General features: G+C 32.8%; 2 protein-coding genes and 1 long non-coding RNA gene across 5 annotated transcripts in view; 2 read left to right on the top strand and 1 right to left on the bottom strand.

The window, feature by feature from the left end:
- Positions 1–4190: 4190 nt before the first annotated feature.
- LOC111050926 (endoplasmic reticulum junction formation protein lunapark) lies at positions 4191–81059 on the bottom strand. 3 transcript variants are annotated; one of them, XR_005572991.1, is made up of 10 exons: positions 80747–81059; positions 69460–69501; positions 41346–41533; positions 39205–39406; positions 38323–38500; positions 37291–37458; positions 21664–21783; positions 18288–18359; positions 16291–16426; positions 5708–7399 (listed from the first exon to the last, which is right to left on the bottom strand). XR_005572991.1 is itself a non-coding variant. In XM_022337310.2 (9 exons), exons 1-9 carry the CDS (start codon positions 80771–80773, stop codon positions 7299–7301), a joined length of 1098 nt encoding a protein of 365 aa, XP_022193002.1. In that variant the 5' UTR covers positions 80774–81059; the 3' UTR covers positions 4191–7298. The 3 variants fall into 3 exon arrangements, 2 of the variants coding, with proteins under 2 accessions (XP_022193002.1, XP_039297443.1); XM_022337310.2 differs by lacking the exon at positions 16291–16426 and having other exon boundaries at positions 4191–7399; XM_039441509.1 differs by lacking the exons at positions 5708–7399; positions 16291–16426 and adding an exon at positions 16114–16138.
- On the top strand, positions 59988–68445 carry LOC120354404. Its single transcript, XR_005572992.1, has 3 exons — positions 59988–60141; positions 62127–62128; positions 68400–68445. It is a non-coding gene; the product is annotated as an uncharacterized LOC120354404 (long non-coding RNA).
- Positions 81060–120782: 39723 nt separating the features above from the next.
- Positions 120783–125362, top strand: part of LOC111050927 — a 41674-nt gene continuing 37094 nt past the window's right edge. The window contains exon 1 of the mRNA XM_039441506.1: positions 120783–121666. Coding sequence (XP_039297440.1) covers positions 120971–121666 — 696 coding nt within the window. The 5' untranslated portion in view covers positions 120783–120970. The remainder of the gene's footprint in view (positions 121667–125362) is intronic.

Below are 125362 nucleotides of genomic sequence, written 5' to 3'. Positions count from 1 at the left end.
TATTTTTCCTGGTCTGTAGACGAGATAGAGGATACGTCCGGGCTTGCCCAGCCCACGTACCGCCGGAACGGTAAAGTGGTGGTTCCACTCAATGCAGGCTGAACTCCTCCGTGATTCTCGCCTACATACTTGGCAGTGCCGTTGGGTAGTAGATCGCATGTCACACCTGCCAGGATATGCTAATCGCAGGTGCCGCCCATTTGGACGTGTGACGTTAACGTGTGCTGTCGTGGCCAGAACCAAGTACTACTATTGACAACTTCATGTCATGTCAGCCTCATCTAAATATGAACATTATTGTATTCGTCTAGCAGACTAGTTGCTCATATGTGGCATCTCAATATGTGCCCAGCCTCAATATGGAAAGTCACGTGACACATTTAGATTGATGTGGCTTGCATCTTACCAGAAATTATGTTTATGCCTGCCTAGCCAGAATTTGTTGCGGTAATTTGTGCAATGACTGACGGCATGGTCTGGCACCCACAGGGTCTGCACTGGTTTCTCCACCGCCTCCCAAGACACCTCCGTGCTGCACAGGGAACCCTGTTGCAAATTCAAGAACACATTTGTTAATACGATTGTTGAAACTTTGAGTGTCAAGATCACCTCAACCAGGTTTATACTTTAATGACAGGAGCACTTCAAATTCTGGACTACACAGCTCTGATAGCAAAGAATGGACTGTATGATAATGATATATTCAAGTACTAAGGTTTAATACTGAGTTGATTTTCACTGATTCAAGAGTTGTAAATGAATAAAGAGAATATGTTGAATGAAAAAGACTAAGAAATTGTCAAAAACCACAGATTTATAGATACTTATAAAGACTGGTTTCGGTTATTACACCACTGTCAATCTCTGATAAACTAAAACTAAATACAAGAGCAGCAGAATTGGCATCTCCATATGCGCCTAGCCTCAATTCTGCTGCTCTTGTATTTAGTTTTAGTTTATCAGAGATTGACAATGGTGTAATAACCGAAACCGGTCTTTTTAAGTATCAATAAATCTGTGGTTTTTGACAATTTCTTAGTCTTTTTCATTCAATATGAATAATTAGCACAATATCAACTTCTCAAAAACACAAAAAAGAAAATATGTATAAATAACAGAAAGCAACACTCACCAGTTATTTCCTCTGACTTCAGTACTTAGACTATTTGAAAATTGTTTATAAGGTGAAAGGTGCAGAATCAGGATGGAAAGCAATTGGATCACAAGACGTGTTACTGTAATTTCCAGGCTTTCGCAACTTCCATAGAGAGAATATTTTCCTTCCATCCACAACTCTGACAGTATGATACTATTTCAATACTACAAATTACAGACGCTGATTTTATGAACTTTCCACACACATTCAACGTTAAATACAACAAAGTTATTGGGCTGAAGAACACGAATAGTTTACAACTTGAGAATGTCACGTCTCTCACAGAATGCCGTCTCTCATTCAGCCTACATCATATCTGACATTTTCTCAAATAAAAATATTGTTCCCAATTACAATATTACCAATACTTCCTCAAATACAATAATTGGAGAACGTGTAGATCTGAAAGAGAAATATATACTTAAGGAATGTCATAATTTATCTGTTTTGTTGTGGTGAGAAATACTGTCACCTGCTAGGCACATTTTCTCTCATAATATTGGCACTACTGCTCACCTAAACGTCATCAGCTGTGACATCGAGAAGTCACTGAATATCTCAGTTCTGGAGTAAAAAAAAAACTGGTTTGACCGGTTGAGGCGAATCCGTAAGGGGAACCTACCCTTATATCACGCCTACCAGAATCTTATGCTACATCGGTCAGCTGGGGAAGGCAAAAGGAGAAAAAACAATGATAAAAAATAAATGAGTATGGCAAACATTATTACTGGGCCGAGTGCGGAAACAGTGATTACATTTAAATACAGGAAAACAATATGGAACGAGCAGACAGATTCCAAAATTTCTGCCTTATCAAAGACAATAACAATGAAGGTCCAGCATGACAATTCTGTTGTGGTGGTAGTCAATTAACAATGATACAAAAGCGTCAGATTTAGGCAGAACCATCTGATGACAATTTTAAAATTCCAATCCAGCATGGGATAAGTGAGTCATTAAAAATCGATCTTGCTTCTTGGGCCATACAACATAATATTACCAGTCTGCGGTTTCTGATTGATTAATATTATTGAAACAACATGGTCATATTGATTTGCCTTCTGATAGCCGAACTCTCTTAGGAACACCAAGGAGAACACTCCTTAGAGAAGTTAAGCCAGGATTTTATTGGCATGCTGGCCTGGAGAATAGTTTAGTTAGCTGTTTAAGTCAGTCTAAGTATACTCTACAAACAATGAAAAAAGTTGAATTGGCCATCAATATAGATGGACTACCATTATCTAGGTCTTCTACTAGTTCCCTTTGGCATCAGTGGTAGATTCACAATTCAATGATGTTTTTGTGATAGGTGCGTACCATGGACACTGTAAACCAGCAAACAACAATTTTTTAAAAGATTTTGTTTCTGATATTCTCAAAGTAACGTAATGTGGAATAATTGTTGAAGATAATGATATTGATGTTGGCATAAAATACTTTATATTCGATGATCCAGCTAAATCCTTCATTTTAAATGTCAAAGGCCATGGTAGCTACATGGTAGTTGTGCAAAGTGCTCAGTTGAATGGGAATACCTAAACAATAGGATGTGTTTTAGTGCTCTTGATGCTAACAAACGGACAGACACTGAGTTTCAATTGAAAACTGATGAGGATTACTATCTTGGCTCTACCATATTACAAAAATCCATATTAATAAAATGTTGGTTTTATTACTCATGTTCCATTTGACTATATGCATCGGGTATGTCTAGGAGTAATGAGAAAACTGTTATAGTTATGGATTAGTGGAGATTTAAGAGCTAGGCTACAAAGCAGCAAAGTTAAATCAATATAATGTAATATTGAGTCACTGAAAGGCTGGATAGCATCAGATTTTGTAATGAAACCTAGGAGCCTTACTTTTGTGGAACAGTGGAAAGCCACAGAATTTCGTCAGTTTCTATTGTATACTGGACAAGTAGTTTTTCCCAAGAAGAATTTCCTCAACTTCATGACCCTTTCAGTGGCAATTCGATTGTTGTGCATTGCCAATTCACTGAATTTATTAAGTTACACAAAAGAACTCATTTTGTAGTCTTTTTCTGCTTTGCATGGAGAACATCAGGTGTCTCACAATGTGCATGGACTTATACACTTAGCTGACGATGTGGAAAACTTTGGTGTGTTAGACAACTTTTCAACATTTCGATCTGAAAATCACTTGCAATTTTTTTTTAAATAATCCAAAAATCACATAAGCCACTCGAACAGCTTAGTAGGCGCTATGTAGAGATTGAGAAGAATTCTTCCAGTTGTACAAGTTCAAGAGTAATTGAGCTTACCAGCGTAGCTTCTCCCCGTCATTTTGGACCTTTAATTCAAGGTTGCACAAATCCACAATACAAACAGCTTTGTATGTCCTCCTTCAATCTGAAAATAGGTCAATCATCCCTTGGGGACAGCTGCTGTCAATGCATTGATGTCTTTATTGTATTAATAAGAAATATTGCCACACAAGAAAACACAAATGATACAGTTCTAATAGGACAAAAGTATGTAGGGATCTGCCCCTACATATGATCTAATTTATTTGAGATCTCTTAGTTTTAAAATTTATGAAAATTGGATTATGATTCTCCATATGGGTGATGTTTTGTATATATTTTTTAGAATGTTAAGAATGTAAATAAATTTGGAATTCCTCCTTTAAGTTCAATTTTTGAACTTAAATCATGTTCAATCATGTCCAAATTCTAATATTGACAAATTATGTTCATTGCTTTTGTATTCATGGTTTGAATTAAAAGGTGTTCAGCAAATGCTGATTTTTGTGTTGCATAATTCTTGGATTTCAGTACTTGTATGTGTTCATTGAATCTTGTCTGAAAATTTCTACATGTCTATCCAATATAGAATGTTCACAATCAAAGCAATTGATTTTGTATATTCCTGTTTTTTCAATATAATTATCTTGATCATTGATTTATAGAACCTAATAAATTGAATAAATAGATACTTCTCACAAATTGACTCTTACTCTTGACAAATTACTCTTCTAGTTACTTACTAGTGAGAGACATGAAACAAAAAACTCACATTTAATATTATGGTACTTTTATTGGCATTTGAAATCAATTTTTTATAACAAAGAGTGCCATAACATACTTACAATGAAATCTGCAATTATTTTCTTACAATAATTATGAAAAAATCTGTTAGCATTTGAATTGTTTTTCAGCAGTAGAAAATAGTTTTACTTTTCAACAGAAACATCCCGTCTCACAATTTGAAACAGGTGCGAAAAGAAATATTTATTACATTAAATCCTAGTACTATTCATTACACATGTCTAGAATTGGTAACACAGAATCTACAGTTGGAAAACAGGATGGGCGATGTAAGTGTGACGTAAGCCGTTGCTACGACGCCATCTTAGTCTCTAAACAAACCGTTGCTAAGGAGAGAGAGCATGTTATTCAAATGAGACTAAAACATCACCTTACATTTACGAGTATATCAATGAAATAATATATTTCTAAGATTCGAGAATATTTTTTTCAAGTTCTACACACTCAAATCATCAATTTCCAGTATTTATTCAGATCGAATCAATTTTTTTGGGACAGCCAAAGCAGAAAGTCTCACGAAGTAGTGCATAGTACTATGCATGTAGTCTGCTATGGTAAGCCTTGTTGAAGAGAAAGTTAAAGTGCCACATGAATTCTTAAATGAAATTTTTAATTATTATTTTGTTTTCAATGTTTACTTTCACAGCATATGCTGGAAGTTTTACAGTCTGCTGTTTCACATTAGAAATGTTTATTTGAAAATGTATACAGTCTGATTTCGATGACAAATGAAAATGGTTTGAAGCAAACGAACATTTTCTTTGTTCCTGACTGTAAACATTACAGTGAAAAGGCAGGCTACATACCATTTTTTTTTTTTTGATTTCCTGAAAATCCCAAGGTCTAGCTCGCCTCCATAAGTTCTGTACTACATTTTTAGGTTATGTTATTGTTAATAAAAATCAAATTTATCTAGAATAACTACATTAGTGAGATTATTAATACAATAATTCAAATACAATTATGTTTACAGTGAATGTAGCACATAAAATACATAATTATTTGCTTTACTTTACATGTTCACTTACTCCTTTTAAATTCTTGTAAACATCATCACCGTTTAGTTAGAATGTAGGAAGTATACAACATGATTAGTGGTCACAGCATCTACATCTTTTTACTGTGTTGAGTTCATTCAATATCTTACTGTTTCACTTAAATTGAAAACAATTATATACTTCAGAAAACCTCAACACCAAACTTATAAGTAAGTACCTAGGCTAAACCACAACACCTAACCTATATATTTAAGCATTAGTCTACTCTTAAGTTGCGTACACATATTCGCGCTTCCAGCCCGCACCGAGCACGCTTCTCCCTCGTACCGCTCTCGTACCGCCCTCGTACCACCATCGAACCACAGTCGCTCCGCCCACGCACCCATCATGAACGTTACGGAAGATGTTAGATCTTCTCGCGTTCCCCGGTCGAACCACTGTTGCTCCACGGTCGATCATCAATCGCTCTGCTGGAGTGACGTTTGGTTGCGGAGCAGAGCGAAAGTCTGTATGCACCTTAACAGTTACACCAAACAATAGAAAAACATAATATATTCATATGAATTTTTAAATTACAGCTTTATAACAATCTAATGAAATTCTAGGTAATAATTCAAATTGCACTTCAACTTTCTCTACAGGTAGGTTTTCCATAGCAGACTACAGACATGGTACTATAAGCTCTACTTCGTGAGACTTTCTGCTTTGGCTGTCCCAAAAAAATTTAATCGATCTGAATAAATACTGGAAATTGATGATTTGAGTGTGTAGAACTTGAAAAAAATATTCTCAACTCTTAGAAATCTATTATTTCATTGATATACTCGTAAATGTAAGGTGATGTTTTAGTCCCAGTTGAATAACATGCTCTCTCTCCATAGCAACGGTTTGTTTAGAAACCAAAATGGTGTCGTAGCAATGGCTTACGTCATCACTTACATCGCCTATTGATTACGCTTGCTATGATTTCTATATAAATGCATTGGGAAGAAGCCGTTTACACTCATTATACTTTCAAATAAATATGATGAACATGAAATAACAAATAAGATTATTATTCCTAGGTATTCCATTGTATTATGAAATTTTAGTTTCTAAATAAATATTTCATACGTAAAAATACAAATTGTCATTAATTTGTAAAATGTTCAACTCCAAATACTGATTAAAATTGATTACTGATTAATCAACCACAAAAAATAATGATTTGTTGAATGATGAATACCAAGTTGAATAGAACTTTTATTATTTTCTATAAGAAAATTTCAGTAGAATGATAAGGATTATTAAAACTACAGCTTTACAACATTGAGCATTAGTTGGGGTTGAAAGGTAATTCTCACAAAGAAAGGTGATTCTACATACACAACCAGTCTGCAAGGAAACATTCGGGATCCATCAAAGTTATATTGACATGGATCACTAGAATTCACCCAAAAACTATGAATAAACAATAAATAATTTATATCTAGTTTTATAAAACTAGATCATTAAACAAGACTTTGTACATAATATAAATATGAAAATACTGAGTATTCCCATTAAGAAGGGAGTTTTGCTATTTTGAAGATATCTGAGATACACTTAAAATATATGATCAAAATAAATATTAATAAATTATTTCAGATCTTTTGAAAACCTCCAGTGTTAGATCTTGAAGCAAAAGAGGAACGAACATTCTTGAAACTCATTAATTGTTACAATGTGAAGTGAAATAGTATGAATAGCCTAAATTATTTAGTTAATAACTTTAGTTAGAATAACTTAAAAATATTTCAATGGCTGGTATCGACCATATCATTTTCAAGTTTAAAAATGAACTTGACCTATGACCTATGGTCGAAACTAGTCGTTAAAATACTTTAAAGTTTTTATATTGTTTTCATTAATTTGTACAAAAGTAGCCCATATTATTGAAGTGTTTTTATGAATAGCCTATATTCACTTTTTAAATCTATTTTGAAACTCATTGCGGTTTTAAAGCTTGAAAACCGTTCGAAGTAGAGTCAGCCACCAGTTGTTGATTGACAATATGAATAACAAAGAGCGATGTTTCAAATTCATTAATGATAAACTAGATGTCTTTATCAGTCTTGGAAGTGGGATTCTCCTCCTCTTTGGAAGGTTCCATTTCTGGTTCCGGCGCCGATGGATCAAATTTGTTGTTTTCGACACCTAGCAAAATAAAAAATATTCAGTACCAGAATCAACATGACACGAGAGAAAACATGTCACATAAAAATTATAAGGCTTTAGAACACATTATACTTTAAACATTGTCGTTTTCAATGGATCTTCTTTCATTAGTCTGAAACTCCAAATAATTCGGCTTCTTCAGAGGTCTCTGTTTATGTGGAAAGACATTGATGTGAGATTTTAAGCATTCGCCCAGCTGCTTGCTTCCAGACATCCATTTTCGCTTGCATTTGAATATTTTTACTAGCCAAAAACAACTCTTCTTGTCTTGATATGGGGTCAAGCATTCTCATTTTGGTCTAGTCATTGAGCAGTCTTATATTTCATGTCCTTCATTCGAATGCTGCCAGTTCTTTGAATCCCTATTCAACTGACTAAAATCGAGTCTGTACGTAAAACTTAAAAATGCTAGAACTGATCAAACAACCAGTATTGAAACATTTCCTTTTGAGGACTTAAAATCATATTATAGTTTTTCAATCTATCTTGAACATTCAAATGCTTCTTACATGCACCAGGTTTTTCCTTCAATATTAATTTGATTTCAGCATCAGTTTATTTCAACTTTGTAGATTTATAATTGTTCACACAAGTCTGTATAGCATTGTCAACTGAGAGATCTATACTACGACTGAGATCAAGAGTTTTTACTTTTTCAACCACATCTATTTGGTAAATGGGTGAAACCTGAGCTTTTTCGTTGAACCTTGTCTCTTTTTCTGTATCAATATTTTGAGCGAACGGATTGGATTCAGTTTCATTTATAATTTTACTTAAGTATTTCACTGTACTTGAACTGTTTCCATATTCAGAATTGTGTTTCTCTCTGAGCAACACAATATTCATCTGTTTAATCACATTAAAACCAACTAGCATTTTTACCTAAAGTTTTCAAGAACAAATATTTTGACAGGAATCATATTAACATTATACCATCAATTAGTATTCCAGTAATAAAGTAGCCAACAGGTGAACGTCCTTCATTTCTAAAATGCATCAACGATGGAATAAAGCAAGTTAACCAAGATTCTCATAAAATTCTTTGTTTATAAGAGTCCCAGCTCTTCCAGTATCCAAGACAGTAATATTGTACTTTTCCCGAGGATCATAATATTAGAATGAACATTACCATCACAACTAACTGCACCATTAACCTCAATCTTATCCACATGTTTCTAATTTTCGGTAATAGCCATTTTTTTGAGCAGCATATCGAGAGCTTGTCATACCTACTGTTTTTAATTTACAGTCGACTAGTGTCCAACTTTGTTACAATTTAAACATTTAAAACTTGGTATGGAATACTTTTATTAGTTTTGTGTTCCATAGGATTGATTTTTGTGAAGTTCTTGAGTAAGTTTACAGATGGAGTTTGTCAAGTTCCGTTTAATCTTGTAGAATTCAAAAGTAATGCCCTATCGATTACCCTAAAGCCATACAGATGAAGTTTGTCAGGATTCATTAATTCTTGGAGAATTCATAAGCATTGCCCTATTGCTTACCATAAAGCCATAAAGAAAAGGTTTGTCAGGTTCCATTTGATCTTGTGGAATTCATAAGCATTGCCCTATCATTTACCCTAAAGCCATACAGATGAAGTTTGTCAAGTTCTGTTTAATCTTGTAGAATTCAAAAGCATCGCCCTATCGCTTACCCTAAAGCCATACAGATGAAGTTTGTCAAGATCCATTTAATATTGTAGAATCTGAAAGCATCGCCCAATCACTTACCCTAAAACCATACAGATGAAGTGTGTCAGGTTCCATTTAATCTTGTAGAATTCATAAGCATCGCCCTATCGCTTACCCTAAAGCCATACAGATGAAGTTTGTCAAGTTCTGATAATCTTGTGAAATTGCCCTATCGCTTACCCTAAAGTCATACAGATGAAGTTTCTCAAGTTCATTTAATCTTGTAGAATTCAAAAGCATTGCCCTATTGCTTACCCTAAAACCATACAGATGAAGTTTGTCAGTTTACATTTAATCTTGTAGAATTTGTAAGCATTGCCCTAGCACTTACCCTAAAGCCATACAGATGATGTTTGTCAGGTTCCATTTGATCTTGTAGAATTTGTAAGCATTGCCCTATCGCTTACCCTAACGCCATACAGATGAAGTTGGTCAAGTTCCATTTAATCTTGTAGAATTCAAAAGTATTGCCCTATCGATTACCCTAAAGCCATACAGATGAAGTTTGTCAGGATTCATTAATTCTTGGAGAATTCATAAGCATTGCCCTATTGCTTACCATAAAGCCATAAAGAAAAGGTTTGTCAGGTTCCATTTGATCTTGTGGAATTCATAAGCATTGCCCTATCATTTACCCTAAAGCCATACAGATGAAGTTTGTCAAGTTCTGTTTAATCTTGTAGAATTCAAAAGCATCGCCCTATCGCTTACCCTAAAGCCATACAGATGAAGTTTGTCAAGATCCATTTAATATTGTAGAATCTGAAAGCATCGCCCAATCACTTACCCTAAAACCATACAGATGAAGTGTGTCAGGTTCCATTTAATCTTGTAGAATTCATAAGCCTCACCCTATCGCTTACCCTAAAGCCATACAGATGAAGTTTGTCAAGTTCTGATAATCTTGTGAAATTGCCCTCTCACTTACTCTGAAGCCATACAGATGAAGTTTCTCAAGTTCATTTAATCTTGTAGAATTCATAAGCATTGCCCTATTGCTTACCCTAGAGCCATACAGATGAAGTTTGTCAAGTTCCATTAAATCTTGTAGAAATTGTAAGCATCACCCTATCATTTACCCTAAAGCCATACAGATGAAGTTAGTCAGGTTCCATTTGATCTAGTAAAACTCATGAGCATTGCCCCATCACTCACCCTAAAGATGAAGATACAGATGAAGTTTGTCAAGTTCCATTTAATCTTGTAGAATTCGTAGCATTGCCCTATCACTTACCCTAACACCATACAGATGGAGTTTGTCAGATTCTATTTAATCTTGTAGAATTCAAAAGCATCACCCTATCACTCACCATCTTGTAGAATTTGTAAGCATCGCACAATCACTCACCCTGAAGCCATACAGATAAAGTTTGTCAAGTTCAGTTTAATCTTGTAGAATTCATAAACATCGCCCTATCGCTTATCCTGAAGCCATACAGATGAAGATTGTCAAGTTCTGTTTAATCTTGTAGAATCCATAAGCATCGCCCTATTGCTTACCCTAAAGCCATACAGATGAAGTTTGTCAGGTTCTGTTTTAATCTTGTAGAATTTGTAAGCATTGCCCTAGCACTTACCCTAAAGCCATACAGATGAAGTTTGTCAAGTTCTGTTTAATCTTGTAGAATTCATAGGCATTGCCTTATTGCTCGCCCTAAAGCCATACAGATGATGTTTGTCAGGTTCCAATTAATCTTGTAGAATTCATAAGCATCACCCTATCCCTTACCCTAAAGCCATACAGATGAAGTTTGTCAGGTTCTGTTCAAACTTGTAGAATTCAAAAGCATCACCCTATCACTCACCATAAAGCCATACAGATGAAGTTTGTCAGGTTCTGTTTAATCTTGTAGAATTCATAAGCATTGCCCTATCACTTACCCTAAAGCAATACAGATAAAGTTTGTCAGGATCGTTCAATATTGTAGAATCCAAAAGCATCGCCCTATTGCTTACCCTAAAGCAAAACAGATGAAGTTTGTCAGGTTGCATTTAATATTGTAGAATTCAAAAGCATTGCCCTATCACTTACCCTAAAGCAATATTGATGAAGTTTGTCAGTTTACATTTAATCTTGTAGGATTCATAAGCATTGCCCTATTGCTTAACCTAAAGCCCTACAGATGAAGTTTGTCAGGTTCTGTTCAATCTTGTGGAATTTATAAGCATTGCCCTATTGCATAACCTAAAGACATACAGATGAAGTTTGTCTAGTTCCGTTCAATATTGTGGAAATCATAAGCATCATCCTATTGCTTACCCTAAAACCATACAGATGAAGTTTGTCAGGTTCAATTTATTCTTGTAGAATTCATAAGCAATGCCCAATCGCTTACCCTAAAACCATACATATTGAGTTTTTCAGGTCAAATTAATCTTGTAGAATTCATAAGCATTGTCCTATCGCTTACCCTAAAGCCATACAGATGAAGTTTGTCAAGTTCCATTTAATCTTGTAGAATTCATAAGCAATGCCCAATCGCTTACCCTAAAGCCATACAGATGAAGTTTGTCAGGATTCATTAATTTAATCTTATAGAATTCATAAGCATTGCCCTATCGCTTACCCTAAACCCATATAGATGAAGTTTGTCAAGTTCCATTTAATCTTGTGGAATTCATAAGCATTGCCCTATCGCTTACCCTAAAGCCATACAGATGAAGTTTGTCAAGTTCCATTCAATCTTGTAGAATTCATGAGCATTGCCCTATCACTTACCCTAAAGCCATACAGATGAAGTTTGTCAAGTTCCATTTAATCTTGTAGAATTTGTAAGCATTGCCCTATCGCTTACCCTAACACCATACAGATGGAGTTTGTCAGGTTCCATTTAATCTTGTAGAATTTGTAAGCATCGCACAATCACTCACCCTGAAGCCATACAGATAAAGTTTGTCAAGTTCAGTTTAATCTTGTAGAATTCATAAACATCGCCCTATCGCTTATCCTGAAGCCATACAGATGAAGATTGTCAAGTTCTGTTTAATCTTGTAGAATCCATAAGCATCGCCCTATTGCTTACCCTAAAGCCATACAGATGAAGTTTGTCAGGTTCTGTTTTAATCTTGTAGAATTTGTAAGCATTGCCCTAGCACTTACCCTAAAGCCATACAGATGAAGTTTGTCAAGTTCTGTTTAATCTTGTAGAATTCGTAAGCATTGCCCTATAACTTACCCTAAAGCCATACAGATGAAGTTTGTCAGGTTCTGTTCAAACTTGTAGAATTCAAAAGCATCACCCTATCACTCACCATACAGCCATACAGATGAAGTTTGTCAGGTTCTGTTTAATCTTGTAGAATTCAAAAGTATTGCCCTATCGATTACCCTAAAGCCATACAGATAAAGTTTGTCAGGATCGTTCAATTTTGTAGAATCCAAAAGCATCGCCCTATTGCTTACCCTAAAGCAAAACAGATGAAGTTTGTCAGGTTGCATTTAATATTGTAGAATTCAAAAGCATTGCCCTATCACTTACCCTAAAGCAATATTGATGAAGTTTGTCAGTTTACATCTTGTAGAATTTGTAAGCGTCGCACAATCACTTACCCTAAAGCCATACAGATAAAGTTTGTCAAGTTCAGTTTAATCTTGTAGAATTCATAAACATCACCCTATTGCTTATCCTAAAGCCATACAGATGAAGATTGTCAAGTTCTGTTTAATCTTGTAGAATCCATAAGCATCGCCCTATTGCTTACCCTAAAGCCATACAGATGAAGTTTGTCAGGTTCTGTTTAATCTTGTAGAATTTGTAAGCATTGCCCTATCACTTACCCTAAAGCCATACAGATGAAGTTTGTCAAGTTCTGTTTAATCTTGTAGAATTCATAAGCATTGCCCTATCGCTTACCCTAAAGCCATACAGATGAAGTTTGTCAGGTTCCATTTAATCTTGTAGAATTTGTAAGCATTGCCCTATCACTTACCCTAAAGCCATACAGATGAAGTTTGTCAGGTTCTGTTCAAACTTGTAGAATTCAAAAGCATCACCCTATCACTCACCATAAAGCCATACAGATGAAGTTTGTCAGGTTCTGTTTAATCTTGTAGAATTCATAAGCATTGCCCTATCACTTACCCTAAAGCCATACACAAAGACTTTGATAGGATCCGTTCAATTTTGTAGAATCCAAAAGCATCGCCCTATTGCTTACCCTAAAGCAAAACAGATGAAGTTTGTCAGGTTGCATTTAATATTGTAGAATTCAAAAGCATTGCCCTATCACTTACCCTAAAGCAATATTGATGAAGTTTGTCAGTTTACATTTAATCTTGTAGGATTCATAAGCATTGCCCTATTGCTTAACCTAAAGCCCTACAGATGAAGTTTGTCAGGTTCTGTTCAATCTTGTGGAATTTATAAGCATTGCCCTATTGCATAACCTAAAGACATACAGATGAAGTTTGTCAAGTTCTGTTTAATCTTGTGGAATTCATAAGCATTGTCCTATTGCTTACCCTAAAACCATACAGATAAAGTTTGTCAGGTTCAATTTATTCTTGTAGAATTCATAAGCATTGCCCTATCGCTTACCCTAAAACCATACAGATTGAGTTTGTCAGGTTCAATTTAATCTTGTAGAATTCATAAGCATTGTCCTATCGCTTACCCTAAAGCCATACAGATGAAGTTTGTCAAGTTCCATTTAATCTTGTAGAATTCATAAGCATTGCCCAATCGCTTACCCTAAAGCCATACAGATGAAGTTTGTCAGGTTTCATTAAATCTTGTAGAATTCATAAGCATTGCCCTATCACTTACCCTAAAGCCATACAGATGTAGTTTGTCAAGTTCAGTTCATAAGCATTGCCCTATTGCTTAACCTAAAGCCCTACAGATGAAGTTTGTCAGGTTCTGTTCAATCTTGTGGAATTTATAAGCATTGCCCTATTGCATAACCTAAAGACATACAGATGAAGTTTGTCTAGTTCCATTCAATCTTGTAGAATCCATAAGCATCACCCAATCACTTACCCTGAAACCATACAGATGAAGTTTGTCAGGTTCAATTTATTCTTGTAGAATTCATAAGCAATGCCCAATCGCTTACCCTAAAACCATACATATTGAGTTTTTCAGGTCAAATTAATCTTGTAGAATTCATAAGCATTGTCCTATCGCTTACCCTAAAGCCATACAGATGAAGTTGTCGAGTTCCATTTGATCTTGTAAAATTCATAAGCATTGCCCAATCGATTACCCTAAAGCCATACAGATGAAGTTTGTCAGGATTCATTAATTCTTGTAGAATTCATAAGCATTGCCCTATCACTTACCCTAAAGCCATACAGATGAAGTTTGTCAAGTTCAGTTTAATCTTGTAGAATTCATAAACATCGCCCTATCGCTTACCCTAAAGCCATACAGATGAAGTTTGTCAAGTTCCATTTAATCTTGTAGAATTTGTAAGCATTGCCCTATCACTTACCCTAAAGCCATACAGATGAAGTTTGTCAAGTTCTGTTTAATCTTGTAGAATTCATAAGCATTGCCCTATTGCTTACCCTAAAGCCATACAGATGAAGTTTGTCAGGTTCTATTTAATCTTGTAGAATTTATAAGCATCGCCCTATCGCTTACCCTAAAGCCATACAGATGAAGTTTGTCAGGTTCTGTTCAAACTTGTAGAATTCAAAAGCATCACCCTATCACTCACCATAAAGCCATACAGATGAAGTTTGTCAGGTTCTGTTTAATCTTGTAGAATTCATAAGCATCACCCTATCATTTACCCTAAAGCCATACAGATAAAGTTTGTCAGGATCGTTCAATTTTGTAGAATCCATAAGCATCACCCTAATGCTTATCCTAAAGCCATACAGATAAACTTTGACAGGATCCATTTAATCTTGTAGAATTCAAAAGCATCGCCCTATCGCTTACCCTAGAGCCATACAGATGAAGTTTGTCAAGTTCCATTTAATCTTATAGAATTCATAAGCATTGCCCTATCGCTTACCCTAAACCCATATAGATGAAGTTTGTCAAGTTCCATTCAATCTTGTAGAATTCATGAGCATTGCCCTATCACTTACCCTAAAGCCATACAGATGAAGTTTGTCAAGTTCCATTTAATCTTGTAGAATTTGTAGCATTGCCCTATCACTTACCCTAACACCATACAGATGGAGTTTGTCAGGTTCCATTTAATCTTGTAGAATTTGTAAGCATCGCACAATCACTCACCCTGAAGCCATACAGATGAAGTTTGTCAAGTTCAGTTTAATCTTGTAGAATTCATAAGCATTGCCCTATCACTTACCCTGAAGCCATACAGATGAAGATTGTCAAGTTCTGTTTAATCTTGTAGAATCCATAAGCATCGCCCTATTGCTTACCCTAAAGCCATACAGATGAAGTTTGTCAGGTTCTGTATAAATCCTGTAGAATTCATTAGCATTGCCCTATCTCTCAACCTAAAGCCATACAGATGAAGTTTGTCAGGTTCCGTTTAATCTTGTAGAACTCATAAGCATTGCCCTATCGCATACCCTGAAGCCATACAGATGAAGTTTGTCTGGTTCAGTTAAATTTTTAGAATTCATGAGCATTGCCATATCACTTACCCTAAAGCCATACAGATGAAGTTTGTCAAGTTCGTTTAATCTTTTAGAATTCATAAGCATCACCCTATTGCTTACCCTAAACCCATACAGATGAAGTTTGTCAAGTTGCATTTAGTCTTGTAGAATTCATAATCATTGCCCTATCACTCACCCTAAAGCCATACAGATGAAGTTTGTCAGGTTCCATATAATCTTGTGGAATTCATAAGCATTGCCCTATTGCTTACCCTAAAGCCATACAGATGAAGTTTGTCAGGTTCTGTTTAATCTTGTAGAATTCAGAAGCATTGTCCTATCGGTTACCCTAAAGCCATACAGATGAAGTTAGTCAGGTTCCATTTAATCTTGTAGAATTCATAAGCATCACCCTATCGCTTACCCTAAAGCCATACAGATGAAGTTTGTCAAGTTCCATTTAATCTTGTAGAATCCGTAAGCATTGCCCAATCGTTTACCCTAAAACCATACATATGAAGTTTGTCAGGTTCCGTTTAATCTTGTAGAATTTTTATAAGCATCACACAATCACTTACCCTAAAGCCATACAGACAAAGTTTGTCAGGTTCCGTTTAATCTTTAGAATTCATTAGCATCTCCCTATTGCTTACCCTATAGCCATACAGATGAAGTTTGTCAGGTTCCATTTAATCTTGTAGAATTCGTAAGCTTTGCCCTATAGCTTACCCTAAAGCCATACAGATGAAGTTTGTTAGGTTCCCTTTAATCATGTAGAATTCATAAGCACTGCAAAGAATCGTACATCCAAAAATCAATGTGTGTGGCTTATCATGGTCACATCTGTAAACGCAATATTGAGCATCAAACAGTTCTCTGTCATGAATTATGTCACCCAACCAGTTTTCAGTTGAATTAATAATGTAAAAACTTTCACCCAGCATAGACTTCAATAGTTTGTGGGTCCTTGTGTGACAAACTCTAATATTGTGATAATTAAATTCAACTAAGAGAGAGTTATATTTCAAAATAGATCATTTGGTCCAGTATATATATTATATATATATATATATATATATATATATATATATATATATATATATATATAAGACAAGGGCAAGAATTTTATAAACAAGTGAAGATTTTGCAAACTGAGTAACGGTAAACAGGAGAAAGAACTGAATAGATTGATAATAGCCTTATCAGACAACCGAAAATTAAACTAGTATTAGAGTCAAACACTGAGTCAATCTCTATCAGTTTTAACATGAAGAGTTAAAATGTTGTCTCTTCTAATCTTTATGTCACCTGTTCTGTCAGTCCATAGAAACTTAAATGTACGGTTCCTTCTCAATTGTTTTTGCATTTGTGACAAAATAGCTCTCTTCTGACAGAGAGACTGATTAGTATAAATGGAAGTATAAGACGCCAAGCCCATGTGTCTGATTGACAGAGTCCTCTCCAAATGACAACTCTTTATGATATTCTCCACTACAGTTCGGTGAACAGGTTTCACTATAATTCTAGGCGATGGATGGTTGTTCTTCTGCTTCAGTCGATGACAAGCAACGATCATATCATCCTTGATAGGGACATCTAACGCATATCCAATCTCCATAACCATTGTGGCGCCGTTCTCGTTGTGGGAGCTAGGTGTACCATGGATTTCCAAAGTATTTCCACCAAATCAATCTCACTGAAAGTTCTGCTACCTTTTTAGACAATAACAATTTATACAATTTGAGACATTCTATGATTTGATTCTGCTTTTCAATAAAGAGCTGTTGAGCAGATAAAATTGATAGTGTGGCGTTCTTGCTGAGCTTCTCTTGATAATAATATTGAGTGACATACCCAACTTTGTTTCGATCCGTTTCAATCCAGACTCTAAATTTCCACCCAGGCTCTAATAATTGCAATTTAATTTGAAGTATGTGCCTTGCCGCATCACCGTCACTGTAACTACGACTCAACCAACATTCGTGAGCACAATTCGAGCAAAACCATTTACGTCCATGTCTCATAAACACTCAACTCAGCATTACTACAGTCCACGCACTGTCCATGGTCATTTTCCCTTCACTCACTACACTAAATTTTGCTCTTAGCCTTGTCCTTCAAAGACTGCACGATCAATTTTTTGCATATATGACAATTCATTCTGACTGGACATGCTCACTTTTAGATAGGTTATAGAGCTCAATCGTTCTACTTCCTCTCTCACCAGAGTCTGTTATCTAGCTAATCATGAATCATTCAGCAAGAAAGAAGCTGCATTTATAATATGTAGCAAAACAGGCTATAAATATCAACTAGTAAGTTTTAAATTACATTTTCTAAGGAACAAAGTTTACACGAAACTGGAGAAACTGTAAAAAACATTTAGTTATATCAGGAAGTGTGACATGAGATGAAAAATAATTGTCATTTTGAAAATGCTACGAATAGCTTATCAATATCTTTCAAAAGAGCCTAAATTCCAAGAGCGATCAATAGCTTTGTTCAAAATAAATGTTTCTTTCAAATATATATTAAATATGAAAATGATTTTTTTGTGAATTAATGTACCTGATACAAACAGTTTTTAAGTCAATTCAATACTTTAGGAAGAACATAATTTTTTTTTCAACCTTCTCGGTTATATACTCACTCGATTCATTCTCCAAATCATGAGAATTGGGTTTGATGTTCTCGAAATCTGATCCGGATGTTTCTCCAGAATCTAAAATAAAGACAAATTATTTGCTAGCTAGACTACTCACAGAGTTCAGTTTGAACACTGATCATTACAAAAATGGTTAGATGGGAACCAGATATTCAATCAATAATTCATTTGAAATTATCTATATAATAAGAGAGAGTAGGGTTGTTTTTGTTTGTGTGTTCGTTTGTTCGCATCAAAACATGTCAACTTGTGGATTGCATACCGGAAAAACGGGAATGATTTAGATCTCCAAATTTTGAACATAGATTCTAAAAATATCAATCTCGTACACCTGGAAGCCCAAATTTCAATTTTCCTTCTAGATTTTTCAGAATTAATGTTCAAATTCATCTATGCTACCGTACATGAAGTTCCATAGCCCAAAGTGAGTTTTTTATGAGGAGGTTATAATGCCTTTACAAGACTACCATTTTCGAACGGCCGTGTAGCACAACAGTAAAACGCTAGCTTATGGAGTGATGGTTCCTCGGTTTGTTCAAATCCCAATGCTTCCCATTTTTTTGGTCTTAATTTTTTCCCTCGAAACGTATTTAAACATTTAACTGATATTTTTGAAGGAATTTGTTTTCATTACAATTGAACTTGGATTTTGACAAATAATTATTTTTAATGTAAAAATTTGCCACCAGTACAAATGAATTGGACATAGTCTTCATGCTGTAGGCCTATCATTGAATTTCATAAGAAAAACATGAATAGATCACAATAAAATAAGTAATAATTTATATTCTTCAGTTATAATGTACTATCAGACAGGAATTCCCAGTGAAACGAGTATTTAGGTATTTTGTTTGGAATTGGGAAAACAAGAGGCTGCCTGATTCAAATTGAGGAGGATCCTAATCGAACTAAAATTTATTGATGTATTGGAACAATCAATATGGATTCTGTGAGGTTTTCCAAGTATTATGTATTCTTCAGTTTTCTATACTATAATAAAGAACTGGCTTTTATCTCAAAGATGATGTAAGGAATGGGGAATTATGTTTGACGCATCATCAAGTCTGAAATATACTCAACTGATTAATTTGAAATTTTGCATATAGATTCTTAATTAACTGAGGATGGTTATTTATGCCTATTTTCAGTTCTTCAAGATTCATTACGTCAAGTTTTCAATTTGTCATGCTTCCAGTTGTTGTATAGAAGCAGCTGAACATTTCTTTTAAAAGGGACATTAAATGATAGGTATGATTGGGGATCCTATTCGAATAAAAATAACTGATTTTCTGTCACATCAAAACCAATTTCTCAAACCATTCAAAAGTTATTCTCATTCGATGATACTGATAAATCATCCATCTATCCATCATCTTCACTATAATAATGGAAAGAGCTGGCTCATACACATACATGATGTAGAAAAATTATGTTTGACACATCATCACGTCTGAACTACTGGGCTGATTGATTTGAAATTTTGCATAAAGATTCTTCATTAGCCGAGGATGGTTAAAGGCCTATTTTCAAATTTCAAATTTTTATTACGTCAAGTTTTCATTTTGCAGTTTTAAAATAGACCCTTGCGAAGCACGGGTTACCTACTAATAAGTAATGCAAATGATTGGGGGAGGAACCGAATCCACAGATCAAAACTGTCCCTTTCCTGAGTTTCCATAAATATCGGGTGATCCAATTACTACGCAACCCATTGATAATTCTCAGAAATCATAGGAAATCTAATAAAAACATTTTAAAAAGTTTCTCTATGTTTACGAGCAATACACTTATTTTTCTAACAATAAATGCTGGTAATATCCCCATTCTGCTGCAATACACTTTTCTTTACGTTGGTTGCTATCTTCCTAATGATTATTGCAGTTCCACAATAATTCATCCAATATAATTTCATCTTGGATATTGTAGTCAATTTTGTAAGGGATGTTCTTTCAGGGCTGTCCAAATAATCCATTTAAATGGAATAATGTTTCATCAGAGTGGAAAATATATGATCAAGCACCCAAATACTATTGCGAATCAAACACAAAATCCATTTACAGTTAGAAGAAGGAACTGCTGGAATTTATTACTCGTACATGCTATGTACCTCATATATGCTATGCTATGTGCCTATACTAAAATAAATTTATCGTTGCTAACATATTATGTTTTCAAAATAAGGGTTGCGTGGAAATTGTATCACTCGATGTAATGTCCACAATGTGAGTTATGTTTTTACTTTTTCTTCTCTGTCATGTAACCCATGTGAGACTTATCTATTAAGAATAAAAAGCATTTACAATATTAGAAAAAATCCCTTACATACTTGGATTAATTTCTTTAAACTAACGTGCAGCATCGATAGACTATAGAGTCTATGTGTCGAGATGTATATTTAAAAGTCTAACTTTTTTAATATAATATTGTGAGTATAAATTAATATGTAAGTAAGTATATAAATAAAGTATAGAGTATATGAATAATAATATAAATAAGTATAAATAAATAAATATTATTTATACAACACATGCTATAATCTAGGATATCTTTACCAGTTGAATACCGTAAATAGCACTGAAAATTAATGATAACTGATTGCAGTAGTGAGCAAATTATTATTATTATTATTATTATTATTATTATTATTATATTATTATTATTATTATTATTATATTATTATTAGGTAGTATCAAAATAAAGATGTATAAAGATAACGTTTCCTACAAAATTGCATTAAAAGTGTGTAAAAATGAATTTGAATAACATTCAAATAACGTGCAAATTTACTTAATATACAATAATTGCTAGCAACTTTAATTTCCAATGCTTATAAAAACACGGGCTATCAAGGGTTACTCCTGCTCATAGTAAATGATGGTGAATCATTGAAGTGAAATAGCTACTGTCAACAGAATCAAACTTGAGTTACCTGCTATCTGCTATCTCACATGGTAATTTCTTTCAATGTGAAATGAAAAATGCTGTATTTGATAAAATAATATTAAAGTATAAAAAATATCATGGGAAGGTAGTAAGAGTGTGGCACAACAAATTTTTCATTCATCCATTTGAGTAAAATTTTCATACCATAAATGTACAAAACTGAAAATTTTAATTGAGATGGATTAGAGACCGATCAACTGGAAATATTGCTTTCAATAGTGTAATTATTGGTGATTTAAAAAAAACAACATTGGATTAGGATAATTTGTGTCAAAAGACAAATGATCAATACTTTCATTGCAATTAATAAGCTTCCACTTGAAACAGTAATAGCCATAATTCTAGAAGAAGAACTATTGAAATCTGGTATTGAAGATTCATGAAATTACTTTGATACATACTAAGAATTAAGCAATACCTGAAGCAGTTGATTCATCTTCTTCTTTCTTCTCAGAACTTTCTTTGTCTAGTAATTTGGGTGGCACTGGTCTCTGCTGCTTTGCCCGATTGTAGAACAAACAGTAGCAACATCTGTACGCTGGAAAATAAAATTATAAATTATTATTGACTGATTCAAACATCAGATGTCACTGCAGTACTAATAATATTTGCAGGCAAACTCTTCAATTTCTAATGAACTATAGTGTCATCGATTCTCAATTACAAAGAACAACATCATTTTTAAAAAATATTACAGATTTTGAAACTGAAGAAACAGATTTTTATCGAAAATGAAGGAATTATTTGAAATATTATAAATTTCAAAAATCATTATTATCATTATAGATTAAAGAAGAAAAATCGGAAATATTGCATTCTTATTGACTTCATTTTATAGTCTATCTATTCCAAAATTTAATTCTCTACATTTATTATTTAACATTCTACTTTGTTTTTAGGCAATTTTAAAAGATTGCGGTAATCAAAACGCAATAATTATGTTTTTCATTTTCGATACCGTACCAAACTTCCTTTGAGTAGCCTACAATACAAAAAAACTTTTCTAATATTCCATATTCCACCATCTATTTTTTTCAAATTGTTTTTTTTTTCTTGTACACTATAAAAAGCTTTATCAACTAAATATTTTTCCATTTGTTTTTTGAAAATCTTCAAATCATCATTACTTTTCAAGATTTGAGGTAGCTTGTTATAAAATTTCCTACCAATATAATCTGGTTTTTGTTCAAATAACCTACTATTGTGACCCATTATATGATAATCTGCTCTGTTTCGCGTATTATACTCATGAACATCTGAATTTTGGATCACACCACTCGTTTTCACATGCATTACAACTTCATATACATACAAAGATGGCACAGTTAATAGACCAAGCTTTTTAAATAAAGGCCTACAAGAGTCTAACCTATTCACTTTCTCTATACATCTGAGTGCCTTCTTTTGAATCTTAAACACTCTGTCCATATTTTGTTGAGATGAATTACCCCATACTAAAATAGCATACCTAATATGAGATAGAATAAGTCCATGGTAAGCAGTTAACAGTAGTTTTTTATCATTCAGCCTAGCAAGCTGCCGCAGGACAAATACCCCAGATGATATCTTATTACATATCCTCTCAATGTAAGGATGCCATGTTAATTTCCTGTCCAATAAAATTCCCAAGAATGCTACTTTCTCTTCTTGGTCTAATTCATTTTCCTCTACAAACACATTTATTTCTCTATCCTCTACTGAATTATATTTACTTTTGAATTGTAGGAATTGACATTTCTTACTATTTATTGTTAATTGCCTTTGCTTCAAGAATTGGACAATTGACTGTACTCCAGTAAAAGCATTTATTTCTAGACTATCTAATAAATAATTGTTAAAGATAAGCGATGTGTCATCAGCAAACAACAGAGCTCTGTGATCTTTCAACTCTTTTGGTAATTGGTTCACATACAACAGAAACAGTAAGGGACCCAGAATTGAGCCTTGAGGTACTCCAGCCTGGACCTCCAGTTTTTGAGATTTAATTTTTACTATTTCATTCCCATCCACCTTGGTAAGCTCAACACACTGGTTTCTACCTATGAGATATGATTCAAACCATTTTAGTTCTATACCATTCACACCTACAGTTTTTAGTATTTCCAATAAAATTCTATGGTTCACACAATCAAAAGCTTTCGATAAATCAAGAAATATTGCGGCTGCCTTCTCACCTGAATCTATTATATCTATTAGTCTTTCAACAAGGGATACTATTGCAGTCTTAGTAGATTTCCCTTTCTGGAACCCATGCTGTTCATCACATATGAAATTAATTTCTTCCAGGTGCATCAATAACCTATTTAAAACTACTCTTTCAAAAATTTTACTTATTACATTTAGAATACTAATAGGTCTATAATTTTCAACTCTTTCAGAATCACCGCTCTTGAAAATTGGCAAAATTTTTCCTTGTTTCAGATCATCAGGGAAAATACCCTGCTCTAGTGAAGTAATAAGGAGATGCAATAAAGGGTCCAGTAATTCATTTTCACATTCTTTTAAAATTTTGCTTGAGACCCCATCCAATCCTACTGTTTTTTTGTTATTCAAATTTTTTATTATTCTTGACAACTCATCTCTTGATAATGGATGAAATTTAAATACCTTTTCAATTGGCTCAGCATTTAATGTAGTTGTATTATAAGTATTAGTGTTCAGTGACTTTTGGAGATTATATGCAACCTGTTGATAATATTTATTGAAAAAGTTACAAATGTCTATACTATCATCCATATAATTTCCATGTTCATCGATTATCCTAGGGACATTAGTAACTGTATCCTTTTGAGCTACTCTCCTATTTCTATTAATTACCTCCCAAACAGCAGAGTTAAAATTGGTATTAGTTGTTAATATTTCAGCTACTTCTTTTGCATAGTTTTTCTTTAGACATTTGTATTTGACCTCACTCGGAACATCCCTCACTAATTTAAATTCCTCATAAGCTTCCCTAACAATATTTCTTTGAGTAAGGATATCTTCAGTTATCCATTCATCTACTTTGTTCAATTTACTTTTTACTTTGACTTTTTTTATCGGACAGCATACACTAATGTGAAATCTTAGAGTATCAATGAATTGCTTATATTTGTAATTTAGGTTACAACTGTTATAAACACTACTCCAATTTTCTTGAAGCAGTTCCTGCTTCAAACAATTTATATTTTCTAGCTCATATTGCTGAATTTCTTTCACAAAAGTTTTTTTTCTGCTTGGATTCTGGCCCTGCAACTTAACATCTGAAATTTGATAGTTATGATCTGATAGATCTGAGCTACCTAACCTGACATTACAACTTTCTATATTTGTGAGGATATTATCAATAATTGTCTGTGAAGTTCGAGTTACTCTTGTATATTCGTGGACCTTAATTTCTAAATTATTCATATTAATAATATCTCTAATATCCTCTGTCATTTTATCCTGCCTGGCAAAATCGGTATTGAAATCTCCTACTACTATAACATTTGTGAAACGAGCGGTTGTAATTTCCAAAAGTGTATGGAGCAGCTCACAAAATTTTTGCCAGTCTCCATTTGGTGACCTATAGATACCTAACACTACTACCTCAAATCGATCATCAATTTTTAACCTTAGTCCCGTCACCTCTAAATCCATCTCAACAGAAAATCTCTTAACAAAATCCAGTTCATAAGTTTGGGTATGTTTAGCATTGCTAGTGAATATACATACACCACCACTTCTATGAGCTATTCTACAAAATTCTGATCTCAGTGAATAGCCTGGAATCCTAACTTGATTTATTTCCTTTATTTTTAAGCCATGCTCTGTGAAAATAACAATGTCAGGATCCTCCTGTTTAAGAAATACTTCTAATCTGTCAATTTTGTTGCGAAGATACTGAATATTTTGATGATAAATACTAAAAACCTTACCATCTTGTGCTACTCTATCTCTAGCATTTGTAGCTATTTCCCTTTCCCTGTTTTGAGCCAATTTACTAAAAAATCGTTATTTGTTTTTTTGACTGTTTTTAAACCAGAGGATTGCAAACGGCTTTCAATCAGCTCTGCCAATCTATTACAAAAGATTACTTTGCCAGATCGATTTAGATGCAACCCATGATTAGTGAAGTTATGTCTTTTCAGCCTTTCATTTAGAAAACAAATCCCCAGTTGTTTAGAATTCTTATTTTTTAGGCTGTTGATTGTATTATGGATTGATTTGTTTGTCGAATTGATTGCTTCATTTAATTCTGGCCTATCAAACCTATTAGGAATAGTACTTATCATTAAGTTTGTTTTTTTGCTGAGTGGCACAATTTCCTTGATTTTTTCTGTTACTTGAGGAAGATGATTCAAGTTAGGTTCATTTATATTATTTGAGCCACCCAGTACAATTAGATAGTCATTTTCATCAGTCTTTAGTTTGTTCCCTAGCTGACTCTACAACTGCATTAATTGATGCACTTGGCTTGAAAAAACATTGGACATCAAATTTATTTTTTAATCTTTTATCAAGGAGATCACTGCAATCACGTTCATGACTGGACGTCAGTAGCAGAACTCTCCCTTTCCTATCTTTATTTCCCTCAGCTATATTTTTGGTTGCTGTCTTCAAAACCTCACTGTACGTTTTATTTCGACCATTTTCAGAGCATTTCCCATCATTTAGGTTAGATTCTATTTTTTTGCATTTGGACGGAGGTTCTATCATACATTTAGTATTATCAAATTTAGATTTTAGTTTCTTTATTTCCTCCGACATTAGACTACATTGATTTTTTAGATTTAGTATTTATTTTTTATGGTCTTCATCTTGTAATTTTATAATCAGTTCCAAAGATTTAATTTCTTCTACCATCCCTAACCTTTCTTCCTCAGACGTTTTTAGAGTTACTTCTAATTGGTTTTTTAAATTAGTGTGGCTACTTTGTAGTTGAGCAACTTTTTTGGCTAAAGTAGTTTGAAGAACTGGGGTTTTTGGTTTTGGCGTTTTTGAATTTTGGTTTTGGGAACACGTAAGTACTCCCACTATGTTTACATTTCTATTATTAACCTTCGGTGTTCTACTTGAGCTCATCTTCCTATCTAAGAAATTATATTACTTGCAATAATAATAATTGATTTATAAATGATAGGATTTTAATTTGGTTATAATTTTAGTCAAGTAAACTATCTATGTTTATTTTTAAATCTCGAAAACCTAACCTCAAACTAACCTCTAAACGGTGTTTGGCTTATTAAAATAGAATTAAGAATTAAAATCTAAAACAAAATGATAAAACGTGATCAAGAAACAATTAATAATGAAATAAACACAAAATTTGTACTTATCCGTGACTATTTATAACACAAAATCTTCCAAAACCCAGGAGCGAAATTATGTAGTACTTTCATTCACAACCTCTCAAGGTCAATCTCCTCATGGAAGGATAGGGACGGCAGCCAATGGGCCACTGTGCCCTGGGAGGATGGATGGATAGGGACGGCAGCCAACGTGCCCTGTAAGGATGGAAGGATAGGGATGGCAGCCAACAGGCCGCTGTGCCCTGGGAGGATGAGAGGAAAGGGACGGCAGCCAACGGGCCGCTGTGCCCTGTGAGGATGGAAGGATAGGGATGGCAGCCAACAGGCCATTGTGCCCTGGGAGGATAGGTGGAAAGGGATGGAAGCCGATGGGCCGCTGTGCCCTAGGAGGATGGAAGGATAGGGATGGCAGCCAACAAGCCGTTGTGCCCTGGGAGGATAGGTGGAAAGGGATGGCAGCCAATGGACCGCTGTACCAGGAGAGGAGGACAGGGACATATGGCAGCCAATGGGCCGCTGTACCAGGAGAGGAAGTCAGGGACGTATGGCAGCCAACAGGCTGCTGTACAAGGAGCAGGAAGGTTGGGAGCGGAATGCTGTGGTCTGGGACTTGTCTGGCGTTTATATACTCTCCCAAAGTAGAGGGGATGGAGTTGCCCCACCGCCAGAGGCGGTAAGAATTGTCTCGATGCGCGAAAGATGGTGCACCATTACTACCCTCTTTATCTCCACATTCAGCTATCAAGCCTATCAGTTATCAAGCCTATCGAGAAGAGTTGCAGAAGAAGAATGCAGAGTGTAGAGGTAGGTTCTATCCAGGTCCTCATCAGGATATTGCCTGGTGACAAGGTTAGAATAGGCAAGTATAAAAAGACTTTTGACAAGGGATATCTATCCAATTGGACAAATGGGCTGTACACAGTAACATGTGTATGTCCTACAGTACCTGTAACATATGAATTGGAAGACTATAGAGGTGAGCCTATTCAAGGAGGGTTTTACTCTGAACAAATTGTAAAGACAAAAGTACCAAGTGTCTTTGAGATTGGAAAGGTTTTGAGGAAAATAGGGGACAAGCTGCTAGTGCATTGGAAAGGATACAGTTCCAAGTCATGACTCACGGATTGACAAAGGTGACTTGATCTAGGATGAGAGAGGATGTACAATGGCAAAACTTGTTCAAAGTTATCGATTTTGATCGTGTGGTAAAAGGTTGTGGTCTGGAAATGGACAATAAGAAGAAGCGGCATGGTCTTTTGTTCCCCAACCATATAAGATGCATTATATTTGGACCTTCAGGGTGTGGTTGAACAAATCTGTTGTTCAACATGCTTTTTGATCTGAATGGAATACATTTTTCAAATATACATCTTTTTTTAAAGACTACATTTCAGTCCAAGTAAAAGTTACTTAAAACCATTATGCAAGGACTAGGCGATGAGATGGAATATGTAGAGTGTGATACAAGTTAGGAAATACCTGAACCACGTGAACTGCCTGCCAATTCAATACTTATCTTTGATGACGTAATTTGTGAGCAACAGGATGCCATCAGGAAATACTTTAGTGCAGGCAGACACAGTGATGTTGATGTTTTTTATCTGGCACAGACCTACAGCTGCATTCCAAAACAGCTGATTCATGGCAATGCAAATTTTCTAATCATGTTTTATCACATACACCCTAAGTACCTTCAGAGGTACTCAGATTGATACCCAGGTGTTTCTCCTGGATGACTTAGCTCAGTCGTAATGTGGGTGGGGAAAGGAGGCAAGTCAAAGTTCCTCTTCGTCCTTCTTTGTACCTTAGCTGGTGTGGACAGCACCTCCTGGTGCTTCTGACGGTGTGAAGGTTGCTCTATACTCTGATGACACCACTTTAAGGTAATTTTGTATTGGCCTTACGGCCTCAGTTCCACTCCAGTATAGAAGGAAGGAAGGATAGAAGGGAGGGACAGCAGCCAATGAGCCGCTGTGCCCAGAGAGGATAGACGGTAAGGGATGGCAGCCAATGGGCAGCTGTCCCTCTGAGGATGGAAGGATAGGGACAACAGCCAACAGGCCGTTGTGCCCTGGGAGGATTGGTGGAAAGGGACGGCAGCCAACGGGCCGCTGTACCAGGAGAGGAGGACAGGGACATATGGCAGCCAATGGGCCGCTGTACCAGGAGAGGAGGTCAGGGACGTATGGCAGCCAACGGGCTGCTGTACAAGGAGCAGGAAGGTTGGGAGTGGAATGCTGTGGTCTGAGACTTGTCTGGCGTTTATATACTCTCCCAAAGTAGAGGGGATGGAGTTGCGCCACCGCCAGAGGTGGTAAGAATTGTCTCGATGTGCCAAAGATGGTGCACCATTACTACTCTCTTTGTCTCCGCATTCAGCTAGCTTTGCTGATAGCCGAGCATCTTTCAATAATATTAATTATTATTTAGCAATATTTTACCATCACAATTCCACTTTGTGACAGTTTGAATAGGATGAGCTGAACTTGAAGCATCTGTATAGAGACCATGTCAGAGCCGATATGACCTTTGATCAGTTCAAGGACATGTGTAACAAGGTTTGGTCATCAGCTGCACATGCATTCCTTGTCACTGATCACTCATCAGGAAAGAATGCTGGGCGCTACAGAAATGGTCTTGACACCTATTTAGTTGAGGTGTAAGCCTAGTAGAGGATCAGCCTGTTATTGTGAGGCAAGCAGGATGGTTTGACCTCATCAGAAGACATTGGAGGAGGTAGCTCCTACCATCAAGGAGATTGCAAAGCTAAGACGTAACATCAAGAGAAAGCATAAGGAGCTTACACTTGGAAGAAAATTGACAGAGGAGCAACCTGCAAAACATTTCAAACCATTAACTGAGCCACTGGAAAAAATTATTGAGACTCTTCAGATTCCTGCAGCCCAGCCACCTCCAGCTCAGCAACAAGCACCTCCAGCTCAGCAACAGCCACTGGTTCAACCATTAGCAGAACAATATCGGCTTATACTGCTTACACCGCCAACAACTCCAATCCGACCCAGGCATGTTTGATGTCCATTACAACCACAACTAGATGTTGTTGAGGAGCAGGAGGAGGAGGGGTCACCAACCTATGAATCATTTGGAGAAGCAGCAGGCTCCACTCAGGCTCCAAGTACTTCAGCAGTTGCAAGAAAATTATTGTCTGAGGCTAGGACTTGGAGTGATGAGGAGGAGGATATTGAGGAAGTGTTGAATAACAGCAGTCCTAAGGAAGTGTACAACATTTATACTAAAAGTGGATTGAGTGGAGCCAAAGTGGGTCAAATATTTGCTTACTTTTGCTTTGATAGGATTTTTTACTTTCCTTGTCCTATTACGATAGGTAAGGAAAGTATTGCTTTCCAAAAAAATTAAGGTACCCTAATTTCAAGTTTTCTATACGTTTCAAGGTCCCCTGAGTCCAAAAACATGATTTTTGGGTGTTGGTCGGTGTGTGTGTGTGTGTGTGTGTGTGTGTGTGTGTGTGTGTGTGTGTGTGTGTGTGTATGTGAGTGTATATGTGTGTGAACACGATAACTCCATTCCTAATCAACCGATTGACTTGAAATTTTAAACTTAAGGTCCTTATACCATGAGGATCTGACAATATCAATGAAATTGAATTCAAAATGGCGGATAATTACTAAAAAACATGTTTTTCACGGTTTCTCGAAAACGGCTCTAAAGATTTTCTTAAAATTCATACCATGAATAGCTCTATCAACTGACATGAGTCTCATTTCTGGGAAAATTGCAGGAGCTCCTTAATATTCTTGTGAAAAATGGCGGATAATCACTAAAAAACCATGTTATTCACGGTTTTCTGGAAAACAGCTCCCAACCTAGCTCCGCAGTGCAGGCTGGTTGCTTGGCTGAATCGGACTAGGCGCTGAGACAAAAAATAATAGCAGCGTTGGTGGGAATACGAGCGGCCGCAGTAACATCTTCCACCCAGCAATGGTCGGCGTAGTTCCGCCTAGCGGACAGACGAAAGATCAAACCAATCGGTTATTTGATCCCTCCAGCCAGCCTCAGCCAAGCAGCCGAGGCAATAGAACAATGAAGTGGCGGTCTTATTCGCGTTCATCAGCAGTTTTATTTCTCACGATTATTTTGATTTTTGTGTGTCAATAATAACTCCAGTCACCAGTAAAAAGTTCCCAGAAACGTGGTGTACTACCATATTAATGACTTTTCATGATGATTTTTAATTATTTAAAAACATTGTTGACATTCTGAGCCTTTAGGCTAAACTTGGGGTCGCTGAGAACGAATCTGCAATCAGAATTTCTCTATCACGAAAAAAAACCAAAAAAATCCAGCTGTTGATCTTCCGGCAACCGTTAACAGTCATCCTGCAATGCGGCCGAAACACTTCCAAGCCAGACACCCATCTCGAATGACAACAACGCCAAGCTGTAAGAGACCATCCTGCACTGCGGCGCTAGGTTAACGATTGTCTTCAAATTCATACCATGGATCGCTATTTATAAGCCCTATCAACTGACATGAGTCTCATTTCTGGGAAAATTGCAGGAGCTCCGTAATATTCTTGAGAAAAATGGCGGATAATTACTAAAAAACCATGTTTTTCACGATTTTCTCAAAATAACTTGACCGATTTTTTTCAAATTCATACCCTGTATAGTTATTTATCAGCTCTATCAACTGGCATGAGTCTCCTTTCTGGGAAACTAATGGGGGGTCCACCCCATCCTTGAGAAATTGACTTAGTAACCTCCTTCTCGTGCATGAGGTAGGTAGGTAGCGCAGTTCATGAAAAGAACACATATAGTCGAGATATTTCATCTGTAGAACAGCTGTTTTGACGACTTTAAAAAAATGACGACTAAAAAAATTATAGAATTTCACAATTTACACAAAGGAAAAAGTACTCTGAAAACAATTATAATACACATATACAGAAGTCTGATCGTAGTTTCAAATATAAGCAAGGAAAGTTGTGTGAGTGTACCACACCAGATTTTTAAATTTTATATCTATTGTTGCTTTTATAATGCTATTGATTTGTTGCTTTGTAATTTACTTGACTATATATTTGCTTATAATGAAAATCTATCTGACTAGCCTGTATTGTTATCGCTCTAACATTCTAGTTGATCAAAACGTATACTATTCTTACATGAATTATCTAGTATTAATAGTCATCTCAAGTTTTAGATCATGTACTTTTAATGTTGTTACTCTGGGCTACATTATTTACAATTATATTTATTTATAATACATTACTTGAATTGATATACGGAGTGGGTGAAAAGTACGAGAACGGCTTAATATCTCATACACAAAGGTAATTCGGTGGGTGTGATTGGGGATCCGACTCAAATTGAAAGTACTACTCTACTATAACTTTAAAAATCTAATCCGCCATTTTGAATGCAACTTTATTTTTTTAAATGGGAAGGTGGTCATGTGATACATGATTTCGATACGGAATTTCAAGAAAAATTGAATGATGAAAACCGCACATTGATATCTCAAACCGTTCCGAAGGTATTCACATTAGTAATCAATACTATTCAAAGCAGAAAGGAAAGAAAAAAGTATGAGAACGGCTTAGTATCTCATGAAAAAATGTGATTTCAAGGTGGTTGAAATTGAGGATCCCATTTTAATTGAAAATACTACTTTAATGTGACTTTAAAAATATGATCCGCCATTTTGAATGTAACTTCATTTTTTTAGATAAGAATGTTGTCATGTGATACATGATTTCGATACGGAATTACAAGACCAAATGAATGGCGAAAACCACACATCGATATCTCAAACCGTTTGTAAGATATTCACATTATTAGTCAATACCACTTATGTATTCTGATTTGCATGGTATTGATTGATAATGTGAATATCTTCCAAACGGTTTGAGATATCGATGTGCGGTTTTCGCCATTCATTTTGCCTTGAGATGCCGTATCGAAATCATGTATCGCATGACTACATTCCTTTTTTTTTTTAAATAAAGTTGCTTTCAAAATGGCGGATCCAAGATGGCGGACCAGTCATAGTAAGTGGTATTTTAAATTTGAGTAGGATCCCCAATCACACCCACCGACAAATTACCTTTGTGTATGAGGTATTAAGCCGTTCTTGGACATTTCACCCACCCTGTAGAAGTTGTCGACTACACAATCACCTGACAATTATAATATCACAGATTACAGCTGTCAAAAGCTGTCGTGAGATCAACATCAATGAAGAAAATATTATTCATAGCCTGAAAACAATAAATGATACTGACTTGAAGGAAAATTATTAATTTGTTTCGGGTTTGTAATCATGGGTAATGAAAGGGAAATTGGTGCAAGAACAGTTCTGTATGTAAAATACGTATCTTAGGTGCTTATGTAAGGTTGGAGCTAGTAGAATAAGTCCAAGTCTAAGAGATAACCACAGTTATCAACAAGTAATAAACCTGTACAATTTTAAAGCAAACTTCGAAAAACTTGATTGGAATTTTAAATTGAAATTGAGATTAGTGATTGAATTGAAAATAGAAATTGGAATTGAAATTAGAAAGTGGATTAGGATGTAAGATAGCAGGCGTTGTAGCAGTCAGTCAGAGATGAGTGCACCAACCGATAATGCATGCCATTTACTGCTTCAACTTTAATTGCGATTTCACATTTTTTAAAACAAGATGACATTATTCTTAGCCACTATTGGTCATAAAGATTTCAAATTTTCATGTATCATAAATCATATCTATATGTTCGTACACAAGATTTTCGTGATATGCTCATTACAAACATTTTTATGTACTTTTGAAAATTCAAAAATGAATGAATAATTAATTTATTGCCAAACACAAGAAATATTTTTACAAATAAAAATAATCATTAAAATACTATAGTTTTTGGCGTGACTGGAGAATGTACATTTCTTATCCAATTATCTTTTATTTCAACTGCCAAAATTCAAAATCATCCCGCACGAAACTATAGTGTAGGTCCAAGTTATAATGGCAGTATACGATTGATAATAGTGTTGCTATCCTTGTCTCTCATGCAACAGAGCAGATAGCGCTATCTCTCTCAAGCTTTGCAATGTTGTCCGTTTTCCAGAATATTTTATTTTTACTTTTGACAGTGACTGTACATAAGTAAACAAACAATTCTCAGGGGCCATTTCTTTCTCTTCATTCTACCAAAATACTTCAGTATACAAGTCGTATATTTGATTTAAAATAAACTTTTGAATAAATTAAATAACTTTTAGATATTACTGTATGAGAAACACGAATTAAAATACCGGAAATGACATTTTAAAAGTTGATAGCCAACCATCCTAGACTTCATCCATGTTCCAGTTAGCCTACACGTATAGGTTAGATCTACTCGTACCGGTATAAATAATATTATTGAAAGGTTATTTCAGAATTATTTCCATTGAAATTACTTATTATAAATAGGATTTCTATTTTCTATTATTTTCAAAATGAATTGGAATAGAATACATACCAAATAACTTAATTTCTGTTGTTTTGAGGTTCAGATTGGTGTATCAAAGATTTTTAAATTAGCCGCCATTTCAGGTTTGGGAAAAAATTAATGAAAATCTGATCTCAGTTATAAAAGCAAATTTTTTTATCAAATTATGAAAAAATATATTTTATTGGTGAATTTAATTAATTTGACATGAAAATGATTATTTTATCAAGGAAATGAGAATTATTAATAGATCAAAAATTTAATAGGATGAATTGAGTAGCAGCTGTGTACATTCAGTGGCAAAACGGAGAGAATTGGCAACGTTTTTCTCCTATCTTTCTCCACTGCCATTATAACGTGGACCTCACTATAGTAAAGAATCATGTTTTTGGACTCAGGGGACCTTGAAACGTATAGAAAACTTTAAATTAGGGTAACTTAATTTTTTTGGAAAGCAATACTTTCCTTACCTATGGTAAAAGGGCAAAGAAAGTAAAAAGATGCTGATTCCAACAAAAAATTCAAGACTATATGACCTATAGAATCTGAGAAATCTGGCATCTAGTTATCATTAGGTTGTATAGACTGCCCTTTAAAATAATGATTGCTTCAATGAATGATTCAACAAAGAATTATACCCAGCAGACTAAACTACTGTTCATACAGCTCTTATCTCATTTGACTTTTTGAGAGAATTGTTTCCGAGGCGCCTAGTCTCTTTGATAGGTTATTTTGGCCTGCGCGGTCACCAGATCTCATCATTTGCCACTTCTACCTCTGAGAAATCTGAAAGAAAATGGTTTTCAAAGGCCGCCCTCACACTTAAGCAATATTGGAACAGAAGATTATTGACAAAGTGAATGTGTCCCAGCGATATGTGATGAGTGCAAGAACCGCTCAAAACTTTGATCAGATTCTCATTTCCTTAATAAAATAATCAATTTCATTTCATGTCAAATTAATTAAATTCATCAATAAAATTTATTTTTTCATAATTTGATTCAAAAATCGACGCTCAGAAATCGTCTTCAACAATTAATTGATGCTAACGGCCGCCATTTTCACGGTATTATTTTCAATTCTCTAGTGTAGCAATTAGATGTGTTGCCTTAGTAACAGTTCCATGGTTGTGTAAACATCCATAATTGGTATTGGTTGTAAAACAACCTGTCTTCATTACATAGTATCAGAAATAAAGTGATAGAAATATGAAATATGGTGAAAATAAAAAAGAAAAAGGTACTGGAAAAGAAGAGTAAGATGACATGGAATTCCGACTAGGTGCGTCACAAGATCTATATCAAATTTCAGCTCAAGAAACATTCAATTTTAGGAGTCCTGCAAACTGGCTCAAGTGGATTAAACGATTCGAAAGATTCACATTTGCTTCCTGTCTGAAATCAAAGTCTGAAGAGAGTCAGCTGAATATGTTACGATGATTTACTGTCTCGGAGATGAAGGTGAGGATATTTTAATCTTGATGAGAAAGAATCATCAAATTATGCATTTGTCAAGGGGAAGTTCGAAACATATTTAGGGTTCAAGATAAATAATGTAATTGAAAGAGCAAGATTTTTCAAACTGCGCCAACAAGACAATGAGCCCAAACGTAAGTTGGCACAAAAATGCAGTTTTGGCAACCTGCTTGATGATTTAATAAGGGATATGATAGTTATTGGAATTTCGAACAGCAGTTTGCCAGAGAGGCTACAAATGACCAGCTTATTTTAGACAGAGCTATAAAAAATCTAGACAGTCTGAGAGTATTGAGAGTCAACAAAAAGTTGTTCGAGATGGAGAAAATTTGCCATCAGTAGATGTTATAATTCGAAATAATAAATTTAATAATAGTTAAGGACCAAAATGTTAGTATTGTGATTTGAACCATTTTCCAAACAGCTGTATTGCTGCCAATGTGAAATGTTATAATTGGAACAAAACTGGCCACTTCAGTAGATGTTGTAGCTTAGAACTGGAACAACTAGACAGCAATCCCAATTTGTTAATCAAGTTGAACAGGAGCAGTCAACTCACAAGTCTGGCGATAATGAACTGAGTGAAAACCCCTTCTGCCTAAGAGAGCTTGAGGTGAAGGAATTAAATTTCCAAACTTGGATAGTAATGATAAAAAATATCATGAAATTTCCATCAAGATAGACTCAGGTGCTGACGCATCTGTGATTGGGTCCGATTTGTCAGGCAGTTTGGGATTGTCTGTTAGACCTACAGAAAAACAACTGTTGGTGCAAAAAGCCTCTACTCATGCAGTCGATGCCCCTCGCAGAGTGGCATTGCCTCTTTTAGACAAGGCAAAGGAAGCCTCTCTTTTAGACAAGGTCTAGGATGTGTTTAGAGGGTGCTGCTATAGAACCAATCACTGAGTGGAGTTCTCCTATAAAGGAAGTTTGGAGTATAAGGTCTCAAGCCCTAAAATCCCCAGTCTAATGGCGAAGCACAGAAGACATTGCTAAAGTAATTTTGGAGAAGTGTGATGATCCAAATTTAGGTTTATTGGCATACCGAACTACTCCAATTAAAAATAGCTCATCTCCAGCAGAACTACTGAGAACCACACTTCCATCAACTAATGCATATGAAAGAGTTATAGTGGATCGTGAAGATGAATTAAAATTGAAAGACCGATAAGAGAGGATGAAACAAAATTTTGACAAACGTCACAAAGCAAGAGCTGAGAATTTTTTTAGAGGGGGAGATACAGATACTTCTCCCATAAGGATTACGTGTAAACTTTGAAGGACCGTAGGAAAGAGTCCTGAAGTCGGATTATGAATTTGATAGGCCATAAACCTGGTCCTGAACATAACGAACACAAATAAAAAATCATCAAATTCGGTGCACACATAATAACGTTATTGAATTTCAAAATTTGAGGCTCGATTTTTATTTATATAGATATACAATATACAATATTTGTTTGCATTAATTACATTCCAGAGTTTTCTAACTTCATAACTGAACATACCATTCCATGACCTCTCTCACACTTGAGTTCAATGTTCAACAACCCCTACTTTTTTTTAAGTTTAACTACTCTTTATTTGTAACTTCCAGATCGACATTGAAAATAATAAATGATAACCAAATTTATTTGAAGAGACTTGAAATGTTGCACTCTACAAACTTAATCAAAATTTATTCATCACAGTTATCAGCTGAATTCAGAATATCAAATATTGATGTATCGAACTGTATATATATCGATATTATATTATATATAATACTAATAATATATCGATTTTCTTTGAAAGCGGAAAGAGCCGACATCTGATATTGATGTAGTATGACGAAAATACTTACATAAGAATGGAAACTCTTCTCGCAGAGCCATGCCGTTATGACTGTGACAACTAGAACAGATGAGAGCATAGCGATGACTGGGACCGTCTCCCACCAGGCTGTCCACTAGCCTCTCGATGAGGCCCGGGTCGCGCGGCAAAACTGGTCGTGGTCGTGAACGCATCATCGCTGCCAAACCAAATAAAATGCCCTGTCACTAATCAAACTGAAATTGCATATAGCCTATCGTATCATAGGGACCCATTACACAATCATAAGTATGTTGTATTATATACAATCGCAAAGCATAAGAATGGAAAATCAAAGTCCCCTTTTCAACATATATTTAATATTAGACTACCTAATTTACAAGAATGAAAATAATTATCCTTAAAAGTGTTTGAAAAAAGTGCTGATGTATCATAACCTCTTTTGGACTATTTTCAATCAAAATTCGGGAATGGAATAGTACGGGCTAGAAGCCTTTTTTCCATTTCCAATCATTTATGATTATGTGTTTTTGTCTCTGTTGGATAGGCCTAAATAGATAATATTTTTAATTATAATCGAGCCTAACGGAAAATGCTATACCTACATTGTCATACCACTACTAAAGTTTGATCATTTTCTTGTGTCCTCAGCCTTCAAGAAGATCCAGAGACCTAGCAGTTTATCAAACTGACTTGTCAAAGGACATTCAGTCATGCTCTAGTACAACTTAATAGTTTAAGGCAGTTTCAACATCTGTAAGAGATTTGGAGGCTGAATACATGAAGGAGGGGAGATTAGGTATGCTGTCAATCCACCACAGAAGGCATCAGAAGAGAAAGAATGGAATTTGGCTGGAGATAAAAAAAATTTGTTCACAAAATAGCTGAATCCTTCAAACTGTGTCTGATGTTATCTTTTTATCACCATCATCATCATCATCATCATCATCATCACCACCACCATCATCATCATCATCATGCTCCATAATTGGAGTCCTCAGGACGTAATTTTGAAAAAATCATCATTGTTAATTAGATTTAAGTATCTTGTAAGAGTACAAACCTGGACCGAGATTCTCAAATCCGATTGGTTGAGCATTTCTCATGCTAACAGTTGGTGTCCTATACCTAAGTTCTGAACCACTTTCAGTGATGGTTGGATTAATCGGTAAGTTGACTACTTTGTTTGAATTTGGAACCGGGACGATGTCTTTCTTCACAGGAATAATTGATTTTTCAATCTGAAAAATATAGATAATAAAATTAAATACATAAGAGTATGAAATATCCTCAAACTGTGGAAACTTCATATTCGAACACAAATTTTATCACACAAACAATACGATTTACAAGAGAAGACAAAATTCTAATACAAATGTAGTGAAGTCACAGGCATCAGATAACTTGTTCGCCAGTAGGAATATCTATTTATAAACAATAAGAAAATACATTATCTTATCATTGGATAAAATCAAACTGGTTTATATGTAGAACATACAAAAAGTATTTTCAAACTATTACTGGAGTATTTTAGACGTACAGTACACGATTCATTTTTCTAAGTTGGGTTATTAACTGTAGCATGTTTCTTGTACGGCCACAAATTCATTGGAATTGGGCATTTTTATTTTGAATTCACTTACTTTATTGGGAAACAATGCAAATAGGATTAACTATTTTTTAATGAAGAAATTGTGAGTAATACTTATTGATTTTGCAATACTGTGTGAATGAGGAGTTAGGCTCAACTCACACTTACGCGACTCAGGTCGAGATGAAAATCGATTCTAGTCAAGAGCATGTGCTTTCAAATGGGTGACGTCGCGGAGACTAGAATCGACTGGTCTGAGTGTCACCATTTGGAAACACATGCTCTCGGCTAGAGTCGAGTCTCTTCTCGACCTGAGTCGCGTAAGTGTGAGTTGAGCCTTAGAATTATAATTACCACAGGAGTTGACAGCTTGGAGCTCCTCAGCTGGTCGGGAGCGAACTTTTCGAGAATGACCCGAGCTACTTTGTAGGTCTCCTTCTCCATCACTGTATCAAGCAGCTGACGTTTGTCACTTTTCAGTTGCATCAATAAGTCTCTTTGCCTCACCATACGACGGATGTAAAACCATGAGATCAGCTTCTTCAATAAAAAAACACTGAAAAATTGAAAACCATCACAGTGTTTTGAAACTATTCATGCGGAACTTTGCTTTGCAGCAAAGGCCTACCTAGGAAATTTTCATGTATCAAATCAAAAACAAATTTAACAAAAAATGTTATTTATTCTACATTAAAAAGTACTTAAACAGTAATAAATATGACAATAAAAGAACACTTTGGAATGTCACTGTAGAGATTGAAAACATGAAGGAAACTTAACTTTATAAGAAGTACTTTAGTGCACTTCTATCATTATTTATTGGCTATTATTTGAAAGTTACGTTTTTATTTGTGATACGTAATGAAAAAATGATAGCCTAATATAAAAACTCGTAATAACCCGATTAATGTACTCAACAATTTCGTATACATTATGGATTACTCGCGTTGGAAAGAGAAGTAGTGAATCTTTGTAATATTAAATTATTTGTGATTTTGTGGAGAAAGATCATTATAAATAAATGCATTTTTGAAAGAATTATTGGAAATTGCAGTTAGCCAGCCACATGCTGGAATATCATAATAATAATCAATTCGGATATCCAATGAAAGCTATATAAATAGAAATGACGATTTCTGCTACTGCAAATATTGACCGAAGAACTGAATATCAGAAGGAAATTCGTTGAGTAAAATTGGCCGTGAAATTGGAGTGAAAAAACTGTGCACAGACCAGGAGCCGAACCCGGCACCTATCAAATGCCAGCCGAACGGCTTTACATCTTGAAGAAAAATAGAATCATTTGAAGAATGACAATCATGGGAAAGCTGCCCGGCCGCCAAGCGAGCAGTACCGGGTTCGATTCCCAGTCTGGGCACAGTTTGTTAGGTTCTACTTACACTACCGCGACTCGAGTCGCGAGTACAAGTTTTTCGAACCTTTCAACTTGACTTATTTAAAATCCCGTAATTCAAGGCTTATTTTAATAATTTTTTTTAATGACATGAAATGAAAAATTTTACTACTTTTTCATCAAATTTGAACGTGTTTTTGTTTATATTCACGCCATTTCACTTCAAATCCTAACCTCACATTTTGAACGCCAAGGGACGTGCGACTTGAGTATCCTATGCGTTCAAAAAGTGAGGCTAGGATTTGAAGTGGAATAGCGTGAATATAAACGAGAACACGTTCAAATTTGTTTTAAAAGTAGTAAAAATTTGTCATTAGAAAAAATGATTAAAATAAGCCTTTAATTACACAATAATTCCAAATAATTCAAAGTTGAAATGTCTAAAAAACTGGAAGTCGCGACTGGAGTGGTAAGATTTGAGTAGCGGTAGTGTGCCTTAGACAGTTTCCTCCTCCTCCTCCGAATAGTTAATTCGGTCAATAATTGTAGTAACAGGAGTTCTTAGTTCTATTTATATAGCTTTCATTGGTTATTTAAATTTACTATTATTAAAACACATTTTTATTCATCTTTCCTCACACATGCCAAACCGTTCTTTGTTTTGTTGGAAAAAATTTATTGGAAGTAAATTGAGATACTTTCGTTGTTGAGATAAATGAAATAGCCAGAATAAAAAGTTGAATAGAGCCTAAAAAAGTTCCATCACATTATTATCTCAATCATTATTCTATCACAAATATTCTACAACTTATAAGTCTTATGAATAAAAATGTGTTCACAACACACTTTTTCACTCAGATGAAGCAAATCAAAAGTTACAACTATTAGAAACATTTTCAAGAGGTTGGCAAGAAATAACACTTGAACAATTTGAAGGGCCATATGCATAGTCCAAGTGTGACGCCAAAATGAACAGCTGGTAAATCAAATCATTCGATGTTATAATAATCCGAGTTTAAACCAACAAACACATTCAATTCAGTTTTAGCATAGAATGTGCATAAGACCCAAATAATATTGAAATCAATATAAAAGTATCATGATATCCCATATCAACATAAAGTATTGGAGGTGGACTCACATTACTGGAAATATGATGAGAGGAACAGTATAGAAGAGCCTGGCCCTAACTGTAGCTGGGAAGAAGAAGAAGTAGAATAGTGCCAATGCCAGGATATAGGCACCCACAGAATAAATGAATAGTTTTCCAATTACTCTTCTCTGTTCTTCTTCAGTCACTTGTCTAGTTTTTTCTATTTTGATAATTTGCTGAAACAAAATCAAATCTTTCAACTCTAGGTTTGTCAGAGTAAAAATTAGCAACAAAATAAATTGATATCATTGTACCAATTGGAATCCATACTATGGAAGAATTGGCAGAATAGACTATGGAATAATATCCTATGAGAGTGCGTACAATGTTCATATTTATGTTAAACCTGTGATTACTGGTCAGAAACATATATTAAAAATATTGTAATAAATCTGAACAATATAGTTCAATGATGCTATTCGAAAACGTTCAATATTACCTGTGAGACATTCCTTTCTATTCAAAGCAATGCTGGATTTAGCTGAACATAAATTAGATATCCAATGGAAGGGAGAATGAACCTCAGGAATGAACAAGAAATTAGCCTTCCAAAACTAAGATCAGGCGTCATTTCAAATACATAGCTATAAATATATTCAATTCACTTCCAGTAACAAGACAAATAACGTCATGTCAGTCATTTAGGAAATAAATCAAGAAATTCATATTACAACTAGAAAAGGCGAATGATTTCTTTACTAAATTAATATATGACTAAATTTACTATGAATTCTACATCGACATTAACGTTGTATTAATTAAAGATCATTGAGCTCACAATCCTCGTTCTTTATGCGTTAACAGTATGACAGTATTGAATTTCAATCGCTGCCTCTATCTTAAAAATGCGTAATCATATGGACTGATTCTAACAGCACTTTAAAAAGAAACGAAACGTTAAAAACTATAAATTAAATTGAACTAACTTAATAAGAAAAAAGCAGCAACCTCTCCGTAGATAATTTTAACGGTTTGAGATATATCGATATGCCGTTTTCGCCATTCATTTTTTCTTGAAATTCCATATCGAAATAATGTATCCCATAACCACCTTCCTATTTGAAAAAATAAAGTTGCATTGAAAATGGCGGATTCAAGATGGCGGACCAGATTTGTCAAGTCTTAATAAAGTAGTAATTTCAATTTGAGTAGGATCTCCAATCACACACACTGTCAAATCACCTTGTGTATGAGATATTAAGCCGTTCTCAGACTATTCACCCAACCGTGTATATTAATTTTTGGCAGCGAATAGGATGAATCAATTTTATTATTTAGTAAATTATAAAAGAAAATAAGTGATTTGACATCGCGTTTTACTTTCAAAGAAGTAATATCGAACTTATTTCTAAGTGAATTGGTAGGATGATCAAAGGGACAAAAGATATTATGTTTTCTGTAATAAATGCATCTTAAAAATTTGTTCTGTAAACGTTCCAGTAGGTAAATCTGTTCATTACAATATGGATCCCAAATTTCGCAATATATTCTAACAGGCTTCTCACAATTTACTTATATAGAAGTATCAAAGTCTCTACATCACTGAAGGGCGAGCAAGTCCTCAAGATGAATCACCCTTAATGTGCGATTATCCCCCTTAAATAACCAAACCACGTTTTTGGGGTATGTTTTACTCATTTATGGTTTAAACTCTATAATTATGGGAAATTACTATTCTATTCAAAATTTAATCCATAAAATTGTCATCATTATCAATATTTCAATAATAACCACTCCAGATAAAATTTTCCACTTTTTGTATGACACCCTAAATATAATGAATAGCTTTTCACTTTCTTATGAGAATAAAATATAAACTGATATTTTCTACATGAGATGTGATGAATGAGAGAGGTCTAATAGGCCTAACAGTACTTAGTGATTTGATTACAGTCGTAATCGGACCTCCGTAGAGTGCAGATCGTAGCGAATAATTAGTGTAGAGTAGTATTAGTAATGAAAGTGGAGCAAGTGGTGTCAACACCAACAACCAGCAGTCTACTCAGCAGTTTTTCACAGTGAAAACTACTCAACGTTTTTTTTGCGAGTGAAAAGTGTGTCACCAAATTTTTCGTTTGAACATTGCTCTCTTTAAAAATTAGGTTATTTTTCTTTAAAAAACAATTATCAAACTATCAATAAATTATGGTGTTTTGGATCTATCAGCCTTAAGATGATCCATTCGCCAATAAATACGCTAACAAAACTACCACCATCCGAGCAGCTCGAATACGAGGGAGAGGAGGAAGAGGATGAAATGAATATGCCTCCCGAATTGCCACCGAAAAGTAAAAACGATAGCGAAATACGTTTCGAGGTACGTTCTCTTAAAAATATACAAGAGAAATTTCTAAAATGGGGGAGTGAAATTATCGTGAATAAAAAAGTATCCAGAGAGGACTATGATTCGTTTTTAAATGTGTGCAATGAACTTAACATCAGTATCGAAAGAATAGACGTTAAGCAAAATATACAAGTAAACAACGCGGAAATGTTTGGAAAAATTCACACTCTGGAGCAGAGTGTGAAATAACTAGCAAGTGAAGTTGCAAAAAGCCACAACAAGCCGATCTCATTTGCTGAGGCCGTGCAACTGCCAAAGAAGAGGACCGCACCTTCTACATTATCGAGTGCCGCCGCCACTGCTGCAGCCAGAGAGTCTCCGCCCTGGACCAAGAAGCTGTCGCCCAAGGAGAATGTGATCATCTTGAAGTCAGCAAAAATAAATGGAACGGAAAAGGAACAAAGCGGGAAAATTCGAGAAACAATAAAGAAGAACATCACCCGTGAACAAAATTTGAACATTAAAAAAGCCGTTGATGTCCGAGGTGGAGGTGTGCTGTTAGTGCTTCACCCAAGGGCCAATAAAGAAAATGTTTTGGGTGATAAGGTCCTGCAACATCCAAACATAAAGGTAAGCGAGCCACAATCCAAATTGCCAAGATTAATTCTGTATCACGTCGCTGCAGATATAACTGCTGCTGAATTGGCAAACGATGTGTTTGAGAGAAATAATAATAATAATAATAATAATAATTTCAATTTATTAAAAACACACAAAACAAGAAAAAACAAAATTACATAGATTTACGAAACAAATAAAACACAATAAAATGTTACAAATATGAAAAGCCATGGGCTTTGTGGTTTGGTGTGTTGGAGAAGAGAGAAAAAGAGAGGAAGATACCTAGCCAACTATGGTTTCCCATGTAATAGGCAGGCAAAGAAGAGAAGTGAAGTAATGAGGAAAAAAGGAAGGAAGACATGGGTGGAAGGAAGAAAACAGAGGAATAGGTACTCAAAATAAAGGTAAGCGAGTCCACTGAAAAATGAAAAAAACTAAAAAAAAACAATGCTGGAGAAGAAATCTCGAGTCATATATCTAAATGGAAGAAGAAATTACTGTATGTCCAGTTTTTTATATCCAGTTTGATTTTTCTGCTGATCTTATTGTCCATGAGAAAGTGATTTGCAATTAGGTTTATTATTTAAGAAGCTATGTAAATTAACTGCCTCCTTATACATTCAATATTAGTGTTATAGGTTACAAGTAGATAGTATGATGAGAGAGCTAGAGCACTTTTGGAGTGGCTGATATGCTATTTTTCAAATCATTAAAATTAACTCATTTTTACTAATTTTCGATAAAATTCATTACATTCTAAGAGAAAATATCATTTTTTCAATGAATTATTCATAAATAACTCAAAATTTCATAATCAAAAATAAGTCAAAAAAATCACTGTTAAGTATCAGAAAAATTTTTTGGAGTGACTTATTTTTCAACAAAAATTGGAAAATATCATTCAATTTAATTTAGGCTATTAAATAAATCAAGAAAATTGAATTTTACTTGGAGACCAAAAGTCTCCATTTTATTGAATTATTTTGTTTTTTTTAATAATGCTCTAATAAAATAATGCTCTGATATGCTCTAATAAAATAGCATATCAGAGTGGCTGATATGCTATTTTTCAAATCATTAAAATTAACTCATTTTTACTAATTTTCGATAAAATTCATTACATTCTAAGAGAAAATATCATTTTTTCAATGAATTATTCATAAATAACTCAAAATTTCATAATCAAAAATAAGTCAAAAAAATCACTGTTAAGTATCAGAAAATTTTTTTGGAGTGACTTATTTTTCAACAAAAATTGGAAAATATCATTGAAATTTAATAATTGAGAATCATGATAAATTTTAAAAAATTATGAAAATTCTCTCATTTCTAATATAGGATATTTATCATCATCTTCTAAACCTAATAAAACTAATTTTATTTTAAGTTCATTAAATTCTTTAATAGATTTTTCATCAAACATTTCTAAATACTTTTTTGGTAAATATGTTATAAATTCTTCTAATTCAACTGACATGAAACATCCATTTTTTGTTTTGATTTTTTTAATATTTAAAATTTCATATTCTTTATTAATTTCTAACTCTTTTATTTTTTTAGTTATCTTAATTTTTCCATAATTATTGAATTGTTTTATTAATGAAGACATTTTTATATTTCTATTTATATGGAAAAAATTTTAAGATATTTTATATTTTTATAAATCATTATATTGATACTTGAATCTATTATAATATTCATTATTTATTGAAGATATATGTTTGAAAAGTTCAGTCCATCTATCTGTATCAAGAATAATTTTATCATTTCCATTTTGTAAAACTATTTCAGTTTTTTCTCTAAATCCTTTTATAAATACTTGAAATGATTCTGTTAAATTGAATGTTTTAATTTGTTCCATTTATTAAAAAAATTATTTAATAAAAAACATACATCCATCATCTTAAAAATTATGAAGTAATTTTTCAAGATGATGGATGTATTTTTCTTATTAAATAAATGGGTGAGCTTATTCATTGTCATAAATGTAAAAAGAAAACTAAAAATAAGAATTCAGAAAAAGTTCAAACTAGTAATGGATTATATAGAATAGCAGCTAAATGTTTGGTATGTAAAACTAATAAAAGTAAATTCATAAAATCACCAGTAACTAAAGAAATTATTGAAAATAATTTAACTAAGGAAGAAGAAAAAATTGAAGCTATTGAAATACATAAACCAGTTATAAAAAAATTTAAAAGAAGAAAAATTTTAACATTAGGAATTGATAATTTATGGGCTATAGATCTTATGATATTTGATAAGTATCATGAACAAAATGATGGATATAAATATATTTTGAATGTTATAGATACATTTTCGAAGTATGTATGGGTTGAACCATTGAAAAAGAAGAATGGATTAGAAGTTTCTAAAGCATTTGAAAAAATTTTAAATAATACTAAAAAAGTTAATCATAAATCTCCAAATCTTATACATTCTGATAAAGGTCTTGAATTTAGAAATAAAGAATTTAATCAATTATTGAAAAAATATAAAATAAAATTATATCATACTGAAAATGGAGAAAAAAGTGCAATAATTGAAAGATTTAATAGAACATTAAATAATAAATTGAAAATTATTTTTGAAATAAATAAAAATTTTAGATGGATTGATGACTTACAAAATATTATTATAAATTATAATAATACAAAACATAGTACTATAAAAATGAATCCTATAGATGTTGATGAGAATAAAGAAAATATATTATTGAATACTCTTTATAATTTCAAAACTTCAAATAATATTATTAAACCAAAATTTGAAATAGATGATAGAGTTAGAATTCCATCATTTAAAAAATCATTTAAGAATAAATATAAAAATAATTGGACTAGAGAAATTTTTATTATTACTAAAATTATCTATACAGATCCTATAACATATAAATTGAAAGATTTGAATAATGAAGATATAATTGGTAGTTTTTATGAAAATGAATTGAAGAAAACATTATTATAATTTTTTTATATATAAATGGAAAATAAAAATCATATATGTTCAAGATGTAAAATAAATAATGAATACATGAAAACATGTTCAAAATGTGCAATAGATAAAACTCATGATAATTTTTATAAAAGTAAAACTTGTAAAAATAATATATCAAGTTGGTGTAAAGAATGTGATATTAAAAAAGTTAGAAATTACTATTATAAAAATAAAGATAAAATTTTAGAAAAAGTTAGATGTGATGTATGTGATAAATTCATTACTAAAACATATATGAAAAAACATCAAGAAATGGAAAGTCATATTTCAAATCTAAAAAAATAATTTAAGTTTTATTTAAAAGTGAATTTATATGTTCAATTTTAGATTCAAAATCTTTTAATTTATCATTTATTTCATTTTTAAGATTATTATATGTATCCTGATTTCTATCTATACTACTTTTATCAAGTTTTTCAAATAAGATATGAATAGCTTTATTAAGTTTTTCATCTAAATTTTTCATAAAATTTTTAAAATAATCCATTGTTATAAACTCTTCATTAAGTTTTTCATCTATATTTTTTATAGAATTTTTAAAATAATCCAATGTTATAGACTCTTTCATTATATTATCAATTTTATGTTTACATTCTTTTATAATATTTTGTAATTCATCAATTTCAAATTTTTGTTCTGATTTTATATCATCACCAAATTGATTAAATATATCAATGAATGATAAGAAACCATATTTATTATTAAAAATTTTTTGTCAAATTATTTTTAAATTACATCCTTCTGAAAATAATTTCAAAGCATATAAACAAAGATGTCCACATATTGGTGGATCATAATCGTTTTGTATTTCATCTGTTGAAATAAAAATTTTATTATTCAATAAATATTTTTGTAATTCTAATGGCGGATTAGCATTTCCATAACTATCAAAATAAAGTACATTATTATTTTTTTCATATAACAAGTCCAATGTGTTCCTGTAGAAAACATACTATCTAAATTAATAATTCCACATTCAATATCATATGGTTTATCAATTGGGAGATTATCTCTCATAAAAATTCCTTTAAAATATTTTAATTTTCTTGAATAATTTTCTAAATCACTAATAGATAATGGAGTTATTTTTTGTTTTTTTAAGTAAATTAGAATAAATTGAATCAATTTTTTTATTTATAAAAGATTTAAGTCCTTTACCTGTTTGATCATTTTTAATAATATCATCAAGTTCTCTATCTATGAGATTATGTAACCAAGGAACAAGTTTTTCTTTAATTAGAGGAGCTAAATCATTTCTTAAATAAGGTGTTACAGTTTTAACTAAAGGAATATTATTTTCAGCTTTTGTTATTAAATCATTTAATAGACCATTACCGATTTGATTATATAATAAGGATAATCTTATACCTTTTTTATTTTTTAAAGCTTTATTTAAATTTTTATATTGTACATTAGTTAATAAAATTTCATTTTCACCTGATGATAATTGATCATATTTTAATCCTATTGTTATAGTTTTATGTTTCTTTTGTGCTATTCTAAAATTATTTTTTTGTCTTTCTGATAAATTGACTTTATGTTTTATTAAATCCATTTATTATAAAAAAATTTAAATCATATTAACAGTATTTCTATTAATATCATATATAAAATGCATTTCTGAAAATACAATTACATAAGCTATTGTTCCATTATTATTATTTGGAGCAGTTACAGGAGATGCAAAATCAAGTTCAATCAATATATCATTTTTAGTATTTCCTACATTTGTTGGATGTAAATGTGTATCAATTACAACTATTGGATATGTATTTATAAATTCTTCATATCCAAGATATACATAATCATCTCTAAACATGACTCTTCTAAAGTTTTGGTACATGTCATAGAGAATAGATGTATTTTTATTTTGAAAATCTATATTTTCTAATTCATTTGGATATCTTTCACCATTTATTTTAACTATAGCATTTTTCAATTTAACTTGATCAAATGTTGAAGGATTCTTTTTTTGATCATTCAATTTATCAGTTTGTAGACATATGATTATAAATTTAGGATTGTAAACATTTCTAAAAGAATTAGTTATTTCAAAACTAAAAGAACATCCAAAAACTCCTTTTTTATCAATGGTTTGCCATTGAAAATAATCATATTTTAATTTTTTGTCGTCACTTAATGATTTTAAATTATTAATTATTTGAATTTTGGCTGTGTTTGAAAATTCTATAATCGGGACTCTCAATGTAAAAGTTTCAATAACTATCTTTCCTTCTTGTGGTTCAATTGCTCCTTGTGTTGTATCTTTCCATCTAAAGATAGCATCATTATCTTCAGATCTGGTAAATATTATTTCAAATCTTCCTTTGAACATTGGATATCTAAGATGATCAAAAAATCCTAAACCTAATTGACTTAATGTACATAATATTTCAAATTTTCCACTAGTAAATTTAGAAACAAATCCTGTATTACTAATTGTTTGTTTTTGAGAATTATGATAACTTACTAATCCTTTAACAGTACTTGTAATTCCTGGAAAATCAACAAAATCAATTAATGTATTATGTTTTTTCAATTCAATTCTTGAAAATAGATATGGTAAAAAATTATCAATCAATTTAATTGTTGAATTATCTTCATAATCACCTCCTCCAGCTTTTTTAATTAATTTACCAGTTACATGAATTTGAAATTTAGAATTATAAAATGAGTCTCCATGATCTATTTTAAAAATTGTATAATTATTTGGTGAATTAAAATTTAATTCACTAACAGGATTTATAGTCCTGTATTCACTTTTAATTATATCACCAAAAAACTCATCAAATATCTTATTCATTTATTATAAAAAAATTTATATATTTTATTTTTTAAGACCTAAATAAATAATATTATTTACATCAGGATTTACTATTAAATTATTATTTTGATCAGTAATTGAAATTACTATTTCTTGAATTTTATGTAAATTTTTTTTCAATGGAACAAATATTTTATGATTTGGTTGAATTGAAATTTTAGATCCACAAATTGTATTATGAAAAAATTGATATAGTAACTCTTTCTCATAATGTTTATGTGAATGATTTTCATGATTACTAAGACTCTTTTCTACTAAATTACAATGTATTTCAATTACATCAACTGATCTTAAATTTTGAATTTTTTCATTATAGAATGTATCACGATAAATTATATCATTTTTTGTTAATCCTAATAAATTTTTCATTGATTCTGAAAATCCAAATAGATAATGAGATATAATAAATTGAATTTTATTATCATCTCTACTAATAATAACATTATAATCTTCATTTTCCATATGAATATTTATGAGTGTTTGTATTCTTTCTAAAGTATAGTAATTTTTTGGAAAATTAATAGTTTTATAATTTTTTTCTTTCTTTTCTTTATAATATATTTGACCATCTTCTCTTAAATTATAAATATTGTTATCAGAATAAAATCCTAATAATGTTAATTTATAATTATCTTCTTCATTGATATATATTGGATGCTCCAGATGCAATCTCAATTTAGAATTTGAACCACTTATTTTTAATAATTTCATTTATAATAAAATAATTTTAAATAAATAATGGATATAACAAATTTTTATGAAGAAAAAATTAATAATTCATTATTACCACATCCATTGAGAGCTATTATTATTGGTAGTTCTGGTAGTGGAAAAACTAATTTATTATTAAATTTAATTTATAAAAAAGAAAGTGGCTTAAAATTTTTATATCTTTATGTTTTTAGTAAATCACTAGAACAAAGATCATATACAGATTTACAAAAACATTATCAAAAAATTGAAAATAAAATAAAAACTCAAATAGCTTTTTTTTGTAATTCTTGTAATTTCAATAGATGAATGTAATGAGAATTCATTAATTATATTTGATGATTGTCTAATGGAAGAACAAACAAAAATCAAAGAATATTTTATAAGAGGAAGACATAAAAATATTTCATGTATCTATCTAAGTCAAAGTTATTGTCATCTAGATTTAAGAGTAATTAGAAATAATGTAAATTTATTATTTATTTTTAGACAAAATAAATATTATACTAAACGAATTTATGATGAACATGTAGGATCAGAAATGAGTTTTAATGAATTTCAAATTTTATTTGAAATTATCAAAAAAAATGTTGGGATGAACCTTATGGTTTTATCACAATAGATATGACTAGAAAATCAAATGATGGAAAATATAAACTAATGTTGAAAAATGATATATTAAATAAAAAACGTACATTTAACATTATAAAAAATTAACGTTCAAAAACATACATTTAACGTTATAAAAAATTAATGTTCAAAAACATACATTTAACGTTATAAAAAATTAATGTTCAAAAACATACATTTAACGTTATAAAAAATTAACGTTCAAAAACATACATTTAATGTTATAAAAAATTAACATTCAAAAACATACATTTAACGTTATAAAAAATTAACGTTTAAAAAAGTTTAAAAACGTTTATTTAACTTTTTTTTAAATAATAATAATAAATTTTTTTATTTATAAATGAAGGATCTAAAAAATGAAGATTTGAAAAAGTTAAATCAAATTGAAAAAGATTTATTACAAAGATTCAAAGAAGGTGAAAAAGAACAAATAAAAGAAAGAGATAAAATTGAACAAAAGAGTAAACTTATTAAAAAAGATCCATATAATGGACCAGAATTTGATGAATTATTATTAAATCCAAAAAATGATGAAATATCATTATCTAAAGCTAAATATGTTTATGATTTAGAAAAAAAACTTAAAGATGAGTTTAAATCTAATCATATTCGTGAAGGACTAGAATTAAAAGAAAGAGAAAAGAAATATGAACCTATTATTAATGCTTTAAAAGAAAATAGAATTAATGATGATGATAGAAAAGTTGAAAATTCAAAAGATATTCAAATTTTTAATCCAAACATAGTTAGTACTCCATTTCGAAAAATTCAATTTGAAGATGAAGATGATTTTCATTATAATGAATCTACATCTACAATTGAAGATCCAATAACACCTGAAAAAGAAACTTTTAAAACTAATAAATCTTTGAAAAAAATTATGGAATCATCTATTATTAATATTGGATCAATTGCTTCAAAATTTTTACCAAGAGCACATGATAAACAATTTGGTATTTGGTATGATGAAGATATTGAAGAATGGAAAATTGGTAATTATCCTATGACTGTTGATATAGATGATATTATAATAAAATATAATGAAAATGAAGAAAAATATAAAGGTACAGAAGGTTTATGGAGACTTTTAACTAGAAATGATTATTTAGAATGTGAAATGTTTACAAATGATGATTGGAATAATTATAAGAACATCATGATAAAAACTTATTCTCTATTTCAAAATAATGATCCAAAAAGTAGAAAACCAAAATCAAGTAAAGGTAGAAAATGGAAATTAGTTAAAACTATTTGGGAAGAACTTATTAATCAGAAAGGATCTGGAGTATTAGAATTTAATCATCAACCAATTGAATATAGATATGTAAATAATTTAAATGAATTAGTTAAAAGACTTAATTATATTTCAGCTCAAGAAAATGCTGGAAATAATAGTTTTCATAATGAAAAAATGTCTCTTGTTAAATTTATGAATGATAGATTTACAGAAATAATAGATACACCAAATAGTACTAAATATTTAATTAGATGTATGTCTTTATTACCTGAAAATGTTATAGGATCTGGTTTAGTTAATGATATTATAAATAATTTACCTTTAGAGTTACATTATCCAGGTGCAAATTTCTGTGGTCCAGGAACAAAACTTAAAGAAAGATTAGAAAGAGGTGATAAAGGAATTAATCCAACTGATGAATTTTGTAAGGAACATGATATATTTTATTAAAAAAATAGAACTCCAGAACAAAGATGGATAGCTGATAAAAAATTAGAAGATCAAGCTTTAAATAGTTTATTTTCAAAAGATGCTACTTTAAATGAAAGAGCTATGGATTTAGTTATTGCTCCTACAATGTGGGCTAAAAGAAAATTAGGATTTGGTTAAAAAAGCTCTTCATTAATATATTCCGATGAATGAAATATTAAATTTTTTGAAAAAAATCATTTTATTAAAAAATTATTTTTTAAAAATTTATTCATCCAAATTTTTTTAAAAATAATTTTATTAAAAAATTATTTTTTAAAAATTTATTCCTCCAAATTTTTTTAAAAATTATTTATTATTTTATATTTTTATGACCCCATGGTAAAGTATTTATTTTATCTTTTAATATGTATCTTTTTTCATCTTTTGAACTTAAAGCTAATTTATTCAAACTTATTGTGTATAATTCATATTTATAACTTCTAATACAATTCATTTCTCTATACTCTTCTTTATCTTCAAATAAACATTTCTTAAAATTTTCCATTTTTATGTATCTATTTTTAGTATTTTCATCTAATTCATCTAATTTTATATTTTTGTTCATTAATAAACATTTTTTAATACCTTTACATTTTACTTCATTTTTATTATTTGAAAACATATAACTATAGCATTTAGATCTTAATCCACAAAACTCTTCTAAAGGTATACCATTCAATTCATCTTTAAATTTTCCAATTACTTTCTTATTTTTATCATTATAACATTCATGATTCTTATCATAATCACTTGTATCAAATTCTTTTTGATTATTTTTTATTATTTCATAAGGATCTTTACTCATTTCTAAAAAGAAACTATCTGTATCCATGTATAATAAATTAGCATCTGGATCATATTTTTTAATTTTATCATAATAAAATTGATACATTAATAATTTAGATAAATCTAAAACTGAAAATCCAATATAAATTGGTTTATCAAATTTAACCTTTTGTTTATGAAAATGTGTAGCAATACAATCATCATCAAATATTTTGAATCCTTTAAAATTAGATTTTTTAGAAAATTTGTATGACGATTCTTCATCACCTAATTTTATTTCTAATCTATTTCTTACATTCTCCATTGTCTTTCCAAATACACTGTTACACATAAGTTTATAAAAGTCCTTTTCAAAATCACTTTTACTTTTAGCTCTCATATTTGTATTAAAATTTATATATTCTTCCATAAAATTACTTTGTTTAAATTCTAGAACTCTATTAATATTTTCTAAAATCATACCTTTCTCTAAATAATATTTTAAATTTCTAATGTGAACAACATAATTATTTTTATCATAAAGAGTTGTACATAATCTTTTATTATAATGTTCAGGAGCTAAAGGTAAATCTTTATGATTATCATGCAATTCTTCTGGATATTTTAAATCTACTTCAAAAATATATCCAACATCATCATTTTCATCATAATTTTTAATTATATCTTCCCATTCATCAAAATTTCTAATATAAATAATAAATAAATAAATAAATAAATAAGTTTATTTCCACATAATTCAAACAATACAAAATACAAGTTCAAAATACAAAATACAAATTACATCTCTACATAATAACTTAGACCATACTATTTCAAAAAATATATAAAAACTAAAAAATTATAAGTAATAATAAAACATAGTAAGACATTTGTAATAACATAATATACCATCCTGGTTATGTGGAATAGGCTACTCCTGAGGTTGTTTTTAAAAAACCTGTATTGGGGCAGCCATACATTATTATTTTTTAAATTTTTTGGAAGTAAAAAAAAAAGGTCCGATTGGTGGGCACTATTTTGTTCGCTTTAACATTAGATATTGCAAGAGTTTTTCAAATGATATACATAGGCAATATATACCTCGATAAAACAAGAAGGAATTATTCTTTATACATTTACAAAAATAGTAAAATAATAATCATAATAATATTTTTCTAACAAAGCATAACCTCTACACTATTCAATGATTGAAGCCACTCTTTCACTTTTCTCTGCAATATGTATAATGAGTGGGATAAAAGACAATAAGGTGGTAACAAATTGAACAGTTTTGGTGCCAAATATGGAAAAGATCTACGGAAGGACTCCTTGTAAGGTCTTGGTACTTTAAATCGGTTCGTTGTTCTCAGGGATTGGCTATAGATATTCGCTTCCACACCAATATTACTACTTCTCATATAAAATATTCGGAGAACTCTAAAAACATATAAATGTCTCAATGGCATAATTTTCAAAGTCAAGAATAGTGTTCAAGATGGAAATCTTCTCCCTTTATGCATTATCACTCTTGAAAGCTTTTTCTGTGATATTATTAACGGTTTCACTGTAGTTATATAGGTACCTCCCCAGCATACCAGCCCGTATTGAAGTCTGGACTCCACCAGAGAAAAATACAGCATTCTTAAGACGTTAATTGGGCACATATAGCGTAGAAAATAGAATTTTCTCAGGGTAGATATTAGTTCACCTTTTATTTTTTTATATCTGAATTTATAAATTGTAAATCTTTATATGGTAATTTTTGTGATAAGGCCCAACCATATAAATTGTTCGCATCGATATAAAATAAATAATTTTGTTTTTTATTTGGATTATAATTTTTTATATATTTATTATTTGCTTTAGAATATCTAGTTATACATTGTGAAATACCACCTCTAATTCCTTTTTCAATCATTAAATACATGTTATAATCATGTATTAAATCTAGTTCTATTTTTGTAAGTTTTAACATTGCATCCCATGCTAATGATGGAGCTGTTAGATAATGAGCAGGATCTAATTTATAATTATTTACACAACAATCTCTAAAATTTTCAAATATATCAGCTAATAATAATACATCTTGTATATTATATAAATCAGAATAATTTCCTAAATTTTTATTTTTTAATTTATTCCATACCATTTTATAATGTAAATAATCTTTTGTATTTATACCTTCATGATTTAAACAACTATAAAACTTATCTTGTTCTAAAATTTTATTATATTCTAATTTTTCAAAATCATCAATAAACTCATATGGAAATATTCCTTTACCACTTAAAATATTAAAAATTTGATCTTCATCATTATCTTCTTTTTTAATAATCTCATTTAAAACTTTTCCATTTTTTATAAAATTATTTATATGCTTACAATCTTCTTTTTTTAGTGATTTTGCTAATTTTTCAATTGATGAAGCCATAAATCTGAATGTATCAACAAATGAAAATTTTATATTTTTTCTTGGTTTATTATCTTCACCAAATTCATAACAATATCCTGAATTAATAGAATAATTAATATATTTTTCATCAGTATTAGCTATAAGATCTACCTTTTTATATTTTTTAGATAACTCTCTTATATATAAATGAGTATCATATCCACTCATATTATGACAATAAATAGGTATAGTTTGTGGAAGTTTAACATTCAAATTACAAATTGAATGAGCTGCACCTATATATTTTCCACTTAAATGACAGTGGTTTCTTACTTTTTCATAATTTATATTATCATTAAAAGGTTTTTCACAAATATGACAAATTTTAGTTTTTTGAAATTCTATTTCTTCATATTTAGTTAATTCCATTGGAATTTGATTTTCAGAATTATATTTGTATGCTATTTTTTTAGCAATTTTTTCTAAATTTTCAAATAAATATTCTGGAATTTTTTCTAATTCATCTTCATTTTTAGCTCTATAACAAATTGGTTTATAAAATATATTTTCTGCTCTATTAACTAAATAAATTGTAAAACAATATGGAATATGTTTTTGAATTTTAGTTGTAGAAGAATTATTGGGATTATTTTTACAATGATCAATTTTTTGAAATATACTTTCAAAATCTAAATAAATTACAAATGGATGTTCAATTTTTTTATTATAATTTTTAAAATAAACTGTTGATCCTTCTTGTGGCATAATAGGTTTAACCGCTTCATGATTTTTACAAATTTCTAAATGTTCATCCAATTTATATTCTGAATGAAAATGTGATAGACATCTTCTACAAACAAAAATATTACCATTATGGTTTGATATTTGTTTACTTACTAATCTACTCATATCAGTTATTAGACAATAATGAGAATTGTTATCTTTTTTAAAATAGAATAAATTAACTTCTAATTCAGAATCATGAATTTCAGAAATTTGTAATGGTATTATGTTTTCATTATCAGTATCAAGTGTATAAATATTGATTGAAATTGTAGGATAATCATTATATTTTTTAAAAGTCCTTTTTTCAAATAGTTTAATATCTTTTAATGATAATGGAAATTCTAATTCACTAAAAATATCATCATATATATTTTTTTCATATAGTTTAGTTCTATGTGGATCTTCTGATTTATTTTTATTGAAAATATCTATTGCACATCTAATTGAAATAAAACAATAATTATCTTTATTTTTAAAATTAATACATGCTTTTTTATTTTTTATTTTTTATTTTTTATTTTTTCTGGTAAATCAATATATGATCCTGCATTTAATGAATTGTTTTTATTTAATTTTAAAATTAATTTATCACAACTAACTAATGACCATCCAGATCCTGCATTAGGTTGATGTTGTGATTCTCTTAAAATAGTTTTCTCAGATTGTTTATCAATAAATTCATTTATATCTAAAATATGATCTGTTATTACTGGAAAAAATTTTATGGTTTTTTGAATTGTATTATCTGTTGGAGAATTTCTTTCATAAGTGCAACCTAGATTCAATTGACCTTTCATACTTTTATGAATTTTAAATTTTTCTTCAATTATTGATGTTAAATCTTTTCTACAAATTTCTAAATAATTTTTAATATTATTACTTTCAGGAGAAACTTTAAGTATATATTTATTGAATAAATCATTCTTAGAATTTATATTTTTAATATCCACTATATAATTATTTGATGATTCATTTATATTTTTAGCTAATTCTTTTATTAAATATTTCTTTGATTTATTATTTGTTTTAATATTATTTTCTTCAGCTAATTTTTTAATATAATTTATATTTCTTAACCTTAAAATTTTTGGATTTTTTTTAATTTTTTCCAATCTATTAATTAGTTGTTCTCTACTTAAATTATTTAAATTATTAACATCATATTTCTTTCCAATATCTTTAAGTTTTTCAAAATTTAATATTTGATAATTATCTTCATTGATTTTAAAATCCTCTTTAATTTTTAATAATGCTTTTTCATTTAATCTATCATAATCATGAATATGATTCATTTCAGCCCATTTCTTTAATTCTAAGACTTTTTTATATTTTATAGATGAATTAACTTGATGCTTTTTAGATTTTAAATGTCTATTAAAATTAGAATTAATTATAAAATTAACATCACAAATTTTACAATAGATTTTATTTTGATCACTCATGATTTTCAGTTACTATTTATAAGAAAAAAATTTAAGGTATTTGAAAAAATTATTCTGTTATAATTTCTTGATAAATATTCTTTAAAAATGATAAATCTTAAGAATATTATTAGATTAATTGAGTTCATGAATTAGATCCTATTTTTAAGTTAAATAAATTAGATTTATTTAAATTAGATTTAATAAGATCAACCTTATTCATGAATCTTAATTAATTAATAATAATAATAATTTATTCATGAATCTTAATTAATGAAAGAATTATATTATTAAAATATTTTAATAATTCAATTTATTATTTAATAAAATAATAGATCAACCTTATTCATAAATCTTAATTAATTCATAATAAAGTAAGCTAAGATCAAGAATCAAATAGCATTGTTACTATGAGTCTCTGTGGTGTAGTGGATAGCATGTCTGCTTGTCATGCATAAGACTCTGGGTTCAAATCCTGGAATGGACCAAATTTTTTTGATCAATGAAAATTATTTGAAACTTAACATTAAGAATTAAATTCAAATTTATAAAATGATCAAGTGGTCTAGTGGTTAGAATGCTTGACTAATAATGATGTCTCCAGATGTCTCCCATTAATTATTGAGGACATAGTAAATGTCATGAAATTACTGAACTGTTATCCAATGGGCCCAACGGATATCTTAAGTAGGTATTTTCACTAAAAATCTATGAGACTACCTAGGAGTCGTTCCTCATGGGGGTTAAAAAAAAATAACCCCCAAAATTCCTTTCATCTCCTATATCCTTACTTCATGATCTGTATGCAAAAATTTCATCATTGATGAAATCGTCGTGTGATTATCATGGTGATCACGTAAAAGGCCATGCGTACAGATCATGAAGTAAGGATAGGAGATGAAAGGAAAATATGATCATATTTTGTTTTTTTTATTAAAAAAAACAAAATAATTCAATAAAATGGAGACTTTTGGTCTCCAAGTAAAATTCAATTTTCTTGATTTATTTAATAAATGAAATTGAATGATATTTTCCAATTTTTGTTGAAAAATAAGTCACTCCAAAAAAAATTTCTGATACTTAACAGTGATTTTTTTGACTTATTTTTGATTATGAAATTTTGAGTTATTTATGAATAATTCATTGAAAAATGATATTTTCTCTTAGAATGTAATGAATTTTATCGAAAATTAGTAAAAATGAGTTAATTTTAATGATTTGAAAAATAGCATATCAGCCACTCTGATATGCTATTTTATTAGAGCATATCAGAGCATTATTTTATTAGAGCATTATTAAAAAAAACAAAATAATTCAATAAAATGGAGACTTTTGGTCTCCAAGTAAAATTCAATTTTCTTGATTTATTTAATAAATTAAATTGAATGATATTTTCCAATTTTTGTTGAAAAATAAGTCACTCCAAAAAATTTTTCTGATACTTAACAGTGATTTTTTTGACTTATTTTTGATTATGAAATTTTGAGTTATTTATGAATAATTCATTGAAAAAATGATATTTTCTCTTAGAATGTAATGAATTTTATCGAAAATTAGTAAAAATGAGTTAATTTTAATGATTTGAAAAATAGCATATCAGCCACTCCAAAAGTGCTCTAGCTCTCTCATCATACTATCTACTGTTACATATTTGTTAGCAGTGGCCCATAGATTATAATAATTAAGTGTAGAGTTTATTGTGAGAGGAAAATCGGATCTATATTTTATTAAGTACTCAATTACAGTTTTTATGTATAATTGACGTATAGTCATGACCTCAAAATCACTAAAAACCATATCCGTTGGATAGAGCCTGGGTTTGCTTAATATAGTTTTGATTATCAGTTTTTGTGCTACAAATAATTCAGCAATATGACAGTTGAAACAACCTCCCCAAACAACTATGCCATACTGCAGAATTGACTTGACTAGAGCATCATACATCATTTTCAGGTGGTTCTTATCAAGAATTCTGTTCACTTGGTAAAATTTAAAAGATAAATATATAATTTTTCTACATATGTATTTAATATGAACATCCCATTTAAGGTTTTCATCAATTATGATTCCCAAGTACTTAGTATTATTGACTTTTTTAATGGTGGGACAATCACAATTACCCAAGTTTAAATTGCACTGAGAATGGAGTCTCAAATCTTGATTCTCGTTAGGCTGCCCTACTCTATTTGCAGAGAAAGTTATGTAATTAGTTTTTTCAATATTTAAACTTAAGGTATTCTTATCTAACCACTTCTTAATTGAAAGCATATTATTTTCAGCTATGGTATGAACTTCATTCCATGAATTAACGTGAAAAATAGCTGCAGTATCATCTGCAAAGGATATCACAGTTGAGTTTAGAAGTCTTAAATTTAAAACGTCATTTACATAGAGTATGAAAAGGATGGGAGAAAGTACAATACCTTGAGGAAGACCATAAGAAGTTAAGTTAGTTACACTAGATTGATCATTTATGGTTAGGGACTGGGTTCTATTACTCAGATAGCTTTTGAACAATTTGAGCGAGACTCCACTGAAACTATAGGACTCCAGTTTATTAAACAAAGTATTATGAGGTATTGTATCAAAAGCTTTGCGTAAATCCAGGAAGACCGCAATAGTTTTCTTATTGGAGTTTATTTTATCAGATAAATTATTGATGAATGTTATTAGAGCGTCAGATGTACTTTTACCATTTTGGAAACCTAATTGGTTCTTGTTGATTATTTTGTTAAGATTCAAGAAAGAAACATCTCTTGACTTTATTAGTTTCTCCATTAATTTAGCAAGGTTGCTGATAAGACTAATCAATACTAATCGATCTATAATTACAGGGATTAGTCGGGTCACCTTGTTTGAATAGAGGTTTTATTTTGGCTGATTTGAGGTGCTCGGGAAAATGAGGGATAAAATTGGCTATTTTCTTCAGCTTAATATTACCTAGACTATCAATACCAGGACTGCAGTTGTTCTTTAGATTTTTAATAGTTGCCTCAACTTCAACTGGGCACGTTGGTCTCAAAAAAACGTATTATTGATCTGTATTGCAGGAAATCGATCACCAGTATTATCAGGGATATTGATAATTTGAGCTTGTAATTTACCCACATTTGTGAAATAATTTTTGAGGGATTGAAGTTCAGTACTCTTGTCCTTTATACTGTCCTCACCTATAACTTCGTTTATGCACTTCCACAACTTCATGCTGTTGTTATTAAAATTTTCAATTTTCCCTTTATAGTAGACTTCCTTTGCATGATTTATGATCTTATTCAAACCATTACGATAAGCCTTATATTCATTCTTTAAGATATTGTTATTAGGATCTCTTCTGTGTGTAGAATGCATTTTGTCCCGCGTGATTATTGATCTTATGATGCCTTCAGATATCCAGGGCTTCAGGGGACGAAGTCTGTTAGGTATCTCTTTTTTTCCTTCTTGCATTGATTGATGAGACTGGTCAAGCGATCAACAAACTTATCCATAATAGTGTCAATACTTCCATTCACGGTATAGATTTCTTCTCAATCTTGATTCCTTATGCGTTCCAATAGTGCATGATAGTTGGTTCTAGTTAATGTGTTAATCAATACGTTTCTATTTTCCTTATTGATAGGATACGCGTAGTGGTCAGTTATAGTTGTCCTAAATATAGCTCCTTTCATGGACATATAGAATGGTTGCTTTAATTTTTATAAAAAATGTGGTCAATGCAAGAATTTGTTGTGGTAGTTACTCTGGTATCGCCAGTTATGTAAGAATTATAGCCATTACTATTGAAAATATGCAAATAATCTTGAACAGGAACACTAGTTGAATGTGTATTTATATTCATGTCTCCCGCCACACATACATTTATTCCATTAGGAATTTTACTGATTTCATTACTCAGACTATTAAGAAAATTATCAATATTTTGATTACTTTGTGATCTATAGACCCCAATCACCTTCACAATAAAATCATCAATTCTTAAGTCAACACTAACTATGTACAACTACACTATGTACTGATTATACAATCTTTCATGTACATGCATAATCCATCACATTTATTCTGTTTAGTGTACTTATTTATTGCCGTATATCCAGGAATGTTGAAAATGAACGGCATATCTGCAGTCAACCAGGTCTCCGTTAATATTATAATGTGAATATCAGTTTTCAATTCATTGAGGCAGCAAATAAACTGATCGAAATTAGCATTCAAACTACGTATATTCATAGACATAATATTGAAACACTCAGCATCTTTATTTCTGTCCTCGTGAAAGTGATAGTTCAAATAATCGTCGATTACAGCTGTTTCATTTTCTGTTTCTAAAATATTCAGAACTTCTTCAGTGTAACTCATAACTTATATCAGGTCCACTTCTCTTTTCCTTGTTCCATTTAACAAGCCCCTCATCTATATAATAAGAGAGAGTAGGGTTGTGTTTGTTCGTTTGTTCGTGTGTTCATTTGTTCGCATCAAAACTCAAAACCACTGAACTCTATACTAACTGGAATGGACTAGCAACACAAAGAAAGTGAGGCAGCTGGTAAAGATAGGCAACCCGCATTGCTGTGGGATTCGTCATTTTGTAACACATTGGCTTTTATGGAAAAATGCATTGCACAGTTTCAATTTCTATTCTATTTCTATATTGTATGTCTTATTCCATGGAAGCGTTATTTTTCCTTTATTAAGCAGTTCATTGTTAACTTTTTGAGAGCATAAATAATGAAATAGGTTGAATATGAATAAAGAAAAGATTTTTTTTCATTTGTGACTGCAGTAGTTTTAGTATTGTCAACTTTTCACAAGCAAGGGAATAACTTTGGGCCAGATTTCTGAGAAGCGTATCATTTATTAATTTTTATTTATTTAACAAGGACAAATATAAACTGTCATGAAATGATTGGGAATGAAAAAACAGGCTCATAGTCCTTATTATTCCAATCCCGAATTTTGTTCGTACAGTCCAAAGGAGGGCTGTGTTTAATTGAAACTATTAAACACAGTCTTATGTTTATTTTGATAGGATATACTATTGTTTTTTGGATTATACGATTTATTGTTATTGTTAAAAGAAAGATTTATGATTTATTGTTTAATGAAATATCTCAATTTAATAATATAGGCCTACTTACAGCAGGCTATGAATGTAGAATTATGTAGGTGTGCATTGGTGTAATTTCAAATCATGTAAGAGTGGGAGTTTCAGAAATGAAGCAAATAACGAAGAAACATTTTATTATATTATATGACTATGATAAGCAAACAGTAAAATATGCTACATAATTACCAGAGTAAAATGAACAATTTGAAATTGAAAGGTTTCAAAAATTAATTACAACTCAGCTGATAACAATCTCATATTTTTTACAATAAAAGTAGGTAAATAGAATGAATTATGTGGACTCATGATGATTCAATAACACAGGATAATTGAATATGTAATGATAGCAATATACCTACTAGGCATTCTGATTACATTTCAAATCATGTAAGTGTGGGAGTTTCAGAAATGATGCAAAGAAATCTATGAAGAAACATTTATATTAATTGTATTATAATTATGACCATATGATAAGCAAACAGTAAAATATGCTAAATAATTATTATAATATTGTAAATTGAATGATTACTTATTTGAAACGGAAAGGTTTCAAAAATTAATCACAATTCAGCTGATAGCAATATCATATTTTTCAAAATAAAAGTAGGTACCTAAAATAAATTATGTCATCTCATGATGATAACACAGAATTATTAATCATTTGTATTTATTCTTTTTTGAATAAGGATTAATTTGTTCTTCAACTATGTTTCTTCATTTTAGATGCTATAAAGTAGGCCTAAATTTTCAATTAGCATAGAAACTATCACCGTACCGTATAACCAAACGGATTCTTTGAAGGTAATAATAAACGTGAAGCATTCATAAACTCTATGATTGAATTACGGACCCTACTTCATAACACTGATAACGAAAATGCTAAAATATATAAAAATATTCTTCTTAGGATCACGCATAGAAACATATCAATATCAGGTGATGATCTAACAAGCGTCCTGAATAACAATATGAACATCTATGATAATAATTTGAAAAGATTCCTATTCAAAACAAACTCTAAATACCGAATGGGATATTGCTTGGAGCAGGGTGGAAGTTACGTAGAATTTCAAGAGGATACTTTAAAATTATCTACTAAAGAACGTTATGTTTTAGTCACACGTAATACTACACTTATGCTGAATAGCTAATTAATAAAAACTATAAATAGAATAACTCTTCATGAGTGTAAACTTCCTAAAATAAAATGGTATGACGGTGTTCCCGGCTTAAGTAAAATCTTACTTGATAGTGTGGCATCATGAGCCTGGCAAGGATCTAGTACTCACTCAAACACGGGCAGGTATTAAAGCAATCCGTCAAACTGTCATTGAAAGGTCGAAAACATTGTAATCGTCTTCAGCTTGATTACAGGACAGTTGGCTCGTATATAATAAATCATAATCAGAATAAAATATACGATAGAGTTTCTATTGATGAAGGTCTACTTATGCATGCGGGTTACATCGGTTTTATTGCTAGCTTGAGTAAGGCCTCAGAAATAATTGTAGTTGGTGACGCAAACCAAATACCCTATATTGAGAGAAGTAATTATGCCACAAGATGGCATAAGATTTCAGAATTCTGCGAACCTTTTACAAAACAATGGTAACTCGTAATTTGTCCTATCGATGTTTGTTTTGTCCTTTCCACTGTCTATGAAAATATTAAGATGCTTAATGAAAAAGCTATCTCAATTCTGCCTACTTACAGAAATGGGGAATACCATCTGATACAACCCGACATTTTGATATTAACATTCACCCAAGAGGAAAAACTTATGGTGGGTTATACTATAAAGTGGAGAGATGATGTTGCACTTCACACAATCCATGAAGCACAAGGGCTAACTCATAAAAATGTTATTAAGTACAAGGAGAATGAAATCTATAACAGCATGCCCCATGCGATCGTTGCTTTGTCTAGACACACTGAAACTTCCAGGTATTTAACAACCAGTCTAGTAGATGATGCTGTGGACAAACTAATTGAAAAACTTAAATTCATAGATAGTGAGGGGCTTGTTAAATGGAACAAGGAAAAGAGAAGTGGACCTGATGATATAAGTTATGAGTTACACTGAAGAAGTTCTGAATATTTTAGAAACAGAAAATGAAACAGCTGTAATCGACGATTATTTGAACTATCACTTTCACGAGGACAGAAATAAAGATGCTGAGTGTTTCAATATTATGTCTATGAATATACGTAGTTTGAATGCTAATTTCGATCAGTTTATTTGCTGCCTCAATGAATTGAAAACTGATATTCACATTATAATATTAACGGAGACCTGGTTGACTGCAGATATGCCGTTCATTTTCAACATTCCTGGATATACGGCAATAAATAAGTACACTAAACAGAATAAATGTGATGGATTATGCATGTACATGAAAGATTGTATAATCAGTACATAGTGTAGTTGTACATAGTTAGTGTTGACTTAAGAATTGATGATTTTATTGTGAAGGTGATTGGGGTCTATAGATCACAAAGTAATCAAAATATTGATAATTTTCTTAATAGTCTGAGTAATGAAATCAGTAAAATTCCTAATGGAATAAATGTATGTGTGGCGGGAGACATGAATATAAATACACATTCAACTAGTGTTCCTGTTCAAGATTATTTGCATATTTTCAATAGTAATGGCTATAATTCTTACATAACTGGCGATACCAGAGTAACTACCACAAAAAATTCTTGCATTGACCACATTTTTTATAAAAATTAAAGCAACCATTCTATATGTCCATGAAAGGAGCTATATTTAGGACAACTATAACTGACCACTACGCGTATCCTATCAATAAGGAAAATAGAAACGTATTGATTAACACATTAACTAGAACCAACTATCATGCACTATTGGAACGCATAAGGAATCAAGATTGAGAAGAAATCTATACCGTGAATGGAAGCATTGACACTATTATGGATAAGTTTGTCGATCGCTTGACCAGTCTCATCAATCAATGCAAGAAGGAAAAAAAGGAAAAATGGGAAAGGGAAAATTTAAAATTTTAATAACAACAGCATGAAGTTGTGGAAGTGCATAAACGAAGTTATAGGTGAGGACAGTATAAAGGACAAGAGTACTGAACTTCAATCCCTCAACAATTATTTCACAAATGTGGGTAAATTACAAGCTCAAATTATCAATATCCCTGATAATACTGGTGATCGATTTCCTGCAATACAGATCAATAATACGTTTTTTTGAGACCAACGTGCCCAGTTGAAGTTGAGGCAAGTATTAAAAATCTAAAGAACAACTGCAGTCCTGGTATTGATGGTCAAGGTAATATTGCGCTGGATAAAATAGCCAATTTTATATCGCAACCTCTCGCTTTCATTTTTAATAGATGCTCTGAGGAGGGATATTTTCCCGAGCACCTCAAATCAGCCAAAATAAAACCTCTATTCAAACAAGGTGACCCAACTAATCCCTGTAATTATAGACCAATTAGTCTTATCAGCAACCTTGCTAAAATAATGGAGAAACTAATAAAGTCAAGAGTTGTTTCCTTCTTAAATCTTAACAAAATAATCAACAAGAACCAATTCGGTTTCCAAAATGGTAAAAGTACATCTGACGCTCTAATAAAATTAATCAATACTTTATCTGATAAAATAAACTCCAATAAGAAAACTATTGCGGTAATAGAAAACTATACGCAAAGCTTTTGATACAATACCTCATAATACTTTGTTTAATAAACTGGAGTCCTATGGTTTCAGAGAAATTGTTCAAAAGCTATCTGAGTAATAGAACCCAGTCCCTAACCATAAATGATCAATCTAGTGTAACTAACTTAACTTCTTATGGTCTTCCTCAAGGTATTATACTTTCTCCCATCCTTTTCATACTCTATATAAATGACTTTTTAAATTTAAGACTTCTAAACTCAACTGTGATATCCTTTGCAGATGATACTGCAGCTATTTTTCACGGTAATTCATGGAATGAAGTTCATACCATAGCTGAAAATAATATGCTTTCAATTAAGAAGTGGTTAGATAAGAATACCTTAAGTTTAAATATTGAAAAAACTGATTACATAACTTTCTCTACAAATAGAGTAGGGCAGCCTAACGAGAATCAAGATTTGAGACTCCATTCTCAGTGCAATTTAAACTTGGGTAATTGTGATTGTCCCACCATTAAAAAAGTCAATAATACTAAGTACTTGGGAATCATAAATTATATATTTATCTTTTAAAATTCACCAAGTTGACAGAATTCTTAATAAAAACCACCTGAAAATGATGTATGATGCTCTAGTCAAGTCAATTCTGCAGTATGGCATAGTTGTTTGGGGAGGCTGTTTCAACTGTCATATTGCTGAATTATTTGTACCACAAAGACTTATAATTAAAACTATATTAAGCAAACCCAGGTTCTATCCAACGGATATGTTTTTGGTGATTTTGAGGTCATGACTATACTTCAATTATACATAAAAACCGTAGTTGAGTACTTAATAAAATATAGATCCGATTTTCCTCTCACATTAAACTCTACACTTAATTATTATAATCTAAGGGCCACTCCTAACAAATATAAATAAAATAAATAAATGTTTATTTCCTAAAAAAACTAAAACTACAACATCAATTACACAAAATATTAGATAAATTACAATATTACATACAATATTTAGTTACAAAGAATTCTTATAATGTGTCCTCTACTTGTTTAGTTTTTTCTGTGTGGAAATTGACCTACTCCACTATGGCGTACCATGTTCTAGAGTAGGTTTTGTTAGTTTTTTTTTGTGCGTATTATTAATTAGTAACCTATAACACTAATATTGAATGTATAAGGAGGCAGTTAATTTACATAGGTACTAAAATAATAAACCTCATTCCAAATCGCTTTCTCATGGACAATAAGATCAGCGGAAAAATTAAATTGGATATAAAAACTGAACATACAGTAATTTCTTCTTCCATTTAGATGTATGACTCGAGATTTCTGCTCCAGCATTGTTTTTTCATTAGTTTTTTCATTTTTCAGTGGACTCGCTTACCTTTATTTTACGTACCTATTCCTCTGTTTTCTTCCTTCCCCCATTCCTCCCTTCCCTTTTTTCCTCATCACTTCTCTCTTCTCTTCTTTGCCTGCCTATTACATGGGAAACCATAGTTGGCTAGGTATCTTCCTCTCTTTTATTTTCTCTTCTCCAACACACCCAACCACAAAGCCCATGGTTTTTTATATTTGTAACATTTTATTGTATTTTATTTGTTTTGTAATTCTTGTTATTTTTTTGTCTTGTTTTGTGTGCTTTTAATAAATTAAATTAAAATTTCATGTAAGGTAATGTCTGAACCTTATTGAGATAAGCATATGTGCCGATTCAGCGATTAAAAGTTTGTACCTTATAACTAGAATGAATATAACTCTTATAAAGTTTCTCTAAATTAGCTAACAGAAGATGACATCGAATCTTGGCAGTGACTGCCAACTGCAAAAAATCATCTGATTTAGGACGTTTCCGAAAGATGCAATTCGCTTTAACAGATGTGACTAGTTTTAACAGCGTGTGTTGATGTAGAGCTGAATGCGTAGGAACAGTTCCATTAATACATGCGATTTTACCCTGGTCTGCAGTCACTGCCAAAATCAGAACACCACTAAACAGACAAAAATCAAAGCTGACACAAAGCTCCACAGACGGTATATGTAATGACTTGTCTATACGTTTAGACCGAACAATATACTTACATTTTAAAATGAAGATTATTTAATACTTCAAACTGACAAAACCATCAACTACCTCCAGTAATCTTATATAACGAATTGAGCTAATATAATAAACAAACTACCTGTATTAAAAAACAATAACTTACTTCTTCGATCAGTTCCAATTCTTCCATACAAGTTTTCTTTCTCTGAAATGAATTCAAACAGAGACATTATTGGATGCATAAATTGTTAGTTGAAAAATAGGATTAATTTCAGTCAACGCTTTACGAGATTGAGATCAAATTAGATTCAGCTGTAGCTCCTAGAGTGTACAATAAGCTGCTTATTTACTTATTTTAACGGTCAAATTATAATGAAAAGTAATATTTCTAGTAGACTGGTTTCGTGCCAATTCATTTTTTTAATCTAGTAAGAGATTCATCCACTCTCATTGATTAACTTTTTTTCTCATAGTTTCAAATTATTGCATTATTTTTAGAGACTGGAGATCTTGTCAAACATATGAAGTGGGTTTGATTTAGTAATTTATTTTGAAAAAAACAAGTTCTTTCAAATATATAGACGTATAATGTGAGAAATACATTATGAATACAAGCTAATAGAAATAAATAATGCACTTTCATGGATAAAATAAATGGAGTGGACAGCATGGAGGTGTTGTTTAGCGCATTTTGTTGCAAGTAGAAGAGAAAAATTACTCCAATGTAGGTACCAACCAATGAAAACATATCTACAAAAAATATCCAAAAATTTGACAACCTGCAATCTTATTCTAGTTTTCAGCCCAGAAACAAAGAGTCCGGGATGAGTTTGGTGGAATATGCTGCTAAATTTAATGGGAAAGTTGAGAATTGTATAGATTCCAATGTATGAAATTTTTAACAGATGTTATATAAAGAAAAAAGAATCACCTTTTGTACAGTAAATGGCAACCTTTTTACTTCATATTTACGAAAATGTTTATTACTTCATATTTTCTCCAATTCCCGTTTCACTGAAAGACCCTATTATGTGAAAAAAATTAATCTATTGAAATTCATATTTATAGTCACAGAATAACTCATGACTATAATAGTAGATCAATCGTGATTTTCTCAAGCATATGTGACATATGTGACAGTCGAGTATGAAGTAGAGTTTGCAAAGTTTCAAAATACTGGAAGATTATATTCATTTTGTCGTTCTAATAGTGTAAGTTGAAACTTGTGAACTAGCTGTGATTTCCTTTGATTATTTATATGAATGTATTACGAAAATAATTGGCAAGATTTTGAAATAAACCTGATTTTGGTTTTGAGATATTCATAATATTTCATCATGTATTCTGGAAATAAATTTGAATTGAATTGTACTACTAGAAGGTTTAAATGAACGTAATCCAGTACAGTTATGTAAAGGTAGTTATTTGTTTCAGTCTTGAAAAATTAGTTATTTCAGTCAGTTGATTATTTACTATTTATTCTAGGGTTGAAACCTGTTCTGATCTTTCAATTCATCTGATTTGTATTTCATCTTATCTATAACTAAGTTTGACTCTGCATCTTATGACTGCCAATTTTGTATAGATGTCTGTTTCGCACAAAATGGCTGCACTATTGATAGTTGTTAAATCAAAGTGCTATGAACTTTCCAAAATATGAATTGAATAATTTGTTGTTGTTAAGTTATATCAAGTCTAATATTACAAAAAGTTATTAATCTCAAATTGGATTAATTCAGGCGCTTTTAATAATTTCTCACCACATATTACTTCTCAGTAGCAAGTTTCTCATAATTAATAATTCATTTTGAAGCTATATCTTCAAAAATATATTTTTCGGCTTCCGTAAAAGTTAATACGATGGTAATAACTGTGAATATTTGTTCAGTTTCAAAATAGATGCTATGAGAATGGATTCAAGCCCAAAAAGCTCAGCCAAGTTCTATTTCTTGATCACTTGAAACACACGTCTGGCCTGAATTCTTGTGTAACATAAATGCCAAATTCAAAGAATTGTAATACAGTACAAACTCAATAAGACGAATAAGAATAGCAAGCAATACGAATTTCATTTACTATTTTGCAGTTATAATATTGCAATAGGCATCTTTATAAGTTTTTTTACATAATATTTGTAGCTTGAACAGAGAGCATTTGTCATTTTATCTTATAAGTTAGAACTACTAAATTATTATTTTTGCTACAATAAAATTTCTAAATCCATTACAAAACTGAAATAACCAGCACAAAAACTGTTGAAAGAGTGTTTTTCTAACACTGTTTTTGTAATTCTAGTATTCTAATTGAGGCTGTTGTTATTCTGGACAAGACTGTTGAAATTATTTTTCACTTGATTATAACTTGCAGTATCCAGGGCTAATTTTTAGTGATAAAATAAAATATAGTACCCTTTTTATGTGAAAAAGCAGCATACTTCATTTGTTGAATAAGGTTATTAGCCATTGCGAATTACAAATATCCAGGACTAAAGTATGATGTTTTATGATATAAAAAGGGTACTATATATTTATTTTTTACTTGTATTGAATTATAAATTCACAATATAAACACTTTTATAATCTGAGTCTGACGATACTTCCGTTGCATGTATCTCTATGCTGTAGGTTTGCTATTATTCGAATGACATTTTCCTGTAAGAGAAATATTTTTTCATGATTCCTATTTCCCCACAACATTACTCCATATTTCACAAGGTAGATTTATGAAATGCAACTGAGCTGTCCAGCCAATGAAAATTTTAATGCATTGGTCAGTCGACTAACATTGAGCAGCGCAAAGCACCGCTTGATTTATTTCAATTTTTTGTTACTAGAATTTAATAACTGTACTGGGACCTGAATAAATCAATGAACAATGAATCAATAAACTTCCACTATACCCAAGGTCTTCCCTAACAAAAGGATTTGCCAAGTGATTATTTTCTTGTTTCTTAGTAATCTTTCAACTAATGTTCTTATATCCTGTACAATCTGTCAAGAAATTTTAGACCATGAACGTGTAAAGGCTAAATTTAATGTATATTTAATTTGTATTTCATCAATAAAACAGTAAAGACTAAATCAATCATTTTTTACTGTGATTATAAACATGTATTAAATTGTTTTTGTGTTAGTGATTTATTGGCTTTTTATTAAACTTTCACCACAAACTGGAATTTGTGTCCGTGCAAATCGATAATGTATTTTGTAAGTTATATTTTTTTGGGCCGTCGATTGGTGGCTGTGTCGTGGTTGTTTGTTATTAAATAATATACAGTATAGTGGGCATGTTTGCGATGTAGTCGTCGACCGATGGCTCGCAATTTTGAATAACAGAATTGCAAGTTTTGCAAATTTTTGCAAAACTTGCAAACTTTGTAGGGCTTGGCAATAATATTCTAGGTCGATAATGCAATGCATTTTTGTAAATTGATATTTATTCGTATAGCCTAAAAGCATCTATGTATATATATTCTTCTGCACTGTATATGACAATAAAGAATTATTGAATTGAATTGTTGTACTGGAAAGATATTGGAAAATACAGTATACTTGTGTGTACACCCACCGGGCTGAAGAGCCGAGGAGTCCAGCAAGTAACCAGGTTATGCGGGAACCTTCTACTATTCTTACTGCCTACTGAACTCAAATCCATGACAGACCAAAAGGTACTCAAAACAAGGCAGACAATGGCTCGCATGAATAGAAACTGAGCATATGCTCATGAGCATGAGCATGGAGCATAAGGTTTTGCTCATGAGTATTTGGTAGAAGCATAAGCATTTGCTCATTTTTATATGAATAAGCTTCAACTTATACTGTTACCTTATACTTCTGAACTCTGGAGCGAATGCTCACGTATTTTAAAGATTTTTCATCAGCTGTTTGGTCGTCTGCTCTGTTCTCTATCTATGAATTGAGTTTTAGGTTAGTTGAGTTTTGAATGTTGAAATAATAGCGTTAGAAAATGTCATCTCTATAGTAATCCCCAGCATAATCTTATAATCTTCTACACTCTCATCTCCTTAAATGCCTATTTCCTATTCTCTGATAGCAGGAAAAATACAAGTAACAAGACAACTAGGGCTCTGCCCCATTGGAACTCCATCTATAGGTATCATTTTATTTATTCTTTTGTAGGAATAATGATGATATATTACTTTTGATAACAAATTCAATTAACATTTCACTTATTTGAATGATATTAAATCTATTGAAAAAGCAGTCAATCTTGCTTTAATAATTATTTAAACTAGTCTCAAAAATATCTGCAACTTTTGTGTAGATTGCATAGTTTCTTCTTCCTCACACGAATTAGTTGAGCGATTTTACTATGAGCAAAAGGTGAAAAGCTGCTCTAGACTAGACTCACCTTTTTTAAAGCTTCAAAAGTTGAGCAAATGTTCTAGTTTATTCATACAATTTTGAATCAAATCAAAATTGTTTATTGTCATTACAAAACAAATTGTATAACAAGGTCAGGTACATTTACAATTTATAACATTCTTCATTCATCAATACATGAATAAGTATGGTAACGTTTTGTAACACTAACAATAATAATAGTAATAACAAATCAACAATATAAAAACAGGACAACAACAATAATATTCTATATGTCTATAGATGTGTTATCAAGTGTCAAACATTCTACAAACTCATTAACACTATAGACACAAAGCTCACACAACATATCTTTCACGCATTTTTTAAAACTGCTCATATTTAATTCTCTGACTTCCGTTGGCAACAAGTTATAAATTTTCTTTCCAAATTCATGAAAACTGTTCAGAGTTAGTTGTAAGTTACATTGACTTCTATGCAACAATGTCTTCTGGCGTGTTCCATAATTGTGAATGTAATTATTTGTCTGCATTTCATGCATGTAACTTTTTACATACAACAGACACTCAAGAATAAAAAGAGATGGAACCGTTAGTATTCTTAGCTCTCTGATCAAAGGTTTACAATGAGTTCTACAGTGGACATTAAAAATAGCTCTCACAGCTCTTTTTTTGTAAAATCATGAGCTTTTTCATTTCAGACGAGTGTCCCCAAACCACTATGCCATATGACAAATGACTTTGAATGTGTGCATAGTAAATTGACAGCAATACATCAACATTGACAAAAGGTCTAAATTTCCTGATGAGAAATACACCCCTAGCAACTTTTTTACTTATATTTTCAATGTGTATGCCCCATTTCATGTTTGACTCCAACGTCACACCCAAAAACTTCACCTCCCCATTTTTGAATAATTAGCCAAGTAAAAATTCATCGTTTGGGTTTTGTTGCTGTTCAGACTAAGTGAGTTGGCTGCTGTCCAGTCTTTTATAACAGTATTTGCATCATTTATAAAACGTTCAACTGAATTTAAACATTTATTATTTACCTGAATTGCCAAGTCATCAGCATACATGTATGTATTCACTCTATCGTCTCCTATCGCTAATGGTAAGTCATTAACATATATTATAAACAATGTGGGTCCTAATATGGATCCCTGAGGTACCCCTGATTTGAGAGGCAGATATGCTGAAAAGGACCCATTAAAATAAACCGATTGGTACCTCCCTGACAAATATTCTTTAAAAAGTTGTAAAGCAAACCGATCAAAGCCATAGTATTTCAACTTATATAACAATATATCATGGGATATTGTGTCGAATGCTCTACTCATATCATACCAGCTCCCCATGACCTTTTCTCTACTATCTAAAGCATCCACACAAGCTTTCACAAAATTACGAATTGCAGTATTGGTTCCTCTTTTGGATCTGAAACCATATTGTTTATCTGAAAAAAGCTGTTCACCCTCAAAATATTTAACTAATCGAGTATTCAGCAATATTTCAAAAACCTTAGCAATAATTGGTATGATTGACACTGGTCGATAGTTACTACAATCAGATTTAGTACCTCTCTTATACAGTGGAATAACTTTTGACAATTTCAATCACAATGGAATTACACCCTCTTTAACACATTGATTGAATAAATATGACAATACCTCCACTATATAAGGTGCAGCAAGTTTTAAAAGAGCAGAATTCAAACAATACACATCCAAACTCATACTATTACTGAGAGAAAAAATGGCGTTATAGACCTCTTCAACACTGAAATGGCCAACTGAGAAAACAGAGTTGATATTATTCTGTCTAGCATGAACAAATTTATTCAAATAATATGGCATATCATGTTTTGATTGTTGGATATTTTGTTTTGTTGACTCTACATTATCAAGGAAGCATTTATTAAATTTATCACTTGTGAGATCAGTTACCTGTGGTACCGATGTTCTATCGTTAACATTCAAATTCTCTTTTATAACTGACCAAATAGCATGTGATTTATTTTTAGTCTGCAATACTTTATTACAATAATACTCACGCTTAGCATGAAATACCATGTATTTATACCTGGATCTCAATATCTTATACAATTCACAATGGTAAGCCAGACCCGTGTACTTGTAAAGACTATACATATTCAAACATTCCTCTTTGAGAGCTGATAAATTATCAGTGTACCATCTAGACTTTGGGGTTTTCTTCAATTTGGAGGACTTGACCGTTTTTAGAGGAAAAACTGTATCAACTATACTTAGAAATTTGTTCAAAAAGTACTCAAATTTCTCACTAATATTGCCTGTTGCATATACATCCAACCAATTAACTTTGCTCAGTAGAAGAGTGAAATACTTTTTATTACAACTATTATTAATCGGACGAATGATTCGAGAAACATTATCACTCTGCTTCAAGTCATTTCCACCAGACAACGTGAATAAGCCAAGCAATGAGTGATGATCTGATACTAAGGTCGGTATAACAGACACAGACTTAATTCTATCTTTATGTATGGAAGTAGCCATATTGTCTATACATGTTCCTCTGTCAATACATATCCTGCTTGGTCTTGTCACATCAAACACAGTTAAATTAAGATTGAAGCTATTTAATAAGTTGACAAAAATAGATCTATGTACATCATTCACCAGTAAATCAACATTAAAATCTCCATTGAGAATAATGGATGCATTTGACTTATTTTTCTGTGATACTACACTCAAAACAACGTGAAGCGTCTCAATGAAATAATCAAAATTACACCTATCTGGTACTCTATACACCTCAAGACAAATCACATTCCATTTCGAAACAAGAACCCCAGAAACTTCACATATATTGGATATTGACATTTCCTTCAAGTAAGTAAGCTCACAGTATTCTAGATCATCTCTTACATAAATAGCCGTACCACCCCTCCGTTCTATAGGTCTACTGTATGCACTAGCCAATCTATAGCCAGTCAAACCAACCTCAATTATCTCACAAGCTTTCAACCAGTGTTCACAAATACCCAAAATGCTGACATTATGCTCTCTAATCAAATCACCCAACTCATCAGTTTTGTTCATGACACCCTGCACATTCCAATGAAACATTGCAAAATCAGACTGCAAAACCTGTGATTCCGGGTCTGCCTGTTCTGCATCACCAACAATGTTTTGGGATTCAGAGCACGACAATCCTACAGAACTCGATCCACTCCTAAAAAAGAGTTAGTGTAATAGTTGAGGGGGATTGAGTCAGATGTTTTTTCTTGTTGAGCTAGCTCACACACCACGTCCATGATCCTGTCACTCACGTATCTTTTCCCCAAAGAATTCAAATGGAAGCCCTGCGATGTGTGGAATCTCCTACCCAAGTTGCTGATATCCACGAAAGTGACATTTCTAAAATGTTTACACAAGTTCGAGTTCTCCTTGTTTGCCCTCCGAATTTCCTTGTTGACTACAGACCATCGTGGAAGATCATGCCTGTGAGGCACAGAAAACACAATCACTTTGCCAGCCCTCCGGTTTTGCAGATCACGCAGTTTATTTCTCAGAGCAGAATGCAGCTCTTCTCTCTCATTGCAGGCTATGTCATTTGAGCCAGCCAAGTAGACATTGACATCATTGTCGTTCAGTTGACCAGACTCCTCCACAGCATCCCTGAAGCAAGCTCCTGGTTTGATCATGGCCGTGAAGTTATTATTGTCACCCTTGTAGCTCCTGTGAACATCCCTGCCTTGGCTGTCAGCATATAAACGAACATTACACGACATCTTTCTTCGTGATTGCTTTACAACAGAAGGTGTTGAATTTTCTTTGAGCAAATGCTCAAACTATTTTCTTGATGAGCATGAGCAAAAGGTTTTGCTCACGTTTATTCTTAGAAAATGAAGCATATGCTCAATATTTTATAAGTAGGCTTATGAGCAAATGCTCAACTTTATTCATATGGCCCAGTATTTTATTGGAAGGCCTTACTACATGACGGCAAATTATGTGCAGGAGCAGACTTTTCAACACAGGAACTGAGTTCCAAAACAGTACCCCTGTTATAAGAAAATAAATGTGGACATCCCAATTGTTGGGAGGACCAAGCAAGTAAAACGTAAGTGATAATACGATAGTAAATTATCCAGATTTTGAATTATGGGTATACTAGTTTGGTTACGGTTAGGGTGTACCGAATAAACTCGTTCGATTTACGAGGAAGGCTATCGACGAAGTAGTTGAGATGTTTTAAAAAACAGAGTTGGATTATGTAAGGTTTGATATGACAAATGATAATATTCACCATATCAAAGCATCATAGCTGTTTTTGTCCTTTTGTGTAAATAGGTAGAACATTTTTTCAACTTGACTTCAATAGGTTTCTATTGAATTTTGAGGACATTTAAAGGACATTAGACGTTTTGAGAGATTGAAAATTCATATTCATACTAAAATTCTTCTGCAATTTCTATAGGCCTAAAAAAGATATCAGTTGATGGGTTAAAAATCTAATTAGATTGATACCCTTACTTCATATGTTATACACCCAATCTACAGGTTGATACCATGTAAATTTACTTTCTTCAATATTATTCTGGTGAACATGTAAGTAATTGGCTCTATGGCTCTATGCATTCAAGATTCGTGTCTTGGCAACGCAGCATGTATTTTCAAAATAAAATAAAATTGTGTCACTTAGACACCATTTGTATCGTAGAATCTGGAACTGAGTTGCTCGGCGACTCGACATGCTGATCGCCAAACAACTATAGTCACTTTTTAGTTCTTACTCACTTCAATAAAGTGAGGTTAGGAAATGAAGTGGATTAGCGTGAACATGAACGAGTACACGTTCAATTATCAAGTTTGTTAGAAAATATGTGGAATTATTCATATTATATCATACAATTACATTGACATATATGCTTCATACAAGAACATAATATATTCTTGTTTTCAATGAATAAATAAACATCACAAGAGATATTGTGATAAAATAAAAATATATAAATCTTGATGAAAGTAATTCGATAATTACAATTTCGAATAAGATGTAGTGAGCAAGACATGCGAGTATGCGACACAAGTCGTATGGTCCGAGAGACTGAAATATCCGCAACTGGAGTCGTACGATTTGATTTGCGCTAGTGTGAATACAGTCTTTGGCTATAAAGTAGAGGTGGGCGGTTTTGTTGTTATAGAAAAACGTAAACGAACTGTTCTTTGTTGGATAACAACTGTTCTAAAAAACAAGTTAGCATTTTCAACAGTTTTAATTCCACACACCTACAGTTATTCCCAAATGCTATGTTAGATACAACGAACAAACGTTGAGAAAACAGTTTGCAAAGCGAATTGAGGTAAACTAGAAATTGATACTGTTATTTCCAACGGCTATGTTCGATACAAGGAACCAAACTGAGAATCCAGAAATAGTGGGAATTTTAGCGAAATGTGTGGTGGGGTAGAAGAAAGATTTCTTCGGTAGACCAGAACTGTTCGTTCGTTTTTCTCATCCAAACTGTTCTTTCAAACAGTTGGTCGTTTTTGTACTCACCTCTACTATAAAGTGACTGCGATCCTTCGTCAGCATGAATGTTAAATACATTTTGTGAAATATTTCACTTATGATAATTATTCAAATTGATGACTTCTAACGAAACATATTTCATTGGATACGCGTGCCCCTGATGGTTGCGTTCAGTGTAAGCAGCTAGTCACAACGTGTTTCAATGGCGCGTTTTAGATTTTGTATTAGTTAGGCCTACTCAGCTTATACATGACCTGACATACACATGCTCATTCATACACGCATCCAATGAAACCATACCCTTGGAGCTACCAAAAAATATTAGTCAAATTGCCAACGATCCTTCGCCTACTTTTTCTGCAGTTTTTTTAAAATCGACAACCTGACGATGTCAGGTATACTCGAAATAATCCTGTTCTCTATTATCAATAATACAGAAGTCATTGAGATTTTTCAAATCACTTAAGTAAGTTATAGCCCCCAAAATAATTTGAAATTCATTCGAGTTCCAAGGCGAACAAACTTTTCAACCACATATTAAATCACACCAACGAATTATCTTAACCAGCCATACATTTTGTAACATCCTACCAAGCAATCTAATTCTCTGTTGAAATGAGTGCAATAGAACATTATGTCTATTCACACCTTGAGGTTTAATCATTGAATCTAATGAATTTATAAGTTATGTGCTTAGTGCTTCAAGGGTCTTTTCATACTTAGCGTAGCGAAGCTAGGAATACGTCATCGGAGGACGTAGCTGTCCTATCTCCCAATATTAAATCCACGCTATGCTCGTGTGAAATGGGCAGATTGATTAACATTAGGAGATACGTCGGCTACGTCTGCCGAAGACGTATTCCTATAGCCTATAGCTAAGCTACGCTATAGTGAGGTCCATGTTAGGCTATAATGGCAGTGGATAAAGATAGAAGAATAGCGATGCCGATTCTCTGCATTAATTAATTATATTTCTACACTGTAAAAAACATTATTGGCATCGTTGCGGACCTAGAAAAGGATAGTACCACCGGATTTGTCGAATAATAGACAAGGATAGCAAAACCAAAGTTGATCAAATACTGTCATTATAACGTGGACCTCACTATAGATGTGAAGAGACCCTTAAAGCACTGTGTGATATTCATTTATCTAATGAATCATTGGGTCTAATGAATCATTGTATCTAATGAATTTATAGGTTATGTGCTCTAGCCGCGTGTCTAGAGCCGTCGCTAAGGATTTGCACATTTGCAGCAAAGCAAGTGCATGTTAGTGAAAAATCACAACTGAAAATCATGGCATATTGGCAGACCAATTTCAAGGAAATTTTCCAACAGCACAATGTTTAAATTATTACGACATTAATATCGTGACAATTACAATGTAGCCTAATAATCTCAATTGAAAATAGAGGCAAACATATCCACCAATATAATTATTTCCAATATAGGTTAGCTTAGGTAGGCTACAGAGCGATGAAATCATAATATAGAAATCGTATAAAATTAAAAAATGACAGTTATAGCATAAGCTTATTCTATCAACTACGCACATTTCTAAGAGCTGAATTAATTTAGTGACTTACCCGAAATCTTGAAATTATCAACCCCATTGTGAAACAAAGGTTAACCGGAATCCAAATACCTATTCTTGGCAAGTATCGATGATTAATAACATTCACCGGTAGCCATCATAATAACGGTTCACAGATTGTGCACGATTAATAACAAGTGCTCAATACGATACTCATAATATCATTCTTTCTCCTAAGAATAAATCGAAGTCTTGATTGGCATTTAAAGTCAAAAAGTCAAAATTAACGAAAAGTCGAAAACTTATCTTTGACAAAAACGAGAATCAGCCGCACAGCTGAATGATGTGGAGACTGGAGAGACAATAGATAGTAAAGAATAGAGTAGTCAAAAATGTAGAATGGGACTTTATAAAAATGTATTATAAATATAACTCATTCCATCAAAATTCAAAATCAGTCATTGAATACCAAATACAATTGAACTTTAAATTATATTGAATGATGAACTGTTAAGATTACTTTTGAGCACAAGCTAGAAGAAATAGACATATATTTTTAGAAGCTTTAAATTGCTGGAACTGAGAGTAGACAGAAATTATTTGTTCGGAAATATACTTACAGAGTGAATTATTATCAATATCTTTGTTGAATTGCTTGTTGAATAAGGTAAAATTAAATTTGAATCGTAATAACTTTATTAAGTGAAAATGAGACAGTGCTCAGTGATAATGATAGAACTTCAGAAATGTCAATTCTCACATTTTAACCACCTTCTATGGTGGATACCTACTTGTTACTTTTACTTTGTGGATGTTGTGGATACTGGATAGCATCATTCAAATCAGACAGACATCTCGATAATCCAATATCCAATAATAATATTATAATAATGCTGGCATAGTGCACCAGGAACTTGCTTTAAAGTTTGAGTTGATTAGAGAGAGGGTCGCTTATTACTAATATACTCCCAATATACTTTACTTTTCTTTTTACCACCTATATCATTGAGATCAGGGGCACGTCAGGCAAGGTAGGAAGGTGAGGTCAGGGTATCAGCGGAAGATCCGCTTTCAGCGAAATATCCCTTGAGTGCTTAGCTCCATGAATTCTTGTACTGAATACAGAGGGTTATCAGTCAGATCTTTTTGAATTGGTTTTGAGATTCAAACTGTTTGAGGTCATCTGGTAGGCAGTTGAAAAATTTACACCCTGAAGATTCTGGTTGTTTTTGTAATTTTTGTAGTCTGTTGTGGGGAATTTCAAAATCATTTTCTCTTCTCGTGTTGTGCTCGTGGATATTTCATCCGTGTGGCTTGTCTGGTTTGAATTTTTTTATATGTATAGGGATATTACAGTGAGGATCCTATCCTGTATGAAGTATGGTTTGCAGTGTGTATCGTATGGTAAATTATTGTTTACTCAACAGTGAATTGAATTTCAGCATTTCAGGTAAATGTAATGTCTATATAATATAATTTAATCACGTTTTAAATAATGCAGTATAACCTTAATATTATACGTTTCATGCGGCTACTGGGCAATTGGCCAGAAAAGCAGAAAGGCCAAATTGACACGTTTACTAATGTATTGACAAGAAAAAACAAGCTGAAACTTTATTTTTACACAATTGTGTATAATATATCATTCAGACTCAAAATTGAGGATATTTGGAACTGGAATAAATAGTACACATAAAAATTTCATAGAATGGTCAGGTTAGAAGTCTGTCCTGAGAGCTGATCACTAGCCTAATTCTTGATCAGTCCTGGGCCTATTAACTTATTTATTTATTTAAATTAATAGAAAAATTAAAACATACGCTTACAGCTTTGATCGCATAGACAAATTAATCAATAAAACAAATTAATGGGCACCGTTTAAGTATAAGCAAAGTTTTGCTGCATAACTTTTTTGTTTTTGGATAGGAGAATATTAAACTGTTAGTCATGGGTGAAGTATAACGTTTGTGAGGCTCATTGATGGCTCAAAATACATATATTATCCAGACAAGTGATATGGCCATTTCTACACTTGCAGATGACTTCTTGTAGATGAAGTATTATTATAATTGAATCTCATATAACTTTATAATATTCATTCTATTGTCATTCAGACAAAATTTGAAATAATTTTGTTGTGGAATGGTTGCAATATCTATTATCAGCATTAAAAATACTAAAGATTTGCACAAACAAACATTTTATTTGGTATAGGACATGTTCACCATCTGTTACTGACTTTTCACATTCTATGGTAACTGTAGGAAGAATTTAATGTGCAATACGTGTGCAAAGTTTCTTTGCTGCACTCAAGAAACCATCATTCCTCACTCGCCTACGGCTCATGCTTAAATGTTTCTTTCGGTGCAGCAAAGTGGCACTTTGCGCACTAGTTGCACAAATAACTATTTTATTCTTATCATTTTCTTTTGGAGAATTAGAACTTGCAAAATGCGGGGCTGCTCCCCATGCTATTATTCCATAACCCATATATGAAGCAGATAGCAAGTAGTAAGCTATCAGAGCAGTTTTTTTCAGCTATTGCCTTTATATGTTTGATGGCATAGAGGGCTGAGGATAGTCGTTCACCTACCAACTTTCCAATGTGTTTGTCCCATGTCAGGTGTGCATCAAGTGTAATTCCAAAAAATCTCGAAGCATCAAAATATTGTTCCGCCATTTTGAATTCAACTTAATTTTTTAAATTGGAAGGTTGTATCAAAATACATGATTTTGATACAGAAATACAAGAGAAAATGATTGGTGAACTACACACTGATTTCTCAAACCGTTTAAAAGTTATTCTCATTCAAAGATACTGATAAATCATCTGTCTATGCATCATCTATACTATAATAATGGAAAGAGCTGGCTCATTTATGTACGGGAAATTATATAGGAAAATTATGTTTGATGCATCATCACGTCTGAACTACTGGACTGATTGATTTGAAATTTTGCATAAAGATTCTTCATTAGCCGAGGATGGTTGTAGGCCTATTTTCAAATTTCGAATATTTTATTATGTCAAGTTTTCAGTTTGAAAAGTTTTAAAATAAACCCTTGCGAAGCACGGGTCACCTGCTAGTAAAGAATATAAAAAGAACACATTGAAATAATGATTTTCTAACTACTTGTTACAATTGAAAAATTCAGAAATGTGAGTGGAGATTAAAAATAAACATAGTCCACATGGTTAGATAGCCGAGGTTGGATAATAAATTGTGATGCTATAATTTTAATTGCATTTTCTGCAATATTATAAATCTATATTTTGTTTTTTGTCATTTCCTTATTCCTCTACTAACTATTGTCCCATTTTCAGCTTTTCATGACCATTGAAGAATGATAATAAAAATTTCCTCAATTCAATTTAACTGAAATTGTATTGACTTCTATCTAAACTCGGTTCTTTCTCGTTAATGATTTATTTCTGGGTACAACCCACTGTTCATGATGTTCTAAGTTTCAATAGAAACAAAACCTGTAAATACGCTAGAGATAATACCATATGTTGAGCTGTAAATATTAATAACTTACTGGAAATGTAATAATGCTGATTACAAAATATCAGTTTATGAAAAGATCGTAGAAAAGTGAAACTATAGCAAGTCTACTACATATGAATAATGACAATCCATGAGATAATACTGGAGATTTTTGGAAATATTAACTACCTATTAATAATTCATTAATTAACTTGATTGCAAAATTTTACAATGAATAATTATTTGATGAAATCCAAGTTCAATCGTAAGGAGAACAACTTCCTTCAAAAATAATTTTTAATAATACTTTCTGAGGGAAAAAATTGAGAACAAAAAAAAATTGAAATTTTTACCAATATGCCACGTCTGAGGTTGGAATTAAATGGCTTGAAACAATGTTATCACATCCATCGCATCATCCTTACTCTTACTGGAACAGTTTGTGTCTCCCCGTACCCATCTTTTCAGTGATAGAATGAAAATAAATGTGGTATATTTCATTTAAAAAAAGATTCAATTCGTTTCTGTCTGATAATTAATAACAATATTCATTATTTTTTGCATCTACTATTTGTTAAGTGATACAAATAAACTGCAGAGAATGCCGGCAATATTCAAAGATGCTGTTACATTTTAGGATGGACTGCGATTGAATTTGCCCCCAAAATAGATGAAAAATTATTATTTATAGCACTTTGTTCAAAATAACTAAAAACATATCATTTTAAATTTTTGTTCAAATATCTGAATAATATAGCTCCTTAATTGGGTTCAACAAATTTTCGTCCCCAATACATGGATATCAGTACATATGGTACCTACCTAACCTTCATCATAGGCTTGAAATAAATCTCTTATGTTGAGAAAATTTGTCAATATTTCACCGATTTAGGAATTTGTCAGTGGAACAATATTGTATGTTGGCTAGATTATTGTATTGATTTCATTTGAAATCAAAACTCTTACATACTTTTATAACATAATTTAGCTCACCGCTCGTACTGGCACCAGTAGTGTTGTATGGTAGATGATTTTCAGTGTTTAATATTGTATTTAAAGATGACAAAAAACAGCTTTTCTAAAATTCGAAAGATTGGAAATCAATAGGTTGTTATTAAAAACTTGACAACTCACAATAATATAATATTATCACAATCGCTATAATAAGCTGCCAGCATTTGTATCAAAACTCCTGTTTCGAAACATGAGCTTCCTGTATTGAAACACAATATTACTACACATTGTTATCAGCGTATCAATTTCTCTATGAGCTTCCCTTATACAAACTCATCCTACAACAATGTAGGTATGCCGTATGATGTTCCATGGATGAAATTTGTACATAATTTCTGAAAAATCTAGAAGGAAAATTGAAATTTGGGCTTTGAAGTGCACAAAATTGATATTTTTAGAATCTATGTGTAAAATTTGGAGATCTGAATCATTCCCGTATTTTCGGTATGCAATCCACAAGTTGACATGTTTTGATGCATACAAACACAACCCTACTCTCTCTTATTATATAGAAGAAATAATAATGGTCCCAGCACAGATCCCTGCGGTACTCCGTTTTTCATAGGTTGGGCTAGAGATCTGGTGGTCATGATTTCGCCTTTGTTTTTGTATCTAAGCTCCAGAAATTGGTATATGTCTGTTATAAATGAGAACAACACCCAATAAGATATACCGAGACAAATCTATGCTGACTGACAGGACAATAATTCCACACAATAGACCAGATATAATATTATTGTGATGAATAAGCTGACAAGGGTATCAGTAATAATAGATGTGGGCATCCATGCTGCCACAACTTAGTATAATACTAAATATCCATGAAAAATTACCAAAAATCTTCCCTCAATGGAATCTTGGCTTCAACTCTGAGCGAATTTTGCATCTCATGCAAATTTTTCTTACATCTTTTACTGAATGTGGAAGGTTATTGGATCTTATCCAATGAAAAAACCTTGTAATGCCAGGATGACAAAGATCTTCATGGAACTTCAGTAAATTCTGCTTGTTTGTGATACATCCCATCATTATACATGCACGGGAGAGAGCATCAGCAGAAATGTTTTGTTTACCTGGTTGGTAAATTAATAATGTCATAAGTATATTGTGCTAATTCCAGGCGCCATCTTGGAATTTTGTCATTCTATATCTTTCCTTTAAATGAACCGTCAAACATGAAAGCTATGGATTTATGATCTGTGATTAGTCTAGTCCCGATTTCACCAAACACTAGAACAACAGTTTTACGAAATGAAAATTACTATTCCATACTCAACCCCTTTAACTGCAGATAAAACATATCAATAGATTCTCCTTGATTTTGCTTCTATGTTGTAAGTACCTCACCAGTATTTTATTTTTCTTTGGTACAAATGCTTCTTCCAAAGCCAAGATTGCATCTTCATAAGAGCTATATTCTGAAATTATTATGAAGTTCTCAGCAGATAATAGAGTAATTAGAACATTCGATTTGATTTCTTCAGAGAATTGATATGAATTGAGTTGTCCAATGTTCTTTTCCAATATTTGAAATGGGAGGCCGCAGTATTTGAGTCTGGATCTGTTACCAACGTTTCTGGTTTTAATATTTTTGGAAGATCTGTATTTTGAAAAACGTTAGGTTGCACTTCACTGATCTGTCTTCTCCTTGTGGTTTAGAATTCTGTCAATTAAATTGATATAGAAAATACTAATATTTGGATCTGAATATATAGGCTTTAAATAACAGTATTGAACTCTATAGTGATGGAACATGATAAAATGAGATTTAGCAAGGGATAACAAACTATGGTAACTAGTCAGCTGTATTTATCATATCAGTAGCGGTGCTCAATACTGCATCAATGGTTACATAATTTAAATAAAACTGGTGTTGAATCGAGCCTGGAAGTCTCTTTTGACTTTTTGATGGAAGAAGGCAAGCTCAAATAAAGAATGCAGGCCAGTAACGCAAGCCTGCTGATTTTTTCTCTGGATGATCCAGCCTGGAGTCCAGGAGTGAAGCCCCCTTGATAGTTGGATAAAGTGAGTGAAGCAAGCCTGCCAGCAGTCTAGTTATAGTACTATGGTACCAAGTTGAAGCAGCATGGAATGCCCACATGTATTATTACTGTTTCCCTTCTTATTATTATTCATCACAATGATTATTATATCTGGCCTATTGTGTGGAATTATTAATCAGTCAGCATAGATCTGTCTCAGTATATCTTGTGGGTGTTGTTCTCATTTATTGGATTGAGAGTATTTTGGTAATAAGGAACCCTCTCTCTAATCAACTCAAACTTCAAAACATGGTCCTTGTGCACTATGTCAGCATTATTATTATTATTGGATATTGGATTATCGAGATAATTAGAACTATGCCATCCACAATATCGACCATAGAAGGTGGTTAAAATATGATGATTGGCAACTCTGTGGTATTATCAATCCAACTTACTCTATAAAGTGAATCTAATCATTTATTTATTTAATAGGTTAGCACAAACAATACAATGATCGGAAAAGAAAAAACAGGCTATTGCCTAAAACTCCTTCAATTTCCTAATTTAGTTTCAATTTGTCCAAATATTATACATAGGTTTAGTTATCATAAAATATTATCATAGTTAACTGTTGCAATTCCAACCTATGCTAACCCTGATACACACTTTTCTGGTTGACTTTGGCTCAACTCACACTTATGGGATGCAGCATTTTTGTTTTAAAATGGTGACACTCAGACCAGTCGATTCTTGTCTCCTCAATATTATGTTGGTTGAGAAGCGACTTGAGTTGTGTAGTACCAAGTATTTTTGATAAAAATGAGGTTATGTTTCATGGAACTGATGTTTTATTATTATAGACAAGACATGACAAGACAATAATAAGAATTAGATAAGACAATATTCTATTCATTATAACTATTATAAAATTTGTTACATGTGCAGTAGTGACCAATTGGATCTCATATTTAAAGAAATGTGAGGTTGGAAATGGAGTATAATGGAACTGAAGTAGTGACAATGAGCAAGAAAGTCTTGGGTAGAGAGACTGGAGTATCCTCGAATGGAGTCATACGATTTGATTCATGGTAGTGTGAGTTGAACCTAACACTTCTGGTTGGGTGCATACCAACTGACCCAATTCCCATTTGACCCAACCTACCACTTGACCCAATTCTTCTAAATCGAGAAAAGCCGCGAAACCACTTGACCCAATAGACATCTGACCCAATATACCATTTGCCCCAATATTATAAACATCACAAAACCATCTGACCCAATTGACATCTAACCCAACCTACCACTGGACCCAACTACTGTGCTGCGCTCTCGTGGCATAGTTTATGGTGCGCAAAACATCAATGCCTTCTTGATGAGTGGTACTCCTTTGACAGCCATGACAGTTGACATTCCGATATTTTCTGGTAGATGTCAGGACGGTCAAGACTAACCTACTTATGTGGTGACATTTGGTACTACATTTTCAGTATTGTTTTCAAAAGCGGGAATCATAATTATTCTCAAAGTTGACTGCTTGAACTGTATTTCAGAATTATTGAACTGCCTTGATGGAATTAGAAAATGCCTTGATGGAAGATTAAATGCATTAATTATTATTTGAAGCTACAGTAGTTTAAAATATTGGAAATTTCAGTCCACGAGAAACACTTGATGATGACTTGTTTAAAGATTAAAATATGGTAGGTAGAATACTAATAAAAATCAACAATATATACTCTTGTGGAAATAGAGTAGTATCTATTATGTTTCAATCTCTGCTATGTGAATTAGTAAACATTGAAATAGAATCTATCCATTCTAGAGCTAGAATATGAAATAATAATGAATAAAATGGCAATGTCATTTCATTTATTCACCCATTAATCACCATGATCCTGAATTTGACCTTGGATCAAATTCAGTGAAATAGGCATAGTCTGTCCAAGCAAAGAAGACCCTCTGGAAAGATGGGAAATTGACTCAAGCTCGGTTAATATTGGTTCAAAAATTATCAATTTGACCTAAAATTGTAGGAAACAATTTGATCCACTATTAAGACCACATTTATAATGGAAATTTGATTTCATTTGCTATGTATCTTCTATAATATAACAACAAATAAATGGCCAACAATGGTCAATAGTAAATTCATTAATAATCATTACAAAGTAAAGTTTTATTTATCAGCAATGATGTGCAGATCTATGTTAGTCTGGTAGGGTATCTAACAAGAATGAGAAAAATAAGAGTTTCATGAGCTGAACCTTGTTCAGTTGACAATATGATCTTACAGCTGAAATCGTAAGTATATTCATTAGTCTATATTTCAATCGCTAGGGTAACCGACCAAATTTCATTCTCAGCGCAAGTGGACATGTGGACTATAGTGATCTGGATATTGCGGTCACCATCAAATTCAAGCAATGCAATTGTGCTATCAATGCCATTGAGCTATTTTTTACAAATCCCATGACTGTTAGATTAGAGCATATTAGTATTATATTTTTGTTTCATCAACTCTTGTTTTTTGTAAACTCTACTGTAATCATTTAAACTATTTAGCCTATAGTTACAATTGAAGAATAAACATCAGTGTAGGGTGCTGTTTGAGGAAATGTTCAATCACATTCCTGAGGAAACTATTAATTAATAGGTAGACCTAATAAATTACGGTAGGCCTACAGACTAACTCATAAAATGTTAATATATTTTATTGAAATTTCTAGGTTTTTAAAGTGCAGTTCAATAAATAACTCAACTGAGAAATGCAGTCTCATAAGTACCAGTAACCGAGAATTGTAGGGTACTATATATCATGGAGATTATTTGATTTTTTTTACAAATTTTGTTGTGCAAATTGTTTATTTCTCAGTAAATAAATAGTACAACCAGAAACATAGCTTCTGAAATATTCATAAAACTATGTAGGTAGGCTACTCTAAATCGATGTATTCTAGAAACACTTATCCAAATTTACTGAGGAAAGAAACTTGTGAGGAAATTTTTTAAGGCAGATTCCATCAAAGTCATTCTCTACTATTATTTATGTTGTAGGTTTTAACCTAGGTTATAAGGAATGTCCATAAATATTCATTTCCAATTTCTATTTCTAATACGGTAACTCAATTCCATTGTCTTACAGAACTTATATCGTAGGCTGTAGGATACCTGTCAACAGCTTTTTTCTGACTTAATAAAAACTATGATAGCAACAATAGACTACAATACTTGGAGTAAGGTAAAATCTAGTTGTGAAAAGTTACCTATATCAAATTGAATAATCATCAATCATTTACTGATTGATAAGATGCTTTTATGGTGGTTTTACCAAATCTAATAACCTCATCCAAATTTAATAATACAGATCTAACCTCAAAATCACAAAATAACACAAATCTAACCTCAAAGATAGCAAGAACTGTCAAAACAGCTGTGCTTGGTTTCAAGGCCTTCTAGACTTTTACCTGAAGAGTAGACCGTAGGTAGAGTGTAACCATCCCTGGAACATTGCAGACGTTTTGCCAGAGTGCAGCACAGTAGTTGGGTCAAGTGGAAGGTTGGGTCAGATGTCAATTGGGTCAGTTGGTTTTTTGATATTCATAGAGTTGGGACAAATGGTATATTGGGTCAGATGTCTATTGGGTCAAATGGTTTCGCGGTTTTTCTCTATTTTAAAAAATTGGGTCTAGTGGTAGGTTGGGTCAAATGGGAGTTGGGTCAGTTGGTTGAGCCCCTTCTGGTTGACAGAATGTTGTATGCTGAACTCTGTATGCTGGTATGAGTTCAGAGATACTAAGGAACGGTCAAATACTACGACGTAGAATTGATAAAGAATTGTTTTTGTCTCAAGGCAAACTGTTCTGAGAAAGACTCTGAAGATGAACAGAACTGAATCAAATAAATATAAATTTAATGGAAATTACGATAATGTAGCTATCAAACAATCAAAATGTAATGTTGTGATTATTACTGTACCGTAATTATCAATTATTGATATTTTGTGAAAGGGAACCGTCTCGATATTGAACCATCGACCATCGTTGGTCTTTCAACAACATTCAAAAATTTCTCAACTCCAGCAAACAGAAACAGCAACAACAAAATCCGCTACCACAGTCCACAGCCGCTAAATTAGAGCCAAATAGACAATAACAAAAATGTCTATGTGATGTGATATTGAAACCGGTGTACGGTGTTATTATTCAATCCACGTTTTTCTGAATCAATACCTATTGTAAGTATCTGATATTTTTTCGTAAATACTGTTTTGAGTGTTCAACTTATCTCAAAGCCATCAACTCAAAAATTGAGCTTTTAAGGTTATGTTAGATTTGTTCATAATGACAATCGAAAGAAAAATAAAATTGTGTCCTTTTATTATCTTCAAGAAAATGTATATAACTCGATTTTCATAGGAAACAATTCAGATGGTAAACAAGGTGGCGTGAATGTAGTTTTAGCCATTTTTGTAATCTAACTACACTTTAGTGACAAGGCTTCAATGTTTTATCAGGGCAGAGTTGTACAAGAGGATATTTTTCTACAGCTAAAGTAACTTTGGGGCTGGTTTCCGAGCTCGGGATCTATGAGTTCTGGACTTACAGAGTCCAGGACTGAAATAAGCTCTCGGGTTTAAATCAACTTTCTGAGTCACGGGTTTATGTTATAAACTCCTGTGTCTATTGAGTTCTCGACTTATTTGAGTCCAGGACTTTAAGGCAGTAAAAATGAGGGAAATTCTCAATATTTTGCTGTTGTATTGTTGGCATTAGGCCTATGGCGAAACAGCTTATAGGAATTTAATTGATTTGATGATTCCTATGTTTAAATTGAATAGATGAAACTAAATGAATGGTGAATTGATTTTGATGTTGAATGACAAATTGAACTATAAGGCAATGTAAGTGATGACGTAAGCCGTTGCTACGACGCCATTTTGGTTTCTAAACAAACCGTTGCTATGGAGAGAGAGCATGTTATTCAAATGGGACTAAAACATCATCTTACATTTACGAGTATATCAATGAAATAATAGATTTCTAAGAGTTGAGAATATTTTTTTTTCAAGTTCTACACACTCAAATCATCAAGTATTTATTCAGATCAGATAATTTTTTTTAGGACAGCCAAAGCAGAAAGTCTCACGAAGTAGAGCTTAGTACAATGTCTGTAGTCTGCTATGGAAAACCTACCTGTAAGGAAAGTTGAAGTGCAATTTGAATTATTACCTAGAATTTCATTAGATTGTTATAAAGTTGTAATTTGAAAATTCATATGAATATATTCTGCTTTCCTATTGTTTGTTGTAACTGTTGAGTAGACTAAAGCTTAAATATATAGGTTAGGTGTTTTGTTTTAGCCTAGGTACTTACTTATAAGTTTGGTGTTGAGGTTTTCTGAAGTATATAATTGTTTTCTATTTACGTGAAATAGTAAGATATTGAATGAACTCAACACAGTAAAAAGATGTAGATGCTGTGACCACTAATCATGTTGTATAGGTACTTCCTACATTCTAACTAAACGGTGATGATGTTTACAAGAATTTAAAAGGAGTAAGTGAACATGTAAAGCAAAGCAAAAAATTATGTATTTTATGTGCTACATTAACTGTAAACATAATTGTATTTGAATTATTGTATTAATAATTTCACTAATGTAGTTATTCTAGATAAATTTGATTTTTATTAACAATAACATAACCTAAAAATGTACTACACAACTTATAGAGGCGAGCTAGACCTTGGGATTTTTAGGAAATCTAAAAAAATGGTATGTAGCCTGCCTTTTCACTGTAATGTTTACAGTCAGGAACAAAGAAAATGTTCGTTTGCTTCAAACCATTTTCATTCGTGATCGAAATCAAACTGTATACATTTTCAAATAAACATTTCTAATGTGAAACAGCAGACTGTAAAACTTCCAGCATATGCTGTGAAAGTAAACTTGTATTGAAAACAAAATAATAATTAAAAATTTCAGGTAAGAATTCATGTGGCACTTAAACTTTATCTTCAACTAGGCTTACCATAGCAGCCTACATACATAGTACTATGCACTACTTCGTGAGACTTTCTGCTTTGGCTGTTCCAAAAAAAAATTATTCGATCTGAATAAATACTGGAAATTGATGATTTGAGTGTCTAGAACTTGAAAAAAATATTCTCAACTCTTAGAAATCTATTATTTCATTGATATACTCGTAAATGTGAGGTGATGTTTTAGACCCATAAGAATAACATGCTCTCTCTCCATAGCAACGGCTTGTTTAGAGACTAAAATGGCGTCGTAGCAACGGCTTACATCACACTTACATCGTCCATTGTTGGCATTAGGCCTATAGCAAAACAGCTGATTGCAGCGGTATAATTTAAATGCTCTCCAAACTGTTTTGTGACAATCATTTTGTCAAAATACGTTTCGATTTCTTTGTATTGTGTAGATCTATAAATTCAAAGCAAACCTAACCTTTTGAAATATGAATAAAAAAAAAAAAAAGAATTTCATTTTACGCTATCATTGATCCTTGACATTGATTTTGGAATAAAAATTTTAGTTTGTTTTGAAAAAGAAACTGGAATAATAATTTATTATTGTATTATTATTATTAGTATGTTGAATATGCCATTGATTAATAATATTCACATTGGGAGATGTGATGATGGCCATTCTAAGGCAATCTTTGTATTGTTTTCCTTGAACATTTCTAGGTTATGTCATACAGTCGTAAAATAAGGTTAGTTTCTTAAGCATAATATAATGAAGAACTTTATACCAAAATAAACTTGCAAACTATAAATTATGAATTTAGATGGACTAATCCAAATAATTTAGGTATTCCATGACATCTATTTGGCTTTTTATCTACTTCAAAACAATAACTGAATTGTGTTTGCTCAGTTAAGTCAGAACTTGAATTTAAACCCTACTCCAGTCGAGGGTTTAAAATCACGCTGTTTTAAGTCCTGGACTTAACGATTTTTGATAAATCCTTGATTCAGAAAGAGGCGAGAATCTAATTCAAGTTCTGGACTTATAAGCCCTTCACTCAGAAAGCGAAATTATAAACTCCAGGGTCTAACATGATCTCTAAACTCCAGAGTCTATTTAAGTCCTCAACTACGTTAACGCTCTGACTCGGAAAGCCAATTTTCTGACTCCAGAGTTTAAAACCAGTTAAAGTCTAGAACTTAGCTAAATCCCGAGCTCGGAAACCGGCCCTAAGTTGATCTTACAGCCTCCAGGACACAGTCTTGGGCTGCCTGACGCAGAGCTGGTGGAACCATTGAGTTGTGCCAGGGGTGCCCAGCCACCCCCCAAGGGCAATGGCGCATGCCCCTCCCCAATCAAAGTGTAATGCCCCCCCCAAAGTACCCCAATTCCGAACCCTTTAGTTTTTAAAATTAGTCAGTGTATAACAATAAAATTCACATCTTACATTCTAATCTTCCAAAGGACATTATTTACCTTTGGTCTTGTGAGGAATTCTTTTGTTTTCATAATATTGTAAAAATATAATTATACCGTCGTTCCTTATCTCGTTTAAAATATAAATAAAGTATCTTTTTGATATTATTTTTGAGATTAGCAGTGCACCCGTTCTTGTTCGGGAGGACTAGAAAGTACTACATTAAATCAGGAAAAACTACATGCCAAATATTTTAATAGGATATTAAAATATATGTAAGGGAGGCTTTGCTTTTTAAATGTTGAGGTTACTTATAAAAAGTTGAATTATAATATCATTGATAATTCTTTATTGCAAAAGAATATTGCATAGCAATTTTGGTACCTAAACATTCATACAAATTTGGAACGATTTTATTGATACAATATTATAATGTCGGCAAGTTTAGGTATTCTAAATCCTATACTATTAAACGAGCAACTTCTGTTTAGATGTTTACATGTTTTGATGTTTAAATGTTTAGATGTTTATATGTTTGTATTCCACCAGATCTTGAAAACGGCTCTAATGATTCTCACGAAATTCAGAACATAGTAGGTTTATAATATAAAAATTCGATTGCACTAGGTCTCATCCCTGGGGAAACTCGCTGAAGGACATTAAAAGAATTTATCCATCCTTGGAAAAAAAGCTGATAATTTCGTCGTCTGTTGATGATGGAAGTGAGTGAGCGAGTGCATGAGTGTGGGACTGAGACAAAATTATGACTCAGCTGTTGAACTTTTGTACCTAATTCAATTAGGTACTTAGTGGCAGTTGTACAAAAGCCGGTTAAATTTTAATCCCCATTAATTCCAGTAGAACCAATCAGATAAGCTATCTTCTTGAGATGGTCTTCTGTGATTTGGTTCACGTGAAATTATTCAGGATTAAAATTTAACATGCTTTTGTGAGAGAAATTTTTGCATTCCTCTGCGAATTAATCTCAATCCACTGTGATTAGATAGAACCTTTCTGTATGAACTATGAATATTTTTTATAATTTCTTCTTTCGTAATAATTTTTATATACTTTTGTAGGAACTCCAGAGCGGAGCTCGGTGCCCCGATATTTATCATAAATTGGAACAGGTTGTTGTGTTGTTGGTAGTATTCACTTTTTAACATTACAGGAGTAAATAACACAAGTCAAACAAAATGTATCTTTAAATGTATTGGTTTTTGGAATAAAGATATCATCTGAACAAGTACATTTTTTTAAATTCTATCTATCAATACCAAATATCAGGGCACCGAGCTTTGCTCGTTATTTATTCATTGATAAACAGAACTCAATTCTTTAAAATGATTGGGGAAGTACTAACAGGCACAGCCCAAAACTGTTTCTTCCCCGAATTTTGATTTATACACTATAAAATTTATAGTTGGAATATTTAATATTCCAAAAAGTAGGTTATGATTCATACACTCGAATTCAAGTGAAATTTTCAGTCCACATAAAACTTCTAATTTAGATTGTTTACATACCAAATTGAATAACAAAATAACACTCACTAATCACTTAGAACTGTATATTTCGCACCTAGGGCCGAAAATGGGACTTTTCCGGCTCAAAATCGGTTTTCAAGTTCGAGGCCGTAGGCCGAGGACTAGAAAAGATTTAGAGCCGGAAAAACATTTTTGCCCATGGTGCGAACGCTATTTTTCGCCACACTGAAAAATAAACAATATATACCATATATGAGAATAATTATTGTTTATTAAGCACTTCCGAAAGCAAAAGTGGAAGGTCATAGCTCTAGCAAATCTGAATATCAGGAAATTGTCCAAGTATTTTTATTTTTTATTCTGATTTGTCTAAATAACCTAAAAGATTATTTTCAATTATGTGGGAGGTTGAGTTTATACTTTTTTATTCTTTCAAATGACAATAAGATGATATTATTATAAATGTTTTAATTATTATTGAATAATAAACACAAATAATGAAAAGTTTTTTGATCAGCTGTTTTAGCACACTTGAAATATGGCCAATCTGAATGTCAACATCAACAATGCTTGTTGTTGTTGACTTCGGAAGTTTAGGTTAGAAGTTCTATTCTACTCTGAAAATTGAATTTGAATAGTTTTTAATATCTTTTTTGTATTTCATTCATCCAAATAAAATTATAGTATCTTATTGCAAAATACTTTATTCAATTCTAGAAGCATAAACTGATTTCGTTTCATAAACTATTTTGTAAACACGTTCACATCAAATTAGAATCAACTGACTTCAAGGTTATTTTACAGCCCTAGGGCCGTAAAAATTTTACCGGCCTGGTCAGAAAACAATCACTTACGGCCTCCATATGACGCACGAAAAACAGCTCATTACATCCAAGTGGGGCGAAAAAACATTTTTGCCCATGGTGAGAACGTTATTTTTCGCCACACAGAAAAATAAACAATATACATATGAGAATAATTGTTTATTAGGCACTTCCGAAAGCAAAACAGTAAGGTCATAGCTCTAGCAAATCTGAGGTAATCTGAATATCAGGAAATTTTCCAAGTATTTTTTTTTTATTCTGATTCGTCTAAATAACCTAAAAGATTGTGTTCAATTATGTAAGAGGTTGAGTTTATACTTTTTACTCTTCCAAATGACAATAAGATGATATTATTATAAATGTTTTGATTCTTGAATAATAAACACAAATATTGAAAAGTTTTTTGATCAGCTGTGTCTTAGCACACTTGAAATTTGGCCAATCTGAATGTCAACGTCAACAATGCTTGTTGAGGTTAGAAGTTGCCTGTTGTCGTTGACTTCAGAAGTTTAGGTTAGAAGTTCTATCCTACTCTGAAAATCGAATTTGAATAGTTTATAATATATATCTTATCTGCATTTTATTCATCCAAATAAAATGATAGTATCTTATTGCAGAATACTTATTCAATTCTAGAAGCATAAACTGATTCCGTTTCATAAACCATTTTGTAAACACGTTCACATCAAATCAGGATCAGCTGACTTCAAGGTTATTTTACAGCCCTAGGGCCGTAAAACGTTTACCGGCCAGGTCAGAAAACAATCATTTTCGGCCTCCATATGACGCACGTAAACCAGCTCATTACATCCAAGTGGGGCGAAAAATAATGATTAACTTTGAATATTATGATATATACCATCTCATGTCAACAAACCATATTACTGTATTTTGATCGAGTCAATTAAAATTTCTAGATTTCTCGCAAGATACGGTAAGCTAATTGATTACACAGCTAGCTGATCTCCCACACAGGCACACGCATCTTCTGTTATCGACAGACGACGAAATTATCATCTGTTTTTCCAAGGATGAATTATCCTTTTCATGTCCTTCAGGGAGTTTTCTCAGGGATGAGACCAAGTGCAATCGAATTTTGATATCATAAACCTACTATATTCCAAATTTCGTGAAAATCGTTAGAGCCGTTTCTGAGATCCTTTGAACATAAAAAACCATATAACCAGATAGCCAGATAACCAGATATAAAAATAGAAAAATATAAACAGATATACAGAAATTGCTCGCTTAATATAATAGGATAACAACTTATAGTCCATTTGACTGGTCGTTTTTTAGGAAACAGCCCAGAAAGAATTTTTTTTATGGTTTTATATGTACTTTGGTGTGCTGAATTCTAATCTGAAATTTGCTGACACGTCAAAGGGCAACTTCACCCCCAAAATTTTGGATTTTTTTTAAGTTTTCCATTTAATCTCGAGAACCTTGAATCTTTCGAGAAAAAACATTCTCTATACTGTATAATATTAAAGATAATAAAATTTTCAATGAATTGAGTGGTCGCGCAGGATTACTTTTTGGATTTTTTATCTGAAGTGTTCCACAAGATACGCAGCTTTGAATGTGCGAGCAATTTGTGATATTTCCCCCATTTTCACAGTCTCGCATATGCAATGTTGCGTATCTTATGGAACACTTCGGATAGAAAATTCCAAAAAGTAGTCGAGGTTGTGATGAATTTTCTCCTCTTTTCACAACCATTAATTATACTTCTGTTTCCACTACCGTTCAAAAGTTTCATCCAATTGAATGATGATCTTTATTTTCTCATTTTTCTTGCGATTTTACTGTCATTAAAGAGTCTCTAAAATGAGTATAATACATGATAGAAACTTGCCATTGGTCTTAAATGAGAGAAAATTTCATGCTCTATAAGTTGAGTTGCCTTAAATTGATCTTGCATTACTGTTTATATCGAAAAACTGTCGAGACTGTGAAAATGAGAAAAATATCGCAAATTTCTCGATTTTTTGAAACAAATATCTCATTTTACGATTATATTTTTACAAAAATCATTCACCTCACATAAAAGAGGAGACTCTTTTCTTCAAATCAAGACCAAGTATCATTTTGAGTTACTGAGACACACAGTTTTGTATCGGTTTTGTAGAAATCGGTCATTTTTCTATGCATTGAAATATGGGCTAAAATACACTAAAGGAGGAATTTCCTATTTGTTAAACAAATGTTAGTGTTATGATACATGATTTTCAACCGCCTTGACGAGCTGATATGAACGAGCTGTAGTACGAGGAGATGTGATCATTCAGTCAAAAGTTATAAGTGATTAAAGTTTTGATCCTGGACGTATCCTTATGTGTGCCCCCCACTAGGAAATACTGAAATCTAACGAGTGATTATCATAGAACATAACCCTCGTAAGGTGATTTCAGCCGAAATATGTTTCTTTTTTTTAGGAAGGCCATGATAAGGTATTAACATGAGAATTTGAATTTTGGCTGTAGGACATGATTTTCTATTTTTGGGTGTATTCCCCCTCCCACCACTAATAAATTCAAAAATACCTAGGGAATTCTGTTCAGAATTAATATTGTTAATTCACGTGATGTGTGGCTTTCTATCATTACTAGAAAAAGATCCTAGTTGTATAGGGTAGAAGTGGTAGGTTTGCATAATTTTGAAAACCCCTTAAAAAATACCCCATTTTTGAAAACTCTTATCTCCGGAATCAAAAATCGTAGAGTTCTGCGCGACCACTCAATTTATTGGAAATTTTATTATCTTCAATATTTTAGAGAATGCTTTTTCTCGAAAAGTTAAAGGTTCTCAAGATTAAATGAAAAACTTGAAAAAAGTCCGAAATTTTGGGTCTTTTTGGGAGTTTTGGGGGTAAAGCCGCCCTCTGGCGTGTCAGAAAATTTCAGATTAGAATTCAGCGCCCAAAATACATATAGAACCGTCGCGAAAAAATCTTTCGGGCTGTATCCTGAAAAATAACCATTTTCTGGACTATTATACAAAACAGAAAAAAGTAATGAAGCATTACAATAATTACTTGATTACTGTGTGGTAAATAGGGTGTAAATTTGAAAGATTATAATTGGCTTCATTTGATATTTTTCACAAATTTTTGACAAGAGAAGTTTTTTCTTCTGTCAAATTCACTATAGTGCGGTCCACGTTATAATGACAGTATTTGATCTACTTTGGTTTTGCTATACTAGTTTATCATTCGACAAAGCCGGTGGTACTATCCTTTTCTAGGTCCACAACGATGCCAATTATGTTTTTTACAGTGTAGAAATATAATTAATTAATGCAGAGAATCGGTATCGCTATTCTTCTATCTTTATCCACTGCCATTATAACGTGGACCTCACTATAGAGTTTGCGATGTTGTTTATAATTAATTGCATTCCCATTTCAGAGACATTAATATCATCATGAAAAGCCTTCGAAATTAAAATAATTATTAGATTAAAATGTACATTACAATTTAACTTATCATTGTGCTTTTAAGAAAATTAGGTTGCAAGGAAACTCAAACACAGGACCATTAAAAATTATAAAATGAATCAAAGGAAATCAGAATAATAGTGGATGATGAAGTTATAATTTATTTTTGTCAAAGATTTACCTTCAAACTCATATACTTAGAATTACTAAAATTCCTGCTTACAATATATTTTCAATTGTATTTTTTATGCTTTATATTAAGTTACACTTAGCAAAATATAACATTGTAAAGGTGGGGAAAAGTATTAAAATTAACTACATTGGGATATTATTTAATACCTTGATTTTTGAGCCATGATTCAAAATGTTGACATAAAATATAAAAAGAATCATGCTCCCCCCAAAAATGTTGATGGCGCAAATTACGCCATGCCCCCCCCCCTTGTGGGCACCACTGAAGCGGTCGTCACACCAACGTCTGCTGGCGGTAGCGAGCTCGCTCCCGCGGAGGTAGTTTTTCTGGAAGCAGTTCACACCAAAAAACGTCCGCCAGCGGTAGTTTGGTTTTGTTCTTGTTTTGATGAGGCTGATTCTCTAGAAGTGGGGGAAGGCCGGCAACCAGAGTGCTGTACTTCGTCTCGTGCAGTACTGTACTAGTGTCTAGCTCTGGACTGTCTACTATCTAGTAGCAGAAGTGTTCGACAATGGACATGACGCTAAATTTTAGCGACCAAAAATCACTTCGTAATAATGTACCGTGGTTAGAGGACAGTAGCTCCGATCCCATATTATGGGTCGTTTCCTCACTTCTTCAATTAGGTTCTCCATTGAAGCAATAGTTGATTAAGAATAGATTAAGATTAAAGAAATATAATTAAATAATTTAAATAAAATGATGAACAACGAAAATGACAATGCAACAACGGAAGACAATGTAAATGACAATAGCTCAATTCCGACTGCAACACAAAATGTTGCGACGCTGTAGGCATGCAAATGACTCATTGTTACGTGTGAGTCTCGGTATTCTGCGCATGCGCTACCGATGGCGAAGTTCTGGAGTTCGCTTTCCATGTTATTAGATTGGCCACGTCAGACCGAGCTCACTACCGCTAGTGGTACTCCCACTAGGAGACGTTTCAAAAGTTCGCCTGGCTCGCGAAGTGAAACTACCGCCGAGGTACTACCTTCGCGGTAGCGAGCTCGGTGTGACCTGCACAACTTAATAACATGGAAGGCGAGTTTTTTGACTTCGCTACCGCCGCGGACGCGAGCTCGGTGTGACCTGCCCTTAAGTTGTGCTACTTACTTTCTGTGTCCAAACATGCAACAATCATTAGATACACAGGTCCCATGTGAAAAAAACAATAATAATAAAAAATATATATATTAACATTGGATCAATTATCATTAAGGGCCGGTTTCCGAGCTCGGGATTTAGCTAAGTTCTAGACTTTAACTGGCTTTAAACTCTGGAGTCAGAAAATTGGCTTTCCGAGTCAGAGCGTTAACGTAGTTGAGGACTTGAATAGACTCTGGAGTTTAGAAATCATGTTAGACCCTGAAGTTTATAATTTCGCTTTCTGAGTGAAGGGCTTATAAGTCCAGGACTTGAATTAGATTCTCGCCTCTTTCTGAGTCAAGGATTTATCAAAAATCGTTAAGTCCAGGACTTGAAACAGCGTGATTTTAAACCCTCGACTGGGGTAGTGTTTAAATTCAAGTTTTAGACTGAGCAAACACAGTTCAGTTATTGTTTGGGAGTAGATAAAAAGCCAAATAGATGTCATGGAATATCTAAATTATTTGGATTAGTCCATCTAAATTCATAATTTATAGTTTGCAAGTTTATTTTGGTATAAAGTTCTTCATTATATTATGCCTAAAAAACTAACCTTATTTTACAACTGCATGACATAACCTAGAAATGTTCAAGGAAAATAATACAAAGATTGCCTTGGAATGGCCATCATCACATCTCCCAATGTGAATATAATTAATCAATGGCATATTCAATATAATAATAATAATATAACAATAATAAATTATTATTCCAGTTTTTTTAAAAACATATTAACATTTTTATTCCAAAATCAATGGCAAGGATCAATTATAACATAAAATGAAATGCTTATTTTTTTATTCATATTTCAAAAGGTTAGGTTTGCTTTGAATTTATAGATCTACACAATACAAAGAAATCGAAACGTATTTTGACAAAATGATTGTCACAAAACAGTTTGGAGAGCATTTAAATTATCCCGCTGCAATCAGCTTGTGGCGAATCATATGATTGCCACCGCCACCTGTGATGTTGTCAACTGGCAAAGTTTGTTTATACTTGTAACAGTTTATTTCAATATTAATCAATAGTTCAATTTGTCATTCAACATCAAAATCAATTCACCATTCATTTAGTTTCATTTATTCAATTTAAACATAGGAATCATCAAATCAATCAAATTCCTATATTGGTGACCCCGAAGATTGAAAAACAAGAAATTTTCACAAATATTTTGCGTGAGTATTTGAGTCATGATGGATGAATAGATTGAGGATCTGTGTGAACGTGATGCACAGTTGCAGTAGCCCATTCAAAACCACAAAGTACATCGGGTATCTATAAAGTTGCCACCATTTTGGTTGGACAAGCCTCGTTTTTGGTTCCTTCAGGCAGAATCCCAGTTCACACTGTCCAACATCATAAATGAGATAACCAAATTCCATTATGCTGTGTCTCAATTGGACCAACGCACGGCAGCCGAAGTTAAGGACGTTATTGCAAACCCTCCTCTGCTCAACCCATACATGTTCTTTTGCAACAAGATTATTGAACGTTTATCCGCGTCCGAGGAACAAAGCATTTGACAGCTCATCAGTACAGAGGAGCTCGGCGACTGCAAACCGTCACAGTTTCTTTGCCATCTCCACTCTCTGGCGAATGCGACCGGCATACAAGACAATTTGTTGCATCAAGTATGGCTTCCTCGCCTTCCGCCAATTGTTCAAACTATTCTCACATCGCAACCGGAGTTGGCACTTGACAAACAAGCTGAACTGGCTGACAAGGTTAGTGAGATTATACCATACACATCCATCTAATTTTTCAGTCAATGCAGCATTTCATGGAAAATGTATGGAGAATGAGTTACTAAAGGCGATTACCAACTTACAAAAGCAAGTCGCTGAATTATCTGCTTCTCAATCACATCAATATCATTTTCGTTCACACAGCTCTAACCACAACACTAAAAATGTAAACAAATCCACTGCACGTGAAAAGGCGCACCAATCAGAAGAGGGCCTATGCTGGTACCATGGTAATTTCCAAGAAAAAGCTAAGAAATGTGCCAAACCGTGCAGCTGGTCAGAAAACAACCAAAGCAATCAGTAATGGCGGCAACTGATTGCTGCTTGTCTGCATCTAATAGCCGTCTTATTGTCACTGATAAAAATTCTAAAATTAATTTTCTAGTTGATACAGGCTCTGACTTATGCTGTTTTCCTCGGCGTCAATTACAACGATGTTCTCCAGTGAATTACAAATTAAGTGCTGCAAATGGAAGCAAAATCAAAACTTATGGGTTCCTAACCCAGAGTCTTGACTTAGGACTCCAACACAATTACTTATGGAGATTTGTAGTAGCTGACGTTGACATACCAATTATTGGTTCTGATTTTCTTTGTCATTATCACCTTGTACCAGATTGTCACACAAAACATATCATTGATGCTTAGAGCTGCTGGCTTAACTCTTGACCTGTCACAGAGCAGCATTACAACCATCCAACATTCTTCTGCTTATTCTTCTCTCCTTTCTGAGTTCGCGGAGGTCACTCGTCCACCTGGTTTACCACAACATATAAAACATGAGACTGTCCATCATATTTGAACAACTCCGGGACCTCCAGTTTCAAGTAGAGTTCGCCGGTCATGCCCTGAAAAATTGAAAATTGCTCGCAAAGAATTCAATGACATGTTAAAAGCTGGAACAACTCGCCCTTCAGAGAGTTCTTGGTCGTCTCCATTACATGTAGCACCGAAAAGTGACTCATCTTGGCGTCCCTATGGTGACTTTCGCAGGTTGAAGCTCAAACAATCCCAGACCGTTATCCAGTTTGCCATATACAAGATGCTACTTATTTTGTTGATGGATGCACAATATTTTCGAAAATTGATTTGGTCAAAGCTTATCAGCAGATACCAGTTGCTGAGGAAAAACTGCAATTATCACTCCATTTGGCCTATTTGAATTTCCTTTTATGACATTTGGTCTGTGGAATGCTGGACAAACCTTTCAACGATTTATGGATGAAGTTTTACATGGATTGGATTTTTGCTTTGTTTATATGGATGACATTCTCATCTATTCACGTTCTAAAGCAGAGCATGAAGATCACATTCAAAGTGTTTTGAGATGTCTTGTAAAGTATGGCCTGGTCATCAACCCACTAAAATGCATCTTTGGTGTCTCCGAGATTACTTTTATTGGATACAGCATATCTGCTGCCGGTATTTGAGCACCTGAAGACTGTGTGAAGGTAATCCAAGAATATCCTTTACCAAAAACTGCTCAAGGGCTCCGCCGTTTTCTTGTCATGCTCAATTTCTATAGGAGATTCATACCACATGCTTCTGAGTATGAAGCTCCTCCACATAGCGCAATCAGCAATCCACTTTTGAAAGGCTCCCAACCGATTGGTTGGACACCTGAACTTGAAGAAGCATTTGAAACCTACAAGAACTGCATTTCTTCAGCTTCTCTTCTTGTCCATCCCCAAATTGGCACACCACTTGGTTTATTTAATGATGCTTCTAACCATTCAGTTGGAGCATGCTTCAACAACTGGTTGAAAGCATATGGCAACCTCTTGCTTTCTTTTCAAAAAAATTATCTTTGAAAGAAGGCAGTTGGCCTGCATACTATTGTGAGCTACTTGCGGTTTATGCAGTGGTGCAGCATTTTCGCCACCTCTTAGAAGGACACCCTTTCACTATGTACACAGACCACAAACCATTAATCTATGCTTTTCAACAGAACCGTGAAAAACTTCCACCAATTCAACTAAACCAACTATCATTCATCTCTGAGATTTCAACAGATATAGAATATGTCAAAGGCACCCAAAACATTGTTGCTGATACACTTTCACGTATTGAAGCTATTAATACAAACCTTGATTATGAGTTATTGGTCAAATCTCAAGAAATTGATGAAGAACTTAGGAAACTAATGCCAGAGAATTCTTCTCTCTCATTGGAATGTGTACCCATTCCCGGATCACCACTTACTGTGCTCTGTGATGTATCTACAGGGAAACCTCAACCGTTTCTTACACAACCTTTTAGATGACAAGTCTTTGACAGCCTCCATAACCTGAGTCATCCTGGACCCAATGCTTCACTCAAGTTAGTCAGCAGATTTGTTTGGCCAAACATGAACAATAACTGTCAAGATTGGGCCCGGGCTTGTAATGGTTGTCAACGATCAAAAATTACTCGACATGTTCATGCTCCTTGTGGAAATTTTGTGACACCTACAAAAAGATTCTCTCATATCCACGTCGATCTGATTGGCCCACTTCCTCCTGCACAATCTTTCAAATATTGCTTAATGGTCACAGATCGTTTCACTCGATGGCCAGAAGTTTATCCACTATCTGACATAACTGCAGAGACAGTGTGTCATGCACTTTTGGATTGCTAGATATCTCGTTTTGGTTTCCCAGAAACTGTGACTACAGATCGCGGGACACAATTCACTTCCAACCTCTTCAACACATTTGCCAAGCTATTTGGGATTCGACTCAGAAGTACAACAAGTTGGCATCCATCATCAAATGGTATGATTGAACGATTCCATCACCATCTAAAAGCCACAATTATGGCTCATGCTAAGGCTGATTGGGTTTAAGTCTTGCCTCTAGTACTTCTTGGTATTTGATCTGTTTTCAAGGAAGATATCAAGGCTACTACATCCTAATTAGTCTATGGAAAGACTCTTCATTTGCCCTTTGAGCTGCTTTCTTGAAAACCACAAGACAATAATCTTGACATCTCGGACAGTTTTATTTCAAGCTTGAGAGAATTCATGTCACATTTACGCCCCATTCCAGCAACAAGACATGGTCAACCAGGCGTCTTTGTGTTTAAGGAACTGTCCACATGTAGCCACTTCTTTTTGTGAGAAGGACCAATCTTAAGGGAACTTCAGCCACCTTACACTGGTCCCCATGAGGTGGTGGACAGAGATGATAAAACCTTCATATTAAAGATTAATGGTAAAACCGTTAAGGTTTCCATTGACCGGGTGAAGCCAGCATACATCCTCCAAGACGACTCACCTCAGCCTTCCCACCCTGTTCCAGGAAAAAGGGTGAGCTTCAAGATTTCGGATGGCCAAATCATCTGCCTGGGGGGGTAATGTGGCGAATCATATGATTGTCACTGCCACCTGTGATGTTGTCAACTGGCAAAGTTTGTTTATAACTTGTAACAGTTTATTTCAATATTTATCAATAGTTCAATTTGTCATTCAACATCAAAATCAATTCACCATTCATTTAGTTTCATTTATTCAATTTAAACATAGGAATCATCAAATCAATTAAATTCCTATAAGCTGTTTTGCCATAGGCCTAATGCCAACAATACAACAGCAAAATATTGAGAATTTCCCTCATGTTTACTGCCTTAAAGTCCTGGACTCAAATAAGTCGAGAACTCAATAGACCCAGGAGTTTATAACATAAACCCGTGACTCAGAAAGTTGATTTAAACCTGAGAGCTTATTTCAGTCCTGTACTCTGTAAGTCCAGAACTTATAGATCCCGAGCTCGGAAACCAGCCCTTAATTATATGTTTCCAAAAATTTGCCACTGATTGGGCTTTGTCATTTGCTTCAAGGAGATCCTCCTTTCTACATTGGACATCAAGCTGAGGGCACACAAGCAAGTGCTCCTGCTCCTGAATTGCTCCACACTCATAGAAGATGTCATTATGAGCTGGCAATAAACCCCATTTTTCTGAGAGCCTTCCAAGTCAGAAAAGTCAAACCATAACCAGGAGGCAATTCTTCCCGAAATGGCAATCCGTCCAACATAAAGCCATCTCTTCACTGCTTCACACAATTTTCTTCAGGAGAGCCCTGCAGGACATGGGATGTTGCCAAGAAACTTATCCTTGACTTCAACCGTCCAACTGCAGGTTGATGCCCAAACAGTGAATGGCGTGGGTCACTTGCCTGTTTAGTCCTCTCAATGTCTGTTGCAACCTTTCTTCTGATATTGGGTGGTGCTACTACTGCAAGAGGGTAACACCTGTGCACTGGTGTGGTACTAGACCGTGTCTAGTTGGTCTTAGACATCCTGTTATTACCCTCATTGTTTCATTTAATGCCGTATCCACTTGTTTAACATGCACTGAGGAGCTCCAAGCAGGTGTTGCATATTCTGCTGCTGACAGACACGGACCAATTGCCGATGTTCTTAGTGTGGCTTGTTGAGCTCCCCATTTGGAATTGTTCAGCTTCCTGATAATATCGTTCCTTGTGTGAACCTTAGCTTTAGTGCTGGTGCAGTGCTGCCGGAATGTTAGGGTGCGGTCCAAGGTTACACCCAGATATTTTGGTGTTGCACAATGTTGTTGTTGCTCCCTCCTGCAATTGACATTGAGCTCTCTACCAGCTTCTCTGGTGGCTACTTTCAAAGTGTAATAGTGTGAAATTGAGTGGGTATATTGTAGTTGTTTTTTTGTGTTTCTTATTTTTCAGGTTTTTGAACTGGAATGAACTTTGATTCGTACTTTCAGATTTTAGTGTGAGAATATTTGACCATGTTTATTGAATTTGTTAACTTGTTGCTTAGTTGTCGAAATTAAAGCAATTTTCGTGCATTTTTCAAATGCAGTTTCAATTTCTTGTCGAAAAAGCTACTGTATTTGAGAATTGTAAGACCATCGACCTTCTTGCAGCTTTGGCTTTTCCACTGGAAGTTATGCTCAACGCTCATGGAGGGGGAATAATTTTCATTGAAAAGGCCTCAGTTGGTATTGAGATGTAACCGGAAAAACATCATGTAATGGTGTGCGAGCCTCGGTCCTCTGAAAGGGTCTGTTACCCATCCAGAGGGACAAATTAAAATGTTTTTCGGTAATCAGTAATTTTGATTTAGTAAAAGTCCGAATTAGATAGAATCAGTAGATGTAAAATAAAGAGGTTAGTTGTGTGTGTGGATTTAAGTATAGTGTAGTGAGTTTCATAACGTCTGAGTTCATTGAGTTTTGGATTATGTGTTCTCAAAAGTAAAGTCTAGATATTGTTAAAATGGTGAGTGCCAAACTTTTGTTAGTTTCGTATAGCTCAAAATTTAGTTACATATAGAATGACCGAGGCCCAAATTTAGTTGCAGCAAGTTATCAGGTTCCCAAAATGTTAAGATTAAAAATTGAATATGTCTTCTTGACCTGAATCAATTTCTAAATAACTTTGTCTTGTTTGCAAATTTGACATGTGACATAATTTCCATTCATTCGTTTTTTTTTTTAATTCAATAAACCTGACGTTAAATTTTAAAATTACTTTTCATTGAAGTTCCTGGCTTGTAGTTGCTAGTTGCTAAAATAGGTGACAATTAAATAATGATGATAGTCTGTGCATTTGAATGAACGAATCCACTGTAAGCTCCTAACTAATCAAGGATTCAAATACCAGTAGATGATTTGAAAGCTGTAAACTTTAGCAAATATTATAGAAGAGAAGAAACCCCCCCCCCTCCGTTTACAAAAGCTCTTCCAGAGTACTTGTGAGCTTTCTTCCCACTTTTTCGAATGTTTGACTCTGTGCTGCCACTGCTGTATCATCAGCATAGATAGCCTTGTATCCCTAGGTCTGGGAATATATATATATATATATATATATATATATATATATATATATATATATATATATATATATATATATATATATATATATATATATATAGTATACAGCACTGGAGAGAGTACACCACCCTGGGGTAGACCATGTTTTTTATTTCTCCACCTACTATTCTTCCCCTGGATGCTGACTGAGATTGCCTATTCTGAAGGAAGCTTCTGCTTCTGATCAGTGTGGCAAGTTTGAAATCACCAGTAAGATCATATATATTTTTTACTAGCCTCTGATGATTCATTGTATCATATGCTGCAGTGAGGTCAATGAATGCCACCCCTGTGAACTTTTTTCTCAAAACCATCCTCAATGTGTTGAGTGAGGTTTAAAACCTGGCCACAGCATGACTTTCTACCCCAAAACCAGCTTGCTCTTTAATTAGTTCTCCTTCCACAGTTTTGATCATTCTGCTTAGCAAGAGTTTCTCAAGAATCTTGAAGAGATGACACAACAAAGACACTGAATAGAAATTTTTAGGACTCTCAGGCATTTTTCCAGGCTTCAACAGTGCTACCACCTTATACTTTCTTCACAGTTAAGGAATCTGGAACAGCAGTTCATGAGCCTGGTGATCCACTCCATTGTCTTAGAGCTAAAATTTCTGATCTGCTCTGTCCTCATCCTGCAGCACGGTTTGTCTTCATGGAGGCTATGGCTTGCTGCAGTTCATCTTAAGTGAATGGTTCCCTGAGCAGGTAAGTTTCTGTTCGATATCTTTTTATTCGGATATGATCCTTTTTCCCACCTGTCTCGCCATTCAAAAAAAAAACTGACTTGCCACCTGGTCTGCTGACACAGCATAGAAAGAGGCCTTGGCTTGGGTCCCATCATCATTCAAATTTTCCAAGCACATCTGCTATTAATTTTCATATCAAGGTTCTCTACCATTGCACACCATTTAGTTGTACGATTCTCATCAAAAGGTTCTCTTTCAAACAGGTCCTTGTATCTTTCCAGAATTGGCTTTGCCTCATCAGAGATTCCTGGGATATAACTAGTTCTACAACCTGTAGTTATTGTTTTCCTTGAAACCTTCACCAGTACAATAAAATCTTCATATTCTTCAGTACTGGTCTTATTTTCCATATTTTATCTTCAAGATAGTTCCTAAATGACGCCCAAACTGCCCTCTTAAAATTAAATCTCCATTTTAGTGACACTTTTCCTGGTCTGATCACAGCACTAATAATACAAGTGATGGGTCTGTGTTGTGTTCGAGGTATTGGATCAACTCTTTTCTCATACTGAGATGCTATTTTAGAAGACACAAATATGCTATCAGGATTGTATCCGCCTTCCACTGTTAAAAGATGAGGGTAGCTTAGGATCATGAACAAGCTTCATGTTGCTTGTCTCTGCCCACATTTCAAGATCCTCACCACTCTTATCAGTATGCTAGTAACCTCATGCTGTACTGTGACAATTGAAATCACCCATACTAATATTGATACTGTCATAGCTTAAATGTTCAGGATTCTCAAAATTGAAATGTACATTGGGTGGTTTGTACACGGAAGTAACTGAAAACTGTGAAGTCTTGACAGTTAGTATCTCCACATCATCCTTATCAGTCACTGACACAACATTGACACTGACACCGGGCCTGATGAAGATCGCGCTCCTATATTTATCATGAGGTCTCTCAAGAACCAATTCCATACCATCTACCTTCGGCCTGTGCCTAGTTGCACCTCTGTGGGTTTCTCTGCTTGCTCTGGTAGTGAAATAATTTAAAATCAAAATAATTGGACGTCTACTTACTATGTCAGAAGTGGACTTCTTTCTTGTCCCTGAACTTGTACTGACCTTAATCATTTCCATGTGCATCATTCCCAATATCCAACCAATACCAATACCGCGCAGATACTTATCGACTACGTTAACGCCCTGAACCTAGCTCCGCAGTGCAGGCTTGTTGCTTGGCTGACTCGGACTAGGCGCTGAGACAGCAAATAATAGCAGCGTTGGTGGGAATGCGAGCGGCCGCAGTAAGCTCTTCCACCCAGCAATGGTCGGCGTAGTTCCGCCTAGCGGACAGATTCAAGATTAAACCAGTCGGTTAATTTGATTCCTCAGACTTGTCTGAGCCAAGCGGAGCGGTGGTTTAGCTTCATTCGTATTCATAAGTTTCAGTTTCATTCCAGTTTTATTATTTACTATATTTGGTGTATGTTTCATTTACTTGTGTTTCAATGTAATACTACGTATTTCAATTATTATAATTAGTTCCTTCTCAATTTGTACCTTTTTTCCAATATATATTCCTTTATATTGGAACATCATAAAGTTTCAGAGTTTTCAATACAAAAGTTAGATTATTATCTGCTTGTCTCACGCATACTTCTAGTTAATATTAGTTAGATTAGTATTATAGATTGATATTAGTTATTTAATCTAATATGGAAATATCTAATCTAATATTTCCATCTAAGATGGAAACGAAAAATAGATTAATATTAGTTAGATTAATATTAGTTATTATTAATATTATTTATTAGATTAATATTAGTTAGATTATTATCTGCTTGTCTCACCCATACTTCTAGTTAATATTAGGGAGATGAGCTCTAACTAGAAAACAAGAATGGGTGGACAATCAATCAAACTTTTATTTATCAATATAAAATTATTACAATGATTATAATAATAGATTATATCATCATCTGAAAGAGGAAAACTAAGCTTAGTCTCCACTATTCCTTCATCAAATTTCATTTTTATGGAACTGTTCTATTTAATTGAAATTGTAAAGCTGGGAATAAATTGGAATTTAAAGTATTATTATATTAATAATTACCGTAGCCGTAGGCTATATTATCGGCTTTTGTCGGCACGGTTCTATAAACTCAGTTTTCCAAGAACAAGTATGATGAACCCATTGTTCTTGCATTTTCAGTTGTTAACAAATATAACAATTTTCAATGGAAAAGAATTAGCAATTCATGTTGCTCGAAGTTGATTATTCTACACTGATGAAACACAACAAATCTTGTTTTGTTCTAGTAAGGTAGTTCGATTCACAGACGATACAAAGAAGATTCTAGTCTCAAATATTACCAATAATTGAAAAAATATATATTATAATTACCTTATAGTTATAGTGAGTATATTGCTCGGCAGAAATAGCTTCCCTGAAGCTAGTTGAGGCTCTTTCCAGTACAGGTTTGATTTTTTGAAGTAAAATATCAAATTATTCTATTCTTATCCTTGCATAGTTGAAAGATTAATCAGGATAACTCCTTATTTTTTTACAGACAGTAAAGTATTCACCATCACACTATTTATCTCTGTAATACTCATGTACCCGCATTAGACATAAATTCATTCCGTGCATATGGACTGCACTCACTCAACAGTAATTTTTTGGAGAGATAGCCTACATGTTTTACCTTTGAAATCAAACAAAAATAAAACCTCTGTTATATTCGAGGAGAGTGGGCAATGAATCTTAAGTATCCCCTCCTTTATATAAGACATCAAACAATATAATGATCAAATTCAATAAGCTCAGTTAGTATAGAATTTAATTCTGTTTAAGCTACAAATCCAATTTAATTTTATGTTAATCATCCAAAAAGGTGAGTGTAATATGAAGTCATGCTTGATGTGCAAGCATTTTTCATTTTAATACTTGCCGCCTTCAGTCTTTAAATAGTATTCTGCTAGTAGTCTGATGTAAGCTATTCACTAATAAAATATACCTGATTTTGAACCAATAACCTGATTAAAGTTTCTATTTAAATTAGAATAATATTTTCTGAAATTGATAATTGAAAAATCGAATTCGTGAAAATGTATACTCAAAATTTCATCAATTTATCTGCCACCACTTCTGAATAATATCAACAGTATCCAAATCTATAAACTTTCAAGTACGTCACCAGTAGCCTAGAACGTTTCCAAAAAAACATCCGCAAGATCTTAAATTGACTTTTTTCAAGATTATTTTAAAAATTGTTTTTTGACATTCTGAACCTTATGGTGTCGCTGAGAACGAATCTGCAATCAGAACTCCTCTATCTTGAAAAATAACGAAAATCCTCAGCTGCTGATCATCCGGCAACCGTTAACAGTCATCCTGCAATGCGGCCTAAACCCTTCCCGTTCAGACAGGCATCTCAAATGACAACTCAGCCAAGCTGTGCGAAACCAGCTTGCACTGCGGCGCTAGGTTGACAGCCAATCGGAAAGCCAATTTTCTGACTCTAGAGTTTAGAACTTAGCTGAATCCCGAGCTCGGAAACCGGCCCATAGATTCCGAACTTTGAAACCTGCCCTTAGAAAACTCAACTTGAATAGTAGGCCCTAGATACATTTGGATGGCAATACCATCTTTTTCAATCTAACCAGAGGAACCAGACCATCTTGGGATCTGAATCCAGAGTGTGGCTTCAGGATTAAAAGAGATGGCATTGGCATCAAAATATCTGTAGGCCTACTATTATTATGTAAGTTGATTTTTTATATGTTTTAACATACAGAGTGAGTCATATGTATGGGAACCCTTCAATAAATTGGAGACAGTTGTAGATATAATACTGTAACGTTCAGGATAGGTTATTGATCAAATACTCTACCTTTTGATGTACAACTGAATTTCAACCCCTCATAAGGGGGTGATGAAATAAATAAAATTTGTAAGGCTCGAACTGCAAAAATAGTTGTTGGAAATTGGAGAATGAGACCGATAACAATACAAGCGCTCCTGTACGCAGATGATGTGATACTCTTAACTGACAGTGAGAATAAACTAGAAAGGACAGTAGAGGAATGGCATGAGATTCTGAAATGGAAAGGAATGCAGCTTAATATTGATAAAAGCAAAGTAATGCATGTTGGGAAAGATGAAGAGGAGCAAATAGAACTTTTTCTGGAAGGAAAACAAATGAAACAAGTAGATGAATATGATTACTTGGGAGTCAAAATAAGAAGAGATGGAAGGATTGACAGTGAAGTTCTGAATAGAATCAAAAAAGCCAATAATATATTTTATTCAATAAATAATACTCTATTGTATAAAAGGGAAGACAGTAAAACGGCGAAGAAGAGAATATACTAAGCAGTGTATGTACCTACTATCCGCTATGGCACAGAAAGCTGGCCAGTTGTTGAAAGGCAAGCCCAGAAAATCAGAGTATCTGAAATTAAATTCCTTAGAAAGATTGTGGGAAAAACAAGAAGAGACAGGATAAGGAACGAAGTCATAAGGCAGGAAGTGGAGATTGAACCACTGGTTGGCAAAATGCAAGAAAGGCAGTTGAAATGGTTCGGTCATTTAACAAGGATGACAAACGAGAGAAAGGCAAAACAAGTATGGGAAATGAAACCTATTGGAGGGAGGCAAAGAGGACGACCAAGAATAACGTTTGAAAACCATGTCGAAAGAATGGGGGCTGCTAGGGGTAAAAACTGGCAGCAGATGAAAAGATTGGCTGAGGATCGTGGGGAGTGGAGACGCTAGGCCGAGGAATCTTCAAACCACCCTACGCTGTGAGGCAGAAGGGGATCGAGAAAGAAGAAGAAGAATTAGGGGGTGACTTAGGGGTTGTAAACACCCATTGTGTGGTACATCATTTTAAAAGCCTTTTTGAAACAAGAAAGATGGCATCGACAAAAATGTTCTATGATACTTGTATCCAAAATGGCGGCTATTGAAGTTTTAGTTTTTAAAGAAATGAGGGGTTGTAACTCAAATATTTTGAACGTAAACACCCATTGTGTGATACATAATTTTAAAGGCTTTCTCAAAACTAGAAAGATGACATCAAAAAAAGTTGCGTATCTTGTAAAACACTTCGGATGAAAAATCCAAACAGTAGTTTGATTTGATTTGATTTGTAGTCAAGGTTGTAGAGAAATTCCTCCTCTTTTCACTCCCATGAATCATACTTCTGAGACCATGAAAATTAGGAGATTATCACAAATTTCTCGCATATTCAAAGTTGTGTATCTTTTAAAACGCTTCAGATGAAAAATCCAAACAGTAGTCAAGGTTGCAGAGAATTTCCTACTCTTTTCACTCCCATGAATCATACTTCTGATATCAATACCGTTCAAAGGTTACAGCCAATTGAAAAAATGATTATTTTTATTTTCAATTTTTTTGCGATTTTACTGTTATTCAAAAGCCTCTGAAACGAATACGATGCATGATAGAAACTTGCGATTGGTCTCAAATGAAAGAGAATTGCATGCTCTATAAGCTGAGTTGCCTTAAGAGGCATGTCTAGGAAGGCTGTTCAAAAAGTGTAGTACTAGGTAAATTTAACTGATGAGATGGGGAGAGGAGTGAAAAAGCATGCTGGCCCACAAACATCGGTCTTCATAGCTCTACTCTCTCTCAATCGACGCGCTCTCTCACACATCAGTCTTCTCTTTCTAGAGAAAGAAGTTCATTACTTTAGTAGCACCACTATTACAATTGACACGCGCACTCACTCTCACATCAATCTTCTCTTCCTAGAAAAGTCCATTATTATTATTATTATACACTGCATTGTCTACTCATTCTGCGGCTGTTCTAACATCTTTTGAGTAGCCTGGCTATAGATTGTATTCTATTGCTTCAACAGTGTTATCAAAGAACACTTCATTCGAGTAATTCTTCTAAATCGACATACAAGTTCATTAATATATGAGTGCACTATCCATATATATATAAAAGCGAAATGACACTCACTGACTGACTTACTCACTCACTCACTCGCAGAACTAAAAATCTACCGGACCAAAAACGTTCAAATTTGGTAGGTATGTTCAGTTGGCCCTTTAGAGGCTCACTAAGAAATCTATTGGCGATATTTTAACTCTAAGGGCGGTTTTTAAGGGTTTAAAGTTCGAATTTTAGCATGTATATATTCTTCTTATTCCAATATCTTAAAATTATAATTGAAATGTCCATACCATATGTTAATATAGATCTATAATCTAGAGAGAGTATCTCTTCGAAACAGTTCTGTGGGTAGATGACACAAGCTGATTTGTAAACTTTTCAGGAGAGCAATTTGAAAATTTGGCATAGCTGCAAAAATTATCTATCATATTTTTTCTTACCCATTTTACACTAATATAATCAGCTGATCATTGACTATTTGAATATAAAATATCAAGGAATAAAACATTTATTTAAATTGAGGATTGAATTTATTTAATTGAGGATTTTTGCTAGTGATGTCAGAGATATCATGTTTTGCCATCTGCCAAATGTTTCAAATCACAATGTAATAGTATAGGAAATATCTTAAAAATCGATTATTTACAACATATTTAGTTACTAGCAGGTAACCCGTGCTTCGCAAGGGTCTTTCTTAAAACTTGACGTAATGAAATCTAGAAGAATTCAAAATAGGCCTATGTACAGTGAGTCAGTCATTCTATCAGGGCTCGAATAATTTTGAAATTTTAATTAAATAAAACTGGAAGAATATAATTTCTTTATCTAAATAACAACACCTTCATTGAAAGACCTGCATGCGTTTTCATATTGCCGATACAGCATTGATGAAACTGTAGACGTTTATTTAGCATTTGTCTCAAGAATTGTTCTAGCTGAAAATTTAATAATCCATGCCACGTGTAGGCCTAAACATTGCATCAGGAAAACGAAGTTTCAAAACTATGTTTCTCAGGTAGAAAGAAATATAGAAAGAGATGTACCTTTTTTAATTTCGACCATATGATTTGGTGATTTTTTAATGAAATCGAATGTACCATTAATGAAATTTAAACATTAATTCTGAAAAATCTAAAAAGAAAATTAAAATTTGGGCTTCCAGGTGCACGAGATTGATTCTTTTAGAATCTATGTGCAAAATTTGGAAATCTAAATCATTCCCGTTTTTCCGGTATGCAATCCACAAGTTGACATGTTTTGATGCGAACAAACGAACACATGAACAAACACAACCCTACTCTCTCTTATTATATAACTTAGATAGTACCATCTTATAGATCTAATTTTTCTGAACACAACCATATGCATAACTCAATATGTTCAAAAATGTGACTTATCAACTTGTGTCATCTACCCACAGAGTTGTTCTGGTAACTAAATTAAAACTTTTGTTACATTTGGCATTAAGTTGAGTTGACTTTGTTAGGTTGGCACCAAGTTTAAGATTGAAATGCATTTATCCAGGACCTCCTAAATACCAATTTATCCAGTACCTCCTAAATACCTATTTAGGAGGTCCTGATTTATCGCGGAAAAATTGATTAGGTACTGCTACTTCAATCAGAGCTATTCCTGGGAATATTATATTACTACTAGCCGTCAGGCTCGCTTCGCTCGCCATATCCGTCTAGCCCTGGACCCCCGACTGGATTGTCCAAGAATGAGATCAGCAGGCTCGCTTCGCTTGCCTGCATTTTTCATTTGAGCATTTTTATCATATGTTACGACGATCCAGTCGGGGGTACAGACTAAGTGTCTGGCTAAACGGATATGGCGAGCGAAGCGAGCCTGACGACCAGTATTATATAGATACAGTAAGTGCTGAAGGCTGTTAATAAAATGGTTCATGCATAGACAAATAAAAATCATGATTCTTCATTCTTGAGATTTAAATATATTTATTTTGATTCCAGATAGGAATTAATTTTTCCAGTAATAATATTGTTTGGAGTACATGATCAAATATTTCAATGTATTTATGTATATTATCAGGGAAAATCACGAACAAAAAATGATTCCAATAATATTATAATAAATCAAATCTAATTGGTTTTTATTATCCATGATAACATGAAACAGCTGTTTTATAGCTAAGGTGAACGTTATATTTTCGAGCTCAAAATATAAGTGGTTTTATTCTCTATTTTGTGAATTTAACGTTTTTTTTACAAAAGTTTTACTATCAATCTATCAAAATTTTAAATTGTTTGTTTTATTCTTATCTATACTCTCAGATTGTGATTTGGTGTAGAAAATTGAAATGGACATAACCTATGTATAATATTTGCACAATTTGAAACTGAATTAGGAAATTGAAAAGTTTTGGGCAATAGCCTGTTTTTTCTTTCCCGATCATTATATTGTTTGTGGTAATCTAATAAATAAATAAATAATTAACAGGGCACAAAAATTCAAATCATACAACAACGCTAAATATGATAACGCTACAATGATTCATAAGCATAGTTTTATTCAGAAGCAAAGTACTTGTGACTGTATTAGCACGATTCAGAACTGGGCTAATATACGGTAGCAAATATTACGAGAAGTACCTAATTCCTGATTCACCAAAACAAGTGCAGATCACCATGTACAACGGCCTGTAAACAACTGAACAATGGACAGTTGATAACTGTCTATTTTTCTATTTTATAAACAATCGAATTCATTTCTGGTCAATTATGAATTTAATAGAATCTACCGCGCAGGCGCCAGCAGGCGCCTAAACCCAAAAAATTTATGATTCATATAAGCATAATTTTATTCAGAAGCAAAGTATTTGTGATTCTGCACGATTCAGAAAACATTCCAAAGAAGATCGTCAGTCGTTACAATATTGACCCTATTGGAAACCCCCCCTCACTACAATGACAAGGACGCAGTCTGCGCAATCTCCCCCCCCCCCAACGTTACCACTCCTGGACAATGACAATGTACAGTGTCATACTGTACATTAGTTTTTGCATTTCACCTTTCTTCCAATTGAATACTTGTACCCTATTACTACTTCAAAGAAAGTAAATGTAAATGAAAAAAGTGAACAGAGAATTGGCTTATCTTGGAAATCTTGCAGTATACTAAAAGTATTTTTTTATTGCAGAAATTTTCGTTGAAGCATGAACTATTATTCATTCATATTATCCAATAACTTACTTTTTCTCGAGAATTTAGGAATGATTGGTTGTTTTCTAATTACAGTATAAGAAAAAAACATGTAAAACTTGATCTCTCCAAAACTAAATTTTTCCCGGGAAGTATCATTTAAAGTTCTTGGATTGAATTTGAATTGCCATGCATGGCCCAACATGGATAATAAAGAATTCGATGAGAGAAGAATGAACCATGTCTCCAAAATAGCTGTACAAATAGAATATAGTACAGATCTCATATGATATTGAAATGAAATGGGAATAAATAATAATATGGATGTCAAACTACTGTATAAGCATATAGAATAATAGAGCATATTATATGAATATAGTATGTAACATAAAACACAATAGCGCAGACAAGAAGACGGGCAATATCTCATTGAACAAAAAGAATCAATTGTTTCGACGCCGAAAACCAGTTTTCCGGTTCTCCGGTGTGAGTGTGTGCACTCACAATCATAGCAGTTGGGACTGTGTTAGTGAGTTCGACCACACTTTTTCGAAAGGCTAGTAGGGAATTGAAGCTTTCTCGATATAGAGTTCTTTGCAGGTACTTCGTTCTAGCGTGTTTCGGACGCTATTTTCCAACCGATAATCATGAAAATGGTACCAAATTGTTCAGAAAGATTTGGACATCTGGCGCCGTACCGCCAAATTTTGATATCACTTATCAATTTTTTCCTATTGAACGTCAAACTTTGCCAAATTTTCTCCAAGTTCATCGAATTTTAAAGTCATTTTATAGTTGGAAAATTGGAATTTGGCGGTACGGCGCCAGATGTCCAAATCTTTCTGAACAATTTGGTACCATTTTCATGATTATCGGTTGAAAAATAGCGTCCGAAACACGCTAGAACGAAGTGCCTGTTTCAGCCCTTTTTCCGAATTATAACATTGCTCTTAAATTCATATTGCATCACTGTTTATTATTGAAAAACTGTCGAGACTGTGAAAATGAGGAAAATATCGCAAATTTATTGATTTTTTAAACAAGCGTATCTTACTTCACGATTATATATTCACAAAAAGCATCCACCTCACGTGAAAGAGGAGATTCTTTTCTTCAAATCAAGACCAAGTACCATTTTTTATCATTTCGGGTTACCGAGGTACACAGTTTTGAATATAGAAATTCGCCATTTTTTGTGTATCGATATATGGGCTAAAATACACTCAAAGAGGAATTTTCTATTTTTGATCAAATTAGGTAGGTTTGCATAATTTTGAAAAACCCTCAAAAAATACCCATTCTATGGAAATTCTTAGCTCCAGAATCAAAAATGGTAGAGTCCTGCGCGACCACTCAATTTATTGGAAATTTTATTGTCTTTAATTTTGTAGAGAATGCTTTATCTCGAAAAGCTCAAGGTTTTCGAAATTAAATCGAAAAATTTAAAAAAGTCAGAAATTTTGGGGGTGAAGTCGCCATCTGGCGTGTCAGCAAATTTCAGATTCAAATTCAGCGCCCCAAAATACATGTTGAACTGTCGAGAAATTTTTTTCGTGGCTGTTTCCTGAAAAACGACCATTTGACTGGACTAATATTATTATAATTATTATTACAATCAGTATTATTACACAGTTGTCGATTAGATTTTGCCGCGAGCAGACGCAAGTTCAGGTGCTCTCTTATCTCTGAATGAAATAGTTTGTTCGTTCTTGCGTCGTGCCTCTTGTTTAATATTAACTGTTTTCCGTTTTTCTAAACTGTTCAATTGAGGATTTATTTCATTTTCCCTTCACTTTCGAGTTCTTATCAAAGTCAAAAATGAGTGTCTGTGAAACTTGCAGTCTTTCAGTTAATCGACAGGCGAAGGACAAGTTGGTTTGTTCTATTTGTAAGTCCATGTTCCATGGACAGTGTATTGTTGGGAAAAAATGACTGATACGGAATTAGAGCTCCTAGTGTCGAATTCCTGGTCGTGCAAAAAATGTGAGGCTAAGCTACGTAGTCAACGAAATGATAATACAGTTGCAACGCCGGCGAAATCGTCGTTAGCTAACGTTAGTGCGCTGTCCGACGTATCAGCGGATTGTTTCAAGTCAACTATGTCTGACCTTGAAAACAAATTTAGTGAAGGTCAGGTAAGATTGGAACATTCGCTCGAGGCTTGTTTGACTAAATTCAACGCTAATTCTGACACCTTAATTAGGCTGGAAGGCATAATAAAGACCCAGCAGGATATTATATTAAATTTACAAACTGAAAACACAAAACTAAAAGGTTGGGTAGAGGTGCTAAACGACAGGGTTGATTCGCTCGAACAGTACGGCCGTAGAAATATGATCGAAATACACGGGATTCCTACTGTGCATGGAGAAAAAACCAATGACGTTGTGCTGGCTACATGTAAAGCAGTCGGTGTTGACCTGGGTCCGGAGGCGATAGACAGCTGCCACCGCCTGCCCAAGGGGGCAAACCAACACTCTCCCGGGATCATCGTGAAATTCGTCCGACGCGATAACGCGCACAAGGTACTTGATGGGAAGAAACAGGTGAGGAGACTTTCCACTCGCGACGTCGGATTTCAAACGGAGGAGCGCCCAGTGTTCATCAATTTGTCACTGACTGTGGTACGTAGAAAGATTCTGTCACAACTAAAGAAACTTCAAAAGGAGAAGGGATTCAAATATGTGTGGGTGGATAGAGCAGGCAACATTAAAGTAAGACCAGTGGATAAGGGAAAAGTGTCAATGATTAACAGTGATAAGGATCTGGAAGCTTTTATTACTGCTATGGTTTAAATTAATAATAGTTAAACCGTATGTTTCAAAGTGGCATGTTGTTGAAAGAAAGAAATTCTCCCCATATAAAATATTATAAAATGAACCCAACAGATTAATAATATTATATTATATACATCATATTCATATACTTATGCATGAAATTCTTTTATGAAGAAACATATTGATATGTTGAGAATCGAGGAATCTAACAATATTATCGGGCAAGTGTTGGAATGAATCACTCCGATGAGCGGGCCATGTACTGTTGTCTATTGTGACTGCTGCAATATCAAATGGCTTTTAGTTGAAACAAACGATTCACAGTACAGTTCAGAGATACCTTATACCCTGCAAATACAAAAACAGCTTATCAATGAATTCTTCTTGTGCGTTCACTATCGTTTATTGTTATCTCTTTTCTCTCGCTCTTCAGTGAAGTCAAGAATGACAAAGTTATGGCCTACACTGTGTAGTATCTTAACTGTTATACTAGCTTAGTGCAATGCTAATATGATAAGATTTCGTTTGTACAAATTAATTATCGCAAAATCGAAATCAACAATAGATAAAATGGTGGATGCCCGAATAGCGGTCTGGTATTATCTGTGGCATTTCCCGGATATCAATTGTTATAACCTAGGTACCAAACACTGACCTTATCTTCGGAGTGTTCCAGCTCAGTGAATGCATACAGTATAACAGTTTCATAGCCATGTTTTCTGTTTTAGTATTCATTATTCTTCATCGCCTTAAATGGATTGTAGGGGGTAATTGAAACAGTTTATTCATTATATTATTTATGGTCGTTATGTTTACAATATCAGCTTATTTTACTTCAAACTGTATTATCTCTGAGCTTGTATCTTTGTTATTTGACTTAGCAGAAAATCCTACTTTTGTTTAAAATAATTTTTCCACTTAATCACTTTATTTTCTTTTTTTAATTAAGTTTCTGGATCTTTCTATGTGACGGAAAGACTGTCTTTCTTGTACAAAAGAGGCGCGGCGGGAAGTCGCAGGATTGGTAATTTACCCACTTTTGTTATTAACAATTTTTTTTTTTCATCTTCTTGATCCTTAACTTACTTCATTTTTTTCTTCATTGGAGTTTATATTATTATAAATTCCACAGAATAGTCTTATACTTTTATAGGATATTATATGTCAGTTCTTGAATGTGATGATGATCTAATAGGCTATCATGATACAAGTGAAACAGATGATTTATTCTCATTTGAACCTCAGAACCTAATTATCGCTCTCCAGCTACCAACATTAATAATTTCATATCAAGTCTAGACGTTGTTTAAACAGAATAAAGTACACTACCAATGTAATTTTAATGGGCGATATAAATCTTAATATTTTTGTTAACAATAATTTAACAAATGAGTACTTGAGTACTCTGCATATCGATGGATTTAAATCCTACATCAATAAGCCGAGAAGGATGGTGAATGGGAATGGGTCCTGCATAGACCACATATTTTTTAAGGAGGGGCAAACAATGGGAGACCTGCAACATGGCGTTATTATTAAAACTAATATAACAGATCACTACAGTATTTCACTACACTTGAGTGAAGCCTTGAAAAATAACGCGGTAGCAGGGGAGTAATGGACCAAAACTGTAACTGATTTCGACGGATTAATAGCTGACTTACAGGTTGAAAGCTGGGCTGATGTTTACAACACCGACAATATCGATGCAATTGTTAGCTATTTCATAGAAAAATTAACACAACTTACAAATAAAATAACAAAAACAATCAGACAAAGTAAAAAATAATAAACCAGTAAAAAATGGATTACACCCAGTCTAGCCAATGCAATTCGAGAAAGAGACAAATTACACAGGAAACTCTCTCGGCAGCCAAACAATATTGAATTGTAAACCCGCTACAAGAACTACCGAAATACTTGAAATAATTTAATAAAAAAAGCGAAAATAGATTATTTTAAAGAGAAGTTTGATGAGAATAGGAATAGTGTCAAGAAAACTTGGGAATACATTCACGAGCTGCTTGAAATGAAGAAAAACACAAAAGAAATAAGCCTAGATGCAGATATACTTAACAATTACTTTGCTAATGTAGGTGTATCATTTGCCTAAAAAATATCAGGAAATGTTGATGATATTCCAGTTCCTTTATCACTATCAAATTCATGTCGACACAGTATCTTTCTGAACCCCACAAACACAAACGAAATAATTCCAATTATAAATCAGTTGAAAAACAAATCTACACCAGGACCCGATAACTTCACAGGACCTTTCATAAAAAAATCTCTCACTACATAACTGGACCCTTAGAACATATATTCAACAAATGAAGGATATTTCCCAAAAAAATTCAGAGAAGTCAGAATCATCCCAATAGCTAAATCTGGAGATTTGAATAAACCAGAAAATTATAGACCTATAAGCCTAATAAGCAACCTTTCAAAAATATTGGAAAAAATAATAAAAAACAGAATTATGTGTTTTTTGGAAAAAGAGAATATAATAAATGAAAAGCAATTTGGTTTTCAAAAAAATAAGTCTACTAAAGATGCAGTCATCCACCTGAACAAAATATTTTTTGACAATTTTAATAGCAATAGAAAAACTCTTGCAGTATTCATGGATCTATAAAAGGCTTTTGATACCATACCTCACAATATATTATTAAACAAATTAGACATATCTGGAATTAGAGGCATAGCAAATGATTTATTTTCTTCGTACCTAACTGAACGGAAACAATACCTAAATCTCCATGGTCAAACTGATATTAAATATACATCAGGGTTCGGCTTGCCCCAAGGTTCTGTGTTATCACCAATTCTTTTTCTGTTGTATGTGAATGACCTACTCGAACTAAACCTCCAAGATTGCACCACCCTGTCTTTTGCAGATGACACTGTCTTGATCTTCAGTGGCAAAAGCTGGGAAGAAACCTTCAATATGGACAATAGAAACTTGATAATAGTAAAAAAATGGCTGCAAGATCATATCTTGACTTTAAATGCAGACAAAACTAAGTACATCACCTTTTCACCCAATATAACTGGACAACCAGCAACAGATTTAATCTTACAATAGGAACAACAAATAATCACAATGAAAACACTGCGGATAATGCAGAAGTACATAAAAAATTAGAAAGGGTGCACACAATTAAATATCTTGGTATACTCTTGGATCAACATATAAAATGGAACAAACACATAGACTATTTGTGCTCAAAGTTGAAATACCTCATTTACATTTTTTACAAAATAAATAAATCAAAAACAAAGACATAGGAAAAATTTACTTTGCGTATGCTCACTCATTATTTCAATACATTAATGAAGTATGGGGAGCTGCATATGATACTCATTTAAAAAAATTATTCATCCTACAAAAACATATTATAAGAGCTGCATTAGGAAAGCCACGACTCTATCCTAGTAGGGGAATTTTTCTTGAATTTAAGGTCCCGACAATAAGACAGAATTATATGAAAAACATAATACTCTATATTAATAAGAATAAATCGAATTTTGCTACACATATTT

Source organism: Nilaparvata lugens, chromosome X (assembly GCF_014356525.2).
Source record: "Nilaparvata lugens isolate BPH chromosome X, ASM1435652v1, whole genome shotgun sequence".
In the NCBI taxonomy this organism is placed as follows: domain Eukaryota; kingdom Metazoa; phylum Arthropoda; class Insecta; order Hemiptera; family Delphacidae; genus Nilaparvata; species Nilaparvata lugens.
This window is presented reverse-complemented; position numbering and strand designations above follow the sequence as displayed.

Coding starts and splice junctions, on each gene's coding strand:
- LOC111050926 (XM_022337310.2), bottom strand. CDS start 80,773: ATGGGGTTGATAATTTCAAGATTTCGG. Junction 41,534..69,459: donor AATTGGAACTGATCGAAGAA/GTAAGTTATTGT, acceptor ATTTTGTTTCAG/CAAATTATCAAAATAGAAAA. Junction 37,459..38,322: donor ATTTGAGAATCTCGGTCCAG/GTTTGTACTCTT, acceptor TTGGTTTGGCAG/CGATGATGCGTTCACGACCA.